The following is a 144,179-nucleotide window of genomic DNA, read 5'->3' on the forward strand; positions in this document are numbered from 1 at the left end:
GTATCAAAACTCATCAATGAATAAGGACATCAGTCAGAAAATTGTCTGCAGTTATTAATATTTGTGGATTTTAATGGACTTTAAATAAAGAAGAATATTTTATTGGACCCTTTGCTGGATTTACACGTTTTCTTCATGGTGGAACTTGCAATACTAGAAGATCGTCCGTGCAATAGGGATCCATTTATCCAAGGGTGAGCTGATTTTCTGTGGACTCCGACAGGTCTCGCACTACTTTCTCTGTATCTGCAGCATTCTCCCACTTAGGAGAATGCACCCATCAACATCCAGGAGAGGGCTGGAGGAATTGGTGAAGACCTTGCCCTTGTTTGCCACCAGAGTAATGATACCCTAATTCTGCAGTACTAACTGAAAATGTATTCATGTAGCATCTGCTTTTTTCTCTTATAATTTTAAAAACTGAAGCAGCAGATTGTCTGGAATTTTTTTTATTCATTAACTCTTTACAATGGATCTGTTAAAAAAAGGATTAAACACATATTGAAAACTAAAGTAAAAAGAATGTATTCAGTTTTTAATCCGTGTTTAACGCATCCCCTTAGACCATGATGGCCGAGATTGATCTACAAAACGGATGAGAATAGGACAGGCTCTGAGTAATTCAGATTTGACCTACAAATTGGTTTTAAAAAATGTACTTGTGTGTGGATAAATGATGAGCCATCACACGGACGTACACACCGGTTCCCTATGATCGTGTTGCAGGGGGGCCCGATAGAGAGTTGCTGCATGCGTGTATCGTGGACCGCGTTAAATGCCAGTCAGAGATAAGCAGGGCCTTTAACCTGATAAACAGCAGCAATCAGAGCTCTCGCTGGTTTCAAGATGCCAGCCATGTAAAGCAGCTGACATTTCCTGGTATGGTGCAGGACTCTACCTGTGACTTACTAATACATCACAAGTAAGGAAGGGGTTAACCCCTTAATCTCCTTATACCATCATGTAAGTTAATTAATATGAAATATTTCTTCATGTTTTGTGTAACCTAAACCTTTCTTATAGTCCGTTCCATCTTGTTGTCCAGAGAATATGGCAATTCAGCTACCAGACACTGCACCATATTAATAACTCCCATAATCACCACCATTTTTACTGGCAGATAATGGAGTCTTTAAAATGATTCTAAGGGTTGAGAGGAAAGGGGATTGCTCCTGCAGATCCACTCACACTGGACTGGTTTTGGAGGAAACAATGGCAGTTGTGGCACTGGTGTTGTTCAGCGATATAAACCATCCCTTTAGCTCCCATGTTCTCCGGGTGATGTTATTACAAGACTGTTTCTAGAACCAGCAGAAAATGCTGCACTGACAAACACGGTTCTTATATTTTCTTATAAGCAATGCTACTGGCACGAAGCTCAGAGCTGTTAGCTCAGTTTGATGCAATAAACTTTTTGCAAACTTTCTCTTTGCCATTTTTACTTTCTGTACTATGGCTATTTTATTAAAATGCACTTTTCTAGACAGCTTGTTTTTTTTTTTTGCTGTAAAACATTAGAGGCTACTTCGTACAAAAGCTTTATCTGATAGGTTACTTCCCTTATGATGAAAGTAAATGAAAACATGCTGGGTAAACTTCCCTAAAACTTCTTATGTAATGTTGTTTGCCCACTACTCTTGCCTCATGCACTTTATGCAATGCAGAATCTCAGAGTTGTAAGGAACAGTTAGTGTAAGACTAGATGAGGATAAATTCTGATGAAAATCTGGGAGGAACCTGCATGGCATAGATGTGAATCTGGATGGGCTGAGATATGCGGAAGAAATCACATCTTTTCCATCATATAATTAATATGATGTGGAAACAAAAATCTGCAGCATGGTCAAATTTCTACACAGGTGTTTTTTCTTTTTTATTTGCATATGGTATTCACAAACCCCATCCACATGTACTGAACATTTTGTGGATGTGCAGTGCGAAATACACACCACAAATCTGTGGCAATTTAAAATTAAATTTCATACAGATAAAAAATAAAAACTTGGCCATGCTAAATCAGATTATGGAGCTACTCTCCTTGAAAGCATTGTATTTAAGGGCAAAGAAGTCCATGATATGACGGTGTATGGCACACAGGGCGCCTAAAGCTCCACAATGCAGTGACACCAAGGCTTTAAATGGCAAATCTGTAATAACAATTTATGTAAAACGCCCCAAAGCTATGGAACATCAAGCTCCATTTGGTTTATATACCTTTGCTCTCTCATCCTAGAGTTTTGGCCAAATGTTGAGTCTGGCACAAATTTTGGCTTTCAGTTTGCTCTTTCAGTATTTTTAGATCCTTTAGTCCAGGGGTGGGGAACCTCTTGGCCTGCGGGCTGTTTGCGGTGTCCTTTTTTGCATCCTCCATCCAGATTCTAGGACCGGCGGCTGCGTTTTGCTGGCCGAGGGCCCTGTAGTTGCTCCTGAGACTGTGAGCACATGCACACAACTTTCAGTAAAGAACGCTGCTACGGGTGGACTGAAGATGATGTACCTTGGAGTTGTCACGCTCTCTGCTCCAGTCCATCCGATGACGACAGCAGCCACGGCAAGTCCAGTGATGCCTATATGCCTCCCAGCCCCTCCGGTTATGCGTATATGCCATATAAACCTGGAAAAGTAGTTGCGAGTAGGAACATTGTCACAACCACCTAACGTCACACTAAAGAGAAGCAGATCTAGCCGTCACATTAGGGCAGGACTTAATTCATTGCTTGACCAAATATAGCAGAATAAATTTCAAAATTGATTATTTTTTACAGCCAGAGAATGATGATATAAATATCCAAATGGCCTCCATCAGAAAAAAGGTTCCCCACTCCTGATTTAGGCAGATGTTTCTATGGTTACTGAATCAGTATTTCATAAGTTTTAAAACTGTATGTATTTGTCAATAAAAGTGTTATGAAAAGACTCAATATTTACAGTGTTGTTATTTTTCAAGACTTCTGCAATTCACCCTGACTTGCTGGATATCAGTTTCTTGGCCAAATTTTGACTGACGACAACCCATTCTTGTCTAATCAGTGCTTGGAGTCTGTCACAATTTCTGTGTGTTTCTTTGTCCTCCCACTTTTTGAGGATTGAGCACAAGTTCTCAAATGGTTTGAGATCTGGGGAGTTTCCTGGCCCTGGACCCAAAATTTCAATGTTTATTCACCAGGCCACTTGGTTGTTTTTCACTTTTGGGATAATGGTGGCCATCATGCTGGAAAAAAGCATTGTTCATCTCCAAATTGATCCTGTATGGTTGGGAGAAGTTGCTTGTGGAGGATGTTTAGATACCCCATTCTATATTCGCGGCATTGTTCTTAGGCAAAATTGGAAAAAAAATCCACTCCCTTGTATGAAAAGCAGCCCCCACACATGAATGGTCTCCGCATGCTTCACTGTTAGCATGGTTTTAATTAGCATAATATATATTTTTTTGTTTTACAAAACTTTGATAAGGCTGGGATCACAAGTCCTATTATTGGTGGCAGTTGATGTAGTTTTTGGGTCAACTACAAAAGTGGTTATGAAAGCAAAAATAGATATTCCTTTATTTTTTTTCCCTAGTTTTTATCCACGCCTCACTTATTTAAAGACGCACTCCCATCAAAGCTTTAAGACCTTGGGATTTTCTGTTTTTTGTTCCCCTTCTTCCCAGAGCCATAACTTTTTTATTATTCCATCAATATAGCCATACGAGGGCTTGATTTTTTGCGGGATGAGTTCTACAGTTGAGCGACACCATTAGTTTTACAATATAGTGCACTGGAAAACGGGAAAAAGTTAAACATGCGGTGAAATTGAAAAAAAAAAAGTGCAATTCCACAATTTTTTTTTTTTTTACCATGTTCACTAAATGCTAAAACGGACCTGTTATTATGATTCTCAGGTCATTAAACGCCATTTACCGATCAGATTCTTTTGATAGATTGGGCGTTTCTGAACACAGCGACAAAAAGGGGGGTAATTTGAACTTTTTTTTTTTTTAACTCTTTTTTTTTCTACTTTTTTCATGCTTTAATAGTCTTCATAGGAGACTTGAAGCTGCGATCTTCTGATCGCTTGTGCTACACATAGCATGGCTTTGCCATGTGTAGCAGAAATGCTAATCTGCTATGAACGCCTGCCATTAAGCTGCGCTCATAACAGATCGGCTATGATAACCACAGGTGTCTCCTGCAGACCCCGGGTTGTCATGCCAATCCATCAGCACCCCACGATCAAGTGACAGCCATGCCGATGGGCGGGTCTTATGATGCGCTTCCTGCGTGGCCATGTTAAGTGCCGCTGTCTGAGATGGACAGCGGCATTTAACATGTTATCAGCCATGGGTAGATGGCGGTTAAATCCGCGACTGTTAGGGGCATATAACAGCAGATCAGATCAGCTGTCATGTGCCTGAAAACATGCGGGCTCAGCAACGGAGCCCGCATGGAGTGCAAGGACACAACCTATGACATATATAGAAGTCATATGTTGTGAAGGGATTAATATATTGAAGTCATCATATTACCGTATATACTCGAGTATAAGCTGACCCGAGTATAAGCCGAGGTACCTAATTTTACCACAAAAATCTGGGAAAACTTATTGACTCGAGTATAAGTCTAGGGTGGGAAATTGAACAGCTACTGGTAAATTTCCCCATCCTGGTACGCATTGCTCCCTCATCCCCAAATCCTGGTATGCATAGTCGCCTAATGCACAATCCTGGTAAGTATGGCGCCCCCCCCCATCCCAATCCTGCTATGCATGGCCCCCTCAACTCCAATCCAGGTAAGTAAGGAACCTTCATCTCCAATCCTGTTATGCACGGCACCCCTCATCCCCCAATCCTGGTATGCATGGCCCCTTCATCACCCAATCCTGGTATGTATGGCCCCATAACTGCATATATAAAAAAATAAACACATACTCACCTTACTTCCTCACCTCTGCTCCAGCACTGCTTCCCGTTCAGCTGCAGCAGCTCATGTCAGCATCTGAGCAGCGCATGGCGTCACAGCCATGAGTTCTCAAGACGCTGATGCGAGTTGCTGGCATATTCACTCCTCTCCACACCGGGACTATGGGCATGGAGACGAGTGAAAATGCATTCTCTTTAGTAGCGGGCACTATCAGCAGGAGCTTATACTCGAGTATATGCGGTATATAGCATTGTGTGCTTATTTTGCCTTCCTGCCCAGTTAATTCTTCTGTTTTCCATTAGGTCTATAAAACATTCAGCTAGTTCGTTTTTAATCAAGTTATGTCAAAGCTCTATGTAGAAACAGAAGGTCAATTTTCCCCACATAACTCACTGCAAAAGTCTCTGGCAGGAGGGGGAAGGGGAGGGGGATGATAAATGCAAGAACAAGAGACTTCCTGTTTCCACATTGAGCAGAGAAAAGAGAAGAATTAACTGGGTAGAAAGGCAACATGAGCAAATAAAGTACACAGTGCATTATAATCGGATGATTGCAATATATTGAAAATATAAAAACTTTGATGGGAGTGCTTCTTTAAATAATCCCTCCTCCCCCCCAAAAAAAAACATACATGAAAAATTGCCACACAGCAGTAAATGTGATTCCGGACCAAAAACCGTATTGTTCCGAAGTCCATATTGTCAACATGTTTGTTTAACCTTAATTCATATGAAGTCTGAACATCTGAAAGCAAGAAAAAATAACCAGAAAACACTTTTGTTGACTTTCATTATTTCAACATTTTTATTACTGTCCAATGTCCGGAATGCATATAAAAATAAGTTTTAAAAACGCAATTAAGGAAAGTTCTAAAAATCTCAAACATAAAAGAGCACAGCGTTTAAATATAAATCATAAATAATAAGCTATCTGGTACACTTACTAGTATATATAGATGTCATTAAATTAGGCAAAATGCATATCTAACAATCTTTGTACTAGAAAGAGGCAGTGTTATTTGTATTATGTTAACACGTAGGTACAGAATGGAACATATGTAATGCTACTGAATGTTATCAAATAGGTGTATTGTAAAACGTTAAGGTGTCCAAGAAAGTTGAGTGAAAGTGCACTGAGTAATTATAAGCATATATATGATCGACCCAAGCCCCAAAGTTTGCATCTTTAGACAACTGCTCATATATAAGTAGTATCTTACCTCAATATGTACACACAAACTTAATTTGGTTTCTTCTTTAAATATTACCAGCACATTTCCTGAATACATACATGAACATCGATAGAGATCACTGCAATGCAGTGCGTCACACAACTATGTCCCGGAAAGGGCCAGCGAGAGCTTAGTTGTAAACTGTACTCACTACTAAGCCATAAAATGGGTATTACAATGCTCCCACTCTTAGCAACCTTTCCAGAATACAGTTAGAAAGAATACGGCAAAAGTACCTGGTCACACAACACAAGGTAGCAGCACTAAAACAAGCCAGCAGTTCATTCATCACCTCTTGTAAAACACGATTAACGAGAGATCTCACATACCGACTGACCAACTGTAGAGATGGACTCTGCGGAATGAAGGTAGGCGATTAAGAATTTAGTGGGTCCCTATATCTAGAATATATTAGATGTAATCTGCATCATGGCAAAACTAGTATTGCCCGTTTTCAACATGCACCTAACAATGAGTTTTTTTAACCTCCTAACCCCACAAAAATCGTTGTGTGTGTACTTACTTTATGATGCCTTTTCCAAAGTAGTAAAAAGATCACCAGCACTACGAGTGGCATGACTACTGGAAAGTGTTGGGACGTAACGACGCATCTTTGAGGGATTTCAATTTACTGAAATGCATATATCATTTTTCTAAATGGGGTTTTATTAAAATATCCAATCTTTTGACTCCTTTCCATGTGTCATCCTACACAGCCAGCGGCAGAATAGTCAGATGACTTAGTCTGTAGCTCTTATTTACACTGAACGAGCAGGATCTCTCTTTAGTCTAAAGTTGAACATATTTTTGGGCTGTTAAGAGGTCATCTTAGATGCATTCTCAGCAGAGCAGAGATGGGGGCTACAGAAAAAGCTATCAATGCTCGTCTGACCGATTCTGCTGTGAGCTGCATTTTGCTATGTACTATGAGACATAAAAGTTGCAGAAGCCAAAACAGTTGAAAGTTCTTAGAACACAATTGCAAAAAGTTTTTTACCCAAAGATAAATGCGTTCCAAAAGAGACCCCGAGAGTCATCCATAGCAATTAGTGGCTACAGAAGTTTAACTTGTACTTATGTTCTGAATATGAAAATTTGCTCTAACATCAGTCTCTTTCTATGCATTGTGACACTATAGAATGGTATGGACCTCAAGGATAAGTTAAAAATATAATTATGTAGGATTCATTGTAGTGTTTTTAATGGCTTTTTTTGTTGCGGCCAGACATAACTTTAATGTAAACAGTGAATAGGTTTTGGACTTTTTTTGTTCAGTGGCATTTTTCCAAAAAGCAGAGCGGTAGTGTAAAGATGCCACATGCTGTGACCTTAAAACATAAATTTAGGGTTTTAGAATACATGTATACAAATTTATTTTTAAACTATAGAAACATTTTAAACATTACTATAAAATGTACAATTTATTTTCTAAGGACTGTGATAAGGGAGATATTCACCTACTTCCATTCCAACTTTCTACAAACTCGCCAAGTCCATAACTTTGCCAATAGAGTCTCAGGCATCTTCAGGTACTATTTCCAAACAAGCTCTGTACAAATACAGCTGGTGGGGTGTTCAACCACGCAGAGGTACAACGAATCAGTACGAAACGACTCATACATGCTCTGAATACAAGACACTAATCTTACTCTATACATTTCACAACATTAGTTACATGTGACAATTCTTGTCTTCCAGGTAAAACATATCAGAGGGTATTATGTGTGTTCAAAAAACATTATATTACACATAGAACTTGCAATCTAGCAATCTTCATGAACATCCCCTATGGTCTTCCTACCAATGAAGTACAATCATCTCTGATGGTGGTGGTGGGGGGGTTGTCCTTACAGAAATGTGATGACTGAGGCTCTTTCGACAGATTAAAAACAAACAAGCTTACCATTTGACCGATTACAAACATAACCAGAAACACCTGAAAAATATATACTTTTTTTTTTTTTTCTTTTTACCATTTGGGGTCCAAATTCATCCAATACAACTATACATGCCCTTACTTCAATATTCCCATCACCGTGTGTGTGTGTGTGTGTGTGTGTGTGTGTGTGTGTGTGTGTGTGTGTGTGTGTGTGTGTGTGTGTGTGTGTGTGTGTGTGTACTTACATTATAGCGACAGCCTCAGTTTTCTACTCTCCAGTACTGAATAGCCACATATCACGCTACCTGTGCTCAGTTTAATTGATTTTTTGTACATTTAGGCTACGTGCCCACTATGCGTTTTTCAAGCATTTTTGATGCGGAATTTCCGCAGCAGAAACGCTTACAAAACGCTTGGTAATCCGTGCCCCATGATCCCCCAATGAAAATATGCATGTTCTGTGCCCATGCTGCGGAATTTTCCGCAGCGGATTTTCCTTGCAGAAAAAATCCGCAGCATGTCCATTATTTGTGCGTTTCTGCATGCGGATTTGAGGTCACAATGCATTTGAAAAAAGCAGGTCAAATCCGCGTGTAAAAGCGTCAAAAAGGCATGTAAAATCCGCAAGCGTTTTTACTGCCAAGAACATGCAAAAACGCTGCAGAAATTTTCTGCTTCATTTCTGCATCGTGGGCACATAGCCTAAGGGTATGTGCCCACGCTGCAGAAATGAAGCAGAAAATTTCTGCAGCATTTCTGCATGGTCTTGGCAGTCAAAACCGCTTGCGGATTTTACACGCGTTTTTGCAGCGTTTTTATATGTGGATTTGACTTGCGTTTTTCAAGTCCATTGGGACCTCAAATCCGCATGCAGAAACGCACAAATAATGGACATGCTGCGGATTTTTCTGCAAGGAAAATCCGCTGCGGAAAAATCCGCAGCATGGGCACAGAACATGCAGATTTTCATTGGGGATCAAGGGGCACGGATTATCAAGCGTTTTTAAAGCGTTTCTGCTGCAGAAATTCCGCATCAAAAACGCTTGAAAAACGCATAGTGGGCACACAGCCTCAAGAACCCCATCAGCACTGGCTTTACATCAATTCATTCTACAGGGCTTTGTGCAATATAACATATCAAAAATAGAAGCATATGGTCTACTAGAAAAGCTTGCAATGCACTTAAGTTTTCGCGCTGTGATGATCCTTCTCTCCATAGGTTTTTGTCTTCAGAGTACTAGCAGGCATAGACTAATCCTCTTCATAAACTGTTTTAGCAATTCTCCTACTAGGCCATATAGGAAGTTCTATATAAAAGCAACAAATACAGTGCATTTCAAAATGTTGTAGATTGCAAAGCTAATGTTAACGTGAAGGAGGTTTTGCTTAAAACATATTTAGACATCATACATGTAAAAAAAAAAAAAAATCACGACATTATTGGACATAAATGTTTTTTTTTTTTTGCAGGTATATGTACTACAAGTAGAAGTAATGCAGTTGGAGTAAGGCATCACTCAACAAGAAAGCGCTCAATTTCGTAGACAAGTTTCATGTTTTACCCCCCCCAAGTAATGTTATTGCACATATAAGCCATTGCATCTCGGCATAAGTTTCAACATCTACATATATGACATGGAAACACAAGTGAAGAAATGTACTAAGCTTTCCTGCAACAGATTGCACCATCATTCAATCAGGCATTAAAGTGGTGACATGCCACTGATTCCCGTTGACCTAGGTAGTCATGCTGGTAAGCTAAATAGTGGGTAAGGGCACAATATGGCCACCTCCCGTGTGCATGGATCCTTGGAATGAATATAGATTACCAGTTGAATGTCATTGGAGAGTTTACCTGAGTTAATCTATAACCATTTTTTTTTCTGCTACTCAAATTCAACAGATAGGCCAGTAACAAGTGCAAAATCATAAATGGGAGACAAACAGCAGTACTCGGCAGCAGCCCCTAAATATACAGAGCCGTGCTGTCCCGCTTTGTACATTGCTTACCTCCGCCCCCTGCATGAGCTGTTCCCAGATAATCAGTGGGGGGTGTAGAGTGTCTGACCCCCACTACTGATCTCATATTGATGACATCAATAGGTTAGTCGTGGATCACCCTTTTAACAAACTATTAGACAGTTAAGACTATAATATATTGGGGTGACACACTGATCATTAATTGAAAAGTGAAGATGGGGTGTAAAGTAGCGTTTCACCAGTGTATGCAATCCGCACTCATTTAATGCTTTAAAAACCATAGGACAAGAATAGTGATAAAATCTGTTCTTTTGTTCCAATACACCAATGTGGTCACTTACGATCATTTATTGTTAGAATAGCTGTCTAGCCCAGACCCTGTGCGTTTTCTCAGACATATAAAAGAAAAGTAATATAAAAAAATAACATTTCATTTATGACGTAAAATATAAGAGTGAACCGCTTGGTGGAAGACGGAGAAGCAGCATAAGTTATAGTCAAGATGGAAGAAACTAGAAGCTAAAGGTATTGATCTAAAGTCCTAGCTGAAAGGCAGATTGTACATTCTATACAAGTTTATAAAAAAGGGGTATGGATGAAGTTTGGTTAATTTTCAAAAAGGCACCTCAAGGCTAAAGGCTTTACAAATCTAGAATCCTTTCACTGGTCAAAATAAAAACAAACACACTTTTATTGCTGCTTTTCAAGTAGCAGAGAAATAAACTTCCATGTATTTGAGTCCCATACATAGGAATCTCCCTTATGAAGCCAGGATCCACCAGTAATGTAACAGAGGCAGTAAAACTGCAACAGAAAAAGTTACTTTCCTCCATGTGCTTTCAAGTCTGTGGAATCAAGAAAGTGAAGTTCTAGGGGTTTACAGAATGTGAGGATGTGCATCCCAGCCACCGAAGTACCATTTCTTTGGGGCCCTGCGGCTGGCAGCGCTTAGGAGTAGAAAGTAAGGACGCTCTGGTGATTTCCACGGACAAGCAGGATGGGTGGGAGATCTTTAGAAAGCGCCTCTAGCCAAGCCATGTATAGTGCGCTGGACACGGCACCTTTTCTTGCAACTGGAAGGCTCCTGTCATAAAAGAATTAAGCAGTTAGGCTAAAAATATGAGTGTTAGTGAAAAAAAATTAATCATATAATAGGTTGTGATATGGCTAGGTTCACATTTATAAAGTGCACTGCGCTGGACGTTACGCCTGAATTGCAAAAAAAAACAAAACAAAAAAAAAAACTATCTTTATATGTATAAGGAGGCATAGCTGGGGAAAAAAGGTATACATATGTATATACACACATATTATATATGTCTAAACATAAATTTGATGGGTAAAAAATGTTTACTGTTTACCCCTCTAAACACACACTGCACAAATTCTAGGGGGTGAGCCTATCTAAAACAGTGAAAAATACTTGGGGGAAAAAAAATACAAATATTTTTAATTAAAAAAAAAACATGTGCACACATGTAGATTGACATATATATTCAGGATGACATATGCCAACCTATGGCACGTTTACTTATGTTTTTAATATACATGTCCGCAGACATTCAAATGTGAACCTAGCTTTACAAATGTGTTGGATAGGTTTTTTGAGACTTAAACACCTTTTTGGGATAGTCTATCAATGTTAAAGTTTAATCAGTGGGGATTGGACCCCTAACAGTGGTTCTCAACTCCAGTCCTCAAGACCCACCAACAGATCATGTTTTCAGGATTTCCTTAGCATTGCACAGGTGATGGAATTATTGCCTGTGCAGGTGATGCAATTATCACCTGAGCAATACTAAGGAAATCCTGAAAACATGACCTGTTGGTGGGTCTTGAGGACTGGAGTTGAGAACCACTGCCCTAACAGATTAGCCTCTGAAAGGGCAATTTACTACCTCAAAGGGAACCGGTCACGAGAAAAAATGCTACTAACCTGCAGATATGGGGTTAATAGAGTTATGAAACTGCCTGGTGCCCTCACTTTGAACCCCGCTGCTGGGAGGAAATTAACTTTATTCCTCCCGGCAGTGTTCAGTCATGGGGGTGGCACCGGCGCAGGTCCAGTCACAGCTCTGTGTATAGTGAGCAGCGGCTGTAATCATGCCCCCGACACTGACTGACAGCAGCACAGCATTAGGGTTGGTTGTAAGTCAGTGCCGGGGAGGGTATGGGGGGGGGGCAGTTACAGCGGCTCTCTAAACTAAGAGCAATGACTGAACATGCACCGGCACCAACCCCATGACAGAATGCCAAAAGCTGCTGGGAGTAATAAAGTTCAAACCCTCCCGGCAGTGGGACTCTCTGTGCATGCGCTAGGCAGGTTCAGAACACAATTAACCTGCAGATGTGTTTTTTTTCACATGACAGGTTCCCTTTAAGTAGTGGCTGTGTCTGGTATTATAGCAAAGACCAATTTACTTGAATGGTATAAACATGTAGTAAGTCCTAACACGGGGTATGGCCTCTACTATAATTATAGACCTGTGTGTGGTAATCAAAGAGGAGCACTAGGGCCGCTATATACAGCTAACCAATGAGGAAGAGGAGTGCTGGGACCCCAACAGATTTAATATTGATGAAATATCCCAAGTCTTGGAAAACCACTAACTCTGTAAAGCATGTCTGCTCAAACATTTTCTGTGGCCTTATCAGACAGACCAAGGTCATGTCTGGGCCTCACCATCTGAAGTTATTGCTCCTGGGCCCAGTAGAACGTTAAAAAAAGTAGAAAACTAAGTTGCTAGCCCAGAGACTGCTGTAGCCAAAGGAAAGATGGTGCAGAATGTCGTCACTTCTATGAAAACAGCCTCACCCACAAAGAGAGGGCGTCACTGGAGAGGCTAGCCTCACAGTCTGAGAAGCACTGCTCTGTCCTACTGTCCCTAAACTTAAATGGTAAATAAATTTAGCACTCCAAAAAAATGTATGCAGAAATGAAATTTATTAACACAAGATATCCACTAGTTAACAAAATTAATTGACGCTTCAGCCAATTATGGTCTTCCTCAGAACTATAAAATAATAAACCATAATCAGTATATCATTTACAAACATATCATATATTGCAACATAGACTGTGAATTAAATTACAAAGATAAGTGGTTTTGTTAGAAGCAAACAACAAACAAAACCACTTCTCTTTGTCATTTAATTCCACAGTCTATGTTGCAATATGGCTATAAGTCTATTTCTTTGTATATGATATTATACTGATTATGGTTTATTATTTTATAGTTCTGAGGAAGGCCATAAATCAGCCGAAACATCAATTAATTTGGCTAACAAGTGGATATCTTGTATTAATAAATTTAATTTCTGCATCAATTTTTTTTAGAGTGCCAAATTGATTTATCATTATATTGGAGTGGATTCCTATCTGAGCACCCTACCAGTGAGTGCCGTGCAGCTTCATTTTCCACCTAAACGTAAAAATATGTATATGTAATTCATAATTTTGTTTTTCATTACAATAAAAGCAGGTTTTTTTATATTGATTGTGGCGGTTTTCCTTTATGTAAAAAACAAGACAGTAAATCAGGGAGCGAGAGAAGGATAAAGCTCGTTACAGAAGGCTCTATAGGATGGGAAAGCTACGGCAAGAAAACATTTACTCTCAAAACTTCATAAAAATAAAAAAATAAACCACCAACTGCTGAGATTTGCAATTCTGCAAGTTTCATTTCTCTCCAGAGCCATACTACTCATGGTAGAAGTAGTACACGTTTTGCAACTTACAAATACTTGTTAAAATATTTCACATATTTCTGACCAATGCTAAACAGAGAGGTGGTGCGATCATAGGTGCACACTCCCGCCCAGGTTAGATTACATTACAACTTACATGACGATAACATTGGCCGTGCTCGAGTGCTCCTTCAACAATTCATTTAACCGGATCTGACGATGAGTCTAACACAAAACAAAGGATGAGATCTAGTGAATAATTAGACTTTACAAAGCGGAACAGACGTTATAACACACCGGAGGATGGATTATTATAGCCACGTGATAATGATTCTGCTTATTAATGGTGTCACATTTTCCTCCCCTATTGACAGTGAAACGGGGACAGCTCCTCTTTAAAATGCGGTTTCTCACCTTATTTAGTATAAAAATAAATTCAATGAGATGGAAAATGTCTTGACCTGCCAATATAAAGGAGATGTAAGCCTGTACACCCCATACCATGGACTCTACTTTTGACAGGTGTATCACAATTTATTTTTTATTTATTTTACTCACTTATATAGCGCCATTGATTCAACAGCGATTTACAGATATTGTCATCACTGTCCCCAATGGGCTAACAATCCTATCACTATGTCTTTGGAGTGTGGGAGGAAACTGGAGAACCCGGAGGAAACCCAGATAAACACGGGGAGAACATACAAACTCCTTGTAAATGTTTCCTTGGTGGGATTTGAACCCAGGACCCCAGCGCTGCAAGGCTTCAGTGCTAACCACTGAGCCACCTCTTCTAAATTGGACTTCCCTGTCTTCACTATGGGCATCTGTGGCAGAGGGAATTTGGGGTGTCCACCATTCCTTAAATGACATTGTTGCCCACAAAATACTGGTGTTATGAGCTAAGATAACCACAATCAAAGAGGCCACCTTAGTTTGGATGAACCCTTTAGGAGACTGTTAGGCCTTCTGCTGTATGTGACGGCTGAGCTATTTGGGGAACCGCTTTTTCTAGGACACCCACAGAAATCAGTAATGGATCATGCATTTTATCTGGGTAATCATCAGTGATTTATTGCCATAGCGGGCTTCAAGCTTAAAATGTGCATTTATCCTGCAAGATTATTGTGAATAAGGCCATCTCTGCCAGCGGCCATGTGCGACCACCAATTCATTTGAATAGGGGACATGAGACTATGGCTAATCAGTGGGGGACCTCCGCCAATCTTACAGTTTTCACCCATCATGTGGATAGATGATATCTTATGACAAGTGCATTTCTCCAAAGTTAAAGGAGTTGTATCTCATGTATTCCATTATGATTTAGGAGACACCTTCTATAATCCCCCGCGATCAGCGCTTGGATAGTCGGTAATAGATACCTTTGTCTTATAAAGCTCTAGCTCATTATCAGTTATTCTCCATGGTTCTTCCTCTTTCAATTTGTCAGCTACATCCTGTTCCTTTTCATCTTCATGCAGCCTGAACGGTTCAATCATCTCCTCAAAAGCTGCCACGCTGAAAGTAACAGAGTAGAGACGCAAACTATTAAGTGCAGAAACACTTCATGGTAGGAGAGGAACTAACAGGCAAAGTCACTTCAAGGATTTTAAGAATCTACAACTCCAACATGAAAGTCTCAGCTTTACCATCATAAATCCAATTTCCCCTGTATAAAGAAGAACAAATCATAATTCCACTATTAAACGAGACCAGACAAGGAAAGGTGCTAAGGTCCATGGGAAGCAGATCATTCCCATGCAGATCGGTTCTACAAAATGACAAATCTGATTGATGTTTTTGGAGCCACCGAGAGCAGAAAATAAAAGTGAAGGGGGTGTGATATGCTGAAATAAGAGTCAAATCCAGAAGTGATCCTGACAAAGGAACGCCAGGTAATAAAACTGCCTATAAACACTATTCCAAGCGATCAGATGCCCGGGAGACCTCCTCGCTTGTTTAAAGTAAAAAATGAAAGGTGCAACTCTCAGCTTTGAAGTGTTTTCTTCTTCATCACGGTCTTACAAGTAGAGCGTACACGATTATAGACTACAACACGATATTTTCCTTGTAGTAGAAGGGATAAAATAAAAATAAAAAACCACAGAATAACGAGCACATAACCTATAAACAGTCACCAATCACTACCATGGTTTCTCCCATGTAAACATATAGTATACCCAAATCTATGCTAGAGAGCACAAATCTGAGAGTCAGCCTTGGATCACTATTGCAGATAATACATTGCAGATTTTAATACATGTGAATAAAGCCTAAAAGCGAAAGGTTAGGTTATTAAAAAAAAATAATAATCTAGTACATTCATATGTAAAATCCAGTATGGTTTTCAACAAGTAATAACCTGGATTTACCACACCCAAGTTATTTTTTCCCTAAACTGTACAAATTTGTGTTTCCAAGAATGGCCCATTGGTTTTAGGCAGCAGAGCTTACGTTCTCACAATACTAAAAATGGAATTATACAGTACAAGTCCACACATGATCCCGCACCCGAGTCACAGACTGACTCATAAAACAGAAACGTCACATACTTTTCTTTCTTTGGCTTTGTGTTGATATCACCAAGGACCATAATGTCAGAGAAGTCAATTCTGAACTTGCTGAGTAATGTAGCCATCCTGCAAGAAAACACCATGACAGACGTAAGCAGACAATACGATCTAACAAATATCTGATCCTTCGTACAAGCGGAGCTGCCACAAATGTGCTCGATGTCCTCCTTTCCCCCAGGAGATGATGCCGTCAGCTAAGACGACAAGTTCTAACAAAGTTATTATTGTGCACCCGGACATAGACAAGTGCTGGTTTTCAACCCAGAACTGTACTTTGCTGTTTCACAGCCATTTCCTCTTATAACGTACATATTATAAACATAATGTCACGGTGCTAATGGTTTTGGTGGCTTAGGGTTTATTTCTTAATACTTCTGTCATTCTCACTTTCATCAGCAGATCGTCTTGTCAATGGACTTGGATTTGGTTTAAGCTGGAAGGACAGAGCTTTGAACAGCAGTTTTTCCCACAGTTATCAAGAAAGTATTATGTAAAAATGTAATGGATCATTATAATCATAAATAATGATGGTGGTAGGTGACAAATTGGATTACACCACTGAGGTTATACTGAAGTCTAAAAATCTCAAATGTGCATGTGACTCGGGGTGGGCAACATATCCCAGAAAAATGCTGTGTTTGAATATTTAAAGCACCACTCCAGTGTTTTTTTTTTACTCCACCGCTGGAGTGGTACTTTAAATGTAAGTCCCCTGCCCCCCGTCATATACTCACCTTCCGTCGCTTTCATCAGTTTCCCCTCAGCTCTGGTCTGTTTCCCGTGAAAGTGACCTGCCGGCACGCTCCAGTGTATGCTAGAGCGCGTCGGAGGTCACTTTTCAATACCAGTCTATGAGAGCCTCATTCTTGCTCTCATAGACTTGTATTGAGAGTGTGTGACGTAGCTTCTGAATTCTGGCTGTCAGAAGCTGTGCTCACAAGATGGTGCCGTGGGACCGCAGTGGTGTTGAAAACCGGGGAAGATGACGGAGGGTGATTATATTACCAGAGCAGGGGGCTTACACTTAAAGTACCACTTCAGTCCTGGAAAAAAAACAAAAAACCGCTGGAGTGGTGCTTTAAAGGAACAAGTTATATCAATTGCTCAAATTATGAGGGGTTATATAAAAATAATAAAATAGGCAATGTTTTACTGCTAGCATTGCAAAACAATTTCTTTCTTTAAAACGGTCTTCTGAGAAACAATGGTGATACATTCAAAGTAAGTATGGAAAACGCTTTTTGATTTAGAATGGGATATCATAAAGGCTCCGGTAGGTGTTATGTGTAGTCGTCTCAATACTTCTCCCCATATAGAGCTCCAGTATAGCATGAAGTATAAAAGTCGATGTATCCCTTTTGCCTTTGTCCGAATTACACTGCTCAAAAAAAATAAAGGGAACACTTAAACAACAGAATATAACGCCAAGTAAATCAAACTTCTGTGAAATCAAACTGTCCACTTAGGAAGCAACACTGATTGACAATCAATTTCACATGCTGTTGTGCAAATGGAATAGACAATAGATGGAAATTATTGGCAATTATCAAGACACCCTCAATAAAGGAGTGGTTCTGCAGGTGGGGACCACAGACCACATCTCAGTACCAATGCTTTCTGGCTGATGTTTTGGTCACTTTTGAATGTTGGTTGTGCTTTCACACTCGTGGTAGCATGAGACGGACTCTACAACCCACAGAAGTTGCTCAGGTAGTGGAGCTCATCCAGGATGGCACATCAATGCGAACTGTGGCAAGAAGGTTTGCTGTGTCTGTCAGCATAGTGTCCAGAGGCTGGAGGCGCTACCAGGAGACAGGCCAGTGCACCAGGAGACGTGGAGGGGGCCGTAGGAGGGCAACAACCCAGCAGCAGGGCTGCTACCTCCGCCTTTGTGCAAGGAGGAACAGGAGGAGCACTGCCAGAGCCCTGCAAAATTACCTCCAGCAGGCCACAAATGTGCATGTGTCTGAACAAACTGTTAGAAACCAACTCCATGAGGGTGGTATGAGGGCAGGATGTGGGTTGGAGTCTGGAGACGCTGTGGAGAGCGATCTGCTGCCTGCAACATCCTTCACCATGACCGGTTTGGCAATGGGTCAGTAATGGTGTGGGGTGGCGTTTCTTTGGAGGGCCGCACAGTCCTCCATGTGCTCGCCAGAGGTAGCCTGACTGCCATTAGATACTGAGGTGAGACCCTCAGACCCCTTGTGAGACCATATGCTGGTGCGGTTGACCCTGGGTTCCTCCTAATGCAGGACAATGCCAGACCTCATGTGGCTGGAGTGTGTCAGCAGTTCCTGCAAGATGAAGGCATTGAAGCTATGGACTGGCCCGCCCGTTCCGCAGACCTGAATCCGATTGAGCACATCTGGGACATCATGTCTCGCTCCATCCACCAACGTCACGTTGCACCACAGACTGTCCAGGAGTTGGCGGATGCTTTAGTCCAGGTCTGGGAGGAGATTCCACTGGAGACCATCCGCAACCTCATCAGGAGCATGCCCAGGCGTTGTAGGGAGGTCATACAGGCACGTGGAGGCCACACACAATACTGAGCCTCATTTAGACTTGTTTTAAGGACATTACATCAAAGTTGGATCAGCCTGTAGTGTGTTTTTCCACTTTAATTTTGGCGTGACTCAAAATCCAGGCCTCCATTGGTTAATAAATTTGATTTCCATTGATGATTTTTGTGTGATTTTGTTGTCAGCACATTCAACTTTGTACAGAACAAAGTATTCAATGAGAATATTTCATTCATTCAGATCTAGGATGAGTCATTTGAGTGTTCCCTTTATTTTTTTTTCAGCAGTGTACATCTATGGATGTATAGTAAAGCCGATCAAGATTTTCTAATAACCGGTGCTGGATTCTCTCCTTGCATCCTGGATCCATTACACTGGACACCTATGGATGGTGAGTGAGCTGAGCTTTTTCTCCTACTTTATTGACCCATTTCAAATGTGATGTTTTGGCTTCAGAAAACAACAATACCAAGCCTTTCTCCAGCATATAGTTGTAGTAGAGCTTGTGTAGCATGACAAGACAGCTCGAGAGGGAACCTCGTCCTACAGTGTCCAACTACTCTACTCCTATGGATGGGACAAACCCTTTAAATACATATTAGTACCAAAAAGATCAAACTTACGCTCTGCGATCGTGGTCTATCCTGTTAATTTTTCCACCGATAAACACTCTGATCTTGCAGTCATTCCATTTCTTTTTGGTAGTCAGCAAGTATGGAATTAACAATGTTAAACCTGAGCAAGGAAGATAATATACGAGTGAGAAAAGCCAAGAAAACCTTGCGACAATGATGTCGACATAGAAATCTTAGTGCAGACGGATGAGTATCTATAGTGCCATGCGGATGACTTGCCTGGGCATAACAAGTGTACCAGGATTGTAACTTGTGGACACCAACCTTTCCCTAATATAATCATAGAAAATGACATGACTTCATCCGCTTCTCAGCACTGACCAAAGAGTCTGCATCCAAAAGAAAAATCAATTTTATGCACAAGCCTCAGCTAGGAAGCGCAGAGAGACTCCAGCTTCAATCGATTGGCAAACAGCTGAATTTATCCTCAGGGAGTAACATTGTGAATAAGGTCAAAACTGTCCAGCAGCTGAAGTGCTACACGGACCAAATAGCGATCAGCAGCAGATAACCTCCCTATGGACAGTCTCTTAACATTTGTTCCAAAGCCAAGATCGACAAAGCCTGCTGAGTACTGAAGACAAAAGTGTGCTCCACGCTCCCAGCTGGCCCACTAACACGAACAGTTACACAATTAGAATAGATACATTATTATCATGAACCGCAATAAAGGCTTCCTGAGATTGCAATGCAAGGTGCATAAATCATATTAACCTGTCACCAGGTCAATAGGGGACAGTTTTCGCTCTTGTTTTATTCCCTTTTCAAAATTCACCATATGGTCCCAGAGATATGGACCTTTTTATTTGGTACTAGTTTTTAGGATTTTTACAATGGGACGTTGCTCGCAGGGTAACAATGCAGAGCGGCCTAAATACATGAACCAGACATCTTCTGAGTAAAGCCCCCTTGGTAAATACCTTAAAAAACAGCACTGAAGGGTTTTCCCACGAACAAAAGTTAATTCTAATCAATATTTCTTCCACATGGAGGTATTTAAATAAAATGTTCCTGCGCTGAGATAATCTTATAAATGTGCCCCTGCTGTGTACTGTGTAATGGTTGTGTCTGACTGTACAGGAACATGGTCTGATCATACCACATCTCCTGGGCGGGGGAGGAAGCAAAAGAGAATATAGACATTACAGAAGGAGATCGCAGATTATTCTTTGAACTAAAACATTTTTTAAAAACAGGCAGGGAAAAGTTTTACCTCACAAAAGAATCAGCTGAGATCCCCTGCTGTAATGTCTGTATACTCTTTTGCTTCCTCCCCTGCTGTAATGTCTGTATACTCTTTTGCTTCCTCCCCTGCTGTAATGTCTGTATACTCTTTTGCTTCCTCCCCTGCTGTAATGTCTGTATACTCTTTTGCTTCCTCCCCTGCTGTAATGTCTGTATACTCTTTTGCTTCCTCCCCTGCTGTAATGTCTGTATACTCTTTTGCTTCCTCCCCTGCTGTAATGTCTGTATACTCTTTTGCTTCCTCCCCTGCTGTAATGTCTGTATACTCTTTTGCTTCCTCCCTTGCTGTAATGTCTATATACTCTTGCTTCCTCCCCTGCTGTAATGTCTATATACTCTTTTGCTTCCTCCCCTGCTGTAATGTCTGTATACTCTTTTGCTTCCTCCCCTGCTGTAATGTCTGTATACTCTTTTGCTTCCTCCCCTGCTGTAATGTCTGTATACTCTTTTGCTTCCTCCCCTGCTGTAATGTCTGTATACTCTTTTGCTTCCTCCCCTGCTGTAATGTCTGTATACTCTTTTGCTTCCTCCCCTGCTGTAATGTCTATATACTCTTTTGCTTCCTCCCCTGCTGTAATGTCTGTATACTCTTTTGCTTCCTCCCCTGCTGTAATGTCTGTATACTCTTTTGCTTCCTCCCCTGCTGTAATGTCTGTATACTCTTTTGCTTCCTCCACTGCCCAGGAGATGTGGTATGATCAGACCATGTTCTGTACACGGTCAGACACAGCCATTACACAGTACACAGCAGGGACACATTTATAAGATAAGATTATCTCAGCGCAGGAACATTTTATTTAAACAAATCCAACACTGGAAATTATTATTATTCCAAGCTCTATTGATTAAAATCAACTTTTGTTCGTGCGAAAACCCCTTTAAAAAATAAAGGACCACATCTCTGGAATTGTATGATGGATTATTATTTTTTTTTTTAAAAAAGGATACTCCGAGAAGCAGCAGGAATAAAGAAGGACAAAAATGGCCACTTTAGACCTGGTGACCATTCCCCATTAAAGCTAATGGCAATACTATCATAATAACCATTTTACCCTGACTATAATCGTTCTGACTGTTGCAAATGAAGGTCACACTTGTATAGAAGCATGGTCACTCTGGTGAGTCCCTATGAATGGCATTACCTCCATCATCAAAGAGCCACCACACGTCGACTGTGCTTTTGCCTTGCTTCTTCTGAAATTGTAAGCTGGCATCCAGAAGTCTCTGGTCTGCAGTGTTCAGAGCAATGCCTTGACCTTTGGAGTCTACAAAGAGAAGCAAAAAATATTTATTGAGTTGAATTATTAATAGGTTTCCACTTTAGAAGGCCGATCAATCAGATGGACTCTGAATTGTTCAAGAAGACAAGTCTTTCTTTGCTATTACTCCCTGCCATTTACTAATATTCAGACCTAACCAAATAAAAAGTGTTTATTACTACAATGTGCAGACGCAGTTCTTTTGAAGCAGCCAAAATAAATGCGTTTTTTTTTTTTTTTTTTTTTTAGTAGAAACAGCTTCAGGAAAGTTTTTCCATTTCCTACAGTTTCTTGAATTGGTTCTGAAAAGTGTTTAGGGTATGTGCAGACGTCAGTATTCTGAAGCTTTCATTGGTGAAGCAGTTTCAGTAAAACGTCTGCGGTCTTTCCTGAAGTGGCTTCGAAGGCAGATTTGCTGTTTTTTGCAGCGGCTCTACCTCTGGCACCTTTTTCCTCTTGTTTCAACAATAAAGGTGCTTCTTTTAATAGCTTCAGGAATTCCAAACCCTAAAGCGGTTAAAAAGAGGTGATAAAAGAGAACATGTGCACAGCAAGTCGTTTTTGCATTACTGTGTATCTTGCTCACTTTTTTTCAGCGGTTTTGTGGCGCTTTTTCAGGCGGATTGCAGGTGGAATCCACCTGAAAATAAATCGTGTGCGCACATACCCTACAGTGTTTTGGAAAGTACATTTCCTGAAGCGTTTTTGGCAGCCTTTTGATTGGACAGTGCCTCATTTGGAGTGAATTCCACCAGGAGACACTTCAAAGAACGGACATGCACTTACTTTTTTACCACAAAGTGTTTTCAAAACCGGAAGTGGGAGAAAAACTCAAAAGCCTGAACAACAAAGTGGTTTTACAAGAGAAATGAATAGGAAGAGTCTTCCAACCATTTTCAGAGTCATTTTCCAGAGTCTTTTAGAATAGAAATGCTCAAAAACGCAGTGTGAACATACCCCAACAGTTCTGTAAATAATCAGCTACATCATCTAATGAGCCATCAATAAGCATCAATCTGCCCCAAACTATCAGGAGCCAAACTAGCACCTGAATGTGCAATTCTAATCATAAACTGTGAATTTTCAGTCCAAATCTATCAGGAAAAAAATCTCTAGTTCATTAATCTATTGGCAAAATTTCTGCACTGTAAATGACACACAGCACAGATTTAAATCCACTCAATTGTTTCTGCAAATTTTTAAAGTAGATTTCACTTTAAAAATGACGACTGGTGAATTGTCGCCAATTATCCTGAATAACATTTAAACACTCCCCTTACTACAAACAACTTCAAAAGCTTTCTGGTATAATGCTTAAAAGGAATCTATCATCAGGTTTTTGCTTCTCCATCTGAGAGCAGCATGATGTAGGGGAGGAGACACCGATTTTGGCAAAGTATCACTTATTAGGTTACTTACTGTAGTTTTGATACAATCACGGTTTTCTCTGTTTCACATCTACCAGCTCTCTGATTGTGGAGCGCTGTATAACCTCGTCCACACCACTGATTGGACGCTTTCTGCCTATGTACAGTAAAAGCAGAAAGCGGCCAACCACTGGTGGGGGGTGGGGTTCTACAGAGCTCATGAATATGGGGCACCAGATACCACATAGGTGTGGCATGGTTTTTGGAAACAAAGCAAGTTTTCTAATCCTGTATAAAGCGTTTAAGGTCAGAGCTATGCTGCGATTTCATCTTCATAATAGCAGTCACACATTATTCACACGTATGGATTGTATAAAAGTTTAAAGTTCAGCTTGTTTATCGTATAAGTGACACAAGCAAACATCATGACAAAGTCAGAAGAAAAGTCAGAAGTTACATAGTTATAAAGAGAAGAAGAAAACTGTAACCTGGAAAAATAAGAGAAATTAAAGTGGAAGACCTACCAATGATCAAGTCCATATATTTTACTTTTCATTTCCCACCAAGATATTTTCTCAGAATGACATTTATCACTGACCCCGAGAATAGGTAATAAATATTTAAATGCCACCCCACCTCCACCAAGCCCACCAGACCCAAGCAGTTCTTCTCATTCTAGAACAATGGTGAAAAGTAGGTTACGTTAACAGTAGTGGAAGTTTGGAAACAGGGCTGAAGACTTGGGACACCTGTTTTACTGATTGGTAGGGGTCACAACAATCAAGCATTTATCAGCTATCCCATGGAACGGTAATAAGTGTCACTAGTGGGGAAACACCGGTTATTTTATTTTATTCTTTTCCCTCCATATCAGACATATTTAAGTCTCTACTAGATTTTTCCTTCAGGAAATGAAAGGAGGGATGAAAAAAAACAAGACAGTACAAAAAAGAAGAAAGATGAAAAAGAACCAAAGACGAAATGAGGGATATATAACGAAAACAAAAATAGTGAATGCCTGCCTTTTTTCAACAGAGGTTGTGTAGGTTGTGCCTTTCCATCGTCTTCCTCATCTGGATATTATTTAGAAAGAAACATGAAAGGCATTGTCATTATATTAACAGCCAATGGAAAATAATGATATAAAGAAAACCCACAAAAAAACAAAAAACAAAACAATAACTACCCACATGAAATAAAAGAAAATAAACCACAAAACAAACACACCTAAGTACAGACAAATTACACTAAACCACAGACCCAAACAGTGATCTACAAAACCATGCAAACATGTAGCAATGTCTGAATGGAGTGCTTTTGGTTTTGCTTTCCATTATCAAGAACGGAATAATGAAAATCCTGGGTAATGGAGACATTTTTTGAAACACTAGTCTCACTATTATATGTTTAGCACTTCTAAACCAAACTTATGCCACAAGTCAGCATTATCCAAGTATGATTAAGTGTTCGGACCCTACTGCACAACTACTGATCTTTCAGCAAACGCTCGGTTTCCCCAGGGTGAAGCTTTAATTACTCCTCTGAACGGATACGGTATTGCAACAAAAGATGGACTGAACAAAAAAAGCAGCCTCACCGTGTCCTATTTATATGACTCAGTCCGCCTTACAATGTTGTGGGTCTCCAATCAGTAGCCGTGACTTACGACTTCACATAAGAAAATAATTTTGGCGAGTCCCAAAAATAATTAAAATCCTCAATTTATTACAAAATAATTTAAAAGATCATACAGGTTGGGAATTCATCTCAACGCGTTTCTGGCAAAAAGCCCTTATTTCACAGAGATACAGATTCCTTATGATACATGGTATAAAAACAAATGATAACCAACCAATGATCAATAAACAAATGTTGACAATCACATTTGAGAATAATTAGCATAATCACAAGGCTAAATCACAAGGCAAACCAGAAGGAGAGAAAAAGAAAAAAAAAAAAAACCTGCATTCAAATCCCTAAGATTTAATATAGGCAAAGAGTATCATTCCTATGGTTCATGCCATTGGGGTATTTTGTATCAAGATGGTGAATTAAATAGAATTTTAGAAATAGCTCTGATATCACACTATTCAATGAACAAGCAAAGGTAGCAACATCTAGATTAATGGAAAGGGGGCATAAGAAAAAACATACTGATTCAGCATTAAAAAAAAAGTTTTTTAAGAAATACTCATTTAAACAACAGAGATGACTGTATTAATAACAACCAGAAACCAATAACAATAAAATCAAATAATATGGACAAAAAAACATCTTCAGTACCCCATATAGTTGCCAATTTCAGGAAATAAAAAAAATATTATAAACAGGTATGTCCCTGTATTATTCCAAGATCGGGACTTCAATAAAATCCTGAAAAATGGATTAGTATGTGTGCCGAGAAAAAGGAGATCAATGGGTGCTATTCTTTCCCCAAGTCTATACATGCCATAAAAAAGTGATATAAAAACCTGGCTAAGTTGTAAAGGTTTTTCTAAATGTGCATGTTCCAAATGTACGACATGCCAGTATACACTGCAAACTCAAAAAAATTGATGCAGCCAATGATATTAAAAGATTTATTAATTGCAATACAAATTATGTTGTGTATTGCATATTTTGCAAAGAATGTAAAATAAAATACATTGGCTGCACAGTACATAAATTAAAGAAAAGGATGGCAGAACATGTCACCAACATCAAAAATAACAACGCATCCTATTCCGGAGCATGCAAGCATTTTGTGGAGAGACATAAAGGGGAATTAAATAATTTTTCATTCTATGGGCTAAAAAAATTGGATATTCCTATTAGAGGAGGGGATTGGAGGAAAAAACTCCTAAGAGAATTATTTTGGATCATCAAACTTGATACAAAATACCCCAACGGCATGAACCATAGGAATGATACTCTTTACCTATATTAAATCTTAGGGATTTGAATGCAGGTTTTTTTCCTTTTTCTCTCTCCTTCTGGTTTTCCTTGTGATTTAGCCTTGTGATTATGCTAATTATTCTCAAATGTGATTGTCAACACGTGTTTATTGATCAACGGTTGGTTACCATTTGTTTTTATACCATGTATCATAAGGAATCTGTATCTCCGTGAATAAGGGCTTTTTGCCAGAAACGCGTTGAGATGTATTCCCAACCTGTATAATCTTTTAAATTATTTTGTAATAAATTGAGGATTAATTATTTTTGGGACTCACCAAAATTATTTTCTTAAAAGATGGATTGGTCTTCACTATATCTTACTGGTCACCTGTCACAATTCCTTAAGAATTGTTGCTTAAATAAATCTAATAAGAATAGGAAGTCTTAGACATCTCTAATTGGGCTTAACCCTCAACTGGTGAGGTGGAGTTTTTGTCACGCAACTGGTGATGTGGGGTTTCCTATACCCCAGTGTTTAGAAATCTCTTATTTTTACAGAAAATGCAAAGATCACATTTGTTTTAATCGTTTTCTTATTGGCGATTGATTACACATGAGTATAACAAATTTTTGACACCCACAAATGGATGGAAGCTAGTGAGACACGTATCCTCATACCAGCATTTTTCAATGAATGGCAGCCGAACAAAAATTCCCTGGGGTGTGGCAAACCCCACCTCACCAGTTGAGGGTTAAGATCATTCCCTTTATCTTCCTACCTATGCCCTGTTTTAGGTGTTCCTTACATTTACTTTGTGTACTAGTTGGGTCCCCACTATTTTTCCAATTTAGATCCCAAAGCAGCCGTAAGGAAAGAAAGCCTAACCTAGTGCTAGCTCTGCTTATACCTTTTCTGGAGAAAGGCTTTGATGCCTCTGCCTCGGCCTTTTTACTATAGTCTACGTTTACTACGACGTCTTTGGTGCCAGGAGACTTCTCTTGTGAGGACAGCAATTCCTCTGGAAAAGAAGAGAAACACAAAATAATTAAGAACACAGATTTCCTGAATTCCTGGTGAAAAGTATTTACGACTACTGAAACTGACATCTTTTACTAGTACCATAACCTTTCACGGTTTACACACCATTACCACAACAGAAAGCGCAGCAGATTGTCAACTCGGAGGAACTTGGGAGTAAAATCTGGGCCATTGGGTTCTGAAGCCTTTCTGACCTCCATAGACACAGGCAGCTATTGACCACATTGTATTGATCTTTTGATTTCCGCTCAGACAAGCCAAGAGAGATTTGTAGTAATTAAGTTTTCAATTAAAAAGTGCTTCCAGGGCAAAGCAGAGACTAGAGTGAAAGGTCTGAAGATAAAATGGTCACAAAGATCTACATGATGTGTTCATCTATACTAAACGCTGAACAAGGAACCAAAGAATTATTCCATCAGCCTAAATCCACTATTAAGAATTTAATAAGAAGTCTGAAGAAAAATACTGAGTCTTGGACGCTTCTCGTTAGGGAAGTCTAGATGGAATTCAAGGTAGATCCAGCTGGATGTAGACTAAAGGAATGGTTTATTGTTACGTAGTTACTCAAACTATATAAAAAAAAAATAAATAAAAAAAAGGCAGAATGTTAGGAGGTATAAAGTCTATGCAACACGTTTCAACACTGGACTGCCATCTTCATCGAGCATAATGGAACCTTGTCATTGGATGCAGTAAATACACTACGATGGTAGAAGTTCAAGTACAGTAACCACTGACCTCATTAAGAAATTAGACTAAAGTACTATAAAAAGTCTAAAGTATAAATCAGAGGTTACACTAAAAGTAGGCATAAAGCAAAGGTATATGAAAAGTAGAGATGGGCAGATTAATCTGCGGTAACTAGGGTCCATCGGCCAAGGTCTGTAGTGTCTAGACGCTGCACAGGCAGGAGGCTCATGAATCTCTTACCTTCTGGAACCCTTGGAGCAGCTTTTGCTTTGCCAGGGCTGGCGTAACGTCATCTATGTATCACACCAGCCCGGCTAATCAATAGCTGCTCCAGGAATGATGGGAAGTAGGAGATCTGTGAGCCTCCTGTTCAGTGCCCGATGGATCAGAGACCCTCGAATTGATCATCAAAATAACAAAGGTCATCAAAAGAACAAATCTGCAGTAATAAAGTATTTGTTCTCAGATAGAAGAATGGACACAGCATAAAAGGGGGAATGACTGTGGATGAACGGTTCAGGTCATGTGATTGGAATATCACTGCATGTCACATGGGGTGTGCCTGAGGAAGAGCTCTTCTCTCGGAGCGCAGAACCTTGTTCTAGACTAGTTACGTTGGCAACGCGATGCTCATTAAGTGCTTGATTCTGGGAAAAAGGGATATCAGAGAGTGGGAAAGCAAAAGCAAAAAACAATTAAAGGGGTTGTCCAATACTTTTACATTGATGCCCTATCTGCACATGGCACCGCCGATCAGCTCTTATCGGTGCCAGCGGCGGCGAACGGCCTACTCAATTGAATAGGAGGCGGATGTGCAGTACACCGCGGCGGCCACTACCACTTGACGGCGGAGCCCTACAGGTGAGCACTTCCGGCCGGCAGCACTGATAACAGCTGATCGGCCGTGTTCCCGCACGCGGCACCCCTGCCGATCATACATTGATGCCCTATCCTAAGGATAGGGCATCAATGTAAAAGTAGTGGACAAGCCCTTTAATAGAATGCTACATAAGTCTGGAACGGTGTGTAGTTTTATAACAAGACATTGAACAGGATTAAACTTAGTAACGCAAGAACCAATGGAAAGTGCTAAGCCTCTAGGTTTCTAGCCCTGTGCTTATTCTTGCCTAAATATGCGAATTGCCTCTTCAGAGAGGAAGAGGACTAGAACTCTAGTGCCACCTATAGGAAGTGGCAATCCTAAAAGTCAATATCGACCCTTTGACGAGCCTTGCATTATGACTTAGGATTAAAGCCAAACAAGTCATATGACAAGGCTCATTAAAAAGGTCACTATTACCTTCTAGGATTGCTACTTCCAATAGGTGGCACTACAGTTATGGTCATGCATGGCATGCAAGGCCAGGCTTGTCACTCTCCGCAAGGAGAAAAGTTACCCCTTAGATTCTTGATTAAATAAATGTAAATGCCTAAAACTAAGCTCTTTAAGTGAATGTTTAGTCTTTCCTTACATATCATAGTGAAGAAAGGTAAGAATGGGGATATACAATGACGTGGAAAAAGATTCAGTAAAATGTGAAATTTATTCCCCTGTTCTTTCTATACTTAGGAGTCCAGTCGGCGTTACCACATAGTGATCGACAGCTTTCGCTCTAGGACCAATAAATATGAAACTACTTTACTGAAGCCTACAGAGTGCTCTATGGAAATTTTATTGCCATAAGCATGTGCTTTGTTGTTGACACTGCTATATCGCAAGGCGCTAAGAATATATTAAAAGGGGTTATCTGTGACAAATGTTTCTTTTCCCCTATGGGGCTAAGAACTTTCCGGCGGCAGGTAGCTACTAACTACCTGCCAGCTCTTCCCTGGGACAATCTCTCCCGGCTCAGATCAGTTACAGATCGCTCCTGTCTGCAATTCTCCGGCTTCCTGTAACATCACGTCGACAGAGAAGTTCTTTCTCCTCCACTCTGCTCTGGTGGCGGCGTGTCACTGCCAACATCAGGCTGATTGACAGCTGTCTCCCAGCTGCCTAAAGAGGGGGGAGCCAGGTGTCAATCACCATGACGTGTCGGCAGTGACGCCTTGTTGACAGAGCACAATAGAAGAGAAAGGAGAGCTCTGTCTACATGAAGTCTCAGGAAGCAGGGAAATCGCAGTCTATGCTGGGAAAGATCATTGCAGGGCAGAACAGGCAGGTTGTTAGCAACTATCTGCCCGTAAGTTCTTAGCCGTTTAGGGAAAGAAACAAGTCATGGATAACCCCTTCAAGCCTGCAGGATGCTAGACAAAACATCTTAGGCATTTCTTAAACTTCTTCACAATGGGAGCAGCAGAACAATATGACAATAAAAAGGATAATAGGGAAGTCTAGAAACATGTAATCCCACATTTAGCTCATAGTAACATAGGCCCCTGTTTAAGAAACAAATAGGAAGCAGAATAATTAATGAGCCATGAATAGCGGTCTTCTTGGAAAAGCAGCCCCAGTCCAGATCAGACAATGATAGTGATAAGGAAAACCTTACATGATATTACAACCATAAAAAAAGTCATTGCAGTTTTTTTAAAAAATACAAACAATAGCTATTCAGGCCGGAAATGAGCTTTTCCTGTGGTATTTCATTCATCTATAAATAAGTCCATGATGCAGCTGCTCGTAAAGAATTCCCAGAGGAGACCCATTTGCCAGGAATAAAAGGGAAAATACCACAGGGCTGTGTAATATAGAGCTATAAATGTGTACTGAAGCTTTATCCTTAAACCAATCTACAGCTTAAATAGCCGCTTGTCCAGACTCCACAGAGTCAATTCACTGGAAACCAAAAACCCTAAGTGACAGCCCTAATGTGCCAAGGTGGAATTCACAATTTAGTTTTGGAACAGGATAAAGAAAAAGTTATAAAAGGATTCAATACTACAACTTCCCATGTGAACATGTCCCTGTTCACATCACATTGTCACACATTACAGGATAATCTATTCTCTTTTTTTATCCCCATTAATCTCAGCGCTGTAATTTTCCCTTGTGAACCAAACCCAAGGGAACTATGCTTATAAAGAATACAAATACACAGAAAAACAAGTAAAGTGCCTCTGCCAATATGTTGTCCAAAATCTGTTGGCTAATCTGATAGACTTAATATCCAAAGGCAGTGGGCTGAGGATTTAATGATTGCTAGAACTGCCAACAAATTCATAGAAAACTATTAAGCTTCATACAAAACAGAAGCTGTGGGCCGAACAATCGTTACCCATCTCTCCTGTGTGCTCTATGAGAGAGCTGCTGCCAGACTCCTTTGGCAGCGACTTACCTCCAGTAGCAATCCAATGTCCTGGATGCTTCATTCCCCCCGACATAATCTGTCAGGGAAAAGTTTGGAGGACCCCCATACATTCAACTGTTGGCAGACTCTGCCATAATGGTAGGGGGTTGACTCGACCTATATTAGTCTAATGTTTATGGGGGTCTTTAGGTCCTTCCTGTTAATAGAGACTTTTCTACACATGTTTTCATTACATGTAATATTTATTTTTCTTTAGCGATCTTTAAATCCTCCTCAGCTTTTGCGCCAAGCAGAAAAGGGTCAGCTTTGCCTGTTACTTTAACACAACTCTAATCAATGTGGCTTTTAGAGCGATATAGTGTTTACCCTGGTAATAACTAAGGTGGCTTTATAGCCAAGAAAGACAGTATTTGTACCCCAAGTTGTATTATTTTTACACTAATTTGTACCATGTATTTATACGTAAAAGGGATTGTCCAGTGAAAACAAGCCATTACCTATCCACTGGATAGGTGATCATTTATCAGTGAGGCCCAACCACTGGGACCTGCAGTGATCACCAGAACGGTGAACTTTTATTACAGTGAGAATGGAGTAGTAGTGCACATTTTCGATGGCTGCTCCATTCATTCCCTTGACCATTGCGCTCAGCTTTTCCAGCAGCCCCAGAGAAAGTGAATAGAGCGGTGGTTGGGCCATTTTGTAAAAGAGATAAAAGTTCCTAGGTCTGCCAATTAGTGAAAGTCTCAGCAGACAGACCCCAACTGATCAGCAAGTTATCACCTACCCTGTGAATAGGACAATGGATGACCCCTTTAAGCAATTCATGCATTTCGACAACCCCAGCTCCCAGCAGACAGCTGATTTTGCTGATTGAGACTGCAGCTAATAAGGAATTTTCCCTGCAATGGGAGCATCAGGGCAAATAAAATATTCCATGGTGTCCAATGGCATCTAGTATCCGGCAGAACAGCTAGTCTCTGCACATACAGGGGGTCTCGAGCCTAAGGACCCCCTCTATGATTTCTAGATGATCAGACAAGCCTTGTAAATCTTCAAACACTTATTACCCAAACCTTGGTAATATTATATAAGATAATCAAGGTTTACCGATACATATGCAACACATATAGGATATATAATGTAATATGGTATGAATGTTTAAAGGGAACCTATCAGCAGGTTTTGTAGACCTCAAAGAAACATGATCACAGTAAAGCTCCTGTAATGATTATTTATTTTCATACCTTTATATTACAAATCTGTGTCTCTTGTCTTGTAATCCATCGGCAAAATCTTATGTTAGTGATCTCATAAGTACAGGGGCTTGGCCTGCACTTACAGATCTCTCAGCTTCTTTCTTCTCCTGGTGCTGGCCTCCTGCCAGTCATTGACAGGTCATTATTCCAAGTGACCTGCTTCCTCAGCCGACATTTTGCACAGGCACAGTCATTCCTATGTCCTGAAGATATTGCAAGAGCCGGACTATCCTTCAGTGCATGTGCCATGTGAGGCTGGTGATTGGAGGAGAAAGACGCCGGAGAGCTGTAAGTGAAGATCAAGCCCCTGCACGTTTGCAAATGAATTATGAGACACTGATTTTTTATGTAAAAGTATGATGGTGATGTCACATTGAGGTCTAATAAACCTGCTAACAGGATCCCTTTAAACATGTTACAGTATACCAAATGTCAGATATAGCTAGAGGATGATAACAATTTCATAGAAACAAGCAAGATGGCTGAAGCCTCAACACATGTATGCTTAGAACAAGCAGATGTGGCAGTGAAAGGGTGGATGCATATCGGTGCTCCGTCATGCATTCCATCCATTGTCTAAAAATCCTCACTGCTCGGGAGTGAGAGAAGGCAACATTTACAGTTTGTGCCGTCAGTCAGCAAAGCTATTGTCAACCCACTTCACCCTGGGCGTGGAACGAGGACCTCTCAGCTCGGCTGCCCTCAGTCTCCGCCATACAATGCCTGGTAGAAAGGGGGCGAGGGTGAAGACCGCTTCTATCATAGCATGTCATGTCACACTTTCCTCTGCCATCCTTCCGATATTTTTGTCCTTACATGTCGTGTCATTCAAGTCAGTGGAAAGTTTCATTTGTCCCCATTAGTTTATCGAGTACTTTCCAGCTGCCAAACGAGCATGTCAGAAATACTGCCTGATATTCTGGGGGTGGGGAACTGTTCCCACTACGGGACATCCTCAGTATTTAACACTGAGTGATTAGTGTAAGCCAGGACCATGGCTTTCCCAAACACAACTTTAAATTGGGATGACATTTGTTTTACTTTACCTCTTATTTTTCAACTATGAATTATCCTACAAGTTATTACAGAATAGTAATTCAAGAAACTTCCTAAAATACTTGTATCTGATGTCTAGTAACAGCATATGGCAAACGGGATTCTGGAGAGCTGTTTATACAGAAGATACCTGAACCCCGCATATCCTAACCTCCTGTAGATAATTTCTGGGCACTTAATCCAGATGCCATTGGACATTGTACCCTTAATACAAGTGTGAATTATGCCCCATTCACAAAGATTTCAGTGTACATTTATCAGGTGAGCCAGGAGAGATCTGGAAGTACATAGTACACGTATCTACAGGGGGAAGTTTATGGCTTGTTGCTTAGGTTTACTGCCACCAGACTTGGCTGGTCTCCTAGGCAAGGAGCGTAGCGCTTACAAGCTCTTTCCAACAGCCTGCAAGCGTTGCACTGAAGCTGGCGGGCTCACAGGGACTGGTCAGTGCCCTTGCACTCCTCTGGTGCTGCAGAGACACAGCAGCTCTGCTTACGGCATTGGATAGCGCACAGAGAAGCGGACTGTCCCCAGGCAAGCAAGAAGCCCGGAGGCAGGGGAGAGATGCACTCCTGTTCAACAACATGTCACAACCCCTTTAAATGGCGACAACTCTATAATCTATGGGTGATGGATGGCACTGCCTCAGTTTTAAGAACACATATGGTGCTATCAACAGCACATACAATAGTCGTACACAAAAAATGTAATGTGAATGGGGTCCTTTAATAGACGCAGCCAAAAAGCACAGTGTTGTGCCTTACATCCTGCTACCTCTACTTTACCCTCGGATTATAACATACTAGGCATAGTTACCTTGGCCTTGAAGATGTGAAATATCTAGGCCTTCTCTCATACGAATCACAACTACACCATACTGGAAGTCAAAAGCATCACTAGGGTAAAGAAAGAGCAAAAAAAAAATTAAAACATGTACAATATACAATGCACCATCTAATTTTACCATAACAGGCCTTCTTACTGCATTACTGACATGAGTGCAGAAAAAGCTGTAAAACAAATATTTCATTTATCTAATTGGACCAACCGTTAGCCAAGTGCAATGGAGGATGGCACTGAAACCCAGCAAGACCGAAAACCACACGTATGTGACCCTCTAATGGAACAGATATAAAGGGTTTGTACTAAGAATACAAGTAACCGCCTACACAAATGATGGGAGATAAAATGGTGATCGCTGGGGATTTCACCCCTGGTGCCCCCCTCCATTTAACCCCTTAAGGACCTTGGGTTTTTCCGTTTTTTGCGTTTTCGTTTTTTGCTCCCCTTCTTCCCAGGGCCATTATTTTTCAGTCAATATGGCCATGTGAGGGCTTATTTTTTGCGGGACGAGTTGTACTTTTAAACGCCATCACTGGTATTACCATATTGTGTACTGGAAAACGGGAAGAAAAATTCCAAGTGCAGTGAAATTGCAAAAAAAATGAAATTCCACAGTTGTCTTTTGGTTTTTTTTTTTTTACCACTTTCACTGAATGCTAAAAGTGACCTGCCATTATTATTCTCCAGGTCATTACGAGTTTGTAGACACCAAACATGTATAGGTTCTTTTTCACTTAAGTGGTGAAAAAAAAAAAAGCCAAAAGTCTGCTAAAATGAAAAAAAAAAAAAAAAAAAAAAGGGTCGGCATTTTCCGAGACCCGTATCGTCACCATTTTTCGTGATCTGGGGCCGAGTGAGGGCTTATTTTTTGCTTGCCGGGCTGACATTTTTATTGATAGCATTTTGGAATAAATCTGATGTCTTGATTGTCCGTTATTGCAATGTTGGAACGACCAAAAAAGTAATTCTGGCGTTTAGAATTTTTTTCTCGTTACGCCGTTTACCGATTGGATTAATTCTTTTTTTATATTGATAGATCAGGCGATTCTGAATGCGGCGATACCAAATATGTGGGAATTTTTTTTACTATTTTATTTTGAATTGGGCGGTGAATTAAACTTTTATATATTTTTAAAACCATTTAAAAAGCTGCAGTTACCTGATCGTTTCTACTGCATACAGGCGACGAGCAGATCACCAGTATGCAGGAGAAATGCTCCTGTGCTATAAGCGCTGGCCACTAGGTGGCAATCATAGCTTGCGAGACATGACAACCACAGGGGTCTGCTGCAGACCTCGGGTTGCCATGCCCACCCATCAGTGACCTGCGATCACGTGACGGGGGTCACTGATGGGCGGGGCCAAGGCCGCGCTTCTGGCGCGGCGCTGTTAAATGCAGCTGTCAGAGATTGGCAGTGGCGTTTAACAGGTTAACAGCTGCGGGTGGATCACGATTCCACCTGCGGCTGTTGCGGGCACATGTCAGCTGTAAGAATCAGCTGACATGTGCCCGATTCAGTGCGGGCTCAGCGCCGAAGCCCTCACTGAACTGGGGGTGATGGCTTTAAAGGGGTTAAAAAAACAAGGCTCTAAAAACTGTCTATTGGACTGCTGGAGATAGAGGGTACAACCCACTGAAAGGATGCACTCAAAGCGAGATTTGGCTTGCAGGTAGAAACTCACAGAATTGGCCTGCGAGTGCAGGTCACGCAATAGGAACCTGCCGAGCAGGACTGGTAGGCTGGAGTCAAGAAGAAAAAACTCTCACTTTAGGTTCTTGAGTGCATGAAATGTTTTGCTTTCTTTCAGAGCCAAATCATAGAACTAAAAAATAAACCCAGTGTAAAATATGTTTACACTCAACTACAGGAAAAAAATCTAAAATATACAGGAAGGTGGATATTAAAGTGGAGCATTGTGCTTTATATAATGGTTGGAAAACTCTGGCGCAATCTAAAGCAAGTAAATATTTCCTCACACCGCTCCCGTATAAGCATGTAGCCGATTGTCTTAGATGCGGCTGTGTTCTGGTGTCTCTCATATAAATAGTGTTCTTGTGTTTGTTTTATCAGTAGAAACAGCCAAGAGCATAAATGTAAACCCGGCTCTGCTCCACTGGGGGTTGTGTAGAGAAGTAATGCTAATAGTAGAGACGCATGGCGTCAGACCCACAGGAAAACCAGAGCAAAGGTAAAGCAGCCAGATTACAGAGGAAGGTCAAGAAACATTAGTGCAAGATCTCAAAATTAAATACATTCCTATATTCCCCATACTTACTGTAATAAGTTAATGTAGGTTTCAACATCTTTCATATCTGACTGAATCCAATTATTCTTAAAGCCAACCACCAGAGTATTTGGTCTCATTCTCCCCAAACCTGCGGCCTGCGAAGCAAATGTACAATAACACTATAAGTGACTTGGTGCAGATACAGTCTGGGTACAAGACTCTTTCCGTCCCCTATAACTTTAATGTCTTTACTATTAGATAATATAAATATAAACAATATAGAGGGTGGCTTTTGTATACTTGACATTACACTTGCTCGCTGTGTGTGTATATCATGTATTAAATACATAATTAAAAAACAGCGTGGAGTCCGCCTTCATTTCCTAACCAGCTGAGGGAAAGCCGACAGCTGGGGGCTAATGTTAATATTCTGGGAAAGGGACCAATAGCCATAAATGTTCCAAGGCTATTAACCTCTCACAGCTGTTTGCTTAGCCTTTACTGGTTAGTGAAAGGGGTGCCTCCCACCCCCCCAAAATAAAAATGACATATGGTTCCCTATTACTAACCAACAAAGGCTAAACAGACAGCTGTGGGCTGATATTAATAGTCGGGGAAGGGGCCATGGATATGTTTAGCATTTGCTGGTTAGTAATAGGGGGACACTACGCGATTTTACTTTGGGGTACCCCTTTTACTAACCGGTAAAGGCTAAGCAAATAGCTGTGAGCTGTGATTAATAGCCTGGAAACCTTTATGGTTATTGGCCCCTTTCCCAGAATATTAACATCAGCCCCCAGCTGTCAGCTTTCCTTCAGCTGGTTAGGAAAACGAATGGGGACCCCACACCGTTTTTTTTTTTATTTAATACTTGCTAGACAAAGACGGCAGTCGCTGACTACAACCATCATCAGCGTCGCCTGATCTCGCTGATCGCAGGCAGACCAGGCGACAATTATGACAGTAGGATTCAGCACCCAGTGCCAGGAAACCGTGCTAAATGTACAGCTTTTCCCAGGCACCAGTATGTGCGACACTGATGCAGCATACGGATGCCACACTGATGCAGCACATGGACAGCTCCGGTACTGTTTTTTCCAGTACCGGATATATCAGGATGTGTGAAGCAGGCCTAAGGCTGTTTTCAATTTGTGATGGATCCTACCTGCCCTTTAAATTTGTAGGCTTTTAGCCCAGTATAGGCGTGTCTGATCAATATTAGGTTTACAATCTCATAAAAGAAAGGTATGCCTTGCTGTGAGCTCACATGAATTTGTCCACTTTGTGGGCTAAATACCTTCATTTAATAGGTATATTCTATATAGCAGTAATGCAGTCCAAATTTCATATATTCAGTGTTTGCAGACATCTTAGCACTTACAGAGCTGCTGTATTCTTTTGTTTGTATATTATGCAGTCACAGCAGCTTGCACCTGTTCACGCTTTCTTTTATCGCAAAATGCTGGTCATTTTTTTGCCACAAAATGTATGAATAAAAATTTCACCTGCATTAGGTACTGTGCTCCATCCCGCAAGTCTTCTGCATGTACTGGGGAATAGAAGGCTTTGGTTTTGTTCTTAATCAGCCACCTCTGATATCTAGCCTGGTCTGTAAGCAGCTCTTTCATAGCTTGTCTTCGAGGTCCCTAGACAAATGTTATATAGCAAGGTTATAGTTTGTAAGGAAAATGCAAATCGCCTATGTCACATAAGATTTGGGGTCCCGGTAGCTTTGATCAAGCATCCCTGAACAAGTTGTTGAGCTCTGGCACCACCATGCAGACTTTACTCAATGCTGTCTACAACCAGAGAGATGCTGTGACTATGACATTGTGATTCAGTCTCTAGAACAAGCTTGCACAAAAAAAGGTTCATTTAAAAGGGGTATTAAGTTTTTAAGCTTGGAAAGACTACTTTGACAATGCATACCAATGGGAAACCATCCTTCTAAATGTAAAAAAAAAAAAAAAAAAAAAAAAAAAAAAAGGTCACTGGAATCCGCCTCATACTCTAGCACTGCTGTTCTGATGGTTCTTATTGGGCCAGAAGTGATGACGTTCCTAGAAGCAGTCACCTGACCTGGCAGCCAATCAGTGGTCTCAGCTGTCAGGTCACTGGTGCTCATGAAGTCATCATTTCCAATGGTGCACATTGCAGCAATGGCAGATTCTAGCGGTAAGTAGAAGTTTTTTCTTTTATAGCGGTGAATCAGTTTGTGAGAGGTTCTATTCCACAATCTATTAGTATGTGCTACCCTTGGTAGTCTTGCTCGTCTGATTTACTGTTGTAAATATATTGAACCAAGCTGAAATGTTCATGTACGAAAACCAAACAGAGGGATAACAGAGGAGTTCATCTGTAAAGCATCATGGAATAAATAGCGCTAAAATAATAAGTTAAAAAAAAAAGCTTACCATGTGCACGTGACCACAGATCATCAAGCCAACATTTTTGGTAAAAGCGTGCACTAAGTGAAGGAGAGCTGGCCTTGAATTTGGGGCACCAGTTAAAACAAGACACTGAGGCCTATTATAAAAGGGGAAAGAAAAAATACATAATAGAAAACTAGTTGTGACTTAACTACAATACTAGCAAAATGCTGCAAAGAGAAAAAAAGGTTTAATCCAAATTTATAACAAAAGTGAGGTGTCTTCTAGGTATACAATTGGTATAGACCCCCTGAATGTATATATAATGCACATAGTACCAAATTTATCAACCATTTTCTTGCTACTTTATGTGTAGACCAGGGGGTGTTGTAGTGTACTAGGCTGGTTCTGGGGCGGATATACTACCACAATATATACTGTATTTTCCGGCGTATAAGACGACTTTTTAACCCCTGAAAATCTTCTCAAAAGTCAGGAGTAGTCTTATACAACGGGTGTCATCTTATAGGGCGTATACCCTTATAGTCCGAATGTTGGGGGAGGATAGAGATTTTTTATTACATATATATATATATATATATATATATATATATATATATATATATATATATATATATATATATATATATATATATATATATACATACACACATACACAGTACAGACCAAAAGTTTGGACACACCTTCTCATTTAAAGATTTTTCTGTATTTTCATGACTATGAAAATTGTACATTCACACTGAAGGCATCAAAACTATAAATTAACACATGTGGAATTATATACTTAACAAAAAAGTGTGAAACAACTGAAAATATGTGTTATAGTCTAGGTTCTTCAAAGTAGCCACCTTTTGCTTTGATGACTGCTTTGCACACTCTTGGCATTCTCTTGATGAGCTTCAAGAGGTAGTCACCGGAAATGGTTTTCACTTCACAGGTGTGCCCTGTCAGGTTTAATAAGTGGGATTTCTTGCCTTATAAATGGGGTTGGGACCATCAGTTGTGTTGTGCAGAAGTCAGGTGGATACACAGCTGATAGTCCTACTGAATAGACTGTTAGAATTTGTATTATGGCAAGAAAAAAGCAGCTAAGTAAAGAAAAACAAGTGACCATCATTACTTTAAGAAATGAAGGTCAGTCAGTGTGAAAAATTGGGCAAACTTTGAAAGTGTCCCCAAGTGCAGTTGCAAAAACCATCAAGCGCTACAAAGAAACTGGCTCACATGAGGACCGCCCCACGAAAGGAAGACCAAGAGTCACCTCTGCTTCTGAGGAGAAGTTTATCCGAGTCACCAGCCTCAGAAATCGCAGGTTAACAGCAGCTCAGATTAGAGACCAGGTCAATGCCACACAGAGTTCTAACAGCAGACACATCTCTTCAACAACTGTTAAGAGGAGACTTTGTGCAGCAGGCCTTCATGGTAAAATAGCTGCTAGGAAACCACTGCTAAGGACAGGCAACAAGCAGAAGAGACTCGTTTGGGCTAAGGAACACAAGGAATGGACATTAGAGCAGTGGAAATCTGTGCTTTGGTCTGATGAGTCCAAATTTGAGATCTTTGGTTCCAACCACCGTGTCTTTGTGCGATGCAGAAAAGGTGAACGGATGGACTCTACATGCCTGGTTCCCACCGTGAAGCATGGAGGAGGAGGTGTGATGGTGTGGGGTTGCTTTGCTGGTGACACTGTTGGGGATTTATTCAAAATTGAAGGCATACTGAACCAGCATGGCTACCACAGCATCTTGCAGCGGCATGCTATTCCATCCATTTGCGTTTAGTTGGACCAGCATTTATTTTTCAACAGAACAATGACCCCAAACACACCTCCAGGCTGTGTAAGGGCTATTTGACCAAGAAGGAGAGTGATGGGGTGCTACGCCAGATGACCTGGCCTCCACAGTCACCAGACCTGAACCCAATCGAGATGGTTTGGGGTGAGCTGGACTGCAGAGTGAAGGCAAAAGGGCCAACAAGTGCTAAGCATCTCTGGGAACTCCTTCAAGATTGTTGGAAGACCATTTCCGGTGACTACCTCTTGAAGCTCATAAAGAGAATGCCAAGAGTGTGCAAAGCAGTCATCAAAGCAAAAGATGGCTACTTTGAAGAACCTAGAATATAAGACATATTTTCAGTTGTTTCACACTTTTTTGTTAAGTATATAATTCCACATGTGTTAATTTATAGTTTTGATGCCTTCAGTGTGAATGTACTATTTTCATAGTCATGAAAATACAGAAAAATCTTTAAATGAGAAGGTGTGTCCAAACTTTTGGTCTGTACTGTGTAAATATATATATATATATATATATATATATATATATATATATATATATATATATATATATATATATATATATATATATATATATATATATATATATAATGTGTGGGGGGAGTGGTAGCCGCGGAGGAGCGAGGCACGGGAGGCAGCAGCCGCCTGCTGCTATTCACTTCATGGGCGTGGGGAGCTCTGAACATTCATGCTCCTTAATAGCGGCACACAGTGTAGCCGCAGTGCACTACGCTGTGTGCCGGCTATTAAGGAGCATGAAGTCGCTGATCCCTCCTTGTGAGCCCCGCATGGTAGTGACGCCATGCGCAGCTCACATGGCGAGATCAGTGTGGGCAGAAAGGACGCAGCGCTGGAGGAGAGAAGAAAATTGAGTAGGCCACAGTCCCACTATCAGTATTCAGTCAGTATTTTTTCTCAGGAGTGGGAGCCAAAACCAGGAGTGGGTGATAAATGCAGAATTGGTGACTTATTTCTATTATACCTTTTCTCTGATTGTTTCTCATGAGGTTTTGGCTCCCACTCCTGAGAAAAAATACTGACCAAATACTGATAGTGGGGCCGTGGCCTTAAAGATTTCTGATGCCCATTCATACTATAAGGAGGAATGACATTTAACTTATGGGACATATGACGGTGATGACAAGGGACAGCATAAATGGAGGATGTTAATTCTGAATAGAAGATAGATTGCTCCATAAACAACTGTAGTTTATCCTATAAGATTACCTGAAGTTTTTCACATGGTCTTCTACACCCGCCAGCCGAATGGTGTGCTGCAGTGCATTCAGATAAGTCAAGGCTTGCGTTGAAGATCCCCAATTTACATCTAAAAGAATGTAACTTCAGTTTTTTATATAGAAGAACACTATAGATAAAGATCGAACATTTGGTATTATGTGTGAATAACATTTCTTTGCCCTGTCCGATTCATGGGGCAGGGAAAATTCTTCTTAAAGAAAACAAGGAATGTTCCCACTAAATGGCCGAAAACAGAGCTCTTTAAAAAGTAAGTAAACTTTCTGCCTGATTTTTCATATTTTGCAGGCACTTGAATTGCATGCAGACCAGTGGGGGAGGGGGGGTTCAGGTCCTGAGACCCTCCACCGATCACACAATAGACCACCAAAAACTGCGAGACTCAGCAGACAGGGCTGTGCAGGTACAAAGCCTATGCTTTATACTAAATCCATACTGTACACCCTCCTGTCTGCTGAGCTGTACTTGTATTTGGTCTATTGTGCAGCAAATTGGCAACTAACATGTATGGGGGGCTACTGACAGTGTAAACCAGCCAGTCTTATCAGAATTGACAATGCAGTTGATAAATCTGGCGCATCTCTAGACTGCCTAGTCTAAGGTTATATGTACCACCTCTTAGTTGGCATTACTTTGTGTCAGAAATTAGCACCAAAATTGTGATGCACATTGGGCCACACCACCTTTCCAATAAATCACCAAATGTAATGCAATCATCTCCATCCAGCTACTACTTTATGAGGGATACTAAGAAGATGTAATGGTAATATAAGATGTAATAAGCATGGTGAATGGTCAGTGTTAGCACAGTAACAGCACTTTTCTAGTCTGTGACATTTAATTCCCGATCAGGACGGTACATCTAGTATTTCTTTCCCCTAGTGAATAAAGAAACATTGCAGGAATGATCGAGTCAGGAAAAGAAGAGGAATTAATGGAACTTCCTGTAAACCACACTTCAATGTGATATTCCGCAGGGCTGGAAGGATGCGTGCCATAAATGTGTTCAATTAGGAAATGTACTGATGCCTTCCCCTCATTACAAAGACATTTGTTACCAGCCACAAGCTGCAGATTTCCTTCACACGTACATACACCGAGCACACATTCTGCCAAACCAAGAGGGTCCTACATTACAGCCTCTGCCCCTTATTACCTGCACTCTGGGCTTATAAATAATGCATCATGTAGGGAAGCGTCTGATCACATATTTTCCATAGATGAATATGGCGCATGGGTGCGATTCTCTGCAAATCAATTCACAGATCAACACGGACCCCTGTGACCTTGGAGCTACAACCGCTGCATAGTTCAGCCCAATAGAAAAGAGATCCCAGCTAATCCACCCACAGAAATGCTTCTTCCCAAAGCTTAGGGGGAATGTGCACTGCGACTATTCACAGAGCCCAGCTCCATCTGTGGGAGGGAAACCATTGCAATGCTATTGTGCCCAATGAAAGGAGCACATTTTCTATCATTTTAATGTGCTTAAAGCCAACATAGAGGTTAACGTGAACTGTGCATTACAACTATTCTGAGGGAACGAGGAGAGCTGGATTCAATGTGGCCGCGTTATATGCTGCCATTACCCAGAATAGATTAGCTTTCTAAGAGTATTTCTTTTATGCAGTCCTGAAGGGGCATGGGCAGGCTTTCTAAGCCTGTAAGACTTCCTGTACCAGTTGGATTTCTACAAAGCTCCTGGGAAGAAGTATGCAAATGAGGTCTTCTCCAGAAAGAAGGAAACTGTCTCTAGTGCCACCTATAGGTAACTCTTCTGCCTGCAAGACAATGTCTAGCACATTTCTTCCTTCTGGAGTATCTAATTCACTTACATTTCATATTACAACAGTAAGAATATCAGAGAGTCAATGCTCAATATATGGCCTATCAGTTGTAAAAGTAGACTAACTTACCAGGCTTCTTGTAGGTTACGTATATATACAACCCAATCACTATGACATATGTTAAGAGAGCAGCCTGCCAGTTAATAACAAACATAACGCCACAGCAGAGCAGCGCTCCAAGAAGGGACACCCACATGTTGTAGTATCTGAAGGCTGGACGCCAACCTGCCAACAAGTAGAAGAAACAAAGGCATCCATGAAATTGCTGTATATAAAAGTAAATGCATCTTAAAAGGGAACCGGTCATATAAAAAAAAACACTATTAACCTGCAGATATGGGGTTATTCTGCAAGTTTAACTGCCTTTTTGAAGAAGTCTGGTGTCCGCACTGAGCACCACTGCCAGGAGGAAATGAACTTGTTTTTTCCTGGCAGCCTTGGGCTTTCAGTCACAGGGGTGGACCAGGGCAGCTTCAGTTACCACTTAATGTATAGGGAGCGGTGGCTGTAACCGAGCCCCGGCACTGACTGACAAGACAGCTCAGCAGTGAGTGGTGACTAAAGCCGCAACGGACCACCCCTATGACCCAAAGCGCAAGGCTTCCTGGAGAACTAAAGCTCATCTCCTCCTGGCAGGGGGGCTTTTAGTGCAGGTCCTGGGGAGCTTCAGAATGATATTAACAGCAAAATTTTACATGACAGGTTCACTAATTTATTATTTCTGGATCAATTATCCACAATAATAATAATATTATTATTATTATTAAAAATAAAAAGAGGTTGTGCGTATAAAACACAGACCCACTAAAAGGATATAAATAGTCAATAAATATATCTAACTATATAATAGATCACTATATTTATTGCGTCATTGTTTAATACTCATGTTCTTCGTATCATATGTCCCATTTGTCGGCACCTTCTTTAGCCCCGTTTTGCATTACTGTGTTTATTGACCATTTATTACCCTTTTGGTGGTTTCATGTATTTTACATGCACAACCTCTATTTTTCGTGTCTGATAAGAGGTTTTTCTCGGTTGTTTCACAGAATCCTATATTTGCTTGTTTCCCTCCTTCATGTATTATTTGTGGATCACAAAACATTTGATCACATGCGCCCACCTACTTTTCACGCACATCTGTGTATATTCATACGTACGAACAAAAGAGTCTTACCCGGAGACTTTGCAAGTGAAGCATGAAACACTGAGAAGTTTATTAAGGCGTATGATGCCAGAAAGAAGTTTGAAATGATGGGAGCAATCACATTCAGCTCAGCTGAAAGAGAAAGACAGCGAACACTTCATAATAATGCAGATGTAATATTGTGCATAGCTGCATTTATACACTATCTACCAGTAACGTGACTCCATCTAATCATAGCCCCACTATCAAAGCTTCTCAGCAGACCATCTACAGTCACGCTAAATGCCATGCAACTTGCTGTGTATTCAGTCCTCATTCAGACATGTAGGTAGAGTCTTGCATTTTTACTATCTCAGTAAGGCCATGTTCACATTTTCAGTATTTGGTCAGTATTTTACATCAGTATTTGTAAGCCAAATCCAGGAGTGGAACAGTCAGAAGAAAAGTAGAATAGAAACACGTCACCACTTCTGGATTTATCACCCACTCCTGGTTTTGGCTCACAAATACTGATGTAATATACTGACTAAATACTGAAGGTGTGAATGTGGCGGACTAAAACTAAAGCGGTCACTTATTTTACAAAAAAGATCTAAAAATCAATCAGAAATCCAAAAGGAAAAAAAACTAGAAATCATGAGTTTGGAAACAAATTCTATTTTCTTCCAATTACATTAGACTTTGGTCTGATCGGCCGCAACATTTAGGGGCTTGTTCACACAATGGTTTTACTGCTTTTTTTTTCTGTGCGGATAAATGCATCATTTTACATTAAAAAGCTCACTTTTTTTGCTGCTAAAGTCTCAATCACACATTGCATTTCTTTTCTTGGCTTTTTTTTTGGGGCTGCGGTGTGTTTTGTTTTTTTTCATAAACTGCAGCATATTAATTCTTTCAGCGTTTTTGCGCTTTTTTTAACCATGAAGTTGTAACACAAATGTACACGTGTAATGTACGCAATGTTTTTACTGCATTTTTGATTAGGACAAAAATGCTGCTGTAAAAATATAAAACCACCACACTGTGTGAACATACCCTTATAGTGGTTTGTGAATTGACTGATGAGAACAATTACTCTACACTGTGGCCTGAATGACCGACTGCAGCTTTTTTACAAAAAAATGGAAGTCTGATAATATTTTTGGTCTTATTTGCCACCATTTCAGTCGTCATTTGGAGCACAATGGCTGACATCAGTTGCATATAGCGTCAAATTAAAGCAATTGTTTTCCTTTATACACAGATCATGATTTTGCTAAAAACCTAGCCTACCTCAGCCCCCAAAAGAACGAACAAAAACACACCAACCAATTAATATGAATCCCAAAGCAATTAAGAAAGTGAGCAGATATCCCCGAAGTGGCTCGTTGTTTTTGCCATATCCTTTAGCAAACATCTGAAGACCCGGATAAATATTGTCCTTGCATAGGGCCTTGGGAGAAAATAAAGATTCAATTTAGGAAGATCGAAAATCTGCATGTACAAACAAAGCAATGAGCAACCATCCAGGACACACCATATCTAAAGATGTAGAGAGAAATCAGCAGCCTATGTCCCGCTCGGACCAGGGCTGGAGCAGACCCTTATTGGAATATTGTGCCCTTATGTGAGCAGTCTATTCATATTACATAAAACACCGAGGTGGCACTTATATAGTGCCCATACCATGCCTGCAGAAGAATGGTCTCACCTGGAAAACTTTTGGCGCACTCACTAAAGAGGCAAGTGCTGACGAAAGCGTGGCAGAGAATATTCCTGCGGTAATAAGTGGTGCAAATCCAGACACCATGCTCATCACCTGTAAAGTGAGGAGAGGGTTTACATGCCTCAGCACATAATGCATTCATACATCATATAAATAGGATCGGGCAAACGATCAGATGTCTGATACAATGAGATTTATAGATCAATACAGGCATATACTCAGCATTGTCATGAAGTATCATATTAGTATACAAATACAGATGTTTCCTTCCTTAACTTTCCAGTTGCCACAACATATTCTGACATGTATGGCATAAGACGACCAAATTAAAAATATATATATATGATTTTGTGATACTCTGATACTCTGTCACAAAAAGTCTATGCCATTAGGCCACTTCGTGGGCATCACGTGCTGATTGCAGTAAGTACTTGGACCAGAAAACCGTGAAAAGTAAACACAACCTAATGACTAAAAACCTGCAGTAGTCGGAGTCTTGGGATATTTGTCTCTCAATCTGATTAAAGAGAACCGGTCACATGCAGAAACATTATTTATCTGTAGGGGGTAATCTGAAAGTGAACAGCATTTAAACCCTGTTTAGCAGATTAGTGGAGAGGCAGCTATAAGGAAAAAATAAGCTATATTCTATCTGCAGCCATTTGCTTTCAGTCATCGGGACGGTGCAGGGAGCAGATACAGTCCCCGCTCACTATGCTGTAATCTCTCCCCTTGAAAGCCTGCTGTGCACACACTGAATGCAAGTCGGCTCTGTAGCACACGTGTGAATAGTAGGCTTTCAATCAATGTGCTGAGAGATTACAGCCACGCTCCCGGTATAGTGAGCAGTGACTGTAACCGCTCCCTGCACCACCCTGATGACTGGAAGCCAACGGCTCCAGGGAGAATAAAATGTCATTTTCTCCCTGTAACCGCTGCTATACTATACTTTCTAATAAACGGTCACCACGCTGATCACCTGTAGATTAACCGATGGTGAACTAGCAGGGTAACTGTTCTTTGGAGGAGGGGTTTTCATACTCATCCTCCCCCCCCAAGTTACTGATATGGGGAAGATGCTTTGTTTTGGGGGAAACACTCCTGACACACAAAGGGTAAAGTTCTCACTGCGATACCTGGAAGCTGTTCATGAGTCCATATTTACAGTCCGGCTTACAGTAAGAAAAGTTATAATCTAATTTACAAGCAGCATCGGTGCAGTTTGTCACAGCAGCGGACAGGGTGTCGTTAAGAATCCCAGACGCATCTCGTACCACACAGGAGCCTGGTGGAGAAAAGAAGGACAAATCATATGGATGCAGGAAGACCTGGAGTAAGACAACAGGGGTCTTTGTGAGGGGATCTGACATTTCTGTTTTCTGCTACTGTAGCAGTTTGGAGAATATAGAAAACATTTATCATGCTTTACATCATTTATATCACACACAGAATTACCCTGGTCTGTTGCAATACTTCTACAGTATTTAAAAGGTATATTCCCCCGACTTAAAAAACTTAAAGGTGGCCATGCACATAGGAGGAATGTTGTCCCCCTGAAATCTGCTGTCGGAAAAAAGAAAGATTAGGCATGTTGAATTTTAACATGCTCAATCCTTTCTCAAGGTAGACAGTCACCAAAGGTGCGTGGCAGTAGCATATTCCCCCCTCCCTACTTAAAACACAGATGCTTGGCCAAGCCTTATATACATGTGTATGGGGAAATCTGTATGAATAAGTGTCAGCTGGCGAGTTTGTGCCATATGAGCTGTATAGCAACCTGAGCAGCGCAGTACATCACTATGCACAGACCTGGCCTTAGGACAACATTACACTACAACTGTACATAATACAACAATTCAGTGCATTGCGTCACCATTGATTTCAAGCTCCTTACCCACAGACACTGCGACACCCATGTAGACGATAGTTGTTATAAGAATGGCCAACAAGGTGCCTTTCGGTATGGCTAGTTGAGGATCCTGGAGAGTACAAACCAGACACATGGTTTATTGACACCTGTGCAACAAATCTCATTTTTCACATCTACTTCCAAAGATGATACTTACCGCAAGATCACCTGAGATATTTGCTCCTGCTAAGATACCAGTCGCAGCAGGGAAAAAAATGGCAAATATGGTAAAGAAGGTCTCTTCATCCCGGAAGTCTGGCCCAAAGTTTTCACTAAAGATTTCAGCTGGAGGAAAAGAACGTAAAAGCAATGAGATTATATGACGAAGACATTGTAATAGTCTTGCACGGCAGACACGGGAGGCTGCTCCCGGCATATCCAACAGTAACTGGGGCATTTTTCTCTAAGCATCCAACATGAAGCAAGAACAACCTGACAAACAGCTTTGTGTCAGTGTGAAGATGACAACTTTTGGGACAATTATAATTTTTTTTTTCAGTAGTTTTGTATAAAACAGCAAATACCTTACCTTTATAACCAAAGAATCCCTTAGGCTTCTTGTCCTCCATGGGGATAACTGTTCCTATAAAGAAGTCAACTATCGCCAATATTAAAATCACCAACAGCAAGATCTGGGCCTGTAAAAACATGATGTGCAACAATGTTACCAAATCCTTAACAGAAAAATAGAGAAGTTTTCCAGAAAAGATGGTTTGTAGTCAGTATAGCAACAGTGGGAGACTGTGCTGCAAAATACATCGGCACCACATGAGCACGTTATTTTACTAGGTGACCTTGCATGAAATGGTGTTGTACATTGTGCTACTCCATAAGCTAGAAAAAAAAAGATATACCAACAGACAGCAGCCCGGAGGAGACCGAAGGGACACGATCAGTCTACGTTGGGTGAATGGGGGCCTATTGATATATTTGGCGTATATGTAAGCAGCTGTCCAGATACATACAGCAATCACACACTCTTATGCAGCTTATTAGATATAAAGCATCACTATAATATATTTAGGTGAAGATATTCCCAAGTGAACCATGCGTCTCAGCTACTTACCTTTGCTTCCCACTCCATCCCAGCCACAGAGATCCCGAGCAGCAGCACCACCGTGATGGCACCTATGATGCGGATGTCATTCAGCTCATCCACCATAAGAGCGTTGTTTTCCTACATCAGAGATTGACAGAGTCATCTTTCATATTAAGTAGAATTTGCACATTCATCATAACATGCGCAGGATTAGTTCTCCATTTCATCCAGGCCATTAGACTACACTGTTCTTTGACTGTCTGCCCAAATTCACTTAGTGGCAGGCTAGGAGACTGAATACAGAAAACTTTCTGTGCGCATTGGGCAGTGTTCCTGAGAGAGGGCCGAGCACAGTTCTGGGTATTCGGAGGCGATATTTGTAAGGCATTGCCTATTCGAGCACATTCCTGGAGCGCGGCCAGGGAGAGAAGCGATGACAACATCATAGCGCCCCGCTCACAATCCCCTCCCAGCGCGCTTCCCTTCTACCTGACACTTGTGGCGTTTCTAGAAAGAGGTGCAGGAAAACTTTACTAAATCTAATTGGAAAAATTATATATAAAGTCTGAGAGGAATACGCCCAAACAGAATATGGTCATACTTTTTGCCACGTATTGTTTAGCATGCTAAAGAGTCAATCCAAGTCCATACACCTAATTAATGTCTTATATGCAAAAATTATAACTATTCATATCGAACTAGTTGAAATACTGTACATTTCTAGTTAAACCTCCTAAAACCTTTAGGCGTTGCAGTCTGTACATGGAGCATGAAATAAGCTCTTCTGAAAACTGCCAATCCAATTAATATAGTGATGCTATCCTTTGCACATCACTAACAGAAGCATGAAGGTTTTCCTACATACTCGGACAGATTTATCAATACTAATTCTTATGAATCTGGAGCATTGTTTGTACGGTCTAACAGGGGTTCGTTCTGTTTGCTTAGTGTGCCTTATTTTATGTAACTCTCTTGGGTGTCTGTTCCTTTCAGCTTCCAAGAAAAAATACAAGATTTACAAATTACAAATTAATTTTGTTAAATCATTTAAATATTAACATATAACAAATTATCCTTTAAGGGTATGTGCACACGATGCATAAATGCTCAGGATTTTTTCCTGAGCGTTTCTGCATCTCTCTGGCAGGAAAAAACGCATGCGGATTGTACATGCGGTTTCCTGCCAGGGACATGCGGAAATGAAGCGGTCTTCACTTTCATTTCCGCATGCGGGTTGACAAGCGCTTCCCAAGCGATTTTAGCATCACTTGGAAAGTGCTTGTCAACTTTACACTATATAAATCCATGCAACCAGCATGGATTTATATAGTGTGTATGTCAAAAAATAAAAAATAAATCTATACTTTACCCTCTGATGGCCCCCGGTGTCCTGCTTCATCGGTCCCGGCTGCCGGCAGTGAAGACTTTAGGACCTTCCGACGTCAGCGTCACGTGACCCGTCACATGACTCTGACGTCAGCGAAGGTCCTTCATTCAACCGTGAAGTGCCCGGGAAGCCGGCAGGACGCAGCGCGGGCCGTCAGAAGGTGAGAATATATATATTTTTTATTTTATTCTTTTTTTTTTAATGGTACCTGGGTCTGGATGAGAGTCCTCTCATCCACACCCGGGTACCATCCGCACATTAGACCGCATGAAAAGCGCATCAACATATACAGTGATGCGTAATCCATGCGGTCTAATGCAAGTCAATGGCGGCAAAAGAGCAGCGTTTCCGCAAAATTAATTGACATGCTGCGGATTTTTGACCGCAGCGTTTACGCTGCGGAAAAATCCTCATCATGGGCACAGCACATGCGGATTTCCATTGGGGAACATTGCTGCCCTTCTACCATGCGTTTTTCATGCGTTTCCGCGGCGTTTACGCAACTGCAAAAACGCCGCGGAAACGCATGAAAAACGCATCGTGTGAACTCAGCCTAAAACTAAATCTAAAAATGTAAACATTGCAGTGTTCAAATCAGATCAACTATGCCTAAAGAGGCAGATTCCTCCCTATAAAGAGAAAAAAAATGCACTGATCACTGGTAGTATAGCAATAAGGCACATTGTCTGAGGGTAGATGAATATATATGGTATACAAGACATAAAAGACATATAAAAAGATATAAGAAAATAATAGCAGCAGCAGTAATAAGACATAAAAGACACATGGTATACAAGTCTAATGTTTGATATACCTGAAGTAACTCCACAACAGTCTCAGAGAAGCCCACCACATACATGGCAACTGCTACAGCATTGGCAAACGCAAAAATGAGGCCAATTGCCCCTCCAAATTCTGGTCCCAAACTTCGGGATATTAAGTAGTACGCCCCTCCTAAAATATAGAACAACGTTATTATAAACAAGTCGTGCAATCTTATGGACTATAAAGGACTGAATACTGTAACAAAACAGCAGGAAGATTGGTGCTGATAATCAGTTTTTAAGTTAAAGAGAATCTGTCAGCAGGTTTTTATTATCCCACCTGAGAGAAGCAAAATGTAGGGGCACAGACGCTGTTTCCAGTGATGCATCACATACTAGGCTACTTGCTGCTGTTTTGATTAAATCACCATTTTAGCTACTGCAAATCTCCCAGTTCTCTGAATGCTGAGCTCTTGCTCCATGTAACCCCACCCACACCAATGTTTGGCCGCTTTCTGTTTACACTGCATAGGCAGAAAGCTGACACTCAGTGGTGGGGAAAGGTTATACAGAGCTCGTGAATATGGAGGACTACTTGACAGCAGGTTTAGGAGTTGTCTAGTGATAATTTCCTGCTGATAAAACAGTGATGTTATCCAGGGCTGTGGAGTCGGAGTCGTGGCGACAGAGCCCATTTTGGTGGAGTCGGAATAAAATGGACCGACTCTGAAAATATATAATAAATTGGGTACAGTAATTAAATGCAGTTTGTGGGGAATATTTTTTCATAAGAATTTGGCATATTCATGAAATGTCCTATAAATGTCTGTCCTATTCCTGATCTAAGGGTCTAGACTTTTAGCTGAGATGAATCTGTGCTACAGTAAATTTATCACTTAAACATGAGCCGTGTATGAGGGAGTCAGAGTCATGGAAATTGAGGAGTCGGAGGTTTGGCTTACCAACTCCACAGCCCTGATGTTATCAAAACTACAGCAAACAGCTCAGTAAGTGACACCTTGCTAGAGTCAGGGTCTCGGTCTCTACATTATGTTGCTTTTCAAGTGGAGGAGGCAGATGATTTTGCAGTAAGATTCTCTGTCGGTATGCAGTTGTGGTATATAGGAGTGGGTCCTTGTTCACGGAAACAGGAAAAAAAATAAAAAAACAACTTACGAGTACTTCTCTAATATAAAACACATCCTGTGGTTGTGCTGCTGTTTTGTCTTACATGATAAACACCTTGATAGAACATTAGCTTGGTCTCCTACGAAGCTATAAATGCTGACCAAGTGGCCATGGGAACATCACTTAGCCTTTCACAGTCCTATGAAAATCTATAGATAGTTGCATCCTCCCTTCACCCCGAATAACCTGCATCTGCCAGAGTCCTAGTAGCTGTGGTCCCATATTCATCAACCATGACCCCTACCAGCTAGGGCTGTGCTCGCATGCATAGAAATGCAGGATGGCAACACAAAAATGTAAAGAACATATATCAGGTTCTTAAATCAAATATTTTAAGCAGAAAAGCAGCAGATGACACTTATACTGAAGGATACGAAGAAACCCCTGTGGCTTCGTATTCTTTATCTTGTTCTAAGGAAGCAGAAGTTGCTCACTACCGCACAGTGTTCTGTAACCTGTGCCTTACAAGCAGCAGAGGGACTACAACCTCCAGAATGCACTGACAATCTGCGGATGTCATCTTAGGCTGGGCAATGTAGGTTTTATTTTGTTTGCAGACCACTACACTAAAGTGCAGTTATACAAGTGCCTCAATCCATTTTTCCAATAAGTATATAACTGGAATCTTACGATTCATTTTCACAAGAAATGCCTGTAGGAGAAGAAACGCTCTTGCTCAAATCATTGTGCCGAAGTCACAGACTAACAAAGTTATTGGTGCTCAGGGGATAGCTAAAAAAGTAATGTGAAATAAAGACCAGTACAAAACAGAAGTGCCCCTGTAGGGATGTCAGCAGCCACGCGCCTCTACTGATCACATGGAGACAGGACTTACACCAGTCATTACTACTTACTAGAAAATAAAGAGCTTCAAAGGCTTTTATCCTGGCACCAATTTCAATAGCTGGAACTAGAGACTGAAGTCCAGCACCTGTCATCCATCCACAATGTGGCCGTGTCACAATTACTGCCAAGTTTAAAGGACATTATTTCCCCAGCTACCGGATCAGGGGATAGATACTGTGCAATGGCTCAATAACAGTACTGCCAGAATTTTATATATAAATATCGATAACAAATATATATGTAAAATATACTAGCAGACAATTCCTTATTAATGTATGCTATGGAAGTATGGCAAGGATCTAAGCACATACAGGACTACAAGAGGACTTGTCATAAATATAGAATATTTGTACTTGGTGTAAATACCGCTGTGCTGACTTCAGTTGAGGACCAGGCCCACTTGGATAAAAATGTAAACCATGCGCCCTGCGGTTATCAGCCATGCGCCCTGCGGGTATCAGCCATGATTTTCAACTCACTTGACAAAGGTCAGTGACATTGCATAAAGTAATGGGGGTATTGTTAGAATATAGCTATGACTTAGCGAAAATGTGAAACCATACACCAAATGTTGGCGCAAATTATTGGTGCAAAGTAAGCCAACTAATAGCTGGTGTAAACTTAGACAAGGCAGTCTAAAGAGGCGCCACATTTCCTAATCCACACTAGCCATGTCCACTTGCTTTTAATTTTTTTTTTTTTTTGACAGACTAGTCCAAGTTTAAACTGTCCAAAAAAATTCTATTAGATGTATGTATAATGTAGTCTATAAGCTCCATACACTACTGTGGTCAGGGTAAGTGCTCCTGGAAACATAGGAAGTCTCAAATGCTGCCTTGTACAGCAATTCTTAAGACTCAAATATATAATGTATGAGACTGTCCTGACGCCAGCATTACAAGAACAGAGTGTCAAAACAATGAAATGGACTAAACGCTGAGCCGGAACACAAGTTTTGATTTTTGTAAATGCAACATGACATTTCCAGAATTAGCATGGAGCACAAGACGCTCATCACTCCCGCAGGCCGGTGTCTATCATGCATGTCTGTAACGGATGACCATGTTAAAGACTGACAAAGACAACTTCTATTACTGTTGATCAGTAAACAAGCAGAAACAAAAATAATCTTACGCTTTGGAGACAAAGCATCAGCAGCACAAGGAGACATCAAGGTCATAATGAACATATTTACCTCCTTTCACAAAGCCGTTTGTAGCAATGGCCGAAGTAGACAATCCAGTGATGGTCGTCACCACAGTGGCCATACCAATGACAACAATACTTAAGCCTGGAAACAGGAAAAAAATACAATAGTAACAGGTGATAGAAATACACACACATATAATTTTTTATAAATATGTATAGTGAAAAATTTAAAGGGGTCTGAATACTTTCCGTACTATATATGTATATATACACTGCTCAAAAAAAATAAAGGGAACACTCAAATAACATCCTAGATCTGAATGAATGAAATATTCTCATTGAATACTTTGTTCTGTACAAAGTTGAATGTGCTGACAACAAAATCACACAAAAATCATCAATGGAAATCAAATTTATTAACCAATGGAGGCCTGGATTTGGAGTCACCCCCAAAATTAAAGTGGAAAAACACACTACAGGCTGATCCAACTTTGATGTAATGTCCTTAAAACATGTCAAAATAAGGCTCAGTATTGTGTGTGGCCTCCACGTGCCTGTATGACCTCCCTACAATGCCTGGGCATGCTCCTGATGAGGTTGCGGATGGTCTCCTGTGGGATCTCCTCCCAGACCTGGACTAAAGCATCCGCCAACTCCTGGACAGTCTGTGGTGCAACGTGACGTTGGTGGATGGAGCGAGACATCATGTCCCAGATGTGCTCAATCGGATTCAGGTCTAGGGAACGGGCGGGCCAGTCCATAGCTTCAATGCCTTCATCTTGCAGGAACTGCTGGCACACTCCAGCCACATGAGGTCTGGCATTGTCCTGCATTAAGATGAACCCAGGGCCAACCGCACCAGCATATGGTCTCAAAAGGGTCTGAGGATCTCATCTCGGTACCTAATGGCAGTCAGGCTACCTATGGCGAGCACATGGAGGGCTGTGCGGCCCTCCAAGACATGCCACCTCACACCATTACTGACCCACTGCCAAACCGGTCATGCTGAAGGATGTTGCAGGCAGCAGATCACTCTCTACGGCGACTTCAGACTCGGTCACGTCTGTCACATGTGCTCAGTGTGAACCTGCTTTCATCTGTGAAGAGCACAGGGCGCCAGTGGCGACTTTGCCAATCCTGGTGTTCTGTGGCAAATGCCAATCGTCCTGCAAGGTGTTGGGGTGTGAGCACAACCCCTATCTGTAGAGGTCAGGCCCTCATACCACCCTCATGGAGTCGGTTTCTAACAGTTTGTGCAGACACATGCACATTTGTGGCCTGCTGGAGGTCATTTTGCAGGGTTCTGGCAGTGCTCCTCTGTTCCTCCTTGCAGAAAGGCAGAAGTAGCGGTCCTGTTGCTGGGTTGTTGCCCTCCTACGGCCCCCTCCACGTCTCCTGGTGTACTGGCCTGTCTCCTGGTAGCGCCTCCAGCCTCTGGACACTACGCTGACAGACATAGCAAACCTTCTTGCCACAGCTCGCATTGATGTGCCATCCTGGATGAGCTGCACTACTTGAGCAATTTCTATGAGTTGTAGAGTCCGTCTCATTGAACCACGAGTGTGAAACCACAACCAACATTCAAAAGTGACCAAAACATCAGCCAGAAAGCATTGGTACTGAGATGTGGTCTGTGGTCCCCACCTGCAGAACCACTCCTTTATTGAGGGCGTCTTGATAATTGCCAAAAATTTCCATCTATTGTCTATTCCATTTGCACAACAGCATTTGAAATTGATTGTCAATCAGTGTTGCTTCCTAAGTGGATAGTTTGATTTCACAGAAGTTTGATTTACTTGGAGTTATATTCTGTTGTTTAAGTGTTCCCTTTATTTTTTTTCAGCAGTGTACACACATATATAGTATAGTACAGACCAAAAGTTTGGACACACCTTCTCATTTAAAGCTTTTTCTGTGTTTTCATAACTATGAAAATTGTACATTCACACTGAAGGCATCAAAACTATGAATTAACACATGTGGAATTATATACTTAACAAAAAAGTGTGAAACAACTGAAATTATGTCTTATATTCTAGGTTCTTCAAAGTAGCCACCTTCTGCTTTGATGACTGCTTTGCACACTCTTGGCATTCTCTTGATGAGCTTCAAGAGGTAGTCACCGGAAATGGTTTTCACTTCACAGGTGTGCCCTGTCAGGTTTAATAAGTGGGATTTCTTGCCTTATAAATGGGGTTGGACCATCAGTTGTGTTGTGCAGAAGTCTGGTGGATACACAGCTGTTAGTCCTACTGAATAGACTGTTAGAATTTGTATTATGGCAAGAAAAAAGCAGCTAAGTAAAGAAAAACAAGTGGCCATCATTACTTTAAGAAATGAAGGTCAGTCAGTGTGAAAAATTGGGCAAACTTTGAAAGTGTCCCCAAGTGCAGTTGCAAAAACCATCAAGCGCTACAAAGAAACTGGCTCACATGAGGACCGCCCCACGAAAGGAAGACCAAGAGTCACCTCTGCTTCTGAGGATAAGTTTATCCGAGTCACCAGCCTCAGAAATCGCAGGTTAACAGCAGCTCAGATTAGAGACCAGGTCAATGCCACACAGAGTTCTAGCAGCAGACACATCTCTACAACAACTGTTAAGAGGAGACTTTGTGCAGCAGGCCTTCATGGTAAAATAGCTGCTAGGAAACCACTGCTAAGGACAGGCAACAAGCAGAAGAGACTTGTTTGGGCTAAAGAACACAAGGAATGGACATTAGACCAGTGGAAATCTGTGCTTTGGTCTGATGAGTCCAAATTTGAGATCTTTGGTTCCAACCACCGTGTCTTTGTGCGACGCAGAAAAGGTGAACGGATGGACTCTACATGCCTGGTTCCCACCGTGAAGCATGGAGGAGGAGGTGTGATGGTGTGGGGGTGCTTTGCTGGTGACACCGTTGGGGATTTATTCAAAATTGAAGGCATACTGAACAAGCATGGCTACCACAGCATCTTGCAGCGGCATGCTATTCCATCCGGTTTGCGTTTAGTTGGACCATAATTTATTTTTCAACAGGACAATGACCCCAAACACACCTCCAGGCTGTGTAAGGGCTATTTGACCAAGAAGGAGAGTGATGGGGTGCTACGCCAGATGACCTGGCCTCCACAGTCACCAGACCTGAACCCAATCGAGATGGTTTGGGGTGAGCTGGACCGCAGAGTGAAGGCAAAAGGGCCAACAAGTGCTAAGCATCTCTGGGAATTCTTTCAAGATTTTTGTAAGACCATTTCCCGTGACTACCTCTTGAAGCTCATCAAGAGAATGCCAAGAGTGTGCAAAGCAGTCATCAAAGCAAAAGGTGGCTACTTTGAAGAACCTAGAATATAAGACATATTTTCAGTTGTTTCACACTTTTTTGTTAACTATATAATTCCACATGTGTTAATTCATAGCTCTGATGCCTTCAGTGTGAATGTACAATTTTCAAAGTCATGAAAATATAGAAAAATCTTTAAATGAGGTGTGTCCAAACTCTGTACTAATTATATACACACACACACACACACACACACACACACACACACACACACACACATACGGAAAGTATTCGGACCCCTTTAAATTTTTCAATCTTTGGTAAATTCTAAAAAGTTCATTTTTTTCTCATTAAAGTACACTCTTCACCCCATTTTGACTGAAAAAAAAACTGAAATGTAGAAATTTTTGCGAATTTATTAAAAAAGAAAAACTGAAATATCACATGGTCATAAGTATTCAGACCCTTTGCTCAGTATTGAGTAGAAGCCCCCTTTTGAGCTAGTACAGCCATGAGTCTTCTTGGGAATGATGCAACAAGTTTTTCACACCTGGATTTGGGGATCCTCTGCCATTCTTCCTTGCAGATCCTCTCCAGTCCCATCAGGTTGGATGGTGAATGTTGGTGGACAGCCATTTTCAGGTCGCTCCAGAGATTCTCAATTGGGTTTAGGTCAGGGCTCTGGCTGGGCCAGTAAAGAATGGTCACAGAGTTGTTCTGAAGCCACTGCTTTGTTATTTTAGCTGTGTGCTTAGGGTCATTGTCTTGTTGGAAGGTGAACCTTCGGCCAAGTCTGAGGTCCAGAGCACTCTGAAAGAGGTTTTCATCCAGGATATCTCTGTACTTGGCCGCATTCATGTTTCCTTCAATTGCCACCAGTCGTCCTGTCCCTTCAGCTGAAAAACACCCTCATAGCATGATGCTGCCACCACCATGTTTCACTGTTGGGATTGTATTGGGCAGGTGATGAGCAGTGCCTGGTTTTCTCCACACATACCGCTTAGAATTATCACCAAAAAGTTCTATCTTCGTCTCATCAGACCAGAGAATCTTATTTCTCATAGTCTGGGAGTCCTTCATGTGTTCTTGAGCAAACTCTATGCAGGCTTTCATATGTCTTGCATTCAGGAGAGGCTTCCGTTGGGCCATTCTGCCATAAAGGCCCGACTGGTGGAGGGCTGCAGTGATAGTTGACTTTGTGGAACTTTCTCCCATCTCCCTACTGCATCTCTGGAGCTCAGCCACAATGATCTTGCGGTTCTTCTTTACCTCTCTCACCAAGGCTCTTCTCCCACGATTGCTCAATTTGGCTGGACGGCCAGGTCTAGGAAGACTTCTGGTGGTCCCAAACGTCTTCCATTTAAGGATTATGGAGGCCACTGTGCTCTTAGGAACCTTGAGTAATGCAGAAATTCTTTTGTAACCTTGGCCAGATCTGTGCCTTGCCACAATTCTGTCTCTGAGCTCCTTCGGCAGTTACTTTGAGCTCATGATTCTCATTTGGTCTGACATGCACTGTGAGCTGTGAAGCTGTGATGTCTTCTATAGACAGATGTGTGCCTTTCCAAATCAAGTCCTATCAGTTTAATTAAACACAGCTGGACTCCAATGAAGGAGTAGAACCACCTCACACAGAGGATCACAAGGAAATGGACAGCATGTGACTTAAATATGAGTGTCTGAGCAAACGGTCTGAATACTTATGACCATGTGATATTTCAGTTTTTCTTTATTAATAAATTTGCAAAAATATCTACATTTCAGTTTTTTCCAGTCAAGATGGGGTGCAGCGTGTACATTAATGAGAAAAAAATGACCTTTTTAGAATTTACCAAATGGCTGCAATGAAACAGAGTGAAAAATTTAAAGGGGTCTGAATACTTTCCATACCTACTCTATATATATATTTTAATTCTTATTAATTATGGCATTAAAAGGTTCATTACCAAAATAACCCAATATTCCCTTTCCATAGAATGGGACATAACTTACTGATCGCTTCAGGTTCTACCACTGGTAACGCTAACGATACCAAGATCACAGCTATGAATCCCATTCATAAGTGAAGAGTGCATGCTCCACCTTTGCTGCATTCATGGTCTATGGGACACAAGGAGACGGCTGAGTACAGTGCTCCTCTATTTCTGGCAGTCTCATTAACAATTAATGGAGCTCAAGTCTAGCAACCACTACGATCAAGAAGGAGCAACAGAGTTCTCAGGGACCCCCGGCGATCAGCAAGTGTCCCGCATCCTATGGAGAGGGGATAGCTTGTTATTTGAGGAATAACCCTTTAATTAGATTAACAGAATAGAGAATAAATCAGAATAGCTGAAAATTATAATTACACAAGCATATATTGGATCCACTTATGACCCATGCACAATATCCAAATTTGGAGAGTACAGCTCTTACAATTACATTAATAGAGGTGTTACCATACCAAAGTCATCACCATATGATTAAAGGGGTTGTCCTCAACCAGTCAATCCAGCAAGAAAACAAAAAAATAAAATACTCACCTTCCTCTTTGCAAAACTGATGGTAAACCAGCACTGGAGGACGTTATGGTTAGTGTTGAGCGATACCTTCCAATATCGGGAAATATCGGATCGGACCGATACCCAAAAAGTATCGGATATCGCCGATTCCGATACCGGAAACCAATGCAAGTCAATGGGACACAAATATCGGAATAAAAATAAACCCTTTCTTTCCTTGAAGGTTAATTCTACATGAAGGAAAAGAACTAAGAATAATGTAGAATGTATTACATGAAAAGCCGGCAATTCAGCAGCGGCATACACCGGTACCCGACAATTTAGAACAGAAAGAATAGAGCATCACACATAGATAAGATACATAGAAACATGTCAGTCACATATATAAGAAGTACAGTGATAGTGTTGCTTACTGTACTTGTCATTTAGTGTAAAGGATTTATTAAAAAAAATAAACAGTGTTTTCAGGCACCGTCTCTTTAAAAAAGCCGGCCGGGAATTCAGCAGCGGTACCCGACAACTTAGAATAGAAAGAATAGAGAATCACACATAGATTAGATAGATAGAAACATGTCAGTCACATATATATGAAGTACAGTGACAGTGTTGATTACTGTACTTGTCATTTAGTGTTAAAATAAAGGATTTATTAAAAAAAAAATTGGCGTGGGGTTCCCCGTAATTTTAGGCTATAGTGGAGGTTAAGCAGACAGCTGGGGCAGATGTTTGAAGCCTGGGAAGGGGGTAATACCCACGGAGCTTCCGAGGCTACTAATATCAGCCCCCAGCTGAATACCTAGCCTTTACTAGCTATTAAAATGGGGGACCCCCAAAAAAATGACGTGGTGTCCCCCCTATTTTAATAGCTAACAAAGGCTAGGCAGACAGCTGCTCATCTGGATGCCGTCACAGCGAGACACTGAGGAGCGCAAGCATGCCTGCGCTTCTCAGTCTCTGCGGCATGGCAAGCTGGATGGTAGCGTTCTGTTGCGATCCAGCCTGTCATGTCAATGTAGCAGAGCTGAAGCTGTCGTGGGAATCATGGAAAGGTAAGGATGAGGTTGCTTTATTATTTTACTTTTATTGCAGAAGACATTGGCTTCAGCTGGAATGGGCGTGATGGTAAGTATGGTTTAATTTAGAACAATAAAGAATTGTGTCTTTAATTGAAATAAAGGACTTTATTCTGGGTGTTTGTGTTTTTTTTTGTAACTTTGACTATGGGGTTAGTAATGGGGGGTGTCTTATAGACGCCTCTCCTTTAATAACCTGGGCTTGATGTCAGCTGGCATTATAAGCTGACATCAACCCCAGCCCTATTACCCCACTGCCACCGCAGCAGGGCAGTGGGAAGAGCGAGGGTAAGTGCCAGAATTGGCGCATCCTGTGGATGCGCCATTTCTGGGGTGGCTGACGGCTGGTGTTTCTAGCCTGGGAGGGGGCCAATATTCATGGCACCCTTCCTGGGCTATTAATATCAGCTCCCAGCTGTCTGCCTAGCCTTTGCTAGCTATTAAAATAGGGGGGACCCCACGTCATTTTTTTGGGGGGTCCCCCATTTTAATAGCTAGTAAAGGCTAGGTATTCAGCTGGGGGCTGATATTAGTAGCCTGGGAAGCTCCGTGGGTATTACCCCCTTCCCAGGCTTCAAACATCTGCCCCAGCGGTCTGCTTAACCTTCGCTAGAGCCTAAAATTACGGGGAACCCCACGCCAATTTTTTTTTTTTAATAAATCCTTTATTTTAACACTAAATGACAAGTACAGTAATCACTATCACTGTACTTATTATATATGTGACTGACATGTTTCTATCTATCTAATCTATGTGTGATGCTCTATTCTTTCTATTCTAAATTGTCGGGTACCGATGCTGAATTGCCGGCCGGCTTTTTTAAAGAGACAGTGCATGAAAACACTATTATTTTTTTTAATAAATCCTTTAACACTAATTGACAAGTACAGTAAGCTGAGCGCTGCCATCCAGCTTGTCATCCTTCAGAGACACTGCAGAGCGCGGGCATTATGGGAACTTCCAATTCCGGTATTCGATATTCTAAAAGTATCGGAACTCAGTATCTGAACTCCGATACCGCGAATATCGGTCGATACCCAATATTTCAGTATCGGAATGCTCAACAGTAGTTATGGTACAACTCCTCTATACTCCGTGCTACTGTACGTCCCGTGTAAAAATTCAGCAGGAGCATCAGGCCAATCTTGCAACCAATCAGCAACTGATCCGGGAGTGGAGCATTTTATTTTTTTTTTTACTCCATTGGGCTCATTAATAATGGGCTGTCAAGTAGTGGACAAACCTTTAAAAACAGTGTTTTCTATTCAAGTATTTAATGTTGGGCTACTATAAAAATAAATAAAAACTGGCTTCTAAGATTCTCCAAGTGGCTCCTAATATCAAACAAGCTATATGCCCAGCTGATGATTATTCCACTGCATAAACCATATTACTATGAAAAAGATGGGAAGGCAGCTTGTTTTTCTACGCTTGGCAAACAAGACACATTTAGACATATTATGAAATCTGTCTACTTCAAGCATAAAACAAGAAAATATAGTTCACAACAAGTGCAGTAAGTATCTGTAATATTGCAGAGATGGGTCTGCGTGCGAGCGGAGGAAAACATCAAAAGCGGACTGACACTTAAGTGAAAATTACTTTTACATCTCTCTAGCTTGTCTGGAATGTCACAGGCAGAGATATGTCAGAAGTCTTTTGCTCCACTAAAGCAGGTCATACACTCTCCAGCGGAGCCATGCCTTTATATCCGTCTTATTATAAAAAACAAAATCACAACGTACCGATTCCAGCGTGGCCGACAATCCACGACAACCGAATGAACAGCATCACCCCCCATATATTCAGCATGCATCGTACCTGGATCACAAGAAGAAAAAAAATTAATTTTCCAGATAACCCTAATAAACCAACTCCAAGATTATCTTCTACCGTACTATCTACTTTTCGTGATCTTAGTTCATGATTTAAAACTGGTAATTGGATTTAATGGGAACCTGACAGGAGACCAGGGTTGCCAACCATGCAGAAATTCCAGGACAGCCCGTAAAAATAGGACTCTTCTTTGCCCTGTCCGTAAAAAAAACATTTAAGGCGTCCATGATTTTTTTGAAGCTAAAGAAACTTATACACGGTTATTTTGACTGTAATTATTTTACTGTGAATGCGGCTGATGTCTTCATATCAGAATTATGGGCTGTAGACATGGATCACATAGTCATAATGATTACGATTTTACAATGTGTCCGAAAAAAAATATTGTCTTTCCGCGTTTTTTTTGAAGAGCGATCCAGAAAAAAGAAGAAAAGTCAAGTTGGCAACCTTGCAGGAGACTCATGCTGCCCAAACCATGCCCGGCATGAATCAGAGCCAGGACATGCGATTGTAGCAGTGTATGTTTTATTCTGAAACACTGCAACATTTCAGAGAACACATACTATGAGAACCCGGCCAGGGACCCCTTAAGTAGCATGACTAGTCAAAGAGGCTAGTCTCTCCCTTCCTCGCTCCCCTTGGCAAGACCGGTCTCTCCCTTCCTCGCTCCCCTTGGCAATACCGGTCTCTCCCTTCCTCGCTCCCCTTGGCAATACCGGTCTCTCCCTTCCTCGCTCCCCTTGGCAAGACCGGTCTCTCCCTTCCTCGCTCCCCTTGGCAATACCGGTCTCTCCCTTCCTCGCTCCCCTTGGCAAGACCGGTCTCTCCCTTCCTCGCTCCCCTTGGCAAGACCGGTCTCTCCCTTCCTCGCTCCCCTTGGCAAGACCAGTCTCTCCCTTCCTCGCTCCCCTTGGCAAGACCGGTCTCTCCCTTCCTCGCTCCCCTTGGCAAGACCGGTCTCTCCCTTCCTCGCTCCCCTTGGCAAGACCGGTCTCTCCCTTCCTCGCTCCCCTTGGCAAGACCGGTCTCTCCCTTCCTCGCTCCCCTTGGCAAGACCGGTCTCTCCCTTCCTCGCTCCCCTTGGCAAGACCGGTCTCTCCCTTCCTCGCTCCCCTTGGCAAGACCGGTCTCTCCCTTCCTCGCTCCCCTTGGCAAGACCGGTCTCTCCCTTCCTCGCTCCCCTTGGCAAGACCGGTCTCTCCCTTCCTCGCTCCCCTTGGCAAGACCGGTCTCTCCCTTCCTCGCTCCCCTTGGCAAGACCGGTCTCTCCCTTCCTCGCTCCCCTTGGCAAGACCGGTCTCTCCCTTCCTCGCTCCCCTTGGCAAGACCGGTCTCTCCCTTCCTCGCTCCCCTTGGCAAGACCGGTCTCTCCCTTCCTCGCTCCCCTTGGCAAGACCGGTCTCTCCCTTCCTCGCTCCCCTTGGCAAGACCGGTCTCTCCCTTCCTCGCTCCCCTTGGCAAGACCGGTCTCTCCCTTCCTCGCTCCCCTTGGCAAGACCGGTCTCTCCCTTCCTCGCTCCCCTTGGCAAGACCGGTCTCTCCCTTCCTCGCTCCCCTTGGCAAGACCGGTCTCTCCCTTCCTCGCTCCCCTTGGCAAGACCGGTCTCTCCCTTCCTCGCTCCCCTTGGCAAGACCGGTCTCTCCCTTCCTCGCTCCCCTTGGCAAGACCGGTCTCTCCCTTCCTCGCTCCCCTTGGCAAGACCGGTCTCTCCCTTCCTCGCTCCCCTTGGCAAGACCGGTCTCTCCCTTCCTCGCTCCCCTTGGCAAGACAGGTCTTTCCCTTCCTCGCTCCCCTTGTCAAGACAGGTCTCTCCCTTCCTCACTCCCCTTGTCAGCCAGATCTCTCCCTGTAAAATCTATATAGACAGAACTGTCAATCAAGAGGAGCAGGGTGGGTGAGAGGCTGCGCAGACCTACTTAGGACAAGTCATCCAAAAGAAGCAGAGCACCCAGCAGACTTTTCTCTCTGAAAAATGTTTTCTCTGAAGCATTGGAGCATTTCAAAATAAGGCCGAGTTCAGATAGGCATAATGAAGATTAGGGTGGATGTGACTGGCTACATATGCAACTGTGCGCTCTTCCACACTGCTCATAGGTGCAGGAGCTGCCCTTCACTGCATGCATTATACTAGTCCTGGGAGCGTGAGCACTCAATGTTGCACATGGAACAATTATACGATCATCTGAATGAGGTCTTAAACATACAACGCTGCAATAATGCAGCCAGTGTCCGATTCATGCTGCCCACGGTCGTTAGTACTAAAAAAAAAAAAAAAAAACAACAACAACAACAACAACAACAACAACAACAATCTAGTAATATAAATATTGTAACAATATGAAACCAGGAAATTCAGAAATGCAAACTACTAAAAGTTTGGCAAATCTAGCTGTAATATTGTCTTCTACCTATCAATGTGGGAATTTTTCACTATATACAGTACAATTCCTATAATCTGGCATCTGCGGGACCTAATATATGCCCGATTAGTACAATTCTGAATTATTGGACTGCTATAGAAAGGTAGAACATCGAGGCCTCTTTCGGCCTTCAGTTCTCCACTTGTAGAGGAAGTGCAATGGATTTAGTGCCTTCCTTACCCAGCGTCCCTAGCTGCAGAGGACGGCTGTCTCACGACCGGCCCCTCTCCCCTTTACTCTTTTGTTCCCCGAGCAGTGATGACACAGGAAGATTTCCTGTCATAGCAACTGGGAAACAGCTGCATTACATTATAAACTGCGAGATCAATTAGATCACATCTAAAATTAGAATCCGTCCTAAGTTGTATCTTAAACAATGAATTACAGAAGCCGAAAATGAGGTTTAACCCTTTTCCCATTAATCCCCCCACAGCGTTATTTCAGTGGCTTTAGCACAGGTACATTATGTGTTCTCCAAGTCATTACAGACAGGGAAACAACAAAACTCCGGTGGGGACGGTGGAGAGGAGGAGAGGCTGTTGAATTGGATCTCCAAAATCAGGGACATTTATTTCATATAAGGTTTTCATCTAAATCTTGGCAATGATAATTTGTTCTATATTAACAAATACATTAAAGGACTTGTACCAGGTCAGAAATTTGGAATGGGAAGGGCTTAAACAAGCAGCACAGATACAAGGGGGCACAAAGCCCTAATGGGCACTTCTGCGCCTTCATTTTAAATTACTAATGGGGTTTCAGCACCCGGACCCCCACTGGCATGTTATTGACATCATATAAAGTTGTTTTTTTCTTTTTAAAATGCTCAGTACCCCTTCCACTATTTTGGAAGAAGTGGTCCACATGCGTCTGAAGAGGCTGCACAGACCCAAGAGCACTCTATAAGACTGATAGGAAAGGACTAGAAAAGAAGTGCGTAGGGGTTTTGGGAAATAAGTGATTATCTACCAAAATAGTATATGTTACTAGTAAAAGAACTGATACAATTATCAGTCACTGCAACAGGATTCATTGGCAAGGTTTCAGAATTTAGCTAACTGTGGGGAAATAACTGCTTGAACAAAAACCTACTCACCAATACTCCTTTAATCCAGCCAAATTTTACCACTCCTTTTCCATCGGGAACATGATTGGTGACAGCATCTCCTGTCGGTGTTCCATCTTCTCCATTGGCAAAACCATCTTCAAACGGTTCCTGAATAACCCAGCAAGACACAGAAATATTAGTGAAATACTTTGCACTCTTTCCTGAATGTGAACAAGAAGGTAACTGTAGATCATTTGTACTTTTTTTGCAAAGCACAAATTTCCATTTTAGAAATGACCCAACCAGACCCTTGTCCTTCCAGAGTTCAAATGATAGAAGTTATGCAACAGGTAAAATATGTGGCCAACGAAGTGTGGTGGAGGGGGGATAGCTATAGACTTCTCTTTTCATTATACAGTTCCTATGTAGACCTACCTGTCCCCATAGCAGTGAACCCAGTGTGTTCCTCTTCACATCACTCCCTTCTACCTGCCACCTACAGGTTAGCAATAAGCATCAGGCTACACAGGGTTTGGTTGGAGTCTGTGACCAAGAGTTAAAAAGAGTATATAAAGTTGAGCAAAAAGATATGCAGGACACTGGTACAGTGGCCAAGGAGTCCATGGGGGCCAACCAGAGCACTGCGAAATCCTCCTCGTGACGCAAGTATGACACAACATTGTTCGACTAAATCAGAAGATCAGGGATGCAGGCTGGTAGGAGGAGGCTCGGAGGGCTCTTGTCCAAGACAGGGTCCTGCAAATGTTTTTACTTGACTCTAGTAAATCGCTTTACATGCATGTAATGACTGCATTGCCTCATAAAACCAGGGCTGTGGTAATATATAATACATTGGGTACAGTATTACAACGCAGGATGTGCTGTCAATGTTTTCATAAGAATTTGGAAAAGTTATGAACTGTCCTATAAATGTCTGTTCTGTTCCTGATCTAAGGATCGCAGCTTTTAGTTGAGATGAATCTGTGCTGCGCTTTATGTACATGCTCAGTAGTGAGGCCGGGCTGTGGGGTCAGAATTGGAAGTTAGGTAAATTGAGGATATATAACCAAAGGCTACACGACAAGCTCTCTCACACTGCGTATTAACCATGAAGATCACCTTGCATACTTGTTATGAACAATGCTACAGAGAACGACTGGCACTTTACTAACAAAAGAAAACCATCACCGATTATAGTTCTCATTTAAATATGAAAATAATACCGCAGAGGTAGACAACTAGGAATCTGCTTACTAAATGACATTTTTTGAATGATCTTGATACAAAAAATAACCTCTTTAAAGAGGAGGAAATAAATATTATTTAACACTGGCAATGTGATAAAAGAAAACAACAGCGACAGCAGTTCATGTGGGAGCCTTCCACATGCTGCCGGTCTTTGTTTATATGTGTGACCGCTACCGCTGGGGGGTACCCGCGTGTGACCACTGCAGTGCTCATGTGACGGGCGACTGTAAACTAAGACCGGCAGCACATTGGAGGCTCAGCACTGGACTGCTGGGGGTGAGCAAAATGTTTTGTTGGATAACCACCTCAAGGGTCCCTTGGAAATTTTTAAGCAAATTGGCTATTTGACCGATGATGACCTTTTAAGGCTATGTTCCCACCATCTGGAGCTTGATGTGGCCCCGACGCGGCGGAGAAGCTGCCGGTGGCTTCCGCTCAATATGCTAATGAGCGGTACCAGCTGGAGAGATTGACATGCTGCGGTCTGGAAAGACACACATTTCACGATGCAGAAATGAAGCACAAAATTTCTGCAGCGTTTCTGCATGGTCTTGGCAGTTAAAAACGCTTGCGGATTTTACATGCGTTTTTTGCAGCGTTTTTACATGCGGATTTGACTTGCGTTTTTCAAGTGCATTGGGACCTCAAATCCGCATGCAGAAACGCACAATTAATGGACATGCTGTGGATTTTTCCGCAAGGAAAATCCACTGCGGAAAATCCGCTGCGGAAAATTCAGTAGCATGGGCAGATTTTCATTGGGGGATCATGGGGCACGGATTACCAAGCGTTTTGCAAGCGTTTCTGCTGCGGAAATTCCACATCAAAAACGCTTGAAAAACGCATAGTGGGCACGCAGCCTAAGCATTCAATTACAGTCCAAAATGTTACCTTTTGTAGTAAAATTATTAAGATTGGTTATATCTGTGGAAATTGTAAATGTCGTCCTGCGGTTTACAACTCTGCTGTCTCTTCTACTAGTGGGGGTCCGTATAACAGGTGCAGCAATATTCTAGGGCAGGTAACAACTGTAATGAGGTTAGACACATGGCACATGTAAATGTGTGGTGTTTAGCAGGAGAGGCGTGGTATCTCTAGCAAAGCAAATTAACTATTTTATGCCAGAAATTAGCAAAAACTTACACCCAAACCTACAGCAGCTCATAGCTGGCAGAGACTTGTCTATTTGGTGTGAGGACAGTCAAGCGATGCAACTAATTTAATAGAAAGCGCAGCCTCTTTACACCGGCATACACAATCCCACAATGGGCACAAGAAATGAAGATTTAGGATGTGCGAACACCAAACCATTTTGACAGGTGTCAACTCTAAAAGCTTTGCAGGAGGAAGAGGTTTTGGCACACACCGGCATGTTTAGTCCTGAAGTGCCTTTTTTCTTATGCTCGGTCATTTTTTGCCTCTGGCTTTTTCTTTTTTTTAAACCTGTATTGAAAAAAATCGTTTGCTGCTTCCAAAAGGAAGACACCTGAAGAATGGTCAGGTCACTTCTTTTAACCTTTGCATCTTCAGAACCCTGAAGTTGTTAAAACACTGAGTATATGCACAGCAAGCACCCGCCTGGAAAAGACACCATGTGCACATACCTATAAAGTATTTCCCCTATGTCTTATTTAGCTAAATGGCAACAGATGAACCATATAAACAGCTCTTCCCATCACTTGGCATTGCAAGCCTCTCCCATCCTTCATTCATTCTTCGGAAGAATTTCATCAATCATTGTGTAGGATGTGATGACTCAGTTCATCTCTATTCCATCACAGGTCCGGGAACAACAAGTGTATACTAGTTATTTATATTGACTGCAAAAGCCTACAGACAGCAGCCATTATCTTTCCACTACCGTGAACTCGAAACTTGTCAGGCAAGTATCAGAATAGTGAAGGGTCCAAATGCACCAGAGCGGATGGAAATTAGTAGAAATTCTGGACGGACGTCATATGCTCGTTTTCTAGGCTCTGAATTCGAAAGGAAAACACCACATGTGTAAGATAATTCAGCTCTTCTTAAAGGTTTCGTCCCATTTCCAACATTTCACTTTGAGTCTGACTGATGGAAATACCACAAATCACAAGAACTGAAGCCCCAGAGCCCCCTGACTATAGGAATTAGAGAGAATTAATGGAGCAGAGGCCGCACTTGTTCACAAAAGCTTCATTCACACACAGGACTTTGGGCCCTTGATCTTTGCACCAGTGGCGATTCAGGCTGTCGGACCCCCATCAATCACACATTTATCATCCACTCTGTAAATTGGCAATGGATGTTTATGGGACAATCCCTTTAATAGTGTACAGCTAACCCCCCTTAAGGGCAAGTAGAAAATAGTAAAAAGTATTTATAAACTTCATGACGTATTAAGAATTAGGAGTTCAAGGTTCGATATATTACAGAAAGTTTGACCCGAAATAACCTGATTAACAAGAAACTTGACCTAAATTCGGGCCAAACATCTAATTCTTACTCTGGCATTATTCCTGCCTTTCTGAAATCAGTGACTAGTGAGCATAATTGCTTGCATTTTCATGGACGAACGTGCTAAACTACTGGCTTAATACGCTCTGGATTTCAGAAATTAAGCAACTTTAAAAAGTAACTTAAAACTTTCATTTTTTTCTTTTCATTACTGTGTCAGGCATGGAAATTTATGAAGGCTGGTAATTCACTTTCATTAAGAGATTTGGTCAATTGTATGACGAAAGGGGCCTCTGAACCCCTCACTTTCTCCAGGCTTTTTTATTGTTCCTCCTGCGTCAGTGTCTCTCACTCAGTGTAATCTCAGAATGCAGGAGAGAGCATTAGGCTGCGTTCATACATTGTATTTTTCTTGCTGAAATCGTAGTAGAACGGCAGCATTTTTTTCCTATAGTTTTGCAAAATTGGATTGTGGCAAAAATATAAATAAATGAAAAATTGCAGACAGGAGATAGAGTGATCGTATTACTCATCTTCTGTTCCCATTAAAAACATATTGGCATGTGGAAACTGCAGTGCTGTGGAGTCTGTGTCCATTTTGATGGAGTCAGTATAAATTGGACCGACTCCTAAAATATAGAATACATTGTGTTCAGTAGTTCAGTGCACGATGTGCTGTAAATGGTTTCGTAAGAATTTGGGAAAGTTATGAAGTGTCCTATAAAGGTCTGTTCTGTTCCTGATCTAAGGATCTCAGCTTTTAGTTGAGATGAATCTGTGCTGCACTTTATGTACACGCTCAGTAGTGAGGCAGTGCTGTGGAGTCGGAGTCAGGGATTTATCAGAACTTCCTGTGCAGAATTCTGTAGAACACAAGTCGGTTTCTTCAGCCTAAAAGGACTATTGATAGGATACAATAGATTGTGCCAAGTGGAAAACAAAAACATATGTCCACGGAAGAAAGTTTTTTTTCAAACTATTAAATCGGCAGCTTGAAAAGCCGGCATTCATATTTGGTGATGGCGCGAAGAGCAATTCCTCTGTGTGCATGATCAGCGATGAACAACAGCCTGTAGGAAGCCGGGCATCCACTGTTCACATTAAGAATAATGGTGACTGGGCACAGAATATTGGCTTTCCACTTGAGATGTTGTCGTATGAAGGAAACTGATGTAAAACTGAAATGAACTTCTGTACATATCCTCCAGCAAATCTAGATTTATTTATTTTGCGTGCCGGCAGATTGACTAAGAGAAAAACAGCTGTTTGCAACAGGAAGGAATAATAACCATCCAATTTGTATCCGAAATCTCAATGTAAACCGTTGTACAATTATCACAGCCAGACCAGAACATTCTCAGGAATCAGTCACAAAGATTTGTGGGGAGAAAATTAGTCTACAAAAACAAACAAAGCAGCGAAACAGACAGAACGGAGCGGCGAGAACACGGACAGTACTTACTGATGTGAGGACTCGTATCTAAGATATACAGCCCGCTAACTTCAGTACAGCCAGATTAACCGGCAGGAAGAGAAATCTCTCCCAATAAGCAACGAGACAAAACAAAGATATAACTAACCACACAAAACAGAGCAAAAAGATGTGTGTGAATCCAGCCAACCAGAAAGTATCCTGAAGGGTCAGACCCTGCTCCCTCAAGACATGGCTGTCATGTATCTAGAGTAGTGCACTTCAGGAGGTCAGAGGTTTGTTAGACCTTTCATGAGATCCTAGTGATTCAGTCAGACCATGAATAGTCCAGATATTGTGGCTAGAAATGTTATATAAACTAATAGAATAAAAGAAATATCAGGGCAAGTTAAAGGGAACCAGTCACCTCCAGAAACTGTGTTAATCTGAAAAGGGACTGCCAACTTTTTGGGATATTTTTTTAATTACTGCAATGCATGGATTTAGGGTAAAAAACATTTTTTGTATTTGGGTTTCTTTAAAATTTTTGCATGGTCGGTGTCTTGCACTGTTACTGGTAGCAGAAAGAACGCGCTGACTGAGAATCAGTAAATTCATTATGGCTGTCCAATGGGAGAGGTTGTAACTTATTTCTCTTTTTTTAGCTTCTTGCAACTGATTTATTACTACAGACCACATAGAATAGAATGTGTAAAATACGCACAGAATGTAGAAAGTGCAGGGAAACAAAGCAATATCTTTAAATGAACCCAAACAAAAAAAAAGAGAAAAAAAAAAAAAAAAAAAACTTTCATTTTTCCTGCACCCAAGCTTCCAGTCATCCCGGCAGTGCAGCCGCGGCAATCATTCTCCCCGCATAGTGATTGATAGCCTGCTCTGTACACACACAGGCCGCCGGGGGGAGTGATCACAGCACGCTCACTCTATAGTGAGTGGTGACTAACAGCATCTTGCACCGCCCCAATGACAGGAAGAAAGAAGCTACAGGGAGAATAAAACGTGGTTTTCGCTCGGTGACCACCGCTCCAGTCAGACAGCCAGGCATGATTTAAGTGCTATTTAGCTGCAGATTAACCCTATATCTGCAGGTAAGTAGCATTTCTGGATGGATAGGTTCCTCTTAAAGTGAATCTGTCATGTCTGATAATCTGCAGGTTAATAGCATTATGAAGGTGCCCGGCTGCAGTACTGAAAGAACGGCACCCAGGAGAGAATGATCACACCCTGGCACTCACTGACAGCCAGCTCAGCATTGCATCAGGACAAAGCAGACTGTCAGTCACTGCCGGGGCTTGCTTAGAGCCGCCACTCCCAGAGCAGTGAGCGATGACTCTAATTGCACCGGGTACCACCAGCATGACTGAAAGCTGCCGCACTTCCAGTACTGCAGCCGGGCACCTTCATAACGCTATTAACCTGCAGATTCACCATATATCTGCAGGTTAATAGAATTATCGGACATGACAAATTCCCATTAAACACTAAATTACACTATATTATCTATAGAAATGGAGATTTGATTATCAACGTTTAACAGTGCGCTCTCGTGCCGACTTGTCACTTCTAATTAGAGCCGGAGAGGGAGAGCACTGTCACTGTGCATTGAAAGTAATATTACACAGTGAAAAGGGGGCTAGTGCTGAGCATATTATTTATATATATATATATATATTTTTTTTTTTCTTCATGAAATGCCCATGGACTATTTAAAAGCATTAAACACAGGAATACGATTATATACAATAGAGCTTGAAAGTTTGTGAACCCTTCACAATTTTCCATATTTCTGCACAAATGACCTAAAACAACACAGGAACTATCCAGGATCACGAAGGGTCATCACCAGGAAGCTGTAGTGTCCTGACATTGATAACATGCCATTTCCTATTGGTCTGGAGAAACAACTTGGATGCCAGCCATTCTGTTTTCTCATGTACAGGTACAATATTGTGGAGCGCATACCCCCCTCGGATTACAATAATCGTTACTATGGGCACCATAGATATGAATTCTTACCAATACTGCAATGAGGAATAAGAGAATTGGGAATAATAATAATCTTCATATTTATATAGCGCCAACATATTAAGCAGCGCTTTACGATTCAGACAATTTACAGACATTATTGTCGCTGTCCCCATTGGGGCTCACAATCTAGATTCCCTATGGCTATGTGCCCACGTTGCATTTATGAAGCAGAAAATTTCTGCTGCATAAATGCAAGTCCTCTCCCGGAAAAACGCATGCGGAATTCCGCACGCGTTTATCGCGCATTTTTCGCGCGTTTATCACGCGTTTTCCACATGCGGAATTGCCTTGCGTTTTTTATGCATTGGACAAAGGCAATTCCGCTTGCGGAAACGCAAAATTAAATGACATGCTGCGGATTTTTGAACGCGGCATAAACGCTGCGGAAAAATCCGCAGCATGTGCATAGAACTTGCGGAATCCCATTGGGGAACATGGGGTGCGGATATACATGCGTTTTTCAAGCGTTTACGCTACGGAAAATCCGCAGCATATACGCTTGAAAAATGCTACGTGGGCACACAGCCTATCAGTATGTCTTTGGAGTGTGGGAGGAAACCCACGCAAACTCCTTGCAGATGTTGTCCTTGGTGGGATTTGAACTCAGTACCCCAGAGCTGCAAGGCTGCAGTGCTCACCGCTGAGCCACCGTGCTGCCCTAATGAACATATGCATATATGAGAGCCAGTATAGATAACCTGGAGCCAATATGTAAGTTTATACGACAATATTCTGTACTGTATTTTATTTAAGGCTAATATATGAAAACAAGGCCTGCAGTATGATGCCTGGACAAGAACATTCTTTAGGGTAGAGTACCTCCATCACTCACACAGGAGCCATGTGCTCCTTTCTGCTGAGCAGCACATTTCTTGGGGTCTATTGTGCCATCAGTGGGGGTCTCAGGACCCAGGCCCCACCAATCTACAAGCACCTGCTACAAAAGAAAGGGGGAAAAAAAAAGTATTGGAAAGTAAGTTTAGTTCCCCTTTAATATTAATACAGAAATGTATATTCAAATTGAATATATTGCAGAAAGTGTAGTAGATCTATTGTGTACAAAGTGGCCCACGCTCTTCCCATGTGTGCCATGCAGGATTGCTGGATCCCTTACAGGTCCCTCCATTGCAGACAGTTTTCAAAACACAGTATTGTTTTACAGGAATCTGATCTCCCTCTGGGTAACAATGCTCTATTAATATCCACAGCATTAATGCAAAGCTCAATTCACCAGCGCTACAAATAAAATGGGATGGACGGCCCTTGTGATATACAATGTAACCAGTCACAACTGCTGATCACAGTGAAAAGAGGATCATTCAGCATTGTACACCTGGCGGATCATGTTCTTCCCTCACAGAATGACACAAGCCAACAGCAGAGACAACAAGGACACCACCAACCAGCAGAGGAGAGAGAACTAACAATATACCGAATGGAAAAAAAACGGGAATCACAACCACAAAGGTACTAGAAGGTGTACAGATCAGTACATGGGCTCCCTATACAGCATGAAGCAAGGGATTACAATTTATCAAAACAAATTAAAAAAGATAAAAACATTCACTGCTAGCTTGAGAAGATTGGAGACAATCCTTACAAGTGTTTTCTATCTCATCAAATGCAGGCATTAATAAGTAAGTTCTCTATGAAGGCACAGAGGTACGTCTGCTATATGTCCTACAAGCCTCAGTACACAATAACCTTGAAATGGAATCTGACACCAGGTTTTTGCTATGTAATCTGAGAGCAGCATGATGTAGGGGCTGAGACCCCGATTCCAGAGTCGTGTCACTTGCTTTTCAGCTTGCTGTCATTTTCACTGATTTCTCTGCTGCAGATCTAGCAGTGCTCAGAATGCTGAGCCCGGTATAACTTCACCTACACCACTAACTGGCAGCTTTCTTTGTGTACTGTGCATAGGCAGAAAGCTGATAATCAGTGATGAAGGTGGGGTTACACAGAGCAGTTGACTAGAAGGCACAAGACACCTAGTCCTGTAGTGACAATCTCCTGCTGATAAAATACTGCTTTTAAATTATTAATTGATTTTGAAATGACAACACAGACTAATAAGCAGGGCTGTGGAGTCGGTAAGCCAAACCTCCGACTCCAACTCCTCAATTTCCATGACACCGACTCCTCATACATGGCTCATGTGTAAGTGATAAATTTACTGTAGCACAGATTCATCTCAGCTAAAAGTCTAGACCCTTAGATCAGGAATAGGACAGACATTTATAGGACATTTCATAAATATACCAAATTCTTATAAAAAAATATTCCCCACAAACTGCATTGTACTACTGTACCCAATTTACTATATATTTTAGGAGTTGGAGTCGGTCCATTTTATACTGACTAATTTCAACTCCACGAAAATGGACACTGACTGACTCCAACTCCAGAGCCCTGTTAATAAGGGTGTAGACTCATGGTCTTTGCTCCTACACCATGCTGCTTTCTGATTACCTGCTAACACATTGTTCTTCCATCACTTTCTATACAGTTTGTTATCCTTTCTTCTTGGTCCCCAAGTGCTGGGAACCTGCACGAGCCGCACTGTAATAGACTATTTCCTCTTACCACTCCTGTCCATCTATATGTAATTAAATGGACGTATTACCACAGCCTGCACAGTAAACCAATGACTAATGGTGCTGTACAAGAGAAAAACTAAAGACGGCTCCTAGCAGTAAAGACAGCCTGTAGTATATTATTTTGAGGACATCTAGCAGTAGAATTGATTTTCATTATTACTGGAGCTGCAGCCTAAAGAGGGGACGTGGACCCGCCATTAGGGGGAGAAATCACTTGTGTGTTCTGCTGATCAGAGGTCAGACTCCTAAGGAGCGCCACCATAATGATTCTGACGACAGTTCGCAGTGTAAGCAGGTCTATCTGTGGGAATTGGCTCTAAAAGTGAAGTAACATCAGGGCAACTCCACCGACACCGATTTCTGCTGTGTGTGAACGTGGCATTAAATGATGTCCTTTGAACTGAATACATGACTGAGCTCTCTACAGCAAGGTTTCTCAATGTTCTTCTACTTTGGCCTTCACACAAAGATGTCAGACCTCACTATAAGTAGTGGACGTCAATACTAAAAATAAGAAAATCTCTTAAAATTCCTTTTATTTTTGTCTGAATCAAATGTAACATTATAATAAGTACATCGGTCATTAAGGGAATGTTCACACAACATTTGTTTTTCAAGCAGCTTTGGAGTGGGTCAACTACAAAAACGGCCTGAAAAAGCTCTCCGAAACCCCTCCAAAAAAATCTTCCTATTCATTCTAATGTAAAAGGCTTGCTGTTCATTTGCATCTTAACCACTTCAGGTTTCCAAAAAACAACAAAAAAAAAAGGTGAATAGAAATGTGCGGACCATTCTTCAGGCATTTCCAGCTCAGAAGACTGTTCATACTGCATAATAGGAGTGAATGGGAAGGAAAAAATGCCTGGAAGACACCTGGGCCTCTTAATAGTGTTTTGTAAACAATTCCACCCCCAAAAATGCAATTTATTCATTGCTTAATGGACTTTGCCTCCCCCTTCCAAAAAAAAAGAAGAAAAAAAGCCAAAGAAAAAAACAAGCCAGGACACTTGGGGAAATATCACTGCAAAACCGCAGAAGTTTCTGAAGAGAGTTCTGCTTGAAAACCTCATTTTCAGCAGCTGAAAAAAAAAAAAAACATTGTGTGGACAATGAGGAAAAACAAAGTACACCCTCCTTGCATTCTATGGTTTTACATAACAGAATACAAATACAAACCTGTTCCTTAAAAGATCTTAACCCCTGTAGTGAAGACGGGCCATTGTAATTTATATGTATTGTATAAAATAGGTCTTGTCTGAGTGCACATATCTTCCTGAATGTCTAATGAGCCCGGTCACATGTAAAGGTCTCCCTCATCCAGCTTGGGGGGACACAATTAGCACATGACTTCCACCTCTGACACCCCACACACCGCCTTTACCATGGAAATTCAGAGTGTGACCTACGGGAGCATATGGCTGCTGCCGCAGATGAGCCACATCCTGGACATTCTGTGCCTACATCATCTTCCAGGAAGATAGCTGTGTAATATATCGTATACCATCGCTGAAGAGGGCGTTGTGGATGTGTAATGAAGACCCCTCTCAGGGGTGGACCCATGAAAGATGAGATTCCCAAGGATGGACTCTATATAATGAATGGATTATTTCCCTGATTGACCCACGTGGGGGACCCAAGCCCACTGGACTGGTGCACATTCTAACCCATGTCCCTGGGAGCAGCGAAGGACTTGCCTACAGAGGACTTATGTATAGAACTTTCCCATTTTTCCACCTTTTACGCATGTCTGTTATTTTCCTATTTTTATACATATTAAGCACTGCACCTTTTGTGCTTCACATGGGGACTTACCATCCTTTTGGTGGGTGTGTGTACTGGTTGGGGGGTCCCCTTCTCGTCCTCCATCCCATGTCAATGAAGAGGCAGAAAAAGGGTTTGACCATGACAACCCCTTATCACAAAATTCTGTAACTGCATACCCAGTGTGGAGGTGTCTCAGGAGAGGAGCTCCCTCAACATGCGGTAGATGCCAGCTGTGTTACGTAGCCGGCATCTGTGTATAACAGATCTAGATGCGGCTGTCAATCTCTTGACAGTGACACCCATTGCCGTTTGCATTTCCACAGACTTCCCATCAACCCCCCTGTGACTCAGTGTCCAGACAGCACACCATGGCAGCTGGGGGGCCTGCTGAATTTAGAAGGGTTACATGTCCATTCCCAAACAATTGGTGTCTATCATTTATTCCATAGTGAGTAAAGGCCCTGTCACACTTAGCGACGCTACAGCGATCCCGACAACGATACGACCTGTCAGGGATCGTTGCTGCGTCGCTATGTGATCGCTGGTGAGCTGTCAAACAGGCAGGCTCACCAACGATCAGGGGAGCAGCGACATCGTGGAAAGAATCTTTCCATGATGTCCTGCTCCTGGTTACCAGCCTGATGAAGCAGGAGCAGGCTGGTAACCATGAAAAACAGCGGGTAACTAAGTACGCGCGTGCCCCTAGTAACCCGCTGTTTATCATGGTTACCAGCCTGATCGCTGGTCACATACAGCGATGTGTGCTGACCAGCGGGAGGGCAAAGACCAAAAAATGGTCCAGGACATTCTGCAGCGATCAGCGACCTCACAGCAGGGGCCTGATCGCTGCAAAGTGTCACACATAGCAACATCGCTGGTGAGGTCTCTGTTGAGTCACCAAAACCGTGACACAGCAGCGATCTCGCTATGTGAGACGGGGGCTTTAGACTCAGACCCTAAAGTCCTCGGTTAGCAATGTAGAGTGCAATTAGATAAGGACTGAACAAGTATGGCTTGTCTGAAATAGTTGCCTAGAGGAAGCCTCTTGTTTTTAAAAAGAACAAGTAGCATGGTTAATGTTTGCAAAATTGCATCTGAACAAGCCACAAGGCCTCTGAGACAATATCGTTTGGACAGAAGAGACCAATTTGGAGAGGTTAGGCCATAATTTCCACCCTCCATTTGTGAGGATATGCTTGGTTTGGTTTTTGCCAAAGACCAGATACCGACACCTCAACACCTTACATTCATTGTTATACTGGGGAGTTCATGTTGGACTCAAGGGTATTCTAGAATCAAATGTGAGGCCATTTTCCAAAAGTTATAGATTGGTCAAAACTGGGTCATTCTTACGATACTTACTATGATTAAATGCTATATTACCCTTTGTAATTACGCAATTGAGTGGTCTAAATTTCCCATCCCTTCCTTTCCCTATCCCCTTTCCACAAACCCCTCTGTTTCCTGTTATTTCTTCCCTATCATTTTATCATACCCTTTTAAAAGTTTAATAAAAATTATTGAAAAACAAAACCGGGTCATTCAACAGGACAATGATTCCAAGTACACCAGAATGGATGAAAAAGAAGAATCAAGGGGCTGCAATGGCCCAGTCACAACTAAGGTCCGGACCCAGCATTTCAATTGGCTTGAGGTCTTGAGAGATCTGTACATACATGAATGCCTGTAAACCTCAATGAACTTATGTAATAAAGTAATGAAGAGTGTACCAAAATTCCTACAGAACGATGTGAGACTGATTAAAGGGGTTGTCCCACAAAAAGTAACTTTTAGTGAATAGATCCTAGAATAATAAGTTTTATAAATTGGATGTGTTAAAAAAAATCTCAACACAGGAACATTTTTCTTTTTAACGCAACCAATTGTATAGCTGATTATTATTCCAAGATCTATTAATTAACATGTACTTTGTTTGTGGGACAACCCCTTTATGTCAAACAGAAAATTATTAAATCGCTGTTATAAGTGGTACTATATCTGCTATGGATTGTACTATGTCGTGTTGATTGATATGGTATACATCATTTTTCACACACGGCTTCCGCATTTTAACTTAGTTTTTGTTAAACAATTGCACAGTGTAAGTTACCATGTGTTCTTGTTCATCTAAGGTTATAATAATCTAATTTTAAAGATCTTTTATGGACTATGGATGTTTTTATTTTTACTATGTCCCGTTACATAAAACCATAGACTTCAGAGAGGGTGTAGTTAGTTCTTCTCACGCCTAAGCTATGTTAAACCAGAGATTGCTGTAGCCAAAGAAATGAAGGTTTATCTATAATCAGTCCTATGAAACCAGCCACCCCAGCTGGGCCTAACCCCAACTAGCTGAAGCCTCACAGCCTGAGAAACACAGGAGTGTAAAGCAGAAGAGCCAGTTTATGACAAGCCTATGCACTAACAGTCCTCCTGTGGTCTTCTAGTGGAGGTCACATCTACCACATATTGGTACGGAGGCGGTGTCCTGGGACAATCTGCATCTCATGCATGTGAAAAAATGTGGGATCCCCAAGAGCAGAGACTTAACCCCATTGATTGCAAAATGACAACTAGCAGCAAATCCATTGCAAATATGTGGTGGAAAATCAGAAGCCTTGAGGGGAAAAAAAAAGTTGACTTCTTTGACGTCATGTAAACATGCCCCAAGATATTGTTACAGTGAAAGTAGATACAGTAAAATCTCTGAAAAGACCACCTCCTATCCAGACCTTCAGTTCCACCAGTCCATCACAGCCTTATATGTTCACATAAATGGTGGCAGCTAAAATGCTTGGTTTGAGGAGTTCTACTCTTTAAACATGGCTACGTAGCCAACACCGAAGTAGTCTGAAGGTGGATGCAGATAGAAGATCAAACTATAAAAAGAAAGTAGCAGATGGCACAATGCAAAAGCTTAATAAAAAAAAAAAAGTCAGTTGTATGAGAAACATCCAGCAATACAGATTCAGAACGAAGACTGGTATGGAGAGCTGGAAAATAACACACACTGATGATGGGAACAGACAGAAGAGGCTTCTCTGGGTCCAGAAATACCAAGCCTGGATCGATGATCTGTGGAAAATGCTGTGGGCGGATGAACACGATGTCTTCACACTCATTAAAAACAAAGTATTCTACATAAGTCTACATATTAAAATATATGACTATTATCTTACATCAAATAATAGCAATAATAAGGCCTTCTAGACTACAATGCCTGGAAAATGTGGGATATGGACTATTAACAACGCTCTTTACAACAATTCCACTGTTTTTAAAAGGGAGATGCAAATTCCTGAAATAACACACATCCAGCTCAGAAGGACACGGATAATATTATGCCTGGCATACACGTTCCTATCTAATGGGGATGGCTACAGGCATGTTTCAGGTTAGGACAGCTGGCTAGACTGGTTTACGTGGTCACCTATTACACCCTGTAAGAACAATAACAAAACCACAAGTTGTCATTTTACCAGTGCTCGGATCATTTTATCATTTGCTGTATTAGCCATTATTCACATGCATCAGATTGTTGCATTTATCTGGAATCCATGTCCTTACCTTTGAAGCAATCCCAGGCACATGAATGAAAGGGACAGTGGCAGAAATGTCAGCATTAAACCCACACCTCTATACAGAATGTAGACATCTTATAACATCCATTCGTCATTGGTGAGGCGGACACTAAGCCGATACAGAGGTCACTAATGGTGAACACAGAAGATAGGCCAGTACATGTCCGAGATGAAAACGGTGAGACGCAGTAATGTGATATATGGCTCCGAATATAATGAGATGTGGAAAGTTCCTCTATGTTCCTCACAAATACAGCATCTTGCACTTCAGTAACCCTCAGCTGAAACCTGTCAAAAACCTGACCAGAAATGTAACTTTGATGACAAGATGTTCAGCCATAGTCACTGGAGTTGCAGAAAAGATTGTCCAGAAGGACAATTATAAAGCCAATTCACTACCTACGACATATTAATTAGTATTAGCAATATTTGTTATACATTATGAAAAATGCATTCAATTACATCTATTGGGATCATACAAATTATAGATGAGCGGGTTCAATCCGCGGAGGATCAACTTCCAAATGAGTATCCTAAAATTGTCGGTTCCACGCAGATTCAAACACTTGAGATTCGATTCATGAAAATGGAAGCACAAAACCAAGACTTTCCCGGCATAATGTTGGGTTGTGCCCTGCAGCTATGGCATTACATCCTAGTTTATAAATCGGATTATCATGCCTTGTACAGTGGTGGTCAGCGCACCACTAGGTCATCGGAGATGGAGTGGAGTCCAGTCGGGTGGAGGATTGCTAGTATGTACAACGGAGCGGGATTCCACCTCCAGATTCACCGGGTAAGTGACGCAGACAGATCGTATTGAAGCAAAATCTCAATCTCTCTCGGCACACTGTCACAAATTGGCAGACAGAATAGTCATTTCAACCTGGACAACCCAAAGATTTTTTGCCAACTTAGACCGTTCTCACAAAAGAAAAAAAAGGTCAGATTTGGCATTTTGCATCTTTTGTTATGTTTTATTTCGGATGAAAATAAGAATTAGTTCTAACCTTGCACACGTCAGATTTTTATCTCACGGGACAGACTTTAATAGTATCAACCGGCCACTTACGCACAACAATTTAGATATATACTGACATCTTACTGTAGAGAAATTGGTACGGGAAATTTTCCAATGTGACAAGGAAGAAAAAAAAAAAAAACACCTCTAAAATTAAAGGAGAAAAAGGCATCTAGCCATGTTGGTACACTTCAATTTTAAAGCTTTTTTCACAATATGCCACACCTTGCAGGCATTTCCCTTCAGATCATTAGACTGGGAACTGGAACGTACAGAAGGAACAGAACGATCCAAGGTTGCACCAGGAGCAATCTCCTTTGGAATATCTACAGCAATTTATAAAATGGTACAGCATCAACCGTGCCACAGTGTGCCTCTGTGATCATTTATCACAGCTACGCCCTCCATATAGCCCCATTTACATTTGTTAGACTTGCACGCTGTTTTTGACCAATGTTGGAACGTTCATCATTCCTTCAAAAGGGAACTTGTCATTAGATTCAAGCTGCCTGAAACAAGTGATTGCAGCCAGGTATTTTCTGTTCTGAAATGCTGCAGCGTTTCACAGAAAACTGTTTGAAAAGCCGGCCAGGGACTATAGGAAGAGATCTGACTAAAGAGCGCAAAAGCCATCCAACCACATAAATATGGATGGTCCTTCTAACTAATGTCCTACCCCTCCATGTGCCAAACCAAGCCTCATCTAGACTGGGGAAGTGAAAAGCAGGCACACAGTTCCAAATTAAAACATTATCTGGAAAGGATGTGTAAATAAGGGTGCTGACCCCTAGAGGGGGTCCTCCCCAATGTGTGCCTGCATTTCACTTCCCCAGTCCAGATGAGGCCTGGCTTAGCACATGGAGAGGTAGGACATTAGAAATAAGGACCATCCACATTTATAGATTTCTGGCATACCTTTAGTATTAATAATATTAATACACATTAATTTAAGTGTGAGGGCCCTATGTTTTTGTAGTATACATTGTGGCCTCCTCCAGGGCTCAGTGATAGGCATCATCCATATTTAAGTACACCATGATGTGGCTGGATGGCTATTGCGCTCTTTGATAAATAGCGCTAAGTATCTTGCTTTAACGTTTACAGCAATAGTGGAGTTCATGTACTCATTAATTGCAATGTGCTGATGTATATGTTTGCACAATGGCCATGTAGCGTATTTGTGCATCTGTACAAATTTTAATACTAGGTATGTGGGGCTTTTGTTTGTAGAGACTTGACTAGTCTAGTCATGTTCCTGGCCACATTCCCACAGCGGCCACTCCAAATGAATGGTAGGTCTCTCTCATGTGTGTAAAAAGAAAGATCTGTCAATCATCTGGAGCGAGGCTGGGAGAAGCCAGCCGGGGACATCATCCGACTAGCCAGGTCTCTCCCTATAGTCCCTGGCCTGCTTGCTTTACACACGGTTTTCTCTGAAACACTGCTTCAGAGCATAACATACTTGGGTACAATCACCCAGTCAGGCTCTGATTCGCCCCGTCTGTAGTTGGGGCAGCATGACTAATGACAGGTTCTCTTTAAGATGGGAGATGGGGAGAAACCGAAGTGGCCATCAAAGTTTAAACAATGGCTACATCAATTACTGCTTATACTTGTATAGCCATGGTGCAAATAACTCAAGTTTACATGTCCTGACTTAGTCACAGTTATGGGGGAGGCATGAGGTGCATGAACTATGTGGGGGAATATACCTACTTTATAATCAACTTCCCTCAGTTCAGAACTTTCTAGCTGCAGTTTGATATTTCTCCTGACTTCTGGAGAACTGTATTTTAGGGACTGGAGTTGAAATCATGCAGATTACGGTATGTTGTGGGGAGATGATGAATGAAGATAACTGATAAGAGACTTGCGTGGGCTGAGACTCCTATTATACATATTTTTATTTTGGGATAAAGACCCGATGCACAAGGCAGAGTAGACATTTCCCTACTACAGAGGGCGTTGCAGAGTGGCCTCACGGTGTCATATCCCGCATAATTCCCTCTATTAGGGTGTCTGATGGTGCATACCATAATCTTATTCTTTGAAATTATGCGGAATCCAACAGAAAAACCTTATGTATGCAATCAGAGGCACCAATGGGACTCAACTTTTAGGTCCCTTTAACTGGGACATTGTACGGAGCTAAATTTATGGTCATTTTTTATGAGTCCTATATCGGACTTTACACTGGATATTTAATACGTGATGTGATCATAGATTTATTCCAATATTTCTAAATTTAGCAATATGTTTCTTTAAAAGTGTAAATGTTTAGCATTGCTTAATAAAAAGAAAGTTTAGTCTGCTTCCTCACCTCCTCCCCCATCAAGAAAGAAAAAAATAAAGGCAGATGCTCACATGCTGTACTACATTACTGACATCATGGCTCACCTCTGATTGGTGCCACTAGTTATGTATGGCACGTGACTGCTGAGGCTACCATTTGGTTGCAGCGGTCATGTGCGGACTACTTAAGACCCAAGGCCCACCAGGGGTGTATCGGCAGGGGACTGGAAAAAGCAAAAAATTCTTCATTCAGAATCCATTACAATAGTAACATAGTCATAGAAAAATCGTACTCTTAAATCATAGATACCAGGAACGTGTCATTTTATCTACAATTAAGTCAGCTAGAGTCTAAAGGCACCAAATATTTTTCTATATTTATGCTACTACTTTAATTTAGTCATGATAAGGAATTTTTTTAATTAAGATTGCAGTACGGAATAGCAAAACCTTCATCATCACTTTGAACAGAGCTGATGGATGTCTCACAAGCCTCCTCTGTGTTAGAACTCTCCTGTTAGGTTTTTTCTATCTTGCTGGTCACATTACCTTGTTTGCCTATTTAATCCTGCTCCGCCCTCCTGGCCTTGCTGGACTTCATTGTAATTTCTACTCTTAAGTTAGCCTGGTGCTTAGTTACCTTTCTCAGTCAGTTTAGCTAGGTCTTCGGACCTTTATGTTCTATGTTGTGTGTTTGTCTTTTACTGCTACAATTTCTGCTAGGAGGTGCCCAACTTTATCCCAGTCCCTAGTTCTTGTAGGGATGCCTCCCTTGCATCTATAGGTCTTCGTACAGACTAGCCGAGGACTTTAGCGGGTCTGATCGCAGGATCAGGTTCCCCGTTACATCGTAGGGATCTAGCTTAGTTCTATTGTAGGGACAGATCTCCTTTCTTTCCTTAGTGCTTGTAGCAGATCATAACACAGAGGAGTGGACTGCCCTGGATCAGACTGATCAACAAATGTGTACTGGAAGGGGTGAGCTGTATCCCCCCACGCACGGATGTTGGAAATGGTATCAGATGTGCAGGGAGGATTCTATAGAGAAGGAGCTCAGCACATTGATATTTGTGGAAAAAGATTCAGTAAAACTTCAGTCACTGAAATCCCTGGTATTTGCATACACGAGTCCAGTGGGCGGTCCTACCGAGTGACCGACACTCCCAATATGGCGGTGCATGCAGAGATAGCTGTCAATCACTAGGACAGTCCAAAGGCCTCAAATGCATAAGGTTTTAATAAATAAAATACATGTTATACTGAATATTTTCCAATAAACACACACACACACACACACACACACACACACACACACACACACACACACAGAAGCTGGCCACAAGTCGGACTGCGTGCCACGTGACAGGTTCCCCTCAATTTGGTAGGTCTAGTTTAACCAATTTGCATGTGATCTTCTTGCAATTTTTGGGTTACAAAAACATCAAGCATTTATTACACAAACAGCTGAAAGTGAAGAGAACTGTATTTGACAAGTCAATTATTTAATGCCATGTACAAGTCTGATTATCGTAACTGGAGTTTTATTAAAAGATGCAATCAGACAGGCCAATATCAATCAATTAATAGGCCGCGATCAACTACATACTAGTCAATCAGCGCTCGATTACACAGGCCGACAAATAGCGACAGGAACAGAGCGATCGTTAACACAATGGTTCCTGCCCCATACAGAATTATGTTATGGGCACCACACACTCCTTACACGGGGTGATACACTGCCCATAACGATTTATATGCAGGAATACACAATCCAATCAGCCTATGAACAAGTGTTTTCCTCATTTGTTGGGCGAGTGCTGGCATGTTTAGACAATTCTGTCTTATAAATGGTCACAGTGTGAATATGCACTTACACCGTGTGTGTCATCCCATTTTTTTCGGTTTGCAACAGTTTTTAAATAAATAAAATCCACAATGTAGAAATAAAATCGATAGCTTCTCAGCACTTTCCCCAGATCATCATAAAGACGTTTAGCCTTAGAATATCTTGTGTGCTTAGCAATGACATTTAAGTCATTAAACAAACAGATAAATTAGGGGATAACTTCTTTGACATGAAAAGGGTACAAAGTTCTTGTTGATCTTTTGAGTTTGGACAATTTTTTTTTTCGTTATCACAACACCTGAGCTGTTTTTTGTGTATTTGCTAAGGAAATTCTGAAATGTTTAGTTGTTGCACTCACTTTGTGTAAAAAAAGAGAAGGTAATAGAAATGTCACCTCATCACACAAGATTGTAACCCGACAGATGTTTTTTGTTCAAAGGTCCAATAAAAAGCAGAAAGTGGCAGAGGACCCCCCTATTATCTACTGGCCATAGTCATATAGCGTTTTCAAGGTTTCGCAGTAAATCCTACCAGCCAGCAACACCTGCCCATATGGAAAGGCCGCACCACACCTGCAGAAATCTATATCTACACAGATCACAGGAAATGTACATTCTTACATCTCTACTTTCATGGATACAAATACAATTCCAGAACTAGGGAGTGTGAAACCGTCTCTGCACGTCCAGAAGAAAGGGAAATCAATCAATGTCAACATTTGTTCTTGAAGCCTCAGCTTTTGAAGACCATTTGATGCCGTCTAAAACCCGCTATTTCTAGGCCACAAATATGGTTATAGACAGCACAAGGCTCTGCTACTCTAAAAAGTGACTCAGCTTAACCTCTCTGCTGGGCTCTGCTACATCAACTCAGACTTCAGACAAACCTAGCTCTGCCATACTGCTGGGCTCTACTACCCCAACCCTTCAGTGAAGATGGATTTACACTGAAAGATTATTGTATTCACTATAAAGTAGCAGTGCAAATAGGCTGCCGATCAACCGAAGAGCAAGCAAAACGCTTGTTTATCAGGTGAAATGATCTTTTGTGCTGCACAAAGATCATCATGCTCGGAAGCACATCGTCCTGTGTAAACTGGACTTACACTGTTGAGCCTATGTAAACATTTATCACAGTATACCACAGCCGTTACGTGCCACCAGTCAGTCCTTGCAAAGAGACATTCAGCCTCCTATCAGATCCAGCTCTGCTGTTCAACACTGCTCCAGGTGCCGTGCAGCTCATCCATTTCTGCTGTTCCAGTGCTCCAGGTGTCACACGACATACCCAGCTCTACTGTTCCTTGCAGCACCAAGATCTTCGGTCTGTGCTGCACATCTAGGCTTTAGAGAGAATCCTCAATAGTGAGTACTAACACTAGCTGATCAACAGCAGTGCTCCAGACAGATGTTACAAAGATTGTTAGAACCCTCCTGTTTGTTTTTTCCATCTTGTGTTTTGCGGTCACGTGACCATCTGCCTTTATATTCCAGCTCTGCCCTCCTGGCTGTGATAGACTTCAGTGTTTGACTGTTTCTCTAGCCAGGTGCTTCAGTGCCTTTCTCTGTCAGTTCACTTGGTCCTTCTGGGACCGCTAGTACATTTTGTCAGTTTGTCTTTTTGTGTTCTGCAACAACAACTCTGTTTAGGAGGTATCCCATTTTTGTCCCAGTCCTTAGTTCTTTTAGGGACCCCTCCCCTTAATTCTATAGGTCTTCGTTCAGACTAGCCGAGGACTAAGGTGGGTCTGTTCGCTAGGAACAGGCAGTCCGCTACATCGTAGGGATTCAGCTTAGTCTTACTATAGGGACAGCTTTCCCCCATCTTCCCTTAGTTCATGTTGCAGATCATAACAAAGATGACCAGCCATTTTAGACAAAACTTAACATAAAAACTCAAGCACAGGAAGTGCCATAATGCCAAACGTATCATATGGGCATGATGAGAAGTTAAACTAAAGTTCAGGTAAACCCATGTCTTCTACTGGCCTTGAACTAACACTTGCAAGAGGCTGGGCTCTTAGCACAAGTCTACCTGCGATTGAGCCGCACTGGAGGTAAACAGTGCTATCAGGCGGCAGACCTGAAATACATCTGAGGATTGTAAGGATAAAACAGGCAGGAAACTCACTGAAGACTTTTTTTTTCATTCTTTGCCATTTGCAAAATTTTGTACCCCAAAAGTACAAAAAAAACGAAGAAAAACCCTACGAGTATAACATAACCCAGTGAGTGCAGAATAGAACAGAGCATCCGAATTGGGTTGTCTTCCTATAGAAGTTGATATACATGTCCAGATTATTGTTGCCTTACCCATAGCGCTGCTGAACAGCAAATCTCTGAATATTGCCAACAGCAGCTCTGTTACGATGTCGCCCCCTATGGTCATGTATAGAAAATTAAAAAATAAATAAATAAAAGAAAGTTTAGGAGAAAAATTCTAAAATCATAAATCAGAATCTGATTTGAATTAGTAAAGAAAAATATAGCTGAGACATTCCCTTTAAATTTTGGAGCCACAGTGCACATTAGCAGCCTCTGGTCCAGCCCTGAAGAGCAGCAGAGCTGATAAAACACATCAATAATTCAAAAGGCAAAAACCAGATGAGTTGGCAAATGTTTCATCCCCTGGGTATACATAACCGGATTCAGAAAGCGGAGATACAATCACCAATAATCTGATCTGATACTACGCTTTACCATGGAGGCTATCAGGCCATGAAGCAAAATACTAGAGAATAAACTATGTCTGGCAATTATTTGGAGATTATTGTGACTTGTCAAGTGCTTCAAAATAGTGCCAGCTCCGATATACAGAATGTGAGTAGGACTTGTGGCGATATAAAGGGGCTCTGAAATCATATCCTGAATCTAACTAATAATAATGTAAATCGTACAATCAAAGTGGGGGTTAATGAAAGAATTAGAGAAAAAAAAAAAAGGTTTAGTTGAAACTCAAATGATAAGTCTGTTTATGTGAAATGAACACCATTGTTAAGAAGTCCGCAGTGTCCATGAGTTGCGGGAGAAAGGACCACTGAGCTTGTATACATTATAGAGGACCCCCGAGCTCGTGTACATTATAGAAAGGACCCCCGAGCTCAGAGCGCTGCAAATAATAAAAACCATAGCCCGGGCACATATAAAAGACGAAGCGTCGAGTTCAGCATTTCGGTTACTAGCTTAGAGGGAGTTACAATTTAAAAAAAAAAAAAAAACACAATTTAAACTACAATTAATTTTGTAATCAATAAATCAGTCTAGTTATTCATAGTATTACAGTAATATCACAGATTTCCTTTAAAAAGGTCATAAAATATAATGCTAAAAACTCCATGTTTTAACAAAGCCTGGGAAAATGTCAGCATTTTCCACTAGTGGAGCCTTCTGGAGGAACCATCTGATTTAACTTCTACAACAGTAGGAAACAGATAATTCTGATTTTTATCAAACTAAATTCACAGTGAAGGTGGAGAAAACATGGGGTAAAGAATAAGGTGGGACCTACAGTACAGACCAAAACTTTGGACACACCTTCTCATTTAAAGATTTTTCTGTATTTTCATGACTTTGAAAATTGTACATTCACACTGAAGGCATCAAAGCTATGAATTAACACATGTGGAATTATATACTTAACAAAAAAGTGTGAAACAACTGAAAATATGTCTTATATTCTAGGTTCTTCAAAGTAGCCACCTTTTGCTTTGATGACTGCTTTGCACACTCCTTGGCATTCTCTTGATGAGCTTCAAGAGGTAGTCACCGGAAATGGTCTTCCAACAATCTTGAAGGAGTTCCCAGAGATGCTTAGCACTTGTTGGCCCTTTTGCCTTCACTCTGCGGTACAGCTCACCCCAAACCATCTCGATTGGGTTCAGGTCTGGTGACTGTGGAGGCCAGGTCATCTGGCGTAGCACCCCATCACTCTCCTCCTTAGTCAAATAGCCCTTACACAGCCTGGAGGTGTGTTTGGGGTCATTGTCCTGTTGAAAAATAAATGATGGTCCAACTAAACGCAAACCGGATGGAATAGCATGCCGCTGCAAGATGCTGTGGTAGCCATGCTGGTTCAGTATGCCTTCAATTTTGAATAAATCCCCAACAGTGTCACCAGCAAAGCACCCCCACACCATCACACCTCCTCCTTCATGCTTCACGGTGGGAACCAGGCATGTAGAGTCCATCCGTTCACCTTTTCTGCGTCGCACAAAGACACGGTGGTTGGAACCAAAGATCTCAAATTTGGACTCATCAGACCAAACACAGATTTCCACTGGTCTAATGTCCATTCCTTGTGTTCTTTAGCCCAAACAAGTCTCTTCTGCTTGTTGCCTGTCCTTAGCAGTGGTTTCCTAGCAGCTATTTTACCATGAAGGCCTGCTGCACAAAGTCTCCTCTTAACAGTTGTTGAAGAGATGTGTCTGCTGCTAGAACTCTGTGTGGCATTGACCTGGTCTTTAATCTGAGCTGCTGTTAACCTGCGATTTCTGAGGCTGGTGACTCGGATAAACTTATCCTCAGAAGCAGAGGTGACTCCTGGTCTTCCTTTCCTGGGGCGGTCCTGATGTGAGCCAGTTTTTTTGTAGCGCTTGATGGTTTTTGCAACTGCACTTGGGGACACTTTCAAAGTTTGCCCAATTTTTCTGGCCTGACCTTCATTTCTTAAAGTAATGATGGCCACTCGTTTTTCTTTACTTAGAATTTGTATTAATTTGTATTATGGCAAGATCGATGTAAATACTTGTATGCCAAAAATGACAAAAGTATTCTTGGGGTGATATATATTCTGGTTAGCCAATAAAGGTATCACCCCAAGAATACTTTTGTCATTTTTGGCATACAAGTATTTACATCGATTTTTCTGGCTAACACGGTACCACAATATAACTTTGTATTGTACATCATATTATGGCAAGAAAAAAATCAGCTAACAGTCTATTCAGTAGGACTATCAGCTGTGTATCCACCTGACTTCTGCACAACACAACTGATGGTACCAACCCCATTTATTAGGCAAGAAATCCCACTTATTAAACCTGACAGGGCACACCTGTGAAGTGAAAACCATTTCCGGTGACTACCTCTTGAAGCTCATCAAGGGAATGTCAAGAGTGTGCAAAGCAGTCATCAAAGCAAAAGGTGGCTACTTTGAAGAACCTAGAATATAAGACATATTTTCAGTTGTTTCACACTTTTTTGTTAAGTATATAATTCCACATGTGTTAATTCATAGTTTTGATGCCTTCAGTGTGAATGTACAATTTTCATAGTCCTGAAAATACAGAAAAATCTTTAAATGAGAAGGTGTGTCCAAACTTTTGGTCTGTACTGTACATTTACAGAAAACTGTGTCGCCACGTGTGTTGTATCCACCATCTAAAATAACAAAAATGCCTGACAGCGATACAGGACAGAAGAGATTTGCATCTTCTTTCTAGCACTTTGCATCAATTATGGCTTTGTGTCATTTGCATTGTTAGATAATACGGGTTAAGAACACAGAAGTACAGGAAAATAGAGAGAAAACCAATAATCCTCCAGTCTGCAGCTTATAGAACCACAGCTGATAATAGTCCCTTGTCTATAAAGGGTGTCAGACTTGGAGAAGTGAGAGAAAGCAGTGATGATGGAGGCAGGGATCCTGGGTCCTCCCATTTTGATACAGGAAAAATATTTATATTTGTACAGTGTTAGCCAGTAGATAGAAAAATATTAAGATTTGAGAGTCCTCAGTGGTTGATACCATCTTTTTAGTTAGCCATTAAAAGGTAAACTGCAAACTTTCCAAAACTACTCAGGCCTCTTCATCAGGCACAGTATAAGGCTATGTGCCCACGAAGCAGAAATGCTCCGGATTTTTTCCGCATCTCCCAGCTAGGAAAAACACATGCGGATTTTACATGCGCTTTTTCTGCCAGGTAGAAGCGTTTGTGAAGCGTTTTTCACTTGCATTTCCACTTGGAAAAGTGCTTGACAACTTGGTCACACTATATAAATCCATGCAACCGGCATGGGTTTATATAGTGTGACCAAGTTACGATGCTGCAAATGCAGCATCAATAGTAAGAAAAAAAAAATGGTGAAAAATAAAAAAAAAACATACTCACCTCTCGATGGCCGCCGGTCTCCTTTTCCGGTGCGTCCGGTGTCTTCAGCGGCTCGCAGTGGTGTTAAAGGACCTTCCAAGACGTCATTTAGTCATGTGACAGGTCACGCGACCACCAACGTCAGCGGTCACGTGACCTGTCACATGACCTTGTACCACCGTGAGCAGCCGAAGAGCCAGCAGCACCGCCGGGAGCAGACAGGGGGCCATCAGAAGGTGAGTGAGTATATGTTTATTTTAATTCTTTTTTAACTACAGGTACTATGGTACCCGGGTCTGGAGGAGTCTCCTCTTCTCCAGACCCGGGTACCAGCCGCGCATTAAATCGCATAATATCCGCATGTGTACGTATAGTCATGCGGTCCAATACAAGTCAATGGCAGCTAAAACGCCGCGATTCCGCAAAATTAATGGACGTGCTGCGGATTTTTCCGCAATGATAATCCGCAGCATGTGCACTGCACATGCAGATTATCATTGGGGACCATTGCAGACCTATTACCAAGCGTTTTTTTTAAGTGTTTCCACGGTGGACATTATGCTGCAGAAACGCTTAAAAAGCGCATAGTGGGCACGCAACCTAAAAGTTACCTTTTAATACCAGTAACGTCATGTCCATGATGCTATGATCAGGGATACAAAAATGTATGGCTACAGGTACATCTATTGCGTGGCAATGAGAATTCATCCTTGTTCTAAGTTTTTGCCCTGTCTCCCCAACATACAGACCCCCAGTTGGACATTTGCTAAATATAATTAAGTATACCGCATTAGATGTGATGCAGATGAAAGTACCTGATAGTCCTGAAGTGAGTTGGGGATATTTATCTTGTCCGTACTCAGTTCTGCTTCACGTCACTTGTCTCATTAACTGAATTATTATTGTGCCCTGTTGTGTATAAATATGTGACTCTTCAGATTTTGTGTTATTCTATGCCTGATGACGAGGCCTGAGTTGTCTCGAAAGCTTGCAATTTGTTACCATCTTTTTAGTTAGCCATTAAAAAGGCATCAACCACTGAGGACTCTCAAATCTTAATATTTTTGTGTCCTCCCAGTGATTAATGGCTGCTACCAAAGAACAATAGGTTATATACAGCTTGACATTTGTATAGAAATAACAGATAGGTTTCATTATAGTGTACCTCCAGTTTCATAAGAAAACAACTATAGCACAGGACTCTGCAGTAAAATCACTTTTAGTAAATCACTCTACTAGCGATTTTTGCCAATAACAAGCAGTACGGACCGCTAGAAGTCTGTGCTGCTGCTACACCAGACTAAGCGGCGTGCTTGTCCTGCTGCCAGGCGGCCGTCTTCAGTGCGGGAGCGAGCGTCACAGGACCTTACAGCACTCGCTATGAACTGTAGGTTCAGGTAGGTAAGAGTGATGAGCAGGACGCTGCATAGCACAGACTTGTACCGGTCCGTACTGTGGGTTATCGGCAGAATTTACTAATAGACTCAATAGAAGAATTATTACACTGCAGTTAGTGCTGCATTATGATCGTATTCTTGTGAAATTGAAGGTACGCTTCAAGTTTTGGGTTAATATCACTACAGTTCTTGAAGCATTTGATTTTTTTCCCTTTTCTGGATGAATATGGGTATACATCATATGAAAAAAAGCATTGGGATTTTTCACACTGTAACGGATCTAGTCTGTGAATGATCAGTGTTTGTATAATGTGTCAAAAAGACAAAATACTTCCTCCGACTCTCATACAGGAAGAGCTGTAAGAGCCGGCAGGTCAGGAAGCACATGTCATCACTGATGCCGAGAGAAAATTAGGAATACATCATTAGTAAACACAGGTCATGATGAGTAAGCCCCAAAAAGGGGCGAGGAAACCATGATCCCTCTACAAATCAATCACTCCTACATGACTAATGAACCATCTCTGTAGCGGTTCCTTGGTGGTAACTGTCCAAACTGTCATTATCAGTGTTATTAGCCATTACTGTGCATTCAGGGCCACATTACTATGCTGTGTTATACCGAGGAGTCTCTCCACATGCTCATAGGATCGTTTTAGGATTCATATTATACAGAAATACCTGAACCTACGTGGGGAATACAGAAATTGGGATTATGTTACTTGTACATGCAGCTACAGATGTCATACAGATACCTCATGTTCTGGATGTGGGGTGGTGGAGGAGCTAGACAGACACATTAGACTTGAAAAAAAAAAATCCACATTTTATTTTTTATTATTTTCCTGAATGAATGAACGAACAGATGGAGAGGTCATTGGAGCCAGGTTCATTGTCAGGTTATCCTCCAAATATTCTATAGGTTATTACCTACACAAGTACAAACTTAAGGCCCCATCACACTTAGCGACGCTGCAACGATCCCGACAACGGTACGACCTGTCAGGGATCGTTGCTGCGTCGCTATGTGGTCGCTGGTGAGCTGTCAAATAGGCAGGCTCACCAACGATCAGGGGAGCAGCGACATCGTTGAAAGAATCTTTCCACGATGTCCTGCTCCTGGTTACCAGCCTGCTGAAGCAGGAGCAGGCTGGTAACCATGATAAACATCGGGTTACTAGGGGCACACGCGCACCTAGTAACCCGTTGTTTATCATGGTTACCACTCTGTTACGGTGAGCGGGAGGTTACCGCTCACTTTAGTAGGCTCGTAACCATGATAAACAGCGGGTTACTAAGTGCGCGTGTGCCCCTAGCAACCCGATGTTTATCATGGTTACCAGCCTGATCGCTGCTCCCGCTGGTCACACACAGCGATGTGTGCTGACCAGCGGGAAGGCAATGACCAAAAAAATGGTCCAGGACACTTTGCAGCGATCAGCGACCTCACAGCAGGGGCCTGATCGCTGCAAAGTGTCACACATAGCGACATCGCTGGTGAGATCACTGTTGCGTCACCAAAACCGTGACACAGCAGCGATCTCGCTATGTGAGATGGGGGGCTTTACACACAATGTAATGATAAAGGCCACTCAGGTCTGCTCCCTACCAAGGAAGTAGTAGGAGTTAACAGCGACTACGCCTGACCTGGGTGACTCAGTATAACTAAGACCAGACTTTCATTCACATTGTTCAAAAACATTCCTCTCCTAATCTCAAGGAAATCTGCAGGACTAATGAGGAGCATTGGAGATAGACATAATTGTGAGGCCAACCTGTTAAGTGTCAAATCTTTCTGAGCATTGCACAACCCAATCCTGCACACAATAGGTGAGAAAGCCGATAACCCGGATAATATCTAAGAAGTATCAGCTCTTCATTTCCTATATTCCTGCTGAATCCAGCGGATTACTGCCCTAGAAGCAGGTAAGGGCACAGACAGCTCTAAGGTCTCCTCCAACGGAAAAACAAACCACATCTTACATATGGGCATTCAGTGAGACATGATGATGATAATGGATTGATATAATGGTCATTACTACACTGCTGATATAAGTAAGGGCGAATTCACACGTCAGAGAAACATGGTCCATGTACACAATGGCCGCCCATCTCCCTAAATATGTCTATGGGGCTGTGAAGATGGGGTAAGGATACCTGCGGCCAGTTCATGCATCATGGTCCATACACTGAGCGCTTTTCAAGGACGTCTGAATTCGCCTTCACTATCGCACCTACTACTTTGGAGAGAATGTGAAGTCATCTACAAACTACAGAAGAAACCCATCATTTATTCCCAATAAATGTAAAAAAAAGGTAAAGCTTGGCATGCTGGCACTGAGATGCTACATCCTACATCTTTAACCACAATGGAATTTTTTTTATAGGAATATAAAAGTGTCAGGGTCACGTCAGAATAATCCATGTATGTATAATGCAAATATATAGTCCGCACCATCATTCCAAAAATAATAGTGACTGATGTGCCTGAAAGCGTGATGGAAATAAGTACGGGATGTTTATGTTTCATGGGTTTATCACCTACAGGTAGCCCTAGCTGTGCAGATGAAGGGCCACGGATCTGCATAAGCATTTCATACGGCTAGTAGACGCAGGGCTAAGAAAGTACACTCATTCTCACAGCCCGAATTCAGGAGGTTGGAGTACTGGTGAATTCTGTGTTGCAATCCTGAATTGGCATTCAATCTAAACTATGCTCTGGCATGTATGATAAGAGATGCCTCTGATGTGGATGCCTCTGATGGGAGGAATAGGGCCAAGCAACAGCACATGTGAAAGACTTCTGTATACTAATAGATCACAGACTCAACATGAGTTAACAGTGTGAGGCAGCAGCAGAAAATGCAAACACAATTCTGGGTTGCATTAATAGAAGCATACAGTCTAGATCACGTGGAGTAATTATAGCCCTCTACTCCTCCTTGGTTAGACCTCATCTGGAATACTGTGTCCACTTCTTGGCACCACATTTTAAAAAACACATGAAGAAACCTGAGCAAGTTCAGAGAAGAGTGACCAGAATGGTGACCGGTCTACAAACTATGTCCTATGAGGAACGGTTAGAGGATTTGGGAATGATTAGCTTGCAAAAGAGAAGACAGAGGAGACTTAATAGCGGTCTACAAATATCTCAAGGGCTGTCCAGGGATCAGCTTTATTCTCATTTGCACAAAGAAAGACTATAAGCAATGGAATGAAACTAAATGGAAGCTGGACAGATGACATCTGTCTGAGATGGTTTAGTGAATCCTGCATTAAGCAGGGGGTGGGACACGATGACCCTGGAGGTCCCTTCCAACTCCACCTTTCTAAAGGCCCCGTCACACTTAGCGAAGCTGCAGCGATCTCGACAACCGTGATAAACAGCGGGTTACTAGGGGCACACGCGCACCTAGTAACCCGCTGTTTATCATGGTTACCACTCTGCTATGGTGAGCGGGAGGTTACCGCTCACTGTAGCAGAGTGGTAACCATGATAAACAGCGGGTTACTAAGTGCGCGTGCGCCCCTAGTAACCCGCTGTTTATCATGGTTACCAGCCTGATCAGCACAGATTCATCTCCACTAAAAACCAAGATCAGGAACAGAACAGACATTTATAGGACATTTCATAACTTTCCCAAATTCTTATGAAAACATTTACAGCACATCCTGCATTGTACTACTGTACCAATTTATTATAAATTTTTAGGAGTTGGGAGTCAGTCCATTTTACACTGACTCCAACTCTGAATCCACCAAAATGGACTCAGACGCCACAGCCCTGTGTACAAGTGATGAAAAGGAAAACTAGAACTTTAACAAGAATTCGTTATTTATTTCTATAAAGCAGTTTTCTCCATAATCTACAGTAGGATGCCACAGCCAAGTTGAGACGTATAGATAAGCCCTTATCAAGCTACTCTAGTTATTAACAAGATGGTTAACCGTGGGCAGTTTCACAATCACCCAGCAGGGCACAGTACAACGGTATATGCTCTGAGGAGAAAGCAGCTGGTGCAGACAGGTCCCCTCACCTATCTCAACTATAGGGAGAATTATAGGGGTGGGAGGTGACGCAACCTAAAGTTCCCTCAGATGCTGGTTTAATGTTACAGAGGAGCACCCTTCTGCTCCGAGAATAAGGAATATTTCTATTTTAATAATGCATGAGGATTGTTTCCACCGATGTTTCCTCTGAAGTCACAGCTTTTGTAGCAATATCACCATCTGCTCTCTCAGGTCAATCTGTCACCAGATTCAGGAGTCATCTTTGACTTTGGCTTTGTGAGATCTAGGTAACCTACCTAATGGAAAGGCTTAAAAGAAGCCATCACTTAGTATGAGGAATCTACCCGCAGAGTGAGGGCTACAGGTCAGCTTTCCTACAAACAAGAGATACCATCTCATCCTCCATCTACATGGCCAGCAAACAAATGACTTCACATAGCTTTCTACATACAGGAGCAGTGGTGAGAAAAGTATGCTGGGAACACACCCATAGTCAATCATGTCACGACCTCTGGATAGGTTCAATCTGCAGCATTCTGCTTACTGAGAAGGTGTGTAGAAAACAATACAATATAGAAAGTCTGGAAGAGAAGTCCAAGCCAAACACCATACAGATCCCCCACAACGTCTCCATACCTGGAGCACAGGTTGGTCAAAAAGTCATAAAGCCACTGATATTAAAACAGATGCTACATATTTAAAAAGGGTTTATTCACCTTTTGGGATAATTATTTTTCCTTAAAATTATGTATTTGGGGCCGGAAATAATTTTTCTAGTTCGGTTTCATTAAAGCACAACCTCAGCGTTTTTTTTTTACTTCAGCATTGGAGGGGTGCCATAATCAATGTCCCCTGTCCCAGTAATATAAATACCAGCCGTGGTCCAACACATGTTCCCGGCACAGCTCCGATCCCGTGCCGTCATCTTGTGACTGCAGATTTTGACTGACCGGAAGTCAGAGGTAACAGTCACAAGCTCCCAGTGTAAGTCTATGAGAACCTCGTTCTGGCCCTTATAGGCTTACACTGCGCTGTGACCTCTGGATCGCCCAGCAATCCGGCAGATCACAACCTGCAGAAGACCGAGCGGAGCGGTGCAGATAACAGATGAAGACTGCGGCTATAATAGACTGTAAGCATAAGACTAGGGGCAGGGAACTTATAATAATGACATCGTATCTGCGGTGAAGTTTAAAAAAAAAAAAAAAAAAAAAAAAAAAAGGGGAGGGGACGGTGCTCTAAAACTTTTGCACCATTTGGGTTTTACAGGTTCTTTGTTTCCCTACAGGCTCACCTTTGATGTGGTCTGTGGTCAGAAATCAGCTGAGAGGAGCTCTAACCAGTTCAGAAACGAGTCATGTACCGCCGGTTCAGACCAGGCACATATTCTTTTTTTTGTACTTGCGGTGTAAAGAGCGCTAACATTTTTTTCTCGTTCAGATATTCAAGTCATTTTTGTGTCTTTTTATCATAATACAAGGGGATCTATTTTTATGTTACAGTTATAAGTTGTTTGTTTTTTGCTGTTAGCAGATGATGTTACTGGGAAAATAAAGGAAATACGTGTCTGTATTTCTTATTTTTATTTTTTATGACCACACAACAGGACATCAAAATAATAAAAAAAAATACAATAGAGAAAACCGGCTGCAGCATGTGAACACAGACATGAGCAGCTGCAGGCTCGCTCTGCCTCCTCCCCCATGTAAATGCATACTGGCTTTCTACAGCTATTCTTTGTAATGCGCACTATAAAGAATGCGGTCGTAGCCTTAGAAGTAAATGGGCAAATAACATCTGTCTCCACAGGTCGTGCCCATTGCTAGCAGGTTGCACAAACACTTCAGACATTGGGGAGTGGTAAAAGCAGCTGTTCTCACTCCTGACCAGGTGTGATTATCATACACGTCAGTGGTCCCTTATTGTGACTTTTCTCTACCATCACCCTTTGAGTATGGCTGGGCTGCAGAACGCTCATTTTCTATCGTTATTTGCATCTTGGACTGATTATGTTGCGCAGCTGCAAGAAAGTAAACGTTTTGGATTGGGCATTTACTTCTATGCTAGGGATAAAACATCATTCTCTGCACCAGAAACAGACACTATTCAGAAACCTAAAACATATTAGCAAGACCGCTGATGGCTTCTTGTGGACTCAATTATAGCTCCGTCCTTCGTGCAACACCACCACATAATGAAGCTTTGGGAACGAATGTGGTTATATGATAAGAACACTATCCTAGTAATTCTTCCCCTAAATGCTATGGAAATAATATGGCCATGGGACAAAATAAGTGATCACAAGGTACCTGAACCCTGGTCCTCTCAGTTAGTAGCTGGGGCCATAGTAAAGCTTCACCTCCAGCTAGGAACCAGAGGCCGAGTAACTACAGCAAGTTACTAAGAAGTTCTCAGACATAACACAACATTAGTACATCACAATATCTATCCAAATAGTCAAACCAAAGAGGTAGGGGCGATAGGTTGTCCATGTGACCCATGACACTATCTGATGGGTATGGCGAGCTCTGGGAACACACATAGGTGTGGTAGGAAGACACAAGGGTTCTTAGGTCTTCATGCTCATGGTACCTGACGGTAGGGATCTGGTCAGTCATATGGACAAGAGGCAAACACACAATAGACAAAAAGACGAGCTCTCTAAAAGTATACAACCTAAGAGGAGGGGATGAGGAAATAAACTGATCAAAAGGCAGCCAAACAGGAGGGTTGAGCGGGAGAAATGGAATAGCAAGTCAGGCGTTATTCTACAAATAGACTCACATATGAAGTAGAATCATTAAAGGGGTTTTCTTGGACTTGTATATTGATGACCTATCCTTAGGATACCTAAGAACCCGACTGATCGCCTGTTTTCAGTATCACCGGATGTATGCCGTGTACAGAGCCAGGGCAGCCCTGCCCCATACATCGTGTGGTGTCCACTCGAGCATGGCAACACAGCTCCTACTAAGTGAATAGGCTGATCCATGGGGGTGCCAGATGTCAACCCCCTCCGAACTGATATTAATCACTCAATCTTAGAATAGCTCATCAATATCCAAGCAGTGGAAAGCCCTAAAAAAAAATAAAAAAAAAGTTTTAAAGTTTTTTTTTTTTAAACATTGAAGTGTTAGCCCATATGCACTAGCTCATAGACCATGATTTACACGGACCTCATGCCTGCTTGGAGAGAAAAAAAAAAAAAACACACACAGCATGGGCATGGCAATTTGGGAACTTTAAAGGCCCACAAAGTTCTGCACTGATCCTCACTTAGAAATCAGTAGCAATAGCAGATACAATACGTGGACAGAGGGGGTTCAGTTATTGGAGGAAATGCTTTTCTAGGTACATGGAACTTTACTATGCCGCCATCTGTCTCCAATTTTTATAGTAATCAAGCCCAAAAGGAATGCTATATTACAAAAGGTATTCTCCCTCACATCGCATCATATATTGGCACTAGCAGTAAGTATGGCTTTGTACTCAATGCTCCCGGGAACGCTGCGCCTGCATACAATCTACTGCTTGAAGCCTGTCCATGACGGTGACCCACATGATCAGTGCCGACTCTGCGACAAGAAACACAAACTTATAAAAAGGTCATGCAGGTCTTACGAAACATTCAATACTGGAGTAGCCTTCGTTTGGGTCCACAAGCTGCAAAATGTACCGTATTTTTCGGACTATAAGACGCACTTTTTTCCTCCAAAATTTTGTAGGAAAATGGGGGGTGCGTCTTCTAGTCCGAATGTTGGGGGGGTGTATATATATATATATATATGTGGGGTGTGGGGGGAGCGTTAGCGGTGGAGGAGCGGGGCACAGGAGGCAGCAGCCGCCCGCTGCAGCCTACACTGTCCCCGCTGCTAAAGAAAATGAATATTCACTGCTCCCCACACCCATGGGGCGTGGGGAGCACTGAATATTCATGCTCCTTAATAGCAGCACACAGTGTAGCCGCGCTGCGGCTCCTGCTGCTGCCGGAATCGCCTGTGCCCGCTGTTAAAGGACATGAATATTCAACCTTTTCTCCATGCCCATGGGTGTGGGGAGGGGGTGAATATTCATGCCCTTTAATAAGCGGGCACACGCTATAGCCCGGCAGCAGCAGGGGCGCAGCGCGGCTCCGCTGTGTGCCGGCTATGAAGGAGAGTGAAGTCACTGCTCCCCGCGCACACAGACCCGGCGTGGGGAGCAGTGACTTCCGGCAGCTGATCTCTCCATGTGAGCCGCGCAAGGCAGTGACGTCATGCGCGGCTCACATGGAGAGATCAGTGTGGGCAGACAGGACGCAGCGCTGGAGGAGAGAGAAGAAAGGTGAGTATGAGTGTTTATTTTTTTTTTATGTGCAGCCTGATGGGGATTAGGGGGACCATGCATACTTGGGTATGGATGAGGGGGCCATACAAACCAGGGTAAGGATGAGGGGGCCATACATAAGAGGATAAAGATTAGGGGTGCCATGCATAACAGGATGGGGATTAGGAGTGCCAGGCATACCAGGAGAGGGATTAGGGGTGTCAGGCATACAAGGAGAGGGATTAGGGGTGCCAGGCATACAAGGAGAGGGATTAGGGGTGCCAGGCATACAAGGAGAGGGATTAGGGGTGCCAGGCATACAAGGAGAGGGATGGGGACCACGTATAAAAGGAAGGGGGGGGATATATACCAGGATATGGGATATTGTCAGAATTGGAGGATATTACCCCTATACCAGTGTCAGCAGAAGACCCCCTCCCCCTTAAAAGTGCATCATGAGCAGATGATGCTTACATTTTTTTTTTTTTCCTCCTCTAAAATCTAGGTGCGTCTTATCGTCCGGTGCATCTTATAGTCCGAAAAATACGGTATTTATTTTACTTGCTTATGTAGCATTAATTCCACAGGGCTTTACAGACATCTTCACTGTCCCCATTGGGACTCACAATAAAAATTACCTACCAAAATGTTTTTGGAGTGTGGGAGGAAACCCAACACGGGAAGAACATACAAACTCCTTGTAGAAGTTGCCTTTGGTGGGATTTGAATCCAGGACCCCAGCACTGCAAAGCAACAGTGCTTTGATGCAAATTTCATTCATATACCACAATTGACGAACTCTGCATGTAAACCCAGTCTTAGTGTATTTATACGCTGCGGTCTTATCATGTTTTCTGTGTAAATCATGATATGACCACAACGCTGGCTGGCAAGTTGGCAGAGTTTTCTAGCGAGAGCAGGAGCACATGCAGCCGGCCTGAGAATCTCTCCTCCTGGCACATAACACGCTTGTATGCAATTCTGATTCCCATCCGGCATTCTTCATTACGTTCAGGCCTGCAGCTCTCTGTGACGTTACGCTCTTATCTAGTCTGTAGTAATAGGCCTGATGCTCAGAATTCCTGCTCTGAGGATGATGAGGAGCTGGTCTGGAGCCAGGGACAGAATGGCACCTATGTGTGTCAATAATCCCCGCTGCAGCAAGCAATCTGCCCCACAAAGCTGGCTTATATCTGCAGCAGATGTTCCCATGTGCTCAGGAGAGGAGGGAAGATACCCAGCAGCCCAGTAATACTCGCTCTGGTGGTACTAAACCAATATGCAAAAAAAAAAAAAAAAAATCACTCAGCTTCAGAGATACCGACCCGAGATTTTATGCCTAATACAAATTTGTAGCGCACCCCCCTAGAGACAAGAGGCAGATGTGACTGTAACCTCTGCGCCCCCTATAGTTACTCTCACGCACAACGCAAACAATATCTAAGGTTTCCCATTCAGAAGCTGCTTGTTAGGTGTAAAAATAATATTACCGCAGCCAAGAAAAGATTCAGCAAGTGTTTTCCTAAGAACGGCGTGGCCATGTGGGAATTCATTATCAGCTCAGCAAATCTCAGGAGTGGGGTGGCCATGGCTCCTGGGCTATAAATGATGGCACGGAAGTGATCTGCAGAACCATTGAAGCCAAACACTAGATTTTTATAAAAAATATGAATAAAGTGGAAATGATTATGATTATTAGAACAGAACTATCTGCATAGATTGCTCTACCTATACAAAAAAAATCTATGTAAATGACATTCTATCAGGAAGGAGGGTCCTTGAGAGACAAAACCAATATCTTATATGGGATCACAGACGTTCCCAGCATTATCAATGTGATATGGAGGACGAAGCTGTCTTACCTTATCCAATTCATCGTGCAGCTCTGCCAAGCTTGGTCTCAGCAACTTCTCCCCGAGGTCTGCCGCTGTGTGCCGATAGTGATCAATCCTGGGCACAGCATCAATGGTATTGTGCCCGAAGGTCCGCAGGTAATAAGTGTTCGTGTGGGTATCGTAATGGTAGTGATGACCAGTGCCTCCTGAATGTAGGCTGCCTTCACTTAACACTGTATCTCCATTCTGAAAGCTCACTCCACCTCCGCCTTCACCACTTGCCATCTCAGGAGAGCTTCCATCTGGATCAGTCGGGTCCACAAAGTTTACCCTAAATCGCCCTTTGGCTTCCTCTCCGCCTGAACCCCCCCTTCCTCTATGGGTTACAGCATCAGTCGGAGGTGGCACTGGCCCATGGTCCCCGGCAGATACTTCCTTGGATACTTCACTGACAGGATCCACTTGGAAGCGGCTCTGACTTGGAGTGGGACCCAGGGGCCTGCCCAACTGGGCATCATCCATCTGTAGTCCCTCTTCATCTTGAGTAGACAGGGTATGAGATAAGGAGGACTTCCCTGGCTCAGCCAGGGCTGATGATAACTTCGTCTTCTTTTCCATGTGCAGTTATTTCTCTGAAGATGGGGAACTGGAGGAATATCTGTAATCACATAGATAGAAGAGGGATCAGGCATCCAGTATATACTATGTACGGCCACTCTGCAGCTCTACAAGCCTCTGCTTGGCCCGGGCTGCTGTTTTGTACTGATGTTCCACCTCCTCCTACTCCAAAATACACCTAACAAAGTGAGTGCACACCCAACGCTCCCCGAGCACCACTCCTGTGCCGAAGGAATGATGAATGTGACTATTGTGAGAGCACAGGGGAGGAGAGCGGGCGTGGAAAGACGCCTCTCATTTCCATGAAGGGACAAGTAGAAGCTGTGTGCGAGCTGCCCCCACTCACAGCCTACAGGAGCGTGCACCATACCGCTCCATGCACAGGGATGCTACACTACTGCACCAGGCTCAGGGGGCCGGGGACGACAAGCAGAGGTCCAGCACCCACGGCACCTGGGGATCTGTATATAGTGGGCACCAGATTGTGGAGCAGTACTGTACACAGCGTATGCTGTAGAGAACTGTATATACATACAATATACAGTCACTGTACGTGTACACAATATGCTACACGTACAGGGACGGTCTATTGTACATGTATATAGTGCTATACAATATACCGTCACTGAGCAAGTAGTATACGAGTTTAAAATACACCTTGAAAAACTAACAGGTTAGTAGATGTATACACAGTGTTGTACAATATACTACATGTACACTGGTGGAATACAACATACGAATTGCACAATCTATACGCTGTATAGTATTACTGCGCAAGTAGGGTACAGCACTGTATATACTGTGCAGCACTGTATAGCAGCACTGTTTATCAGCGTTATATTACGGTATATTGTATCAGTGCGGAGTAAAGCAACACTGCCCTATACGGTAGTACGGCACCCGGCCCGTGGCGTGCCCACGTCCTATACGGTGCGGCGCCCGGCCCGTGGCGTGCCCACGTCCTATACGGTGCGGCGCCCGGCCCGTGGCGTGCCCACGTCCTATACGGTGCGGCGCCCGGCCCGTGGCGTGCCCACGTCCTATACGGTGCGGCGCCCGGCCCGTGGCGTGCCCACATCCTATACGGTGCGGCGCCCAACCCGTGGCGTGCCCACGTCCTTTACGGTGCGGCGCCCAACCCGTGGCGTGCCCACGTCCTATACGGTGCGGCGCCCGACCCGTGGCGTGCCCACGTCCTATACGGTGCGGCGCCCGGCCCGTGGCGTGCCCACGTCCTATACGGTGCGGCGCCCGACCCGTGGCGTGCCCACGTCCTATACGGTGCGGCGCCCGGCCCATGGCGTGCCCACGTCCTATACGGTGCGGCGCCCGGCCCGTGGCATACCCACGTCCTATACGGTGCGGCGCCCGGCCCGTGGCGTGCCCACGTCCTATACGGTGCGGCGCCCGGCCCGTGGCGTGCCCACGTCCTATACGGTGCGGCGCCCGACCCGTGGCGTGCCCACGTCCTATACGGTGCGGCGCCCGACCCGTGGCGTGCCCACGTCCTATACGGTGCGGCGACCGACCCGTGGCGTGCCCACGTCCTATACGGTGCGGCGACCGACCCGTGGCGTGCCCACGTCCTATACGGTGCGGCGCCCGGCCCATGGCGTGCCCACGTCCTATATGGTGCGACGCCCGGCCCGTGGCGTGCCCACGTCCTATACGGATACTTGATGTGTTCACCAGGGGAGGCCATATCCCTGTACATCACTGGCACACAGGGGCCCCTCCTCAGCAGTGGCAGTGTACACCGTGCCGGGTTCCGGGGCCCATACTCCGCCCTGCCCCGGCCTCCGCTCACACTTCCTACATGCACGGCTGTGGCTTGGAGACGCTCCGGTCCCGTATTTCCCGGCTCGGTGGCCGCACTCCTCTCGGCTTCAGCCTCGGTGTCTACCCGGAACATGCTGCGGTCCCGGCCACAATGACACCGCAGCTCCCGGTCCGGAGATACTGCAGGACCAGCCGCCCCATCACCATCCTCCCGCAGTAACCACCGCCCCCCGGCCGGCACATGCCATGTGAGCTCCCGGCTCCCTCCACATGGCCGCATCCCTGGAAACCATGATGAGGGCAGAGCAGGAGCCGTGGAGCCGCCCGCACTCTCCCGCCTCAGCCCCGTACATGTCCGGGAGCGCTGTCCCCCCTGGCCTCTCCCCCATCCTCCGTGTTTACCTGCGGTGTCCGCAGCCCGGAGCTGTGGCCTGGCGCTGGTTCCGGTGTGATGCTGAGAGCTGTTGAGCCGCCTCCGGTCCTCGCACTGCAGCCTCTTCTCTCCCGGTTATTTGGATGGGAGGCGCATGCGTCCACAAGTAACACCCAGCGCAGCGCCCGGATACCGGCACCGCTGTCAGGGAGGGGTCAGTGCTGGAGACGTCTGCACTGCATCACCGAGAGACAGCGACCATGTGCAGGTCGTACCCAGCGGCTCCGCTACATGACACTGCTCTGCTACATCTACATGGCTCTGCTACATGGCACGGCTCTGCTATCTCATGTAACGAGGCGCACAGTGGCTTCTGGTCATGGTGACTTCCTCTCTTCTTGGACCATCTGGCCTCCATTTGAGCACTCTTATCCCTTTATAACCTTGTGCAGATATAATTTTTGGAAGATTTTTTTAGCGGATTCACTACAAATATAAGGCTATGTGCCCACGATGCAGAAATGAAGCAGAAAATTTCTGCAGCATTTCTGCATCTCCCTGGCAGAAAAAAACGCATGCAGATTGTGCATGCGTTTTTCCTGCAGAATACATGCGGATTCACATGCGTTTCTGCATGCAGATTGACAAGTGCTTTCCAGGCGATAGCATCACTTGGAAAGTGCTTGACAACTAGGTCACACTATATAAATCCATGCAACCGGCATGGATTTATACAGTGTGAACCGTAAAAATTAAAACAAATAAAGCTATACTCACCCCGGAGGCCCCGGCGTGGCTGCAGCGCTCGTTACTGTCTGGTTCCCGGCTGCCGGCATATCGCGAGACAGAGCGGTGAAGGGCCTGCGGTCACATGACTGTGACGTCACTGCAGGTACTCAAGCGATGCCGGCATTCAGAGACAAGCCGCCGGACAGGTGAATATAACTTAATTTGTTATTTTATTCTTTTTTTACAGGTAGAATGGTACCCAGGTCTGGATGAGAGTCTCCTCTCCTCCAGAACTGGGTACCATCCGCACATAGAGACGAATAGAAGCCGCTTGTAGAAATGTACAGTCGCGGTTTCTATGCGTCTCAATGCAAGTCAATGGCGGGAGTTCCGCTGCGCTACCGCAAAATTAAATGACATGCTGCAGATTTTTGTACGCAGCATAAACGCTGCGGAAAAATCCGCAGCATGTGCATAGAACATGCGGAATCCCCTTGGGGACCATGGGGTGAGGATTACCTAGCGTTTAACAAGCGTTTCCGCTTGAAAAACGCTACGTGGGCACACAGCCTAAAAACTGCAGGAGACATAATGGAGAAGCGGCTGCTCCCCAGGGCGCCGACAGTCCTCCTGCTCTCCGGGGCGCCGACAGTCCTCCTGCTCTCCGGGGCGCCGACAGTCCCCCTGCTCTCCGGGGCGCCGACAGTCCCCCTGCTCTCCGGGGCGCCGACAGTCCCCCTGCTCTCCGGGGCGCCGACAGTCCCCCTGCTCTCCGGGGCGCCGACAGTCCCCCTGCTCTCCAGGGCGCCGACAGTCCTCCTATTATCCAGGGCGCCGACAGTCCTCCTACTATCCAGGGCGCCGACAGTCCTCCTACTATCCAGGGCGCCGACAGTCCTCCTACTATCCAGGGCGCCGACAGTCCTCCTGCTCTCCAGTGCGCCGACCGTCCTCCTGCTCTCCAGTGTGCCGACAGTCCTGCTCTCCAGTGCGCCGACAGTCCTCCTACTATCCAGGGCGCCGACAGTCCTCCTGCTCTCCGGGGCGCCGACAGTCCTCCTGCTCTCCGGGGCGCCGACAGTCCTCCTGCTATCCGGGGCGCCGACAGTCCTCCTGCTCTCTCCGGGGCGCCGACAGTTCTTCTGCTCTCCGGTGCGCCGACAGCCCTCATGCTCTCCGGGGCGCCGACAGCCCTCATGCTCTCCGGGGCGCCGACAGCCCTCCTGCTCTCCGGGGCGCCGACAGTCCTCCTGCTCTCCGGGGCGCCGAGAGTCCTCCTGCTCTCCGGGGCGACGACAGTCCGCCTGCTCTCTGGGGCGCCGACAGTCCTCCTGCTCTCTGGGGCGCCGACAGTCCTTCTGCTGCTCCAGTTCAGTCTTCTCAGCACTTTTTTTTTGCGCCTCAGGTTTTGATAAATATCTGAGAAGTAAGAAAGTGCTCCTCATTACTAAGAAGCGGCTCCTGATGGGAACCTCTCCGAATAGGCACCGTCCAATCAGAAGGCGGCAAAAACTCCAAAACGCTTTACAACTGCTTCCAAATCACTTTAGAAAAACTCCTGAAGCGAATTCTACTTGAAAAACTCCTCAAAACCCTGTCAGCAGGCAGCTGTTCACACTGCGCTTTCATGGCTCTGCCCAGTGCTTCTGTGTGAATCCCCGAAAAGCTGATCCAGGTGCCCCGGATGGAGCCATAGAGTTACACATCCGGCTACATTCACACGTCTGTCTTTCTCTTCCGTGGGCCAGCTGTTTCTAAGCTTGACGGTCACTGACCCACAGAGTTTACTGCAGAAGGTCACAAATCAGTTTTTTTTAACAAATCCGTGTATCCTTTTCATCAAGACAAATGTCAATGAGTCCGTTAAAACCAACGGGCCGCGCTCTGATGACGTCTGAGTGCAGTCCGATTTTCACAGACTGACACAATAGAGAAGATGTAGGAGGTTTTTTCTTCATCCGAGACAATCGGCTCACACTGTGCTGACACTGATCAAACTCCATTCAGACTGTGATTAGCGTATAATCGGCCCGATCGTCTCTGATGAGAGAATGTAGGGTGTCCAAGGAGTGAGTGAGAAATACAGAAGTGGTGACGTGTTTCTATTATACTTTTCCTCTGATTGTTCCACTCCTGGTTTTGACTTACAAATACTGATGTACAATACTGAGCGTGTGAACATGGCCTTAAGCTACTAATTATAAGTGAAGGAAAAAAAGAATACAGCATGCTGAAAATTCAACGCACCTGACCCTTCTTTCCCCTGACTTCTGTCATAATGGGTTAGGTTGGCACATCAGGCACATGGTGTTGTCCGGTTCGGCTGACAATCATCTAATGTGTAGCTGCCTTCACAAAAGCATTCATGAGAAGGTCTGTTTTTACTCTTCGTGTGGTTTTCTCTTGGCCAACCGTCTGTGTGTGTGGTCTGTGTAACACGTACCTGAATAGTGTTGAGTGAGTATGTTCTATTAACCCTTTCGTCGAGTATGCTCGGGCCGAGCTCCGAGTATTTACAGCTGCTCGGTGATGTGTTTGAATAGCTCCCGTGTGCATGATTTGCGACTGTTTGACAGTTTTATTACATGGGAGGAATGTCTATTTCTTACACATTACTCACATGTAATAAAGCTGTCAAACAGTTGCAAATCATGCACGTGGGAGCGATTTAACCATATCACCGAGCAGCTGTAAATACTCGGAGCTCGGCCCGAGCATACTCGGACAGAACATACTCGCTCAACACTATACCCAAATAGAAATTCCAGAAGTGTTTAAAGATGTTCAAAGCTACAGATAGATAGCCGTAAGATATATAAATAGTTCCTAATGTGCGTAGCTTACTGTACATATATTAACCTAATAAATAAATGAATATAATGACGTGAGGTCCCGTCCTATTTTTGATAACCAGCAAAGGTAAAGCAGACAGCTGTGAGCGGATATTATCAGGCTGGGAAAGTCCCTGGTTATTGGGCCCTTCCCAGCCTACAAATATCAGCCATCAGCCGCCCCAGAAGTGGAGCATCATTCGTCTTGCCTTGCTCTTCCCTATTGCCCTGGTGTGGTGGCAATCGGGGTAATGGGGCTAGGGATTGAGGTCAGCTGTGACATCAAGTCCTGGTGTTAGTAATGAAGAGGTGTCTGTCAGAGGTTAATAAAACACACAGTGTCATCCGCGTGCAGCACATATTGTCCTCTGTGCTGCTGGAAAAAATGGACATGTCTACACTTACCATGCACAACCCCATAATGCGTGCGTATGGGTCTTCGGCACTTGTGAAAACCGACGTGTGAAGGGGGCCTTAGGCTACGTTCACATGTTCAGTATTTGGTCAGTATTCTACATCAGTATTAGTAAGAAAAAACCAGGAGTGGAGCAATCAGAGGAAAAGTATAATAGAAACACGTCACCACTTCTGGATTTATCACCCACTCCTGGTTTTGACTTACAAATACTGATGTAAAATACTGACCAAACACTGAAGATGTGAACGTGGTCGTAGACAGCATTCTGCGTCCTCCGCATACAGTGCAGTCTCATGGTATTGAGAAACTCCACACTTCCTTCCTCATATTATATTCCTTTCTGTGTGGGTGATGCAGGTGGTGACGTTGTGGGTCACATACAGTCTTCCTGGGTTCTTCATTCATTTTGGAAAACAATTGAATTTTCTGTGACAATGTAAATGTGCTGTTGTCGGGCCAAGAAATAATTAAGTGAAAACATATAAATATAGCTCATGGAGTTTATGAATATTCTAAAAAATATTCACATTCATAGTTAACTCATAATTTATGGATTTTAACCCTCCGCCTCTTTTTCCAATAGATCCAAATGTTTTGGAAAAAAGTCAGTGAGGCTGTAATGAAAAAAGTAATGGAAAAGGTCAATGGAGCTGCAATGAACACAATTCATTTATTTCTGACTATCGTCTACTTAAAAAGATCTCTGGGAAATCATGAAATAATGCCTGTCTGTTTCCGGAATGACATTTTACACATTCATTGTAATATTTGTATTAGGCCAGGGTCACACCAGCGTATTTTCTCTCATTGGATCAATTATGCTAATCACACTGTGATCATCATGTGATCAGATTTTATCGGATGAGGAGAAACATTTTCCATCTTCTCCATTCTGCCAGTCCTTAGAAATCGGACTGCACTCAGAAGTTATCCATGTGCAGTTCAATGTTTTCCTCGAACTCATTGACTTGCATGGACAAGTGCGTTTCGATAACCATATCCATCTTGGACATGCTGCAATTTTTCTCCTCTGACCGGTCTGGTCCGAGAAAAAAAATAAGACAAGTTCACAGCCCCATAGAATAATATTGGTCCGAGTTCGACCCGATGTTTTGCGGTATTGCACTCGGACTGAAAATACGGCCATGTGCGCGAGCCCTTATGGCTATTTTTTTGGGTTTTAATGATAATTATGTTCATGTGAGAGTGCAGGTGAAACTGTCTGGGGCTGTCATGAGTGTGAAGTGAGGGTGATCATATCCTGGGTGTATACTTTCAGAAAATCTGGGTATGGTAATATAATATTTTTTATTTAATAATTCAGATTTCCTTGTAGCTGTTGAGGTTTTTGTGACGACATTATATAAACTTCCTTTGCGCTGTTGTATAGGTTAGAAATGTAAAGCAATCTTCTGGTTCGTCTTGGATACAGTCTGCACCGAAATTTTTCTACTTGGGCCTCGCCAGAATAAAATGATGTCAGGGCGTCATCATCTGTACTAGACGTCCTCCTTGCTAAAAAGGTTTCTCAGTTCTTTACATTTTTACTTCCCACTATGATAATAAAATAAGTACAAAATGGGTGAATTATGTTGATAATCTAAACATTGCAGCAGCCATAGATTGGGTATAGATTGGATTGTGCAGCATGATCACTTCCTTGAAAACCACCTTTAAGGCTACATTCACACAATATTTTGGTGGATTTTTGCACTTTTTAAGTAGATTACAGCGGTTACCAAACAGCTGTTTGAAATCAACTGTGAAGTCTGCAGATTTATGATTTCTGCTCTGGACTGTAACATCGGCTGTACAAGATATTTACAAAATTACTGCAATTGAGAGCAGATAATGTATAAACTACCTGTGTTGGAGAGCGTTAAACAGCATATGTTAAGACTTAAATAGTCACCTAGTTTTCGGAACTGTGAGTACTACATACCCTCAATGACAACCTGGTAATCTGGCTTTTCTTGCCAAATGATATCCTCATTTCAAATAATACATTTTTCTAAATATGACAAGTGCTTTTAGTGGGTTTGGTGCTATTTTTTATATTGTTACATTTGTTCGTGAATTTTTTTTAAGCCCTATAGAAAAGCATATAGGAAAACACCCGAAAAAAAAAAAACACCAAAACACACAGCACAGCACTTTAAAAAAAAAAGGGGAGTTAATGCATTGTAATGGCAGCTGCAGACTTAATTAAGGCCTCTTTCATTTTAGTGATCCTATAAGACTCAGCAGTAACAACCCATCCTATATAAAAAATAGTATTATATTTCACCTGTTTTTCGTTTATCTGTCTCACAAAAAATACAATAACAGTGCTCACACTTCTGGTGACAGAAAACTATAAAGTTATGGCACTTAGAATAGGGTGACAAAATTTATAAATGTGATTTTTTTATGAGCAAAAGCAAGAAAATAATATAAAACTATAGAAATCTGGTATTGCCATAATTGTATCAACACACAACAAAAAAAAAAAAATTCAACCATGTTTAAATTTTTGGTTGCAAGTTGATAGCAACTTTGCCCATTTAGGCCACATTCACACGTTCAGTGTTTGGTCAGTATTTTACATCAGTATTTGTAAGCCAAAATCAGGAGTGGAACAATCAGGCTACATGCCCACGATCAGCAATACTAGCATTCTGGATGCAGCGTATTTTCACTGCGTTGTACAGTACAAGCACAATGGATGGGATTAATAGAAATCCCATGCTTTTTTACGCTGCGTAAAATCACCTGCGGTGCAGGTTTCCGTGCCACAGCATGTCAATTTCTCCTGTTGGACCGCTCAGTCTTCTGTGCAGAATTTCCCCATAGAATTGCATTAGATGCAGAAAATCTACAGTAAAAAAAAGCAATAAATAAATAATTTAAAAAAATGAGGCCGGATCACCCCTATTTTTTATAGCCAGCCAAGTTAAAGCAGACAGCTGTGAGCTGATATAACGTCCCTGGTTATTGGGCCCTTCCCAGCCTATAAATACAAGCCCTCAGCGGCCCTAGAATTGGCACATCACAGCACTCAGCGAGACCAGGTGGCTCTGATGAGAGTTGTAGTCAGTACCCGGCGCTTGTGAATAGTAGGAGCTTTCCTGCTATTCACAGTCACCGGAGCAAGATTTGGGGAACGTGGACTACATCAGAGCTTCTTGGGAACATTTTTATAAATAAATTAGTGAACGAGGGACTGTCTCTTGTGTTTATTTCTGTCTTTTTATGTTTTTCAGATATCCATTTCTGAACTACATCAGATTTGATGGATTACTTTGGACCTGCATGGGATTTTTTTTTCTTTTCAATAAATTGGTGAATAAGGGACAGTGTGGGGGAGTCTTTATTCAAATAAAGTATTTTTTTTTCTGTGTGTTTTTATTTTTTATTACCGGGTTAGTAATGTGGGTGTCTGATAGACACCTCTCTATTACTAACCCTAGGGCTTGATGACAGCTGTGATTTTTGACAAATCACAGCTGTCATCAACCCCAACTACCATTACCCCGACTGCCAACGCACCACTGCAATTGGGAAGAGCCAGGCAAAGCACTAGAATTGGCGCATCTCATGTGATGCTCCAATTCTGCAGAGGCTGCGGGCTGGTATTTTTAGGCTGAGAAGGGCCCAATAACCATGGACCTTCCTAGTCTGATAATATAAGCCTGCAGCTCTCTGCTTTACCTTGGCTGGTTATCAAAAATAGGGGGACCCCCACTTAATTTTTTTCATTTATTAGGTTAATCCGTGTACAGTAAACTACACACGCACGGCACTAATTGTATATCTCGCGGATATCTACCTAGCTATCTACCTCATATCTACCTACAGCATCTATCTATATCTTTGCACATCAAATCTAACATACCAAAGAGAGACAAAAACGCAAGGAAAAACAGAAGTGAGCTGAGGTGCGGGATTCATGCGGAAATCCAGCTTTGTGAAAGCCTGAACAAACACTGATCGTGGGAACGTACCCTCAGAGGAAAAGTATAATAGAAACACGTCACCTCTTTTGTATTTATCACCCGCTCCTGGTTTTGCCTAACAATTATTAATGTAAAATACTGAACGTGTGAACTTGGCCTTAGGCTTCAACGTAAGCTGTCTGACTTGCAACTGCAGTTGTAGAATAGTTGCGTGACAGCAAGGTACATAAATGTTTTTGGTGATGCCACCAGAGTCGCCCTGTATCACTGTCCCTGGCATTCAATCAATGAGATATGATTGTAGTCAGGGCCGGCTCCAGGTTTTTGTGGGCCCCGGGCGAAAGAGTCTCAGTGGGCCCCTTTAACAGATATTATGATTCCAGATGCACCCCTTAAGTGTGTAAGCCCCCCAACATGCAGCCCTGTGCATGCAGCATCAGTCAAATTCCACATGCAAGAGGAATGAAATGCAACATCACCTCCTTACATATGCAAGGCGCCAACATGCAACATAAACGGTATGTGCACACGGTCAGTAAACGCTGCTGATTGGATGCAGCACACTTGCGCTGCGTGCAAACCACAGCATTCGACATTACAAGCAAAGTGGATGGGATTTGAAGAAATCCCATGCCCACTATGCATCTCCAGGCACCCACGGACACGGACATGAGGCGCGTCTTTCCGTCAATTTCTCTTGCAGAGTCGCTAGTCTCCGCAAGAGAAATTAGATCAGTGCAATGTATAGGATGGGGTGAATCCACATGGTTCAATGAACACATGCGGATTCACCTGTGTGCAGCGCTTTGGACGCAGCATAAAGTATACTGCGTTCAAAGCGTAGACAGTACAGATGGTGTGCACATAACTCATTCCCTTTAAAAGCCCCCACAACATGCAACACATGCATGCATCACCCCCTTCCATGTGCTAGACCCTCAACATCACCCACTTACATATGCAAGTCCCCAACATGCAACATCACTTCCCTATGCAATTCCCCACAATATGCAGTGCCATGCATGCATCACCCCCTTCACTGTGCAAGCCCCACAACATGCAGGCAGCTCTGTGCATGAAGCATCAGCACATTTCATGTGCAAGACCAATGACATACATCACCTCCCCACCCCCTTCCCTGTGCAAGACCCACAACATACAACAGTGACGCCAGCCCTGACTGGGTGCCGGGGTCACGTGTCACAACAACCGCACGGGAGCCCAGAGCCCGCTCGTAACGACACCGCTGAAACGGCATCAGAGCTGAGTATAGGCTTTTTTATTTTATCTGGGCCAAGCGTGGGGTATGAACAGGGGTTGTCCTAGTAGTGGACAATCCCTTCCCTGTGAAAGGCCCCACAACATCCAGCACATGTATGCATCACTACCTTCCATGTGCAAGACCCTCAACATCAATCACCCCCTTAGTTATGTAAGCCCTCACAACCTGCAGAACTGTGCACATTCTGTGTGCAAGAACCACTACATGCAACCCTCATGTAGTAACATTTTTATGCCCCCAAAACACAGTATCAGACCACTTACACTTTGTCCTATACATAAAAACTAAATACATAATTGCTGTCTCCACACTGACCACTTATGCAGCTCCTCAGCCCTCCCAGGATCTGTAGTGAAGCATGACCTCATATACAGCAGCCTCAGCAGCACCATGCTGCTTCCTGGTATCGGTGGGCACTGAACTGGAGGAGGCACCGCCCCTTCCAATCACATCACCAACTCCATTTTAGACACTCCCAGAGCGAGCAGCGTTGTCCCAGACTGCCAGTGGGCCCCTCTGTTAGTCCAGGGCCCCGGCACTTGCCCGGGTGCGCCGGGTGGTGACGCCGGCCCTGATTGTAGTATTCTTTCTATATACTTGTATACAGTATACATGACATTTTTTTAGTGGTAATAGTGGCCAGGTTGATTTACATAATAAATTAATATATACAGCTCTGGCAAAAATTAAGAGACCACTGCACAGTTTTCTAAAAATCCCCATCTCTACCTGTCTGACAGCCATTCCATTCCAGTGTCAGTTGAATTCCAACCAAAGTACACCTCATTCTACTTAATGTGCTTCTGATTAGGTGATCACCTGAACCAAATCTTATGTAAGGCTGTGTTCACACGATGCGTATTTCATGCGTGTCCGCGGCGTTTTTGCAGTTGCGTAAACGCCGCGGAAACGCATGAAAAACGCATGGTAGAAGGGCAGCAATGTTCCCCAATGGAAATCCGCATGTGCTGTGCCCATGATGCGGATTTTTCCGCAGCGTTAACGCTGCGGTCAAAAATCCGCAGCATGTCAATTAATTTTGCGGAAACGCGGCGATTTCGCCGCCATTGACTTGCATTAGAACGCGCCAATTCCGCAAGACAGCATTTGTACTTGCGTAATTGGTGCGTTCTAATGTGCGGATGGTACCCGGGTGTGGAGGAGAGGAGAGTCTCATCCACACCCAGGTACCATTAAAAAAGCTGTAAAAAGAAGAATAAAATAAAAAATAAATGTATTCTTACCTTCTGTCGTCCCGCGCAGCGCTCCCGCTTGGTTCCCGGCACTTGCAGTGAGTTGTAGGACCTGCGGTGACGTCAGAGTCATGTGACGGGTCACGTGACGCTGACGTCGGCAGGTCTTTCAATTCAAAGTTGCCGGCAGCCGGGAGAACGGAGTGAGCAGGACAGCGCGGGCCATCGGAGGTAAGTATATACACTCTCTCGGTTCACACTGTATAAATCCATGCTGTTTGCATGGATTTATATAGTGTGACCTAGTTATCAAGCACTTTCCAGGTGATGCTAAAATCGCCTGGAAAGCGCTTGTCAATCTGCATGCGGAAACGCATGTGAATCTGCATGTGGATCCGCATGTATTCTGCAGGAAAAACGCATGCACAATCTGCATGCGTTTTTTCTGCCAGGGAGATGCAGAAATGATGCAGAAATTTTCTGCTTCATTTCTGCATCGTGTGCACATACCCTAACAAGGGAAAGTATAAAAAACACTGCTGTGGTCTTCACAATCCTCTTGCAATAGGACAAGCAGGATAGCAAAAGAAATGCTAGGAATAGCCTAAAAGTAATTTGAATGAAAAAATAACTTTTAACCATGCCAAAGGAGTTGAAAAGAAAAGTCTTAAGTGAGGAAAAGAAGGGCTCAATTCTGGCTTTACTAGCAGAGGGATACAGTGAGTGTCATGTTGCCTCCATCCTTAAAACTTCGAAGACGGCAGTCCATTACAACAAGGTCAAGCAGCAGACATTGGGGACAACAAAGCTACAGACCGGCAGAGGGCGAAAGCGACTCTCCACTGATCGGGATGAACGTCATCTTATTCGAATCTCACTCAGCAACTGCACGATGACATCAAGTGACCTACAAAAGGAATGGCAAATGGCTGCTGGGGTGAAGTGCACGGCAAGAACAGTTTGTAACAGGTTCCTAGAGGCCTCAAGTCATGTAAAGCTAGAAAAAACCTTTCATCAATGAGAAGCAAAGGAGAACCAGGCTGAAGTTTGCCAAAGACCATAAGGATTTGACCATAGAGGACTGGAGTAAGGTAATCTTCTCTGATGAGTCTAATTTTTCACCTTTGCCCAACACCTGTTCGTCTAATGGTTAGATGGAGACTTGGAGAGACATACAAGCCACAGTGTCTTGCACCCACTGTGAAATTTGGTGGAGGATCGGTGATGATCTGGGGATGCTTCAGCAAGGCTGGAATTGAGCAGGTTAATCTTTGCGAAGGACATATAAATCAAGCCGCATACAAGACTATCCTTGAAAAACACTTACTTCCTTCTGCTCAGGCAATGTTCCCCAACTCTGAGGACTGTTTTTTCCAGCAGGACAATGCCCCATGCCACACAGCTAGGTCAATCAATGTGTGGATGAAGGAGCACCACATCAAGACCCTGTCATGGCCAGGCCAATCGCTAGACCTGAACCACAATGAAAACCTCTGGAATGTAATCAAAAGGAAGATGGATAGTCACAAGCCATCAAACAAAGAAGAACTGCTTAAATTATTGTGCCAGGAGTGGCATAAGGTCACCCAAAAGCAGTGTGAAAGACTGGTGGAGAGCATACCAAGACGCATGAAAGCTAGGATTAAAAATCATGGTTATTCCACCAAATATTGATTTCTGAACTACTCCTGAGATAAAACATGAGTATTGTTGTTTCTAAATGAATAAGAACTTGTTTTCTTTGCATTATTTGAGGTCTGAAAGCACAGTTTCTTTTTTATTATTTTGACGATTTCTCATTTTCTGCAAATAAATACAAAATTTTTAGCTTTGAATTTTAGAGACATGTTGTCAGTAGTTTATAGAATAAAACAACAATGTGCATTTTACTCAAAAATATACCTATAAAGAGAAAAATGAGAGAAAATGAGAAAATGAAAACTTTGCAGTGATCTCTTAATTTTTGCTAGAGCTGTATATATTTTTTCTCTTAATTCTATTAATCAGAACTCATAATCAGATTACTATAAAATTGTATAGTAATTTAAGCTGGCATTGGTAGAACAGAGGGCGACCAGTGTCTGAACACACTTTAGGCCTCATGCACACTCAGCTTGTAGGTAATCCACATGTCACCATATTGTGGGTACGGAAAGTATTCAGACCCCTTTAAATGTTTCACTCTTTGTTTCATTGCAGCCTTTTGATAATTCTTTTTTAATAAATTTGCAAAAATTTCTACATTTCTGTTTTTTTTTCAGTCAAGATGGGGTACAGAGTGTACTTTAATGAGAAAAAAAATGAACTTTTTAGAATTTACCAAATGGCGGCAATGAAACAAAGAGTGAAAAATTTAAAGGGGTCTGAATACTTTCCGTACCCATTGTATACAGCGCTGGAACATGACAAATTTGTTTTGAACGTTCAATGTATGAACCCATGACAAAAAACTGTGTATACTTGTGAATGAAATTGGAGGAGTACAAAAATACATGCAATATTCTATGGCTGCCATACTCCACGAATCAATAATATAGCTAAGCATGAACCCAACTTCTACTACTGCAAAACCAAATTTACTTAATTGCTATAATGTGAAGCTTTTAAGATGACTCACTTTTTTTAGTTTTACGATTAGTCCTTAAAATTCTCTTCTAAAATTCCTTGAATCCTGTATTATTTTAGGATTGGGGCAGATGATACCCGAGCTAAAAAGGTTTTGGATCAGGATACGTTTTCCTGCTGTTAATTGTTATGTCTGGGATTTTTTTCTGTAGGTAGATTTAATGGAAGGCTTTGAAGTAATATTATATTTTAGTATAATACATTATTTTGAAGTTGAATGGAAATCCACAACCAAGGTAATCCTATCCTTTCTGGCAAAGACATTGTAAGAGTGTCTACCGGTGCCAAGATTCTTGTCTTGCTGTAGCTCACAGTCTCGCCACACCCTATGTAATTTTAATGGTTTCTTGGCATGGAGACTCCCACAAATTTTTATACTCTTATGGTTATAACTGTAAGGCTTGAGGCAAATATCCATAGTACTGAGAACATACACAGAGACATCTGTTTCGGCATAGTAAATTAGCACAGTAAGGACTGCACACGACCGATTATATCTGACAAATGCTGTCTGTGGTCTTCACGAATAGCTCTCGTATCCACGTTATTCTATGGGGCTGTGCACAGGTCCGAGTGTATGAAAATCAGCAATGCAAGGCTATGGATCTGTGAAAAACATTGTACTGCACTTGGATGACATATGAGCGTGGTCCGATTTTCACGGACTGACAGAATGGAGAAGGTGGAGAAATGTTTTTTTTTTCTCCACCTCAGAGAAACATTTATGCCACTTTGATATAGTTTTGATTAGAGTCTGATCAGACGTATCAGACAGTTTTTCTCGGATGGAGAGAAAACTGCCATGTGCATCTACTCTTATGCTTAGAATGGTTTAGATTTGTCCAGTAAGTAGGACTGATTTTTGTATGTTTTCTTTTTAACTAATATACACAATTTAGAAAGGATTCAAAGCCACTATTCAGTTTTCTGAATTCTGGTCCAAAACATCAATACCAAGGTCAACAATCAGGAGATTGAAGTGGTCGACGATTACATATTCCTTGGCTCCAAGATCAACTGCGATGGCGACTGCACACTTGAAGTCAAACGACGCATGGCTCTTTGACGGGATGCAATGGTCAGTATCAATGAGGTCTGGAAGAGCAGAGACATTCCTCTCTCTACTAAATGCAGATTGGTCAATGCAGTTGTCTTCCCAATAGCAACATGCTTATACGAGACCTGAACACTCAAGATGGCTGATAGAAAGAAAATTGACACTTTTGAACTTTGGTGCTGGAGGAGACTTCTATGAATTCCATGGACAGTAAGGATCACCAACAGAGACGTCTTGGACCAAGTCAAGACAAAACTGTGACTGGAAGCTAAGATGACCAAACAAAAATTACCTTGTTTTGGCCATATTATGCAGAGTCAGTCATTGGAGAAAGACGTCATGCTTGGATTGGTCAGTATCAGAAGAAGAGAATGTCCAAGAAGTCGCTGGGTCGACACCATCAAGAGCAACAAGTGAATGACCATTTGTGAACTGAAAGAAGCAACATGGGATAGAACTGCCTGGTGAGAGATGATTGATAGAACGACCGAGAGTCGTACTCAACCGATCAGATAAGAGAGAGTCCAAAACACAGAAAATTAGGTAAGATTAGCTTATCCACTATAGAAAACCATCTTGATTATACATGTGTACCATAAAAATACATTTCATCTGAACAATCCCACTTTCATCAAGATAGGTAAATGCAGGATTGTCAAGCCGAAACATAGCTGTATGCTATACTTTGGTCAATAGGGAGCCTCAATATTGGCTGATGTGGCTTTTTTTCTATAGTGAGTTTGTTTGAACACATGTCATTAGATACAGATCAGACATGATGACCAAATTGTCCAAGTAGACTCTTTTTTTTTTATGTTTTCATTATTAGTAGAGATGAGCGTTGTTCGACTCGAACTGTTCGCCAATCTCAAATTCGAGCTGTTTTGGGCGATGTTCGAGCCGTTCGGCGAACACGAACGATTTGAGAAAAATTCGGCTGTTCAAGGTTATGTTCGATAACTGTTCGTGCACCAAAATCATAACTGAATTTTTTCTCAGTAATGATGAAAATTAATGTTAATGCGCAGTTTGAGTGTACAGCGGGGTGGGGGGAGGGGCAGGGGATGGATCTCTGCAGGAACAATGAAGATCTCCATTTTTTTTTCTCTTTCCCGCATTTGCAGTGGGGAGGTGCAGTCTGTCAGCCTATCAGCAGCGCACACACGGAGCGAAGTGCTTTTTTTCACACAAGCAAGGGCATGTGTCATTGGCTGTGTATGTCACATGTCCTTGCCCTATAAGACCAAGCCATTTTCCCCGTCGCCACCATTTTCTCACTGCTGCAGCTGCGTGTTAGACGGCACCGCTGTTGCTGTGTGCGCTATACCTTGTTAATTTCAAGCCAATTTTCGCACAAATCTACAGATAGCTTGGGAGTAGGGAATAGTTGTGATTGCAGTCCTTTTAAGGACTAGGTTACAGCATTTCCTACGACTTTTATCAGGCAGGTCTGTGCTCTTAAATAGATAGGTTGTGGGAGTAAAGACTAATTGTAATTGCAGTCCTTTTCAGGACTAGGTTACATCAGTTCCTATCAGTTTTTGCCAGACAGGTCTGTGCCAGTGCTGTGCAAGTTTTTTTCACAGCATTTGGCTGAATCTAGCAAAGCTAATCCTTTTTGGCCTATTGCAGAGTGTGTTAGTGGAGTAGCCTATCTGTGTTGCAAGATATACCACCTGTGTATAGAATACCAATTTTTTTACTGCACCTAGTGAAGTAAAATCTTTTGGGCATAGCATCATTCTATTAGTCCATCTATACTGACCTCCATCAGGTTGCAAATTGAATATAATTTTTTTCTGCATCTAGCTCTGAAAAAATATTTGGGCTTCTAGCAGTGTGTGGGACTTGTTCTATTAGTCCATCTATACTGACCTCCATCAGGTTGCAAACTGAATATAATTTTTTTCTGCATCTAGATCTGAAAAAATATTTGGCCTTCTAGCAGTGTGTGGGACATGTTCTATTAGTCCATCTATACTGACCTCCATCACGCTGCAAATTCAAAATAATTTTTTGTCTGCATCTAGCTCTGAAAAAATATTTGGCCTTCTAGCAGTGTGTGGGACTTTCTCTATTAGTCCATCTATACTGACCTCCATCAGGTTGCAAATTAAAAATAATTTTTATCTGCATCTAGCTCTGAAAAAATATTTGGCCTTCTAGCAGTGTGTGGGACTTTCTCTATTAGTCCATCTATACTGACCTCCATCAGGTTGCAAATTAAAAATAATTTTTTGTCTGCATCTAGCTCTGAAAAAATATTTGGCCTTCTAGCAGTGTGTGGGACTTTCTCTATTAGTCCATCTATACTGACCTCCATCAGGTTGCAAATTCAAAATAATTTTTTGTCTGCATCTAGCTCTGAAAAAATATTTGGCCTTCTAGCAGTGTGTGGGACTTTCTCTATTAGTCCATCTATACTGACCTCCATCAGGCTGCAAATTAAAAATAATTTTTATCTGCATCTACCTCTGAAAAAATATTTGGCCTTCTAGCTGTGTGTGGGACTTGTTCTATTAGTCCATCTATACTGACCTCCATCAGGTTGCAAACTGAATATAATTTTTTTCTGCATCTAGCTCTGAAAAAATATTTGGCCTTCTAGCAGTGTGTGGGACTTTCTCTATTAGTCCATCTATACTGACCTCCATCAGGTTGCAAATTAAAAATAATTTATATCTGCATCTAGCTCTGAAAAAATATTTGGCCTTCTAGCAGTGTGTGGGACTTTCTCTATTAGTCCATCTATACTGACCTCCATCAGGTTGCAAATTAAAAATAATTTTTTGTCTGCATCTACCTCTGAAAAAATATTTGGCCTTCTAGCAGTGTGTGGGACTTTCTCTATTAGTCCATCTATACTGACCTCCATCAGGTTGCAAACTGAATTTTTTTTTTTTCTGCACCTACCTCTGAAAAAATATTGAGCTTCTAGCTGTGTGTGGGACTTGTTCTATTAATCCATCTATACAGACCTCCATCAGGTTGCAAACTGAATATAATTTTTTTCTGCATCTACCTCTGAAAAAATATTTGGGCTTCTAGCTGTGTGTGGGACTTGTTCTATTAGTCCATCTATACTGACCTCCATCAGGTTTCAAACTGAATATAATTTTTTTCTGCATCTAGCTCTGAAAAAATATTTGGCCTTCTAGCAGTGTGTGGGACTTTCTCTATTAGTCCATCTATACTGACCTCCATCAGGTTGCAAATTAAAAATAATTTTTATCTGCATCTAGCTCTGAAAAAATATTTGGCCTTCTAGCAGTGTGTGGGACTTTCTCTATTAGTCCATCTATACTGACCTCCATCAGGTTGCAAATTAAAAATAATTTTTTGTCTTCATCTAGCTCTGAAAAAATATTTGGCCTTCTAGCAGTGTGTGGGACTTTCTCTATTAGTCCATCTATACTGACCTCCATCAGGTTGCAAATTCAAAATAATTTTTTGTCTGCATCTACCTCTGAAAAAATATTTGGCCTTCTAGCAGTGTGTGGGACTTTCTCTATTAGTCCATCTATACTGACCTCCATCAGGCTGCAAATTAAAAATAATTTTTATCTGCATCTACCTCTGAAAAAATATTTGGCCTTCTGGCTGTGTGTGGGACTTGTTCTATTAGTCCATCTATACTGACCTCCATCAGGTTGCAAACTGAATATAATTTTTTTCTGCATCTAGCTCTGAAAAAATATTTGGCTTTCTAGCAGTGTGTGGGACTTTCTCTATTAGTCCATCTATACTGACCTCCATCAGGTTGCAAATTAAAAATAATTTATATCTGCATCTATCTCTGAAAAAATATTTGGCCTTCTAGCAGTGTGTGGGACTTTCTCTATTAGTCCATCTATACTGACCTCCATCAGGTTGCAAATTAAAAATAATTTTTTGTCTGCATCTAGCTCTGAAAAAATATTTGGCCTTCTAGCAGTGTGTGGGACTTTCTCTATTAGTCCATCTATACTGACCTCCATCAGGTTGCAAACTGAATATATTTTTTTTCTGCATCTACCTCTGAAAAAATATTTGGGCTTCTAGCTGTGTGTAGGACTTGTTCTATTAGTCCATCTATACTGACCTCCATCAGGTTGCAAACTGAATACAATTTTTTTCTGCATCTACCTCTGAAAAAATATTTGGGCTTCTAGCAGTGTGTGGGACTATTTGTATTAGTCCATCTATACTGACCTCCATCAGGTTGCAAATTGAATATAATTTTTTTCTGCATCTAACCCAGCCAATAGTTTTGGCCTAATACCACAGTTTGGCCACTCGGCTCTGCTCGGTTCCCATCCATTGTTTTTTTGTGCAAACAACTCCAGAGTTGTGAATTAGTTAACCACCAAAATGAGTGGAAAAAGGCCTGCTGCTGGTGGAAAGGGGAATAGGCGTGTTGGGAAGGGGAAAAAAGGTTGTGTCCGTGGGGTAGGTGTTAAAGCAACAGTAACATCTGCAGAAGAAAGACCATCTTCCAGCCAAACTAAAATGTCTACTTCTTTTAGCGGACAATGTGATAAGATCCCTTTCTTACGGCCACGCCAATCGCTACAAATTCCAGATGAGGCACAAAAACAGCAGGTGCTTCAACGGATATCAAGTGCTCCTTTAAGTGGGCTCTCCTCCACATCAACTTCAACATCACAAATACTCCAGTCCTCAAAGGTGTCACCCCAATCGCACTTGCTTCCTCACAGCTCCCAAATCTCCAGCTGCCCGTCTGAGTATGAGGTAGAACAGATGGTTGAGTCTGCAGAGCTGTTTACTCATACTATAGCCTGGGAATCAGAGGTCGACTCCAGCGCTTCTGTGAATCCAGACGAGGAAATGATCTGCACTGATGCCCAGAATCTTTATGAGTCGGATCCAGGACCAGACGCAGAAGGTTCTGACCATAATGTAGACCCTCATTCCCAAACTGTAACTCCTGTTGGTGGAGACAATGAGGAAGACGATGATGAGACTCAAATACCTGATTGGAGCGACAACTTTAGTTTTTTGTCAGGGCAGGAACAGGTTGGCTCTGAGGACGACGGGTGTGATAACGCACAGGGTGATGATGATGAGGTTGGAGATCCCACTTACTGTCAACCCGCAGTCAGCCAAGAGATGAGGTCAGCAGAGGAGGTGGAGGAAGATGCTAGTGACGACGAGGTCAGGTTGCGCCTTCCTGGACAGAGACGTAGTACTGGAAGCACGTCAACAACTGCATCCTCAAACACAACTCTGCCTCTCACCACAAGTCGTGGTGGCTCTTCAGGTCGCATGGGTGCTAAGCCTTGCATAGCCTGGGCATTTTTTCAGATCGATAAAGATGACCCAACTCGTGTTATCTGTAACATTTGTCAGCAAAAGCTAAGTAGAGGCCAAAAAATACATAGTTTGAGTACTTCATGCATGAACCGGCACATGGACATGAAGCATAAGTTGCAGTGGGAAGCTCAGTGTGCTACAATGCGGCCTAGCCGGCCGGGCCAACCACCGTCTGCCATATCTTGTGCATCCGCGGCCTCTTCATACTCTGTGACTGGGGGGACAGCAGTCACACCTGTTTTGGGGCGCAGACCTGCCACCTCTTTACCCGCAACAGCCAGCGTGATTGGCAGGTCATCATTTTCTTTGGAGGTGGTAACACCAGCTGGTGTTGAGCGCTGTCCGACATCGATAGCACCACCTTTGGATCAAGGCAACCTAACATGTCCGCCTGCATCTTCCTCACAGACCGGCAGTTTGCCGGGGACACCCTTATCAACCCCGTCTAAGCACAATAGCCAGCCCTCGGTCCCTCAGATGTGGACAAGTAAAAGACCATTTCCTCCTAGCCATGAGAAAGCTAAGAGGTTGAATTTCACCATCTGCAAGCTCTTGGCTACAGAAATGCTGCCTTTCCGCCTGGTGGACACAGAGGATTTTCGAGACCTTATGTCCGTCGCAGTGCCCCAGTACCAGATGCCCAGTCGGCACTACTTCTCAAAGAAAGGTGTGCCTGCGCTCCACCAGCATGTCGCACACAACATCACCGCTTCTTTGAGAAACTCTGTGTGTGACAGGGTGCATTTCACCACAGACACTTGGACGAGTAGGCATGGACAGGGGCGTTACATGTCGCTGACTGGGCACTGGGTAACTATGGTGACAGCAGGACAAGGGGCTGCTGTCCAAGTCTTGCCGTCCCCACGAGTTGTGCGTCAATCCTCTTTATCTCAAAGTTCCTCCACTGCTTCTGCCTCCTCAACCTCCTCTCGGTCTTCCACCTGCACCCAAAGCCTGTCTGGTCATGCCAGAAGCTTTCTAACTGCGCAGAAGGGATCCTGCACACCTCCTTACTATGCTGGCAGTAGGGCTCAACGTCATCAGGCGGTTTTTACTTTGAAATGTCTGGGAAATGTGAGTCACACAGCTGAGGAGTTGTGGTCAGCTCTGGAGAACCAATTTCATGAATGGTTGTCTCCACTGGACCTGAAACCAGGGAAGGCCGTGTGCGACAATGCTGCAAACCTGGGTGCGGCCCTTCGCCGGGGCAATGTCACACACGTGCCTTGTATGGCTCACGTGTTGAACCTGGTTGTCCAGCAATTTTTAGCCCACTATCCCAGACTAGATGGCCTTCTGCAGAGGGCACGGTCGCTGTGTGCTCACTTCCGCCGTTCGCATCTCGCAGCTCAGCGACTTACATCTCTACAGAAGTCGTTGGGCCTGCCACTTCACCGGCTAAAATGCGATGTGCCTACCCGGTGGAATTCAACTCTGCACATGTTGCAGCGACTGTGGCAGCACCGACAAGCCCTGGTGCAATACGTTCTGACGTATAGCCTGGGCCAACGAGATCCAGAGGTGGGGCAAATCACGCTGGAGGAGTGGTCTCAGATCAGGGACCTATGCACCCTTCTGCACAGTTTTGAAATGGCAACGAAGATGTTTAGTGCTGACGATGCCATTATCAGCATGACTATTCCGGTGATTTACATGCTGGAGCACATGTTAAACAGAATTCGGAGTCAGGTGGTGGCACAAGAGGAGGTGGAGGAAGTAGAGGAGGAGGAGTTGTATGCGGAAGGGCTAACATCTGCAAGGTCCAGACGGTCGGCAGCACCAAGGCGGCAGGCATGTGAGGGTGGGGGAGATGGTTTTACCAGGGCGCATGGTAGCAGCCAAACTAGTGAGGAAGGTGCAGGAGCCCAGGAAGAAGTGGAGGACGAACTGATGGAAGACTCATAAGATGAGGGAGACCTTGATCACATTTCTGTTGTGCGAGGTTGGGGGGAGAGGACAGAGGAAGGAAGCATGATTGTTACCTCGCCACCAACACAACAGGGACTTGGTGCTACTGGATGCGCAACACACATGAGTGCCTTCTTGCTGCACTACCTGCAACATGACCCTCGAATTGTGAGAATTAGAAATAATCCTGACTACTGGGTTGCCACACTGTTAGATCCCCGGTACAAAAGTAAATTTGCAGAAATTATTCCTGCCATAGAAAGGGATGCACGCATGCAGGAGTATCAGCAGAGACTGTTGCAGAATCTTACATGTGCTTTTCCACAAAACACCAGTGGTGCACGTAGTGAATCTCACAGTTCCAACTTGCCAACCGTGGGACCGTCAAGTGTTCAGCACTCAAACCATAACAGAACCACAGTATCTGCTGGTAACATCAATTTTGCGGAAACATTTCACCACTTTTTTAGCCCATCCTTTGCAAGGCCACAGGAGACAAGAAGTCTGACACATAGTCAACGCCTAGAGACGATGGTACAGGAGTATCTCCAAGTAAACATTGAAGCCATGACTGTGTCACTGGACCCTTGCTCTTTTTGGGCTTCCAATCTGGATAAATGGCCGGAGCTAGCCACTTACGCCTTGGAGATCTTGTCATGCCCCGCAGCCAGCGTTCTGTCTGAACGTGTGTTCAGCGCGGCTGGTGGTATGCTGACAGATAAGCGCACGCGGCTCTCCACTGATAATGTAGACAGACTCACGTTCATAAAGATGAACAAATCATGGATCCGAAACGACTTTTCTACCCCTGTGTCATCCTGGGGAGAGTAAAAGCTTGATGATTGGTTAAAATCACCCTACCAACCGTTTTAAGCTTTCAAATTACTAATCATGTTTATCTGTATCTTGGCTGGAAAATAATTTGGGCTTTGTAGCAGTGTGCAGCACTGATTCTATTAGGCCATCTATAATAAGCTCCACCAGATTTAAAATTACTAATCATTAGAGATGAGCGTTGTTCTACTCGAACTGTTCGCCAATCTCAAATTCGAGCTGTTTTGGGCGGTGTTCGAGCCGTTCGGCGAACACGAACAATTTGAGAAAAATTCGGCTGTTCGAGGTTATGTTCGATAACTGTTCGTGCACCAAAATCATAACTGGATTTTTTCTCAGTAATGATGAAAATTAATGTTAATACGCAGTTTGAGTGTACAGCGGGGTGGGGGGAGGGGCAGGGGATGGATCTCTGCAGGAACAATGAAGATCTCCATTTTTTTTTTCTCTTTCCCGCATTTACAGTGGGGAGGTGCAATCTGTCAGCCTATCAGCAGCGCACACACGGAGCGAAGTGCTTTTTTTCACACAAGCAAGGGCATGTGTCATTGGCAGTGTATGTCACATGTCCTTGCCCTATAAGACCAAGCCATTTTCCCCGTCGCCACCATTTTCTCACTGCTGCAGCTGCGTGTTAGACGGCACCGCTGTTGCTGTGTGCGCTATACCTTGTTAATTTCAAGCCAATTTTCGCACAAATCTACAGATAGCTTGGGAGTAGGGAATAGTTGTGATTGCAGTCCTTTTAAGGACTAGGTTACAGCATTTCCTACAACTTTTATCAGGCAGGTCTGTGCTCTTAAATAGATAGATTGTGGGAGTAAAGACTAATTGTAATTGGAGTCCTTTTCAGGACTAGGTTACATCAGTTCCTATCAGTTTTTGCCAGGCAGGTCTGTGCCAGTGCTGTGCAAGTTTTTTTCACAGCATTTGGCTGAATCTAGCAAAGCTAATCCTTTTTGGCCTATTGCAGAGTGTGTTAGTCAGTGGAGTAGCCTATCTGTGTTGCAAGATATACCACCTGTGTATAGAATACCAATTTTTTTACTGCACCTAGTGAAGTAAAATCTTTTGGGCATAGCATCATTCTATTAGTCCATCTATACTGACCTCCATCAGGTTGCAAATTGAATATAATTTTTTTCTGCATCTAGCTCTGAAAAAATATTGGGCTTCTATCTGTCTGTGGGACTTGTTGTATTAGTCCATCTATACTGACCTCCATCAGGTTGCAAACTGCATATATTTTTTTCTTCATCTACCTCTGAAAAAATATTGGGCATCTAGCTGTGTGTGGGACTTGTTCTATTAATCCATCTATACAGACCTCCATCAGGTTGCAAACTGAATATATTTTTTTCTGCATCTACCTCTGAAAAAATATTTGGCCTTCTAGCAGTGTGTGGGACTTTCTCTATTAGTCCATCTATACTGACCTCCATCAGGTTGCAAATTGAATATAATTTTTTTCTGCATCTAACCCAGCCAATAGTTTTGGCCTAATACCACAGTTTGGCCACTCAGCTCTGCTCGGTTCCCATCCATTGTTTTTTTGTGCAAACAACTCCAGAGTTGTTAATTAATTAACCACCAAAATGAGTGGAAAAAGGCCTGCTGCTGGTGGAAAGGGGAATAGGCATGTTGGGAAGGGGAAAAAAGGTTGTGTCCGTGGGGTAGGTGTTAAAACAACAGTAACATCTGCAGAAGAAAGACCATCTTCCAGCCAAACTAAAATGTCTACTTCTTTTAGCGGACAATGTGATAAGATCCCTTTCTTACGGCCACGCCAATTGCTACAAATTCCAGATGAGGCACAAAAACAGCAGGTGCTTCAACGGATATCAAGTGCTCCTTTAAGTGGGCTCTCCTCCACATCAACTTCAACATCACAAATACTCCAGTCCTCAAAGGTGTCACCCCAATCGCACTTGCTTCCTCACAGCTCCCAAATCTCCAGCTGCCCGTCTGAGTATGAGGTAGAACAGATGGTTGAGTCTGCAGAGCTGTTTACTCATACTATAGCCTGGGAATCAGAGGTCGACTCCAGCGCTTCTGTGAATCCAGACGAGGAAATGATCTGCACTGATGCCCAGAATCTTTATGAGTCGGATCCAGGACCAGACGCAGAAGGTTCTGACCATAATGTAGACCCTCATTCCCAAACTGTAACTCCTGTTGGTGGAGACAATGAGGAAGACGATGATAAGACTCAAATACCTGATTGGAGCGACAACTTTAGTTTTTTGTCAGGGCAGGAACAGGTTGGCTCTGAGGACGACGGGTGTGATAACGCACAGGGTGATGATGATGAGGTTGGAGATCCCACTTACTGTCAACCCACAGTCAGCCAAGAGATGAGGTCAGCAGAGGAGGTGGAGGAAGATGCTAGTGACGACGAGGTCAGGTTGCGCCTTCCTGGACAGAGACGTAGTACTGGAAGCACGTCAACAACTGCATCCTCAAACACAACTCTGCCTCTCACCACAAGTCATGGTGGCTCTTCAGGTCGCATGGGTGCTAAGCCTTGCATAGCCTGGGCATTTTTTCAGATCGATAAAGATGACCCAACTCGTGTTATCTGTAACATTTGTCAGCAAAAGCTAAGTAGAGGCCAAAAAATACATAGTTTGAGTACTTCATGCATGAACCGGCACATGGACATGAAGCATAAGTTGCAGTGGGAAGCTCAGTGTGCTACAATGCGGCCTAGCCGGCCGGGCCAACCACCGTCTGCCATATCTTGTGCATCCGCGGCCTCTTCATCCTCTGTGACTGGGGGGACAGCAGTCACACCTGTTTTGGGGTGCAGACCTGCCACCTCTTTACCCGCAACAGCCAGCGTGATTGGCAGGTCATCATTTTCTTTGGAGGTGGTAACACCAGCTGGTGTTGAGCGCTGTCCGACATCGATAGCACCACCTTTGGATCAAGGCAACCTAACATGTCCGCCTGCATCTTCCTCACAGACCGGCAGTTTGCCGGGGACACCCTTATCAATCCCGTCTAAGCACAATAGCCAGCCCTCGGTCCCTCAGATGTGGACAAGTAAAAGACCATTTCCTCCTAGCCATGAGAAAGCTAAGAGGTTGAATTTCACCATCTGCAAGTTCTTGGCTACAGAAATGCTGCCTTTCCGCCTGGTGGACACAGAGGATTTTCGAGACCTTATGTCCGTCGCAGTGCCCCAGTACCAGATGCCCAGTCGGCACTACTTCTCAAAGAAAGGTGTGCCTGCGCTCCACCAGCATGTCGCACACAACATCACCGCTTCTTTGAGAAACTCTGTGTGTGACAGGGTGCATTTCACCACAGACACTTGGACGAGTAGGCATGGACAGGGGCGTTACATGTCGCTGACTGGGCACTGGGTAACTATGGTGACAGCAGGACAAGGGGCTGCTGTCCAAGTCTTGCCGTCCCCACGAGTTGTGCGTCAATCCTCTTTATGTCAAAGTTCCTCCACTGCTTCTGCCTCCTCAACCTCCTCTCGGTCTTCCACCTGCACCCAAAGCCTGTCTGGTCATGCCACAAGCTTTCTAACTGCGCAGAAGGGATCCTGCACACCTCCTTACTATGCTGGCAGTAGGGCTCAACGTCATCAGGCGGTTTTTACATTGAAATGTCTGGGAAATGTGAGTCACACAGCTGAGGAGTTGTGGTCAGCTCTGGAGAACCAATTTCATGAATGGTTGTCTCCACTGGACCTGAAACCAGGGAAGGCCGTGTGCGACAATGCTGCAAACCTGGGTGCGGCCTTTCGCCGGGGCAATGTCACACACGTGCCTTGTATGGCTCACGTGTTGAACCTGGTTGTCCAGCAATTTTTAGCCCACTATCCCAGACTAGATGGCCTTCTGCAGAGGGCACGGTCGCTGTGTGCTCACTTTCGCCGTTCGCATCCCGCAGCTCAGCGACTTACATCTCTACAGAAGTCGTTGGGCCTGCCACTTCACCGGCTAAAATGAGATGTGCCTACCCGGTGGAATTCAACTCTGCACATGTTGCAGCGACTGTGGCAGCACCGACAAGCCCTGGTGCAATACGTTCTGACGTATAGCCTGGGCCAACGAGATCCAGAGGTGGGGCAAATCACGCTGGAGGAGTGGTCTCAGATCAGGGACCTATGCACCCTTCTGCACAGTTTTGAAATGGCGACGAAGATGTTTAGTGCTGACGATGCCATTATCAGCATGACTATTCCGGTGATTTACATGCTGGAGCACATGTTAAACAGAATTCGGAGTCAGGTGGTGGCACAAGAGGAGGTGGAGGAAGTAGAGGAGGAGGAGTTGTATGCGGAAGGGCTAACATCTGCAAGGTCCAGACGGTCGGCAGCACCAAGGCGGCAGGCATGTGAGGGTGGGGGAGATGGTTTTACCAGGGCGCATGGTAGCAGCCAAACTAGTGAGGAAGGTGCAGGAGCCCAGGAAGAAGTGGAGGACGAACTGATGGAAGACTCATCAGATGAGGGAGACCTTGATCACATTTCTGTTGTGCGAGGTTGGGGGGAGAGGACAGAGGAAGGAAGCATGATTGTTACCTCGCCACCAACACAACAGGGACTTGGTGCTACTGGATGCGCAACACACATGAGTGCCTTCTTGCTGCACTACCTGCAACATGACCCTCGAATTGTGAGAATTAGAAATAATCCTGACTACTGGGTTGCCACACTGTTAGATCCCCGGTACAAAAGTAAATTTGCAGAAATTATTCCTGCCATAGAAAGGGATGCACGCATGCAGGAGTATCAGCAGAGACTGTTGCAGAATCTTACATGTGCTTTTCCACAAAATACCAGTGGTGCACGTAGTGAATCTCACAGTTCCAACTTGCCAACCGTGGGACCGTCAAGTGTTCAGCACTCAAACCGTAACAGAACCACAGTATCTGCTGGTAACATCAATTTTGCGGAATCATTTCACCACTTTTTTAGCCCATCCTTTGCAAGGCCACAGGAGACAAGAAGTCTGACACATAGTCAACGCCTAGAGACGATGGTACAGGAGTATCTCCAAGTAAACATTGAAGCCACGACTGTGTCACTGGACCCTTGCTCTTTTTGGGCTTCCAATCTGGATAAATGGCCGGAGCTAGCCACTTACGCCTTGGAGATCTTGTCATGCCCCGCAGCCAGCGTTCTGTCTGAACGTGTGTTCAGCGCTGCTGGTGGTGTGCTGACAGATAAGCGCACGCGGCTCTCCACTGATAATGTAGACAGACTCACGTTCATAAAGATGAACAAATCATGGATCCGAAACGACTTTTCTACCCCTGTGTCATCCTGGGGAGAGTAAAAGCTTGATGATTGGTTAAAATCACCCTACCAACCGTTTTAAGCTTTCAAATTACTAATCATGTTTATCTGTATCTTGGCTGGAAAATAATTTGGGCTTTGTAGCAGTGTGCAGCACTGATTCTATTAGGCCATCTATAATAAGCTCCACCAGATTTAAAATTACTAATCATGTTTATCTGTATCTTGACTGGAAAATAATTTGGGCTTTGTAGCAGTGTGCAGCACTGATCCTATTAGGCCATCTATACTAAAGCTTCACCAGATTTAAAATTAATAATAATTTTTAGCTGCATCTAGCCCGGAAAATAATTTTGGGGCTCCGAGATGCGCAAGACACATAAGTGCCTTCTTGCTGCACTACCTGCAGCATGACCCTCATATTGTCAGAATTCGAAGTAATCATGACTACTGGGTTGCCACACTCTTAGATCCCCCAAACTTTTCGATCAACCTTTTCATTTTAATAAAGACCAAAAAAATGGTTATTTTTGAAATTATAAGCATTAGCAGGTTGTTGGAAACTGAAATCAAACAGTTTTCAACTCAAAACTTTATTCTAGGTGATGTTGCATTTTCACATAGGACCCCTTTTTCGAAAGGAGCTTCTGAACTCTCTCGTCCATTGAATTTGTCAGGTTTTGGATGGTTTCTGCTTCAATTGTTTTGCATGAGGACAGAATACCCTCCCAGAGCTGTTGCTTAGATGTGAACTGCCTCCCGCCATCATAGACACTCCTTTTAATGATGCTCCAAAGGTTCTGAATGGGGTAGAGGTCAGGGGAGCATGGGGGTCACACCATAAGTTTGTCTCCTTTTATGCCCATATCAGCCAGAGATGCAGATGTTTTATGTGCAGCATGAGATGGTGCATTATCATGCAGAAAAATGATCTTGCTGTGAAATATACGGTTCTTCTTCTTGAACCATGGCAGGAAGTGCTGTTTGAGAAAATCCACATACATTATGGAGTTCATCTTTAGCGCCTTCAGGGATCCTAAAGGGGCCGACAATCTCTCTCCCCATGATTCCAGCCCAAAACATTACTCCACCTCCTCCTTGTTGGCGCTGTAGCCGTGTTTGTGTGGGGTGTCCATCAACCAGCCATCCTCCACTCCATCCATCTGGACCATCGAGCGCTGCACGGCACTCATCCGTGAACAAAACAGTTTTGAAATCAGTCTTCATGTAATGTTTGGCCCACAGGAGCCGTTTCTGCTTGTGTGAAGTGGATAGAGGAGGTCGACAGGACGGCGTATGCACAGCTGCAAACCTCTGAAGGACCCTGCATCTTGTTGTTCGGGGGACGTTGGAGGCACAAGCAGCTTCAAAAACTTGTCTGCTGCTATGACAAGGCTTTTTTGCCGCTGCTCTTTCAACCTGACGTAATTGCCTGTAGGAAAGAGTCCTCAATTTGCCCTTATCAGCACGCACACGTGTGTACTGTGAATCAGCTACATACTTCTTGATTGCCAAGACACTTCATCCTGATCATCGCACAATGTTGATTGTAGTCATGCCTTGACCTAAACACTCCACAATTTGTTGCTTCTCAGCAGCCGACACATCCTTTTTCTTTCCCATTTTTGCAGAAAATGTAGGCTGCTTAATAATGTGAGACAGCCTTCTTAAGTAGTCTTGCCTTTCATTGGACACACCTGCCAAACTAATTAGCACAGGTGTCTGCAATTGCTTACAGTGATATAAAGAGCCCTGACACACATCACCATCAATGAGTTTAACTGACAAACAAACAAATTCTTCCCTTATCACTCCTAAACACTTTTTGCATAATAATTTGGAACGCAGTGTACATGTGCTTTTCCACAAAACACCAGTGGTTCACGTAGTGAATCTTACAGTTCTAACTTGCCTACCGTGGTCTGTATGGAGTTGTTCAATAAAGGGCCCAAAATTAAGATAACATAGATGGGAGAGGTCTCTATGAATAGGAATTCCTAAGTATTTGATACCCTGTGAGGGCCAGGCAAAGGGAAAGTTGGACTGGATGGAATCCTATATGGATTTGGGGAGGGAGACATCGAGGGCCTCAGACTTCGCTGCATTGATTTTAAAATTTGACCATGTAACAAAGTGATCTATTTCAGCCATAACAGCATGGATGGATATATGTGATTGAGTGATATATACTAGGACATCATCAGCAAATAGAGAGCACTTGTACTCGGTGCCTCCCACCTCAATCCACCTAATATTGGGGTTATGGCGAATTGATGAGAGCAGGTGCTCCGTCACTAGGATGTATAAGAGAGGGGACAGAGAACATCCCTGCCTTGTCCCATTGGTGATTGTGAAAGGTGATGAAAATGTTCTGACGCGCCCCCTGGGCCTTGGGACACCCGGAGCCGGACCCTTTTTGGTGGATGCTGGTGGTTGTAGTCTCCGTGGCGGCAACCCGGTTCCGTGGCTCAGGGCGGTCAAACCAGTGGCGGAACTATTTATGTGGTTTTGATGTTTAAATGTCCGACTACGCCACCCGTGGATTGCGGTCAGAGTGAACCGCCGCTCCAGGGCAGACCGCTGAGGCTGGTGTTGTGGGTGCAGCAGAGCGTAGCATAACTCCCCACGGGAGGAGTATAGCCTCAGGGCAGTGTATGCGGAGGATGGGGGTGATGGTGCAGGGCAGCAGCAGTAATGACACGGAGTCAGTGATGCAGTCCAGGGCCTTTACTCACAGTTCTTATTATCCAGACCACGTCTGCAGGTAACGGCTGCCCACGTCGTACTGTGCTCACCAGGTGAGGGGCTCAGACAACTCCCAGATAACTTTGGAGTGCTTCACAGGACCCCCTTTGTGTGTCCTTTGTCTGGCCTTTCTTACCAACCCTTCTGTCCGGCTGCCTCGGGCCTCCTCTTGGTAAACTTGGCGCCAGTTTCCCTGACCCTATGTGGTGCCTTCCTAGCGGGTGTAGCGAGGGGCTGCGCCACATAAAATGTCACAGCCTCCTGTTTCTAGCTGAGGGTCGTTTCCTGCCTCCACTAGTTTCGGGGACCGGTCTCCCCCTTTGGCCTGACCCCTCCACGCAGGTGGATTCGGGCGTGCGGTGGCGACTCGCCCGTCCGCACCCCTGAGATCCCTTCGTTCCTCGTTCCTGGAGCCTTCTCCGCTCCTCTTCCTTCCTTCTCCCTCTTCCAGGCCTGGGCCTCTGTTACTAGGCCCGCCTCCGGAGCAGAGCTCATGCAGAGCCCCTGCTCCCTGCCACTTCTGCTCAGACTTCTCTGCACTGAACTAAGATGGTGCCCACCTTTTATACTCCGTTCTCAATGCACCCAGGAACTGCTTCCTCCCTGCTCCTGCACTACAGGGTTCCCCTTCCTCAGTGTTCCCTCCCCCCACTCCAGCCAGGGACAGGGACTGTCGTGCCCATCTCAGGGGCATATTGGTCGCCCTGCCCCACGGCAATGTGGTGTAATGCATGCAGGTGTTGGGTCCTGATCCACACTCCATCCTTACCTGAGAGTGAGATATCACACCTCTGGGTGAGGTGCAATACCTCTGTAGCAACCGAGCCCTCAGGGTGCTACAGTTCCATTTATCTTCAGCCTAGGTGACGTATTGTGATACAGGGCCGTGATTTTGGCTATAAAAGGGTCCCCTAGACCCCTACCCCAAGCTTTTTAAGAGAATCATATATGGCGTGCCAGGAGACTCTATGGAATGCTTTCTCAGCATCCAACGAGAGTATCTAATTACAAATTTTTAACTGCATCTAGCCCAGGAAATACTTTGTGCCTAGTAGCAGTGTCTGCTAGTCAGCGGATTATCCCGGCTGTTAAGCAAGCTACACCACCTGTAGTTTGGACACTTAATTTTTTCAAAGGAAATGCTTCGGGACCACGTGATACTCAGTGAAGAGCATCAGGAGGCACCCCAAGGCATAGGGGCTGGGACTGGCAGTAGGATGCCTTGCGGTGGACAGCCGAGCTCGATCCTTATAAAAGCTTTTTAACTGCAGCAGCTTTAGTGGATGCTACTGGAGCTGGAATTACGAGGCTGCTGGCATGAGACTTGCCCTCCAATAGATCCTTGTAAATGGATTTAAAGTGTATTCATTCAAATTAGAGAGACAATTTAAATTAAAAAGCTTAGAGCTGCCTCCACCACAGGGGGGCTCGCTCGACCCACCAGCGGACAGGCACCAGTATTGGGAGAGGGGGGCTGGCCGTCAGGGTTCACCGCGGCTCTGGCACAAACCCGGCGACACGGAGGTGGCACGGGCAGGAGCGGAGTGGCCGTGTCGGCTTCTCACTTTTTGGATTTTAGAAGGGCATGACATGCCTATATCTGTGTCTCCCCCTCCTTTTACTCCTCCACCTCTTTTCTTTTCGCATGACTATATGTACTTGTCACTTTTCCATGTGTTAGTTGTGTCTTCTGAGCAGTTTGTCAGCTTTTGGACACCTTTGAAGGTGTTTTCTACGTGTTTCTATGTGTTTTTGTTTGCCTGCCATTGGTTTTAACGGTGTTCGAAGGTGTTCGACGAACAGTTCGACGAACAGTTCGGCGAACACACGGGTGTTCGACGAACCGAACCGAACTCGAACACTACGGGGGTGGCTCAACACTAATTAATAGTCATCAAAATTTATTTCAAAATAGATATCTCACCCGGAAATTTTTCACTGAGCAACCACACTTTGTGGTGATACTCTTACTTTCACTCACTGGTTTCCGTGTATGCTCTACTGTACTAGAATTTCAAGAGAAGTCAGCTGGGAAACTCTAAGCTAAGCAAGGTCCCGGCATATACATCAAGAGTAGCTGAGCAGATTGATATATAGGTGTGTAGGAAAAGATTTAGCCTAACTTGTAATTTAAAGGTGTTGTCCAGTGAGGGTAAATTATCACCTATCCACAGCATAGCTGATAATTTATAGATTGGTGGGATCTGATTGCTAGGACCTGTATCGCACTGCGCACTGCCACTCCATTCTAAATGGGGATAAAAGTGCCCCTTTCTACAGATTGGTGCAGGTCCCAGCCGTCAGACCCCCACCAATCTATAAATTTTCACTAGTGATGAGCGAGCACTAAAATGCTCGGGTACTCGTTGCTCGGGTGGAGCACATTGGAATACTTGGGTGCTCGACCCCAGCAACGAGCCCAATGTAAGTCTATGGGAAACATTTTGCCGACAGCTCCCCCGGCGGTCTGCAGAAGGCCTAAAAATTGCCCAAATCGATGGGAACAGTGCTCAAATGACATGGAAACAGCACGGGGAAGACCCCTGGACTCCCAGGTCACTTCTGTCAACAACCTTGTCAGAGTATTACGCCACTTTTACAGACTCACAATAAAACATACAAAACATACAAAAACGAAACTAAAATGGATTTTCCTGGGAAATATGTTAAGAAACATTCTTTCCAGGATAATGACTTGTATATAAGGCAAAATAAATAACTAAAAACAAAATTGCTCCTCCACACCTTGGGCTATGCTCACACGTAGTGTTTTTGATGCGTTTTTGCACTTCTGCATTGCTTTTAACCAAGACAAATACATTCACCGGGAAATGTCATTTTAACATTTTACAACCTTATCTGGCAATGTGGTGTGTGAGTGTGAAACATCATCAGACTCATCCTGTTTCATTTATGAAGGAGGGATTGTGAAAGTCACAAACACTATTTTTACAGCCTTACCATTCTTAAAGGGCCAGCAGTTGTTCCCATTATTAAAGAGTGGGTTTCCTATACTGTTATTGCGTATGCAGTGACTGCAAGGGCTGCCAAAAATTTGGACGCACCCCAATATCCCTTTGAAGAGCCATAGAGGAGGGTCTCAGTAAAAAAATGTTCCTATTATAAAGGACTGGGTCTCCTATAGCGGTAATGCCCATGCACTGACTGCAAGGGCTGCCAAAATTTGGGAAAAGCCTCAATAACAATTTAAAGACACATAGAGGTGGGCCTCAGTAACGACATGTTCCCATTAGAAAGGAGAGGGTCTGCTATCCAGTTATAGGGTATGCAGTGAGTCCAACATCTGCCAAAATTTAGGAAAAACCTCACTAACAATTTAAAGACACATAGAGCTGGACCACAGTAATGACATGTTCCCATTAGAAAGGAGAGGGTCTGCTATCGAGTTATATAGGGTATGCAGTGAGTCCAACGGCTGCCAAAATTTAGGAAAAACCCCACTAACAATTTTAAGACACATAGAGCTGGGCCACAGTAACAACATGTTCCCATTAGAAAAGAGAGGGTCTGCTATCCAGTTATAGGGTATGCAGTGAGTCCAATGGCTGCCAAAATTTGGGAAAAACCCCACTAACAATTTTAAGACACATAGAGCTGGGCCACAGTAACAACATGTTCCCATTAGAAAGGAGAGGGTCTGCTATCCAGTTATAGGGTGTGCAGTAAGTCCCACGACTGCCAAAATTTAGGAAAAACACCACTAACAATTTAAACACACATAGAGCTGGGCCACAGTAATGACATGTTCCCATTAGAAAGGAGAAGGTCTGCTATCCAGTTATAAGGTATGCAGTGAGTCCAACGGCTGCCAAAATTTAGGAAAAACCCTACTAACAATTTAAAGAAACATGGAGTTGGGCTACAGTAACGTGTACGACATGTTACCATTAAAAAGGAGTGGGTCTTCCATACTGTTTGCCTATGGAGGGGACGCAACGGCTGCCAAAAATGTGGAGGAACTCCCGTGTCCCTTGCAAAAGACATGACGTAGAGGTCGGAGGGCCTCCTGAAAACAATGTTCCCATTATTAGGAATTGGGTCTCCCATACTGTTTGCCTATGCAGTCAATGCAACGACTGCCAAAAATTTGGAGGCACTCCAATGCCCCTTGCAAGAGATGTAGAGGTCGGAGGGCCTCCTGAAAACAATGTTCCCATTATTAGGAAGTGGGTCTCCCATACTGTTTGCCTATGCAGTGAATGCAACGGCTGCCAAAAATTTGGAGGAGCTCCAATGTCCCTTGCAAGAGACATAGATATGTGGATATGGTAGATATGGTGGCGATATGGAGGAGGATGTGGAGGATGAGGATGAGGAGAAGGAGGAGGATAAGAGCAAACAGACAAAATCAGGAAGCGTATACCCATGTCTGGGTGTGAAGACAGAGGTGCATGGGCATAGAGTTAGACATCCCAAAAAAACCCCACTATTTTTGAGTTTATGTTACGCTGCTATCATTCGGTGGTGTTGAGAAGTCTGGCCCAATCCAGCCCTTGTACCGAGAGACGGCCACCGCCATCAGGTTGCGGAAAGCTTCCGTCTCCACGAGCCTAAAAGTCAACATTTAGAGCGCAAGCATTCGCAAAATGTGTGAATTTAGTAGTGTGGCCTGTGGGGCGTTGGCTGCGTATTTGAGCTTGCTTTCCAAGGATTGTGGTATTGACAACTGAACGTTGCACTGGGACAAGGACGTGGACGTGCTTGCTGATGGTGCTAGTTGAGAGTGTGCAACGACACGTGCAGGGCGGGAGGCATCTTGGCATGCGCCATGGACAGGGGATTGGCGTGCATGCACAACAGCGGAAGAAGCAGTGGTGTCACCCGCAGACACTGTTTCTGGACCCTGGGGTTCGGCCCACTTAGTCGGGTGCTTTGCTGCTATGTGCCTGATCATGCTGGTGGTGGTCAGGCTGCTAGTTTTGCTACCCCTGCTGATGCTGGCCTGGCAGGTGGTACAAATGGCCTCTTTGGGGTTATCTGCAGAGTCTTTAAAAAACAACCAGACTCGGGAAGACCTAACAGTTGTACTGGCAACTTCCGTCGTGTTGGCGTTACGAGGAACGCTTTCCCTCCTTGTGTCTGTGGCCACAACACTGCTTCTTCCTGCCTGTTGTGATGCCACGCCTCCCTCCCCATGTTTGCTGCTGTCCTTGCTCTGTATGTCCCCCTGCCGGGTTGGGTCCACATTCACGAGAAATGGCTGATTTTGGAACACTGTTATAGGTGATATGTCTGACAGAGAACCACGGTTTTAAATAGCAGGCCTGTAATTTACTAATATTATTCTACAGAGAGACCTAGTGTGAATAGCTTGACCGACATACTGCACAGAAATGAAAATAGAAGGAATGGCTTATTTTGGAACACTGTTATAGGTGATATGTCTGACAGAGAACCACGGTTTTATATAGCAGGCCTGTAATTTACTAATATTATTCTACACAGAGACCTAGTGTGAATAACTTGACTGGCACACTGCAACAAAATGAAAATGGAAGTGTGGCGCCCCTGCGGGTTCAGTCGCCACAGAGGTACTGCATCTCACCCAGAGGTGTGGTGTCTCACTCTCAGGTAAGGATAGAGTGCTGCCCGGGACCCTAACACCTGCATCCAACACTACACTACTCCAGACCAGCTGGAGGGGCAAGATGTGTCGCGCTTCCTGCTAAGCCCTGACCCTGGTTGGAGTGGGGGGAACCAAAGTAGGGGGAACTATGTAGTGGGTGTGGGTGGAGGACGTAGATCAGGGGAGCACTTGTTAGAAGTAATATAAAAGAGGGAACCATCTTGGAAAGACAGGTCAGTCAGACAAGGCAGTCTGAGAAGAGAAGTAGAGGGAGCAGGAGCTCTGTAGGAGCTCTGCTCAGGAGGAGGGCCTAGCCAGAGAGGCCCAAGACTGAGAAGGAGAGGAGGAAGGAGAGAGGAGCAGGAGAAAGGCTCAAGGAACATGAAAGGGATCCCAGGGGTACAGGCAGTGCTGGAGGCCACCCGTACGCCCGAATCTGCCAGGCGGTGGAGGGATCAAGCCGCAGAGGGGACCGGCCCCTGACCAGTGAGAATTACAAGGTTCAACTGGAAACCGGAGGCTTCTGTACTTTCAGGGTGCAGTTGCCACATCCGCACAAAAAGGTAACCACATAGGATCCAGGGAACTCCAGGTTGCCCAGAAAGATCTGAGGATACCGGCTTGGGACATTGTTTGGCGAGGCGCAGGGCAAGAAGGGAGAGGGCCAGCGCAGAAAGACGGCTGAGAAGGTCATATAGAACGGGGTCCTGTCAGGCACTCTTGAAA

At 43.2% G+C, this 144,179-nt stretch overlaps 1 protein-coding gene across 4 annotated transcripts; it reads right to left on the reverse strand.

The window, feature by feature from the left end:
* Positions 1-8,168: 8,168 nt before the first annotated feature.
* Positions 8,169-107,933, reverse strand: SLC12A2 (solute carrier family 12 member 2). Of its 4 annotated transcripts, none has more exons than XM_073676573.1 (28): positions 107,769-107,933; positions 104,997-105,627; positions 67,137-67,256; positions 63,529-63,604; positions 54,995-55,090; positions 51,816-51,955; positions 49,642-49,752; positions 49,105-49,213; positions 48,733-48,860; positions 48,561-48,645; positions 47,803-47,951; positions 46,652-46,759; positions 46,270-46,393; positions 44,992-45,093; positions 43,884-44,039; positions 41,938-42,037; positions 38,940-39,051; positions 38,031-38,171; positions 36,574-36,680; positions 34,270-34,349; positions 27,067-27,177; positions 24,305-24,355; positions 21,799-21,921; positions 19,400-19,511; positions 16,231-16,317; positions 15,061-15,196; positions 13,836-13,903; positions 8,169-11,075 (listed from the first exon to the last, which is right to left on the reverse strand). In XM_073676573.1, the coding sequence occupies exons 2-28, from the start codon at positions 105,585-105,587 to the stop codon at positions 10,940-10,942; spliced, it is 3,459 nt and encodes a 1,152-aa protein (XP_073532674.1). In that variant the 5' UTR covers positions 105,588-105,627; positions 107,769-107,933; the 3' UTR covers positions 8,169-10,939. The 4 variants fall into 4 exon arrangements, with proteins under 4 accessions (XP_073532674.1, XP_073532680.1, XP_073532666.1 ...); XM_073676579.1 differs by lacking the exon at positions 107,769-107,933 and adding an exon at positions 107,404-107,555; XM_073676565.1 differs by lacking the exon at positions 107,769-107,933 and having other exon boundaries at positions 104,997-105,836.
* Between the last annotated feature and the right edge of the window lie 36,246 nt (positions 107,934-144,179).

This window comes from Phyllobates terribilis, unplaced genomic scaffold (assembly GCF_046119375.1).
Source record: "Phyllobates terribilis strain yellow unplaced genomic scaffold, ASM4611937v1 Scaffold_1__5_contigs__length_1240528914, whole genome shotgun sequence".
Taxonomy (NCBI): Eukaryota; Metazoa; Chordata; class Amphibia; order Anura; family Dendrobatidae; genus Phyllobates; species Phyllobates terribilis.

Coding starts and splice junctions, on each gene's coding strand:
- SLC12A2 (XM_073676573.1), bottom strand. CDS start 105,587: ATGGAAAAGAAGACGAAGTTATCATCAGCCCTGGCTGAGCCAGGGAAG. Junction 46,760..47,802: donor GACTCATGAACAGCTTCCAG/GTATCGCAGTGA, acceptor CTCACTTTACAG/GTGATGAGCATGGTGTCTGG. Junction 27,178..34,269: donor TTCACATCTTCAAGGCCAAG/GTAACTATGCCT, acceptor CTTCTTTTCCAG/AGGAATTGCTGTCCTCACAA.